The sequence below is a fragment of the Bubalus bubalis genome, chromosome 12 (genome assembly GCF_019923935.1).
Source record: "Bubalus bubalis isolate 160015118507 breed Murrah chromosome 12, NDDB_SH_1, whole genome shotgun sequence".
Lineage (NCBI taxonomy): Eukaryota > Metazoa > Chordata > Mammalia > Artiodactyla > Bovidae > Bubalus > Bubalus bubalis.
Genome location: NC_059168.1, coordinates 15,976,171 through 16,120,349, shown reverse-complemented (window position 1 = coordinate 16,120,349; position 144,179 = coordinate 15,976,171). Strand labels below are relative to the sequence as shown.

Here is a 144,179-nt window from a genome sequence, read left to right as displayed (position 1 = left end):
TTTTCTTCAGAGTTTAAAAAGCAACTGCCAATGTCAGCCACAGTTAATAGTCCAATCTTTTAGCTAAGAAATAAGCACTTGCATGAACCCCAAAGAAAAATGAGATACAAATTTCCCTCAAATCCTAACATTTACAAAGAACTATTGCTTCCATAGAAGGGTCAAATTTCAAATTAAATTAGCATTAAAAACCTATTGGAGGGTAGACAACTAAGATCCACAAAGGGAAAAAATGAGGGGAAACAGACAATTCAAATAATAAAAATTTTTAATATGAATTTATTTTTTTAATTGGAGGCTAATTCTTTACAATATTGTATTGGTTTTGCCATAGATCAACATGAATCCACCACGGGTGTATACGTGTTCCCCATCCTGAACACACCTTCCACTTCCCTCCCCATACCATCCCTCTGGGTAATCCCAGTGCACCAGCCCTGAGCGTTCTGTATCATGCATTGAACCTGGTCTGGGAATTCGTTTCACATATGATATTATACATGTTTCAATGCCATTCTCCCAAACCATCCCACCCTCACCCTCTCCCACAGAGTCCAAAAGACTGTTCTATACATCTGTGTCTCTTTTGCTGTCTCGCATATAGGGTTATCATTATCATCTTTCTAAATTCCATATATAGGCGTTAGTATACTGCATTGGTGTTTTTCTTTCTGGCTCACTTCACTCTGTATAATAGACTCCAGTTTCATTCACCTCATTAGAACTGATTCAACTGTATTTTCTTAATCAGGTCAGATCAGATCAGTCGCTCAGTCGTGTCCGACTCTTTGCGACCCATTGAATCGCAGCATGCCAGGCCTCCCTGTCCATCACCAACTCCCAGAGTTCACTCAGACTCACATCCATTGAGTCAGTGATGCCATCCAGCCATCTCATCCTCTGTCGTCCCCTTCTCCTCCTGCCCCCAATCCCTCCCAGCATCAGAGTCTTTTCCAATGAGTCAACTCTTTGCATGAGGTGGCCAAAGTACTGGAGTTTCAGCTTTAGCATCATTCCTTCCAAAGAAATCCCAGGGCTGATCTCCTTCAGAATGGACTGGTTGGATCTCCTTGCAGTCCAAGGGACTCTCAAGAGTCTTCTCCAACACCACAGTTCAAAAGCATCAATTCTTCGGCACTCAGCCTTCTTCACAGTCCAACTCTCACATCCATACATGACCACAGGAAAAACCATAGCCTTGACTAAATGGACCTTTGTTGGCAAAGTAATGTCTCTGCTTTTGAATATGCTTTCTAAGTTGGTCATAACTTTCCTTCCAAGGAATAAGCGTCTTTTAATTTCATGGCTGCAATCACCATCTGCAGTGAATTTGGAGCCCAAAAATATGAAGTCTGACACTGTTTCCACTGTTTCCCCATCTATTTCCCATGAAGTGATGGGACCAGATGCCATGATCTTAGTTTTATGAATGTTGAGCTTGAAGCCAACTTGTTCACTCTCCTCTTTCACTTTCATCAAGAGGCTTTTTAGTTCCTCTTCACTTTCTGCCATAAGGGTGGTGTCATCTGCATATCTGAGGTTATTTTTATTTCTCCCAGCAATCTAGATTGCAGCTTGTGCTTCTTCAGAGGTTTTCTGTATTTCCATACAAATTGTGAAATTATTTGTTGTAGCTCTCTGAAAGATACCATTGGTAGCTTGACAGGGAATCCATTGAATCTATAGATTGCTTTGGGTAGTATACTCATTTTCACTATATTGATTCTTCTGATCCATGAACACGGTATATTTCTCCATCTATTAGTGTCCTCTTTGATTTCTTTCACCAGTGTTTTATAGTTTTTGTATATATAGGTCTTTTGTTTCTTTAGCTAGATATATTCCTAAGTATTTTATTCTATTCGTTGCAATGGTGAATGGAATCGTTTCCTTAATTTCTCTATTTTCTCATTATTAGTGTATAGGAATGCAAGGGATTTCTGTGTGTTGATTTTATATCCTGCAACTTTACTATATTCATTGATTAGCTCTGGTAATTTTCTGTTGGAGTCTTCAGGGTTTTCTATGTAGAGGATCATGTCATCTTCAAACAGAGAGAGTTTTACTTCTTTTCCAGTTTGGATTCCTTTTATTTCTTTTTCTGCTCTGATTGCTGTGGCCAAAACTTCCAAAACTATGTTGAATAGTAGTGGTGAAAGTGGGCACCCTTGTCTTGTTCTTGACTTTAGGGGAAATGCTTTCAGTTTTTCACCATTGAGGATATTGTTTGCTGTGGATTTGTCATATATAGCTTTTATTATGTTGAGGTATGTTCCTTCTATTCCTGCTTTCTGGAGAGTTTTTATCATAAATGGATGTTGAACTATGTCAAAGGCTTTCTCTGCATCTATAGAGATAATCATATGGCTTTTATTTTTCAATTTGTTAATGTGGTGTATTACATTGATTGATTTGTGGATATTGAAGAATCCTTGCATCCCTGGGATAAAGCCCACTTGGTCATGATGTATGATTTTTTTAATGTGTTGTTGGATTCTGATTGCTAGAATTTTGTTAAGGATTTTTGCATCTATATTCATCAGTGATATTGGCCAGTAGTTTTCTTTTTTTGTGGCATCTTTGTCAGGTTTTGGTATTAGGGTGATGGTGGCCTCATAGAATGAGTTTGGAAGTTTACCTTCCTCTGCAATTTTCTGGAAGAGTTTGAGTAGGATAGCTGTTAGCTCTTCTCTAAATTTTTAGTAGAATTCAGCTGTAAAGCTGTCTGGACCTGGGCTTTTGTTTGCTGGAAGATTTCTGATTACAGTTTCAATTCCGTGCTTGTGATGGGTCTGTTAAGATTTTCTATTTCTTCCTGGTTCAGTTTTGTAAAGTTGTACTTTTCTAAGAATTTGTCCATTTCTTCCATGTTGTCCATTTTATTGGCATATAGTTGCTGATAGTAGTCTCTTATGATCCTTTGTATTTCTGTGTTGTCTGTTGTGATCTATCCATTTTCGTTTCTAATTTTATTGATTTGATTTTTCTCCCTTTGTTTCTTGATGAGTCTGGCTAATGGTCTGCCAATTTTACTTATCCTCTCAAAGAACCAGCTTTTGACTTTGTTGATTTTTGCTATGGTCTCTCTTGTTTCTTTTGCATTTATTTCTGCCCTAATTTTTAAGATTTCTTTCCTTCTAGTAACCATGGGGTTCTTCATTTCTTCCTTTTCTAGTTGCTTTAGGTGTAGAGTTAGGTTATTTGCCTTTTTTCTTGTTTCTTGAGGTATGCCTGTATTGCTATGAATCTTCCCCTTAGCACTGCTTTTACAGTGTCCCACAGGTTTTGGGTTGTTGTGTTTTCATTTTCATTCGTTTCTATGCATATTTTTATTTCTTTTTTGATTTCTTCTGTGATTTGTTAGTTATTCAGCAACGTGCTGTTCAGCCTCCATATGTTGGAATTTTTAATAGTTTTTCCTCCTGTAATTGAGATCTAATCTTACTGCATTGTGGTCAGAAAAGATTCTTGGAATTATTTCAATTTTTTTGAATTTGCCAAGGCTGGATTTATGGCCCAGGATGTGATCTATCCTGGAGAAGGTTCCATGTGCGCTTGAGAAAAAGGTGAAATTCATTGTTTTGGGGTGAAATGTCCTATAGATATCAGTTAGGTCTAGCGGGTCTATTGTATCATTTAAAGTTTGTGTTTCCTTGTTAATTTTCTGTTTAGTTGGCCTATCCATAGGTGTGACTGGGGTATTAAAATCTCCCACTATTAATGTGTTATTGTTAATTTCCCTTTTCATACTTGTTAGCATTTGTCTTACATATTGCAGTGCTCCTGTGTTAGGTGCATATATATTTATAATTGTTACATCGTCTTCTTGGATTGATCCTTTGATCATTATGTAGTGTCATTCTTTGTCTCTTTACACAGCCTTTGTTTTAAAGTTTACTTTATCTGATATGAGTATTGCTACTCCTCCTTTCTTTTGGTCTCTATTTGCATGGAATATCTTTTTCCAGCCCTTCACTTTCAGCCTGGATGTGTCCCTTGTTTTGAGGTGGGTCTCTTGTAGACAGCATATATAGGGGTCTTGTTTTTGTATCCATTTAGCCAGTCTTTGTCTTTTGGTTGGGACATTCAACCCATTTACATTTAAGGTAATTATTGATAAATATGATCCTGTTGCCATTTATTTACTTTATTGTTTTGGGTTCAAGTTTATATACCCTTTTTGTGTTTCCTGTCTAGAGAAGATCCTTTCGCATTTGTTGGAGAGCTGGTTTGGTGGTGCTGAATTCTCTCAGCTTTTGCTTGTCTGTAAAGCTTTTGGTTTCTCCTTCATATTTGAATGAGATCCTTGCTGGATACAGCAATCTGGGCTGTAGGTTATTTTCTTTCATCACTTTAAGTATGTCCTGCCATTCCCTCCTGGCCTGAAGAGTTTCTATTGAAAGATCAGCTGTTATCCTTATGGGAATCCCCTTGTGTGTTATTTGTTGTATTTCCCTTGCTGCTTTTAATATTTGTTCTTTGTGTTTGATCTTTGTTAATTTGATTAATATGTGTCTTGGGGTGTTTTGCCTTGGGTTTCTCCTGTTTGGGACTCTCTGGGTTTCTTGGACTTGGGTGATTATTTCCTTCCCCATTTTAGGAAAGTTTTCAACTATTATCTCCTCAAGTATTTGCTCATGGTCTTTCTTTTTATCTTCTTCTTCTGGGACTCCTATGATTCGAATGTTGGGGCATTTAACATTGTCCCAGAGGTCTCTGAAATTGTCCTCATTTCTTTTAATTCGTTTTTCTTCTCTGATTCATTTATTTCTACCATTCTATCTTCTACCTCCCTAATCCTATCTTCTGCCTCCGTTATTCTAATCTTTGTTCCCTCCAAAATGTTTTTGATCTCATTTATTGCATTATTCATTATATGTTGACTCTTTTTTTTATTTCTTCTAGGTCCTTGTTAAACCTTTCTTGCATCTTTTCAATCTTTGTCTCCAGGCTATTTATCTGTGATTCCATTTTGTTTTCAAGATTTTGGATCATTTTCACTATCATTATTTGGAATTCTTTAGGTAGCTTCCCTATTCTTCCTCTTTTGTTTGGTTTGGTGGGCATTTATCCTGTTCCTTTACCTGCTGGGTATTCCTCTGTCTCTTCATCTTGTTTATATTGCTGTGTTTGGGGTGGCCTTTCTGTATTCTGGCAATTTTTGGAGTTCTCTTTATTGTGGAGTTTCCTTGCTGTGGATGGGGTTATACAGGTGGCTTGTCAAGGTTTCCTGATTAGGGAAGCTTGTGTCAGTGTTCTGGTGGGTGGAGCTGGATTTCTTCTCTCTGGAGTGCAATGAAGTGTCCATTAATGAGTTATGAGATGTCAGTGGGTTTGGAATGACTTTGGGCAGCCTGTATATTGAAGCTCAGGCCTGTGTTCCTGAAGAATTTGCATGGTATGTCTTGCTCTGGAACTTGTTGGCCCTTGGGTGCTGCTTGGTTTCAGTGTAGGTATGGAGGCATTTGATGAGCTCCTGTCAATTAATGTTCCCTGGAGTCAGGAGTTCTCTGGTGTTCTCAGGATTTGGACTTAAGCCTCCTGCTTCTGGTTTTCAGTCTTATTTTTACAGTAGCCTCAAGACTTCCCCGGTGGCTCAGATAGTAAAGAGACTGCCTACAACACAGGAGACCTGGGTTTGATCCCTGGGTTGGGAAGATCTCCTGGAGAAGGAAATGGCAACCCACTCCAGTATTCTTGCCTGGAAAATCCCATGGATGGAGGAACCTGATAGGCTACAGTCCATGGGGTTGCAAAGAGTTGGACACAACTGGGCGACATTTACTTTACTTTACTTTACAAGCCTTCTCCATTTATACAGCACCATTGATAAAACATCTAGGTTAAAGATGAAAAGTTTCTCCACAGTGAGGGACACCCAGAGAGGTTCACAGAGTTACATGGAGAAGAGAAGAGGGAGGAGGGAGATAGAGGTGACCCGAATGAAGATGTGGTGGAATCAAAAGAGGAGAGAGCAAGCTAGCCAGTAATCACTTCCTTATGTGCACTCCACAGTCTGGACCACTCAGAGATGTTCACGGAGTTACACAGAGAAGAGAAGAGGGAGGAAGGAGACAGAGGTGGCCAGTAGGATAAAGAGGGGAATCAAAAGGAGAGAGACAGATCCAGCCAGTAATCAGTTCCGTAAGTGTTCTCCACTGTCTGGGACACATAGATTCACAGAGTTGGGTAGAGTAGAGAAGGGGGAGGGAGGAGATAGAGGTGATCTGGTGGAGAAAAAGGAGAGTCCAAAGGGGGAGAGAGCAGTCAAGCCAGTAATCTCACTCCCAAGTAAATATGGGTATTGAAGATTGGGTTCTTAAAGGTACAAAATTGATTTTTAAAAAAATACCAAAAACCAAAGATTAAAAATCTAGAGTAAAGGTTTGATTTTCAAAAATACAATACTAAATTTTGTTTAAAGTCACACAAAATATAATATGTATGTATGTGTGTATATATATATATGAAGTTTGCTTTTAAAAAGTAGGGTCTCTCTTTTTTTATTGCAAAGTAATAGTAGGTTATAAAAATTAAAATTAAAGGAGTAATAGAGGACTTAAAAATTAAAAAAAATTTTTAATAAAGAATGATAGTAAAAGTAGTAAAAATATATCTAGGACTTTCTCTGGTGGTGTTGCGGGCAGTGTGGGGTCAGTTCATTTTCGGATAGTTCCTTGATCTGGCTTATATTTCTCAAGATCTGTAAGCCCCTTCCTATGTAGTCAGTACTAACTACAGGGCTTTAATCTATTGCACCTGTCACTTGCAAGGCGGTTCTCTGTTTGTTTTAGCTTCTTCTGTTTGCTGGTCTCTTCAGTGTCTAATTTCCACCCTGACACAAGGGGGCGGTGGTGGACACTTTTTTAGGCTCACTTGTTCAAAATCAATGCAGATGGTGATTGCAACCATGAAATTTAAAGATACTTACTCCTTGGAAGGAAAGTTATGACCAACCTAGATAGCATATTCAAAAGCAGAGACATTACTTTGCCAACAAAGGTCCATCTAGTCAAGGCTATGGTTTTTCCAGCGGTGAGAGTTGGACTGTGAAGAAAGCTGAGCACTGAAGAATTGATGCTTTTGAACTGCGGTGTTGTAGAAGACTCTTGAGAGTCCCTTGGACTGCAAGGAGATCCAACCAGTCCATTCTAAAGGAAATCAGCCCTGGGTGTTCTTTGGAAGGACTGATGCTAAAGCTGAAACTCCAGTACTTTGGCCACCTCATGTGAAGGCTTGACTCATTGGAAAAGACTCTGATGCTGGGAGGGATTGGGGGCAGGAGGAGAAGGGGACGACAGAGGATGAGATGGCTGGATGGCATCACTGACTCAATGGACATGAGTTTGGGTGAACTCCAGGAGTTGGTGATGGACAGGGAGGCCTGGCGTGCTGCAGTTCATTGGGTTGCAAAGAGTTGGACACGACCGAGCAACCGAAGTGAACTGAACTGTTCATTCGTGCTGTGGGGAGGGAGGGACGCTGCAAATAGATAACACAGTGACTCGACAACACTGGGTTTGCCCCTGCTCATGGCATGTGTGCTTTCCCTGTCTACACTGCTTAGGCTCTAGGTTGCTCTGCTGGGAACTGTCTGAGGCGAGCCCTGGGTTGTGTGCACTTCCCAGGTCTAAGCAGCTCAGGTTCAGGTACTCAGGTAGTCCTCAGAGGTGCAGATTCCGTTGGCCCTGCATTTTGTGCCCTTGCCAGATCAGAGCAGCTCAGGTGACCAGGTGTTTGGTGAGCACAGTCACTGCAACTTATCGCCTCCCCCATCCCTACTGCTCGGTTTTCTGGGTATACAACTGGCGCACCTTCTCAGGCAGATGTTGACCGTCCAGAATCCCAAGAAGTCTTAGCAATAAAGCCTGCTTGCAGTTTGGTAGATAATGCCTCTCTGGGGCCGCGATTGCCCCCTTCTGGTTCTGGCTGCCTGTCACTGGAAGGGGATGGTCTACAGCTGGCTAACTCTCCTCAGTCCTTTGTTCTGTGAGCAGGCCTGGTGGTGTTTTAGGTTAAGGCTTTTCACGTGGTAGCTATCCCAGAGTCTGGTTTGCTAGCCCAAGTTAGTTCCCTCAGATTGCCTTCGGGGCATTCAGGCCTGGTCCTTACTCTAAGCAATGCAGCCCATGCCTCCCTGCCCAGCCCCCACTTGCTAGTGGCGGGTGCAGGCATCTGTGCTGCTTCTCCACTGGGGGAGTTACCACTGGGCATGTAATCTATAGGTTTTAATTATTTAGTTTTCCTCCCAGTTATGTTGCCCTCTGTGGTTCCAAGGCTCGCCACAGACTCAGCAGTGAGAGTGTTTCCTGGAAACTTCTCTCTTTTTTAAGACTCCCTTCCCTGGATGGAGCTCCGTCCCTACATTTTTTGTCCCTCTTTTTGTCTTTTATATTTTTTCCTACCTCCTATCGAAGACAAAGGGCTGCTTTTCTGGGTGCCTGATGTCCTCTGCCAGAATTCAGAAGTGGTTTTGTGGAATTTACTCAGCGTTCAAATGTTCTTTTGATGAATTTGTGGGGGAGAAAGTGGTCTCCCCATCCTATTCCTCCACCATCTTAGGACCGCCTCCTAAATAATAAAATTAAAGACACCAAAAACCAATAAATGAAATTTTTCTTTATTAGTAAGAAAAGAAATTTTAAAGTAAAATTACAGTGAAATATTATTTTTACTTATCAAACTGAAAAGGTTTTAAAACATAAAAACACAGTGCTGTTGATGATGCAGTGAAACTAGTGCTCTGTGATAGGTAGCCTCAAAGATGGTTGCCATGATTCCTGCTTTCTTCTACTAATGCCCTGAGCCCATGATGGCTCACATGGTAAAGAATTCCCCGAAGCGCAGGAGACCTGGGTTCTATCACCTGGAGAAGAAAATGCCAACCCACTCCAGTATTCTTGCCTAAAAAATTCCATGGATAGAGGAGCCTGGCAGCTACAGCCTATGGGATCACAAAGAGTTGGACATGACTGAGCAACTAATATTGTCATTAGGTACTGTGCACCCTTTACCTTATGTGTGGTCTTGACTTAGTAACTTGTTTTTAACAGGGTACAGCAAAAGTGTGAAATGTCATTTCCAAAGTTAACTTACAGAGAAACTGTGCCTTCCATATTGCTTGCTCTCTTTCATTCACTACTCTGCTCACTCACAGAATCCAGCTGCCAAGTTGTGAGCTGCCATATGAAGAAGACAATGCGACAAGGAACAAGATATCTCTGGCCAAAATTCAACAAGGACTTGAGGTCTGTCTAAGGCCGTATGAGTGAACTTGAAAGCAAACGCTTCCATATTTGAGCCTTGACTGTAGCACTAGCCAACATCTTGACTGCAGTTAACCAAGTAGAACAATGCTGGTGTATCTGACCCTTAGAAACCAGGAGATAATAAATATTATTGGTTTCAGTTGTAAACTTTGGGGTAATTTTTTATATTATAACAATAGACAACTAAAACATCCTCTCACATACTTTCAGATTCTGGAAAGTTAGTACAACAATATGTGTTAATAGCTTTGTATAAAGTTTATTCATTTTTATCCAACAATTTCACATCTAGTATTCTTTATAAAGAAATCAATTGAAGTGTGGCAAAAGACTATTTATAAGAAAGTCAAAACATTATTTGTGATAGTATTACTAAATAAAACCATCACCTTTAATGGTTAAAGTTTTTAAATAAACCAAATGTCCCTCAATATGGAAATACATAAAAATACCGACAAGATTTTGTAAAGGAGACAATTCTGGAAGAAGAAAGTAATGAAGGAGTACTAGTCCTACCCTATATTAAGACATATTTTAAAGTTACAATAACTAAATCAGCAAGGTTTGGCATGTGAATAAATGGATTAGAACAGACACTCCAGATATAAATACAAATAGATACAGAAATTTAATGTGCTTAAAATGATATGAACAACAGACTGGTTCAAAATTGGGAAAGGGGTACACTAAGGCTATATACTGTCACCCTGCTTATTTAACTTATATACAGAGTACACCATGCAAAATGCCAGGCTAGATGAATCACACACTGGAATCAAGATTGCTGGGAGAAATATCAATAACCTCAGATATGCAGATGATGCCACCCTAATAGCAGAAAGTGAAGAGGAACTAAAGAGCCTCTTGATTAAGGTGAAAGAGGAGAGTGAAAAAACTGGCTTAAAACTCAACATTCAAAAAAACTAAGATCATGGCATCTGGTCCCATCACGTCATGGCAAATAAATGGGAAAAAAATAGAAACAGTGACAGACTTTGTTTTCTTGGGCTCTAAAATCACTTGGGGATGGTGACTATAGCCACAAAATTAAAAGACACTAACTCCTTAGAAGAAAAGCCATGACAAACCTAGAGAGTGTTTTACAAAGCAGAGACATCACTTTTTGCCAACAAGATCCATGTAGTCAAAGCTATGGTTTCTCCAATAGTCGTGTATGGATGTGAGAGTTGGACCATAAAGAAGGTTGAGTGCCAAAGATACTTTTAAACTGTGGTGCTGGAGAAGACTCTTGAGAGTTTGTTGGACTGCAAGGAGATCAAGCCAATTAATCCTAAAGGAAATCAACCCTGATTATTCATTGGAAGGACTGATGCTGAAGCTGAAGCTCCAATTCTTTGCCCACCTGATGCAAAGAGCCGATACACTGGAAAAGACCCTGATGCCAGGGAAGATTAAGGGCAAGAGGGGAAGGGGATGACAAAGGATGAGATGGTTGGATGGCATCATAGACTCAATGGACATGAGTTTGAGCAAAAACTCTGGGAGACAGTGAAGGATAGGAAAGCCTGGCATGCTGTACTTCATGGGGTCAGAGAGTAGGACTTGACTTAGTAACTGAACATCAGTTCAGTTCAGTTCAGTTCAGTCACTCAGTCATGTCTGACTCTGCAACCCCATGAACCGCAGCATCCCAGGCCAACAATGATCATATCAAACTAGAAAAAAAATGCAAGAAAGCAATTAAGAGTCAAAGGGCTAACTTTACTATTCAAAGGGCTCCTAAAAATAAATTTTAAAAAGACAATAAAAAGTATAGAAAAATGGCTAAGTAATATAAGTGAATATAGATAGAAGGAAATTAAAATAGCTCTTGAACATGGTAAAAAAAAAAAAAAGCTCAAACTCTTGCATAATGAGATAATGAATGTCCCCATCTGAATGACAAGGTCCAAAGTTTTTAATAATATGAGTGTGTGGAACAGCGGGCACCATCAAACACAGCTGATGGAAGTGTTCACTGCTGCAACCTCTCTGGAGAGCAATTTGGCTGAAACTATCAAACTTCCCTTTTTAAAAAAATTAATTTATTTATTACAATTGGAGGCTAATTACTTTACAATATTGTGGTGGTTTTTTCCTACATTGACATGAATCAGCCACGGGTGAACATGTGTCCACCCCCTCCCCAATCCCTTCCCCCCACCTCCTTCCCCATTCCATCCCTCTGGGTTGTCCCAGTGCACCAGTTTTGAGTGCCCTGTTTCATGTATCGAACTTGGACTGATCAGTTCTTTCACGTATGGCAATATAAATGTTTCAATGCTATTTTCTCAAATCATCCCACCCTTGTCTTCTCCCAGAGTCCAAGTCTGTTCTTTATATCTGTGTCTCTTTTGCTGTCTCACATATAGGGTCGTCATTACTATCTTTCTAAATTCCATATATATGCATTAATATACTGTATTGGTGTTTTTCTTTCTGACTTACGTCATTCTGTATAATAAGCTCCAATTCCATCCACCTCATTTGAACTGACCCAAATGTGTTCTTTTTAATAGCTGAGTAATATTCCATTGTGTATATGTACCACAACCTTCTTACCCATTCATCTGCCGGTGGACATCTAGGTTGCTTCCATGTCCTGGCTATTATAAACAGTGCTGCGATGAACATTGGGGTACACATGTCTTTCAATTCTGGAAACCATCAAACTTCTGATCCTGCTAGAATTGTACCCTGCAGAATCAGTCACATTTGGATAAAATCATATAGGTTTGGAGATATTCAGTACCACATTTTTAATAACTAAACATGTGGGACAATTTAAACAGGCATCAACAGGAGGCTAGTTAAATAAATGAACAAACTTCATTAAATGGAATGATGTGCAGCCTCAAAAATGGATGAAGTAACTCTACATACACTGACATACAGCAACTGTAAGACACACTGGAAAATTTAAATAAATGTAGAATTGTATGAATATGCTCTCACTTGTATCTTTTAAAAAAGAGAATATACATTCTATGAACATAACCCACAATTTATCATTCATTGCAAAAATGTATATGTATTAATAATGATTTTCTCTGAAGGATGATGTTGCAAATGGTTTTTATTTTCTTAATAAATTTCTTTTCCCACATTTTCTAAAATAACTACATTCAATATTCAAAGAAAAAATACTTTGAAAATACACATGTACATATTAGAAAACAGCAAACATTACGCCCAACATTGATTTAAGGGATAGGAGGAAAGTCTGTTGTTGTTTTTTTAAGGATTCCCATAGCTGAGCATTTTCTTCATGCAGTCATGAAAAATGAACATTATATTGACTTTCACCTATGTCACATAAAATTGATAAGGACAGAGAAATGGAAGAAAGGGTATAATCAATCTTTAGGCGCAACGGTTTGCTTTTCTTTTAAGTGTCTTTTCCAAAAGCAATTACTAAGGAAGAAATGAAACCTGAATCAAAAGAAAAACAAACAGGTTAATACAAGCCTTTAAAACACTTTTGTAAGTTAAAGTAAGTTAGACTTGGCAAGTAACTGTCTCTTTCAGCAGAGACAGTACATTACAGAACCAGTATATTTGATGGTTTGGGGAAGGTCCACACTAACAGCAAAAAATCTTTATTCACTAATTTCAACATGCCAGTAATGTAAACCACCTATTGGCCAAACTATAAAATGGAGAGGAACGCTATTCTGCAGATTTACAAAGCCATTGAAATATATATAGTAGTATAGAAACATCTTCCAATTTGACATTATTCATTGGGAAGTACTATGATCTAAGTATTTTTGTTCCCCCAAAATGCTTATGTTGAAACTCTAACCTCCAAACATGATGGTATTAAAAGTCATGTGATTATTATTATTAAAATAATTTTATTATTAAAAGTCAAGTTGGGGAGGTGATTAGGTCATGTGGGTGGAGCCCTTATTAATAAGATTAATGTTTATAACAGGGACCTCACAGAGTGCCCTAGCACCTACCATCACATGAGATAATATGGAAGTCTGTGACACAGAAGAAAGGCCTTACCTGATGATGTTGGCACCTTGATCTTAGACTTCCAGCCTCCAGAATTATAACCAATAAATTCCTGCTGTTTATAAGTCACCTGAATGCATGCATGCTAAGTCACTTCAGTCGTGTCTGACTTTGTGAACCTGTGGACTGTAGCCTGCCAGGCTCCTCTGTCCAAGGGATTCTCCAGACAAGAATACTGGAGTGGGTTTCCATGCCCTCCTCCAGGGGATCTTCCTGATCCAGAGATTGAACCTGCATCTCTTAGGTCTCCTGCACTGGTAGGTGGGTTCTTTACCACTAGCACCACCTACAAGCCACCTAGTCCGTAATATTTTATTACAATAGCCCCAAGACAAAGAACAGAAAGTTAATTTTCCTCTTCAGGATCCCATCTGTCATCTGATGGCTTACTCATGAGGTTAAGTTCAGGAAGGAAAGTATGGCATGAAGGAACTTCTTTCCTTTAGTGACTGCTTTTCTAGATTTTACTGATGTGTAGGGAGAAGGGCACAGGCCATCAGGAGAAACAGGGTGTGCGATGCATAGGGTTTGGCACGGTGAGGGAGAGGTATTAGAGAAACTGATGGAACTGGAGGGCGATGGTGGAGCATGGCTGTCCAAAACCATGTCTGGGACTCTGAGAAAGAGTTACTTCACAAGATTAAACACAACCCGCATGCAAGCTCACCGATACCGGCAAGTGTGGGAGTGTTCAGCTTCCCTTAAGCAGGTAGAAGGCTGGAGTCCAGCTTTTGAAAGGATGAGAAGATCCCATGGTCATAAACCAGATCTACTAATCAGAATTTTCTAGGTGAGGTCTCGTACCCTGTGTTTTTTAAACTTCCTAGCTGACTCTGAGTCATAAGAACCATCATCCACTGTTTGAGCATGACTTTTCTGTTATATCTTACCCTAAATCACTCCTATATTGTACATCTCATTCTTTTCTAGTTATAATGCTGTTATCTTCCAGACCAATGTATTGCTGACAGGCTAAAGCATGGGAAATCATCTGAATTTTTATTGGCCAACATTGAATAAACAGTTGCAGTTGCTAAGCAATCAAACCATTATTATCAAAAGACAAATTTCAGTAACATATCACTTGATTAAACCTACACAAAAGGCAGGATGTGTGATCAATCAATATTTCGAATCCCCTTTTCTATCAACTACAAGTTTTGAGTACTACAAGAAAATCCGTATATAATTTTATTTTGAGTCACCAAGGAAATGGAATAACAGAACCTCATCAACAGAAAAGACCATAAGAATCATTTAGTACAACACCTCTTCTGATGCCTACATCTTTACTACAGCACTGCTGACAGGTGATTTTCTAGTCTGGCATAACCAGACAATAGGAATTTACTAGTTAATGCCAAAAGAGGAAAATGCAAATCTGCAGATGAAAAACAAAATTATAAACACTTACAAGAAAGCAGTCTCAGTTACCCAGAAAATTACAAGCCTGGAGTTTTGCCCATGTATTCCTATTGTTAATCTGACATATGAATTTAGAGTTAGCCTAAACAAAAGGGCAGCATCAACGCACTAGACTATCACAGGATGGGCTTCCTTGAAAATGCTGTCCTCATACTTATGCACTTCAAAATTCACAGACTGCAAACAGCTCTAAAGTTGCCACTGAGATAATAGGCCACATTCTTATTGCACTACAGATCTCTTTATAAAAGATAGAGAGATGAGTCAGAGGAGAGTCTAGACTCGCTGTGACAACAATTTAGCTGGTTAAACTAAGCCTGACTCTTGTTTTGTTCACAGCATTCACCTGGCCCTTATTATGAAGTACCTAGTACTGCTTAGGGTCTTCATGGGTGACTCTATCTTTCCAACAAGCTATTTACTACACAAGTTAAGGCACCTTCCATTGGGACTACCCAAGCAAAATACAGGGTGCCCAGCTAAATTTGAATTTCAGATAAACAACACTTTTTAGCATAAACATGTCCCATGCAATATTCCAAGTTGATTTAGGGTAGAGGATGTCACCTGCAATTGTGTCACTTAACATCCAGACAATTTCTATGAAATCTAGAAAAAAACTTTCCATGCAATATTTGAAACTTACGCTAAAAAAAAATTGTTTATCTGAAGTTCAAATTAACTAGGTGTCATGTATTTTTATTTACTAAAGCCAGCAACCTTATCTGGGATACCTATATATCTCTAAAAGGCCAGCTCAGGACTCCAGGATAGCAACTATTTGACAACCTATGCTGATTAGTTGAACTAATGTAATTTGATCCAGACAAACCTGAAGAAAACTGTTACAGAACACAACATCTCTAGCACTTGGCCCTTGGTTCCTCCCTGTTCCAAGAGACCAACTGTTTATCCAACCCAACATCTCCTCTGGGTTAGTGAGATAACCAAGAATCTGACCTGGGTTATTTCCAAGCAATTGTTATGGGGCATGGAAGTTGGAAGGACTAGTCCAAGTAGTCCTGAAATCCAAGGGAACAAGTCCCAAGCTCTAAGCCCCAGGCAAGGCAGGCTCCACAGTGGGCTACCCAAGGGTCAAATGTAGATCAGAAGATAAAGATCTGTGACAGGAGGGTGACTGAGAAAATCTCAAAGAGCAGTTGCAGCCAAATCAAAAACAGGGACCTGTGGCGGATTCATTTTGATATTTGGCAAATCTAATACAGTTATGTAAAGTTTAAAAATAAAATAAAATTAAAAAAAAAAAAAAAAAAAAAAAAAAAAAAAAACAGGGATCAGATGTCCAAGCATTGAAACCATTTGGGCAAAATCCTTCCCTCGAGTTCACAAAAGGCAATCTTGGATATGCTGACCATGATTTTTCTCTGTATGGTTCCTTATACTGTTTCGTTAACCTTCTCCCAAGAAAGTAATACAGCTGTGTTTTTCCAAATTCATGCCCCACCAGAGACAGTGATAGGAAAAGAGATCCATGATCCGTAAAAGAATAATGTCATATTCCCCAGGCAGCACTGCACTGAACAGGCCAAAAATTTCCTGCAGCAGACCCAGGGAGCCAAGCATAGTCAGAAAGTGTGTGTTAAGTTGTGGGGGGATGGTAAAGGGAAGACCACAAAGGGAGGAGAGGCACACAGGTGATTTGTAGGTATGCCTATAGTAGTTCCCTTCCCCTGTGAAATTTCTGAAATCCCTCCCAGAGCACCCTGTGGTTGCTTCATCCTCAGTGGTGTCCTGACTGCCTTCCTCACTGGATGCTCTCTGTTTTTACCAGGTACGCCAAAACCCTCAGCCCAGAGCCAACAGGCCACAAAGTTGTGTTGCTGCCTGCCTGTGGGACCCTAGGGGGACCCTGGAGGGATACTACCTAGTTGGTTGGTGCCCTAGATGCTGCCTGAACCATGAAGCCAGAAACGTCTGTATTCAAATCCCAGCCCAGCTATTTTTTTCACCCTTTGCCAATAATAAGGTTACTAATTTCTCTGTACCTCAGCTTAAATCCCCTACCTTCTACAACAATTTATGGAGATAGGAGGAGTCCAACTTTGACTCTATATATGGACAATTAATAAACAGAATTCTATCAAAAGAATTTCTTACTGAATAGTAGAAGTGAATGAAGAGTTAGAAAATCTAAGGAGCATGTATAAATTAGCAGATCTAGGTGACATTAAGGGAAAATATTAATAGAACTGACAAACACACCTACAGCCTCCTTTCTCATTTCACCTCAAAGGCTTCTGTGAAACTGAAATGACTAGTGGGGAACTGAGGAATTAGTGTTAAATCTTTATATCTTAATAAAGATCCAGGAAAGAGTGATCAGCAAGTTAGTGAGATTTTCCTGATATTATTCTAAGAGATGCTGCAAATATCAGTGAGCAAAGATAAAATGATACAAAAATAAATAAACTTGGAAACACAGGCGAGACGTAGCTGTGTAAAACTCAATGTGAAAAATGCTAACTCATTTAATTGAGAAGCTTGCTGTGCCCAAAGGACTTGAGGAAGCAGGGAACTAATAATGAAAAAAAGATACCAAGGGGCAAACAAGAATAGCAAATTAGAAAGAAGTTTATATTATGAGCTTTGCCAGGGAGAAGAAGGAACACCATTGTTTGAGTATATGTAAAAAATCCTATTATTCCACTGTGGGAAGAAAATATTTATGCAGCAAAACTCTACTGAGATTGCTCTGAGGATGACATACCAAGTTTGGCAATTCAGAAGGTCACAGTTATATCTAAGTGAGGGGAATGAAAGGAATAAAAGTATTACAACAAAGGAAATGATAGTTCTCAGAGTGGGAAACAAGGACAGCTGAGTTGTTCATAACAAATGGGCAGCACGTGAATTTAACCCATAAATATGGGGAAATACGTGTAATGGGGGATGGCGTTTTGTCTGAATAGAAATTAAGAAAGAGGGGGGATTTTAGAAGGAGAAATGGAGTGTAATAACCTGGTAAAACCATGAAGAATGAAGCCATGAATCTAATACTGCCCAGGGAGCAAAGGCAAGTCCATGTCTCCAGGCCTTTAAACAAGCTGAGATCAGATGCTAGAGGGTGTCTGTGCTCCTGCAACATGGCCTTGTTGATGCAATAGACCAAATGACCTTAGAGGGCCCTTCCTGGGAAAAGGTTTATGGTACGAAGAAACATATGTCCTTCTCTAAAAGGAACATCTCAAATAATAATGAAGCAGAAATTCTTGCTCCCTATAGTTATTACAAGTCCCAAGGCCTGGTTTCAGCAGTGACCCAAATCCCAAGGCAAATTCAACTTAATATGTGATACTTTCATTAGCAAAGAGGACATGTGGCTTCAACACATTTCTTCTACTTAGAAAATTTCTGACAAAGGTCAAATGATGTAGGAGAATTAGTGGTGTGTTCCAGTACTCCAGAATAATAAAGAGTTACAGTATTAAAAAAAAAATGAATTAAGTCCTAACTATTATAATGTCAAAAGTGACAGAATTATAAAAGTTATATCTAGGAGTCTTGAGATGTAGGGAGAAAAGGGCAGGGATTGCATTAAGTTTGAGAAATAAGAAGGAGACAGGGTCTTTCTGTAGTCTGGCAGGACAGACTGAGATAGAGAGAGCTCAATAAATATATAAAGGAAAGTAGAAAGGCAAAGGGAAAGGCAGGAAGGAGGAAGGAAAAAGACCCACACTAGAATTCTCTCTATGCCACTAACTGGGAGCTTCCATAGACTGCAGTGAGTGGGATTCAGGGCCCCCTAGAGTTCTGACCCGAAGTATCTAGTGATGCATAAATTGTCTACAGCAGAACAGCACACTGTATGGAGTCTATAAATGTGTATGTACTCAGTCTTTTAGTTGTGTCTGACTTTTTGTGGCCCCATGGACTGTAGCCCACTAGGCTCCTCTATCCATGGGATTCTCCAGGCAAGAATACTGGAGTGCGGTGCCATTCCCACTCCAGAAGATCTTCCCAACCCAGAGATTGAATCCACGTTGCTCACGTCTTCTTTACCACTAGCGCCACCTGGGAAGCCCATAACTATAACTATCCCCAACGGGGAAAGCAGCCTCAAAGATTTTGTAGCAAAATCAAGAACTTTCTATTAGATAACTATTCTCATTTTGAGAAACCACTCTTGGCCTTCTACTGGTAGAAACTGAATGTCTTTTAATGCAAAACCAGGAGACATGGAAGTAGGTGCTATTTGATTTTAACAACCTTCAAATATAAGTATGCCCTGTGTGTGTGTGTGTTAGTCATTCATTCATGTCCAACTCCTTGTGACCCCATGGACTGCAGCCTACCAGGCCCCTCTGTCCAAGGGATTCTCCAGGCAAGAAAACTGGAATGGGTTACCATTTACTCCTCCAAAGTATGCCTTGTGGCATCTGGTTACCAAAAGGACAAGGTATTTACGAGATCAGTTCAGCTCAGTCACTCAGTCTTGTCTGACTCTTTGCAGACATGAACTGCAGCATGCCAGGCCTCTGAGTCCACCACCAGCTCCCGGAGTCCACCCAAACCCATGTCCATTGAGTCGATGATGTCATCCAACCATCTCATCCTCTGTTGTCCCCTTCTCCTCCTGCCCTCAATCTTTCCCAGCATCAGGGTCTTTTCCAGTGAGTCAGTTCTTCGCATCAGGTGGCCAAAGTATTGCAGTTTCAGCTTCAACATAAATCCTTCCAATGAACACCCAGGACTGACTTCCTTTAGGATGAACTGGTTGGATCTCCTTGTAGTCCAAGGGACTCTCAAGAGTCTTTTCCAACACCATAGTTCAAAAGCATCAATTCTTTGGTGCTAAGCTTTTTTTATAGTCCAACTCTCACAGCCATACATGACCACTGGAAAAACCATAGTCTTGACTAGATGGACCTTTGTTGACAGAGTAATGTCTCTGCTTTTTTAATATGCTGTCTAGGTTGGTCATAACTTTCCTTCCAAGGAGTAAGCATCTTTTAATTTCATGGCTGCAATCACCATTTGCAGTGATTTTGGAGCCCCCAAAAATAAAGTCAGCCACTGTTTCCACTGTTCCCCCATCTATTTGCCACGAAGTGATGGAACCAGATGCCATGATCTTAGCTTTCTGAATTTTGAGCTTTAATCCATCTTTTTCACTCTCCTCTTTCACTTTCATCAAGAGGCTCTTTAGTTCTTCTTCTTTTATGAGATCAGGCTTGAGTAAATTTTGAAGGCATAAATAGGTGGCTCCCTTTCCTGGTGTGGCTGCTTCTAAAGTCCCATTTCCAAAACTATATAACCACCTTTCTGTCAACCTACTTTTAAAGTCTAGAGAGAAGTTCTCTAGGTCAGCCTGACTAACAGGACATTTTAAGACTGACTTACAGATGCTTTTATCCAATCTGTTGCTACAAGAAATGAACTGCTGCAGTGAGTGGGCCTTTCAGCAGTTCTTCCTAAGGGTGACTTCACCTAGAAGCAAAGAAGATCTAAGGTAAGAGTTTATATCAAGTCATGGACAGTGGTTAATGGTTTCTACAGATTGTCAGGAACTTGGAAGGATCATGTTCCTTAGGAGATTCAAGAAAAGAAGATTCAGGAAAGAGCTATGTGAATGGACCCACAGTGCAATAATATTTTGTCCCATAGGAATGATGACCAAAGGGCCTCTACCAGGGAGGAGGCTTTCTATAAACAGTTATTTGTTGAGTCTCTTTCCCATATCAACCCATGCTTCCTCATTGGGTTCATGAGTAAGGTAACCATGGAGATAAGAATGGAAGTTATATATGGGTTCAACAATGTGAAGTTTCTCTATTCAATAGGACAGGGGAAAAAAGCAGAATTAAACAGGGTGTGAAATGAGTTTGGGGAGTTAGTAGGGATAGATCATAGCAGACCTTAAAGCACAAAGATCTTGGTCTTTATTTAAGAGAATTAGGAGCCATGGTAGTATTTGGAGAGAGGGGAATATGTAACATGCTCTTGGTGCAAAATATTTTGGAGAGGAGGAAGTTCCAGTAGCCCAGGCAAGAGGTGATGCAGCCTAGACTCAGGTACTGCAGTACACAGATAAGTAAGATGATGGATTGGAGCGATATTTGGAAGTTAACATTTATCAGAATTTGTGATTGATCAAGGGTGCAAGGTGAAGAAGACAGGAAAGATGCAGGAGTCCCTCGCCAAGACAGGAAAACACTGGAAAGGGACCTAAAAGGAAGGAAACTCTCTTTTGTACAGAAACCTATATGCCCAACTAATATACCCAGCTTCCTCAACCAACCACCTCAAAAGATTAAATCAACTTTAAGTGCTCAAAAAGCAGAGTCAGGCTTTGCCCTCAAAAATATGTGCCCACTGCTCACTGATGCCTAATCTTTTTTAAAATAAAAATATCAAAGTCACCACACTTCACAGTTAGAAGTAAAAGGCATTATACTGGTTTCCTAGGGCCACCACAGAGAAGGAAATGACGACCCACTCCAGTATTCCTGCCTAGAGAATCCTGTGGACAGAGGAGCTTGGTGGGCTGCTGTCCATAGGGTCGCACAGAGTCAGACAAGACTGAAGTGACTTAGCATGCATGCATACATTGGAGAAGGAAATGGAAACCTACTCCAGTGTTCTTGCCTGGAGAATCCCAGGGATGGGGGAGCCTGGTGGGCTGCCGTCTATGGGGTCGCACAGAGTCGGACACGACTGAAGCGACTTAGCAGCAGCAGCAGAGCCACCACAACAAATTACCAGAAACTAAGAGGTTCAAAACAAGAGAAATGTCTTCTATCACAGTTTTGGAGGCTAGAAGTCCAAAATTATTATCAGCACAACCATGAGCCCCTTCAAAGGCTCTAAGGAAGAATCTTCCCTTGCCTCCTCCAGGTTCTATTGGTTTTGTGGCTATGAAAGCGTAACTTCAATCTCTGCTTCTTTCTTCAGACAGCCTTCTTCTCCCTGTGTATCTGTGTCATCTCCTTTTCTATCTCCAATAAGGACATTGTCCTTAGATGTAGGGCCTACCCCAAAACCAGAATAATCTCATTTTGAAATTCTTAATCACATTTGCAAGACTCTATTTCCAAATAATATCACACTCACAGGTACTAGGGGTTAGGACTTGTCCACATCTTTTGGAAATCCCTATTCAATCTATTACAGGTAAAAAAATATATAAAAAAAAAACTGCTTTGATACACTTTGCTTAGGCATACTTACATGAGTTTCAGCTAAACCAGCATTCTCCAGAGTGTGTCAGACAAACATAAATTCCTGGAGAGGCTCAAAATAAATATTTACAATGCTAAAATAAGTTTGGGGAACACTGAATACTATAAACCTCTCTTATGATTTATCCTTGCCACATACACATTTCAGTTTCTTAGAAGTCTTACAGTAATGAAACCCATTCAAGTTGTTCAATCTTGAATTTTCCAAACTTATTTGACTCTTGAACTTTTCCTTCTGGTTACAGGACACACTGACATCCAAAAAACTATGCTCCGTGGAACATACGGGCTTCCCTGACAGCTCAGTTGGCAAAGAATCCATCTGCAATGCAGGAGACCCCAGTTTGATTCCTGGGTCAGAAAGATCTGCTGGAGAAGGGATAGGCTACCTACTCCAGTATTCCTGGGCTTCCCTTGTGGCTCAGCTGGTAAAGAATCCACCTGCAATGCGGGAGACCTGGGTTTGATCCCTGGGTTGGGAAGATCCCCTGGAGAAGGGAAAGGCTACCCACTCCAGTATTCTGGCCTGGAGAATTCCATGGACTGTATAATATAGTCCATGGGGTCGCAAAGAGTCAGACATGACTGAGAAACTTTCACTTCACTTCACTTCATGGAACATACTCACAGATATGTTAACATATAATCAATCAATAATCAGTAACTATAAATGATCTGGGTTTCCAGATGCCTCTCAATTTTGATGGAGAAGAAGAAGACATGAAATAAGGTCTTAAACCTTGAGGAGAGAGGATGAAGTGACCACTGAATTCAGGAGTGGGGTATGCTGGAGTATGCAGTCAGTATGCTGGGGAAGGTACAGCAAGAAGAGACTGGAGGCTCAAAAGAACTTTTCTCAAAGAATCAGCACAAGCTGTGAAACAGGTTTTCGGTTGATTACTTAGATTTTTCATTTGTTGTGTTTTTTTTTTGTTTGGTTGTTTTGGTCAGTCAAGTAAAAGTATGTACAGCAACTTGGTGATTTATAGTCATTTTTGTTTTATATTTTCTCAAACATGATTTCCTTGTAAAAAGGCATGTTTTCCACAGGTTTTATTCATCAAAGTGCCAGTGTAACTGCATTTGTGTCATTCTGACTTCTCCCTATAGTTGCTGCTAAGAGAAGTAGTCTTTCTTCTTCGTTCCTCAACTACCAAACACGTATGACAGAGTGCTGTCTTGGTTAATGTGAATCCTGTTTGTTCATCTGGATGAAATATAAACCTATATGCCCAAGGTGAGGAAGTAAGCCCCATTCATCTGGAGATCTGGTCATTCCCAATAGCCAAACTTGGATCGGAAGGCAAGGTTCCAAAGAAAAGACAAGTCTCGCCTCCCCTGGGAGCTGCTCCCAGGTTCTTGCAGCAGCTGCAGTGCTGTCCGCCTGCCTCCTATGCCATTCTCCGCCTTTGGGAAAGGCGTACAGAAGCGCTCTCAGACTCTGCTTTCACTTCTTCAATGGCCATATCAAAGCTGAGGCTTAACTTCCTCTTTCTAGCAAGAAAGATGATGTGTAATCTGGGCTCCCTCATACTTCCCTCTCAATAAACCATCAGACTGGACAGCAGTCAGAGGGTTGAGGTTCTGGATCTCTCCACTATACTTTTCCCACCTCAGGATTTTTGCTACTCCCAAAGGTTTGTGTCACAGCAAGCTCAGAAACAATATCCAGAAGTTTCCCAACATGGAAGTCCTGTATCATTAGGGAAATGAAACATCATTTTATTTGATGTTTACATCAAATAAAGAATTACAAGAATAAAAATATTACAAGAATAAAAAAAAGATTACAAGAATAAACAGAGTTAACTGGTTATGAGTTTACCTTAGCATGCATTAACAGAAAAAGAAAAGCAGTACATAAAATCTGATTCCATGAGGGTGATTGCTCAGAGTTGGCCTAATGTTCTAAAATTCATTTGGCTTAATTTGAATTATAATCATACAGATGGAACATGGATGTTAGAGGTCTTATCTGAGATTTAGGAAGCACCACTATGTCAGATACTAGGCTTTGCCACAGAATCTTAGACTGACAGGGACATTTATGGCAGTCCCAAGAGCAAGAGTCCTTTCTCTAAACATGCCCAACAAATGGATTCTGCCCTAAGTTCAATCTCTCTCAATGTAGAAGAAATTCTAGGGAAGAGACTTTTCCATCACAGACAAATTCTTACTGAAGGAGAAATGGCAGTGCTTTTCTTTCTTAGAAAAAAAATTTAAGCCAAATTACCCTAAAACAGGAGCCAAGGTAGATAAATATCAGGTCTCCGGGGAAACGGCAAAAGATTTTATTTTGGAAGATGTAACTTTAGATAGTAACAATGACAATCCAATGATTCAAATTCAAAGGGTATTTGCTTCTGAATACTTTTGAGTAACTTAGAAAGCTTATCTGCAGTGTCCAATTGTCCATGAATAGAAAAGTCCTTGACTTTCCTATAAACATCTCTGTGTATTCTTTTCCCAAATCCAACATCCCATCCTTGCTTTGTATACGTGCTGCCAATGCACTTGTTCAGATGTTCCAAGAAGAGCCAGAGTCATTGACTCCTGCCTGGATTATCACAGCAGGCACCACTGGCACCAAGCTCTCCCCAGCTTTTGGTCTTCCCATCCAGATGTCAATGTAAGAGTCTTTCAAAAATCATCACTTATGTATATGCCCCACCAGGAAAATTCTAATAGATCTTTATTACCCAAAATGCAGTTATTCATCTATTCATTATTTTTTTTTTTTGAGTGCGTACCATATGTCAGACACTGCTAAGCAGCTTCCCTATTGCTTAAAGTACTTTCACAGAGTAAGAATTAATGTGGAGAATGACTTGGAGTTGGGTAGAATCTGGTGCCTAAGAAACTACCAGGCATGTGTTTGAGAATGTTCTTATTTACCTTCCTAGAAAACAACCATGCAATTTTGTAAAAGAATACTGTAATGCCCATGTCCTTTGACACCTTTTAGAACTCATCAAATCATGTGTTTTTAAGTCTACCTTCCCAAAAAAAGTCTACCTTCAAAGATAAGAACTTTGCATCTCTCATCTTTATATCTTCAGTCCCAGCATATAGTAAGCATAATTTTATATTTTGCTAAAAGAATATAATACAATCCAAAACTCAAAAAATAATTCATTAATTAGTTATTGTTTTGAGTTACTCCCTTCTGTTACATGAGAAGAATCACATCCACTCTTTTGAAATGATCATATTTTAGATGTGTACAGTTAAAATAGGAAAAAGGAGGATAGGAGTTGAGCTCAGGATGAAATCAAGAATGGGATCAAGAGAAAAGCCATGTGTTTGGAAAAAAGCAAACAAGCTTACTGAAAAGGAATTTATTAAACACTTTCATAAGGGATTATACAAAGAAAAACATCTTTCCTAAAGATGTGGCAGTTCATTCATTCAGATACTCATTCAAACATTAAATGATGCTGGGAGACATCTAGACAAGGAAAGACACAGAGACATAAAAACACAAAACTAGGAAGAATAAAGGGAGGATGTAAGAAAGTAAAGGAAGAAGAGGGAAAGGAAGGGAAATATAGCCAATGCCATAGCATTATGCAGAGATCTGAAATTGAAAAGGTGAGAGGAATCAATGATTGATAACTATTTTAAATGGATTGGCAAGGAGGATTTCTTGAAGATCTAAATGATAATTGGGGGCCAGCCAGGTATAATCATGGAATGAAAGCATTGTAGCCAGAGAGAATATTTAGTGCAATGATGCAAGTCCTATAAAATGAAAAAAAAAAACTGAAAAACAAGATACACATACAGAAATACATAAAAATTTCTTCAATTTCTGATTACTGTGAATTCAGACTTTAACTGGAAGTCCAGAGTAATACTCTCATTACTGAGTAACATGAAAATTTAACACGAAAAAAAACTCTGAGACAAGGGTTTTAAAGCAAACAAACAAAAAAGTGTAAAGAATCTTCTCGGTTGCATAGTCAAGTAATAATCTTGCCAAAATGTGTTAACTTTAAAAGGATACCATAAGTTAAATTTTTAAGTGGTCAATTTCCCACCATTTTGCCAGTCCAGTTTTTCTGGAAAATTTGCAACTTCTTTTTGGACTGAGTACCAGCAGGATACAGAAATCCTGGTTCATTACTAAAATGAAACAATAAGAAATTCTAGCCAAGTATGCAGAAATGCTGGGCTTTCTTCATGGATAAGGACAGCTGGTGAATTTATAGTATCTTATCAATCATCACAACCTCTTTTAGGTTACAAAAACCGTGGTATTTAAAGTTCCCAATTCCATAAACAGGGAATCAGAGGCACTGAATGGACACGTAAAATGGTTGACTTACAATTACTGATAAAAGCATCAATAAATTCCTCAAGAAAACCTAGGCACTGGGTCACAATTCTTTATGCCTCCTTATATACCTACATACTCTAAATACAAATGAGATTGAATTAAGGAAATGCCAATGTACTCCTCCTTTCCATCTAAATAAGGCTTTATTTTAATTGGATGGTGAGGATTATAAAGAATAAGGTCTGTGTGTTGCTTTTCAGATTCAAGGAATTCGGTATGAGAAAATCAGTTTAGACAAAATTCCACAAGGTCTCTGAATCTGTTACATCTGTCCTTCACAACTTCCTTCTAGAAGGCATTTTCCTGTAGCTATTTAAAAAAAAAAAAAAAAAAAAAGACTGGATGAACTTCAAGGGAACTTAAGTAAATGCAGGGTAGTAAATTCAGCAACAAGGTCCTCATCATTTCCTCCCTCAGGAATTTGGCATCCATCCTTAAACAAAAGTGTCTTTGTAGGAGCTGTGGGATCCAGCACTGTACTCCAAGGAAATTGGGAGGAGTCTCACCCACCTGTATATGGGATAGTACACATACCCAGACCTGGACTCCAGCTGAAGACCCTTCAGTGGCCTGAGAGCTGGCTCCAGACCCTCTAGACTGTGGTCTGGGAGCCCCAGGAAGACACTGTCTTAGATAATCACCCAAGGATGAGAGAACCTTTGTGGAAGTCTAGATTTCCAGTGGAGACATTCCAGCTTACTGCTGAAGCAAAAAAACATACAAGTTTGGAGAGGGTAAGAGGAATATTTTGATTACCCATGTCATACCTCCCCCAAGGGAGTATAACTCAGTACCAAGTGATCCCTTCTCAGACCAGGATTTTCCCCAAGGAAAGTAAGGACATGTGAGTGAGCACCCAGATTCCCTAGATGTCTGGGACACTGCCAGAAAGGTCCATTACTAGTTCCAGTCCATAGGAGGCTTTTGAATTCCCCTCTTCCCACTGAGACACTAAATGTACAGCTACACAAGGAGCAATCCCCCAGAAAGAAATCCAAAAACTAGCTGAGCAACTCCTATACATGGTACAAACAAGAAAATACCCACGTTGAAAATAGGAAGGAAAGACTGAGATAAACTCTTGTCATGAATCCAGGCACAAAACCATTCAATTGGGAGGGAACTCTCAACTCCCGGCTTTTCCCTGAGAAGCAAAGGGTTTGGACTCAATATCTAGAACTCCAACTTTTAAGACTCCCACCTAAGTGATGGGCCCCCAAAACGCCTAGCTCTGAAATCCAATGCAACTTACCTCCACAAGACCCACAAGACTATACAAAACAAAGGAACAGTTCTTAACTGGCTCCAAGGATTCACTGGACTCAGCATGGAGGGAGCAGATAAAATACCTCCACTCCCCAGTGTTTCCCTGAAGAGGGACTATTTGCATATATTAAAAGCAATTGCCTGAGGGCCAGGCTTCTAATTTCGCACACCATGAGGGACTGACTGCCATTTTCCCTGGGGACTGGAAAAGCATGTGGATACGTCCCTTGCCTTTCCCTATACCCTGACAAGGGAACAGGGCCCTATAATAGAGGATTCATCATATGTAAGGGCTTCTCAGGTGGCGCTAGTGGTATAGAACCCATCTGCCAAAGCAGGAGACATAAGAGAAATGGGTTCAGTCCCTGGGTCAGGTAGATCCCCTGGAGGAGGGCATGGAAACCCACTCCAGTACTCTTGCCTGGAGAATCCCATGGACAGAAGAGCCTGATGAGCTACAGTCCATAGGGTCGCAAAGAGTCAGACAGGACTAAAGCGACTTAGCATACACAATGGCGAAGAATGTGAAGACAGCACACTGGAATTAAGACTCCTTATTTGTCCCTCTGTCTCTCAAGTAGATGAAGGACTAAACAGAGTTGAACTCTCCACCTCAGTGGGAAATAAGATCAGTATTAATAAAATAGTGATTCGGAGGACTGACTTGAGGAAGAACATAGAATGCAAAGGATAAACACATAAAAGTGATTAGAGATAAAATAATAGACATGAAATAAAGATAACAGATATCTAGCATCCTAACTGTAGCAATGAAGAAAAAAACAGAGTAAGCAGAATGGAAAAATATTAAGTGTAATAGAAAACCATTTTCTAAAATAAAAGAAGATAGAATCTGCAGATTGAAAGGATTTACACACAAGCAAAAATTATTTGCAAGTCATTAAAACAGAAACAGAAAAGCTATTGTACTTCAAAGGAAAAAGTCTATATGTAATTAGGCAGAAACAGAATTTGCAGAGGAAAAAAAAAATCAAGCTAAACTCATACTTTCAGCAACACTAAATGCCAGAAGACAATAGAGTAATATGCACAGACTAAGGGGGAGAATATGTCATTATCTTTGTTTATTGTATCACTCAATGACCTGAATGAATTTTGAAAACATAATACTCAGCAAAAGAAGACAGACCTTCACTGTAATATCCACTATTAAAAGTTCAAGAATAGACCATTCCAATTTATGGTGATAGCAATTCAGGAGAAAAATTTCCTCTTGGAAAGTCATGGGGTACTATTCAGAGGCAAGAGGCACTAAAGAACTTTCCAAGGGATGAAAAGTTCTAGAACTTAGCCTGTGGAGTAGCTACATGGGTGTAAACAAAGGTAAAAGTTCATTAGATTTAAGATATGTGCATATCATGGCATAAATAATGTTGCAATTTAAGAAAATAATTTTAATAAAAAATAGTAATTAATAAATTAGAAAACAACAACACAGAATTGATCAAGAAAAGCTCATCTTATAGTGGAGTGGGTAAATACATAAACTAGATAAACCACTTCACTACCAAAGATTTTTGAAAAGGGATAAACAACAACAAAAACCCCACAAATTTAAGAATAAGAAAAGGAGAGTTATAATAAAAGATAAAATAATTATAAAACAACAGTTTGCACATTTTATTTTTTAAAATGCTGACAACCTCAAAAAAAAAAAAAATAGAAAATTTACAACAAAAACATGAAAGAAATTCCAAAGTTTTCAATGAGCTAATCTCCACAAAAACATTGCTTTCAGACAAGGTCACGAGTGAAATATTTCAAACTTTTAAGGTAGGATAATTATCATTTTATTTACACTGTTTTTTAGTAAAAATGGTAGATGAGAGCCAGATCACAGATGTTCCATCTCCCCATGCCCAAAATGAAGGGAAAAGGTAGAGAAAACTAATAAACATGTACATATAAACACACGCAAACAAGTCAAATACAGAGTCCAAAATCTTGCCACAAATGTCTAGAAAACAAGAGGCAAAGATTCTGGTATGGTATGGCATGACATGGGATGACTTTTGACCAATATCACAAGAGGTACAAGGGAAAGCTGAGGAAAAATACACTGAAAATTCTCACTAATACCCCAGTTAAAAGAGAAGCAAACTGACAAGCCAAGAATATGTCCCTGGAAAGACTTGGACAGACAAATTCTGAAGGGGGCAAAAGTCCTTGCCAACTTTTATAGGCTTCCGTGAGGGGAGAGGAATGACCATTACTCTCTCTACAGACAAGGAAGAAAGCAGAGAGAAGAGAAGGATCAAACAGTTTTCTTCAGATCTAATTATTCCCCCCAAACAAGCACTTTGCAGGACTGAAAATAAAGAAGAAAAATAATGGCTTGAGACCCTCTGAGAATAAGCCAGGAAACAAAGGAATAAGAGAGGCCTCAGTTAAGTTCTCATCACCCAACCTACGCCCTACCAAAGGGGAGAAAATCAACAGTAACTAAGGTTGCATTTAAGCAAACAAAATTACAGGACACCCAGTTATACTTGGACACAGTTATACTAAAAAAGTACTCACTGTTTACCAGAAATTCAAATTTAACTGGATGCATTATATCTGTCTGTGCTAATAGGACCAGAATCAAGGAGACCCCCTTATTATTTCCTTTTTGTCAGCAGGAAGAATGGGAACAGCTTTGGGGTGATGGGTGAATAAAGATGAAATGAATCCAAGAGCCCTGCCTCTCTAACAGAAACTCTACGGTATCATTGTTGTGTGTTTTGTGCTAGTCACTCAGTCGTGTCAACTCTTTGCAACCCCATGGACTGTAGCCCACCAGGCTCCTCTGTTTGTGAAATTCTCCAGGCAAGAATACTAGAGTGGGTTGTCATTCCCTTCTCCAGGGGATCTTCCCAACTCAGGGATTGAACCCAGGCCTCCTGCATTGAAGGCAGATTCTTTACCATACCACTAGAAAGTAATAATGAAATAAAATGAAATAAAAAATAGGTTGGTCTTAGAGTTTTCCATAGAACCATTTGTTGCGCGAATACATTAACAAGACATGAAAATTTCTGAGAAAATGTGAAAAATCAAGAACCTATTCAGCCAAGGGCTTGATTAATTATGTTTTCAACATAAAGGAATTCAGGAAGTAATAGCACCCACCAGACTTTCCTAAAACTACACTGACAAATGGAAACAAGGCAACTGACATGAATAAAAACAAAATTTGATAAAAACAGAATTTAATATGATCCTATGTTTGCAAAATTAACTTCATTTAACATTCTATTCATTCCATAAATAGGCATCATTATCTGAGAACCTACTATATTCCAGACACACTATTTTTTTGTATAAATACAAATACACACACACACAAACACATCAAAAAATATCTGGCATCTAATATTAATGATACCTATTTTTAAATGGTAGAATTTGGAGTGAGTCTTCATTTTGTTTCATTTTTCTTCTAAATACTTATAAGGAATCATTTTTATAAAAACAAGAAATTATCACAGAATATAAAGAAAGGGGAAAATGACATTTAATTTTAAAAAGCCAACATAACACATATCAAAATGTGACAAAAAATGCAAGAAAATGGAATAGCATGCAAACTTCACTTATGAATATTTAAGCAGAAATCCCAATTAAAATGTAAACATATAGAGTTAGATAGTTCAATGAAAGAATGACATAAGAATGACATACCATAAGAATGACAAAATAGTCAATAAATATTAAAATATTTATCATAGTAAGTTTAAAGGAGATAAATCATAAAATCTTGTTATATACTAAAAGACATTTTATAAAATGCATAATTTACTCCAAATATTAATGAATAATAAGCCAGTAAGAAATACACAGTTTTTCAAACTAATAAAACTGTAGAAAAATCAGGAAAGTAAGACGTTCCAAAATTCAAGTGAAGACATTATTCCAGGAAGGGAGTTATCTACTCTGTTAATGTTGCTGAGATTCATGTAAAATAAGAGATGAAAAAGGATCATTGGAGTTGGTGTGAAAATCACTGGTAATCCAGATAAAAGCTGTTTTCTTGTCATGGTGAGGATAAAATTTTTACTGAAGTGTTCAAGCAAGAATGAAAGAGGAAAATGTGGTAAGTATGAACAATCTTTGGAAGAGTTCTACTACAGAGAGAAAGAGAAAACGAGGGTCATCACTAAAAGAGGGTGTGGAGTCAAAGGGGTTTTTTGGTTGTTTGGGGTATATTCTAACACATATGTTGATTCCATGGAAAGGAAAGGGGGAAAAAAAACAAACTCCTATTAACAGAGAGAAAGGGAACAGTTTCAGGTGGAATATCTGTGAGTTTCAACAGGGTAGCTGGCCTTAAGAAAGAGCAAGAACAGCTCTTTTGTATTAAGGAATAAGGGCAGAGCATAATGGTATTGGAAGTTTGAAAAATTTGAAGATGCAAAGAGGAGAGAGCTCTGCAGTCATTTTCTCATTGAAGGAAGAATCAAAATCATTAGCGTAAGAAATGGTGAAAGATGTTGGAGAATTGAGGCAGGTAGTTAAGATGAAAAATAGTCTTTGGGGGATCATGGAAGAGTGACAGAGTGAAGAGGGAAATAATTAGGATCACTGGACTGGGTTCAGGACCAACTTGGGATTTATGGATCATAAATTAAAAGTAAGGCCAGTCAATGGTTAGATGGTTTGTCTCAAGTGTATCCAGCCCCGGGGGAGTGGGTGGGGGTCACAGTTGGGGAGGGGAGATGCAGAATAGGTGGAGTGGGTTCAAGCATTGCTGAGACTTTTCTAGGTGAGGACAATGAACAAAGAGGCCCAGAAGTCAAAGGTACATGCAAAAAGTGATTGAGGCAACATATATGAAGAGCTAATGGCACCCCACTCCAGTACTCCTGCCTGGACAATCCCATGGATGGAGGAGCCTGGTAGGCTGCAGTCCATGGGGTCGGTAGTAGTCAGACACAACTGAGCGACTTCACTTTTACTTTTCACTTTCATGCATTGGAGAAGGAAATGGCAACCCACTCTAGTATTCTTGCCTGCAGAATCCCAGGGATGGGGGAGCCTGGGACAGGGACGGGCTGCCATCTATGGGGTCGCACAGAGTCAGACATGACTGAAGCAACTTAGCAGCAGCAGCAGCAAGCTGACTAAGAGGGTAGAGAAGACAGGATGAAGCACTTGGATGTCACCTGAACCTCCCACCCCACTCACCTAGGAAATCTGCATATCCTCAGGAAAGACAGAAGTTGTAGTCATAACCTAAATAGGCATCTTATTAACTTTTCTCATACCTTAAGGGTCAACTAACCCAACTCAGATAGTAAAGAGTCTACCAGCAAGGTGGAAGACATGCGTTTGACCCCTGAGTTGGGAAGATCCCCTGGAAAAGGGAATGGCTACCCATTCCAGTACTCTTGCCTGGAGAATTCCAGGGACAGAGGAGCCTGGTGGGCTACTGTCTATGGGGTTGCAAAGAGTCAGACACAATTGAGTGACTAACAATTTTACTTTTCAACCTGTTGCAACTAACCCTAAGTGATCAGAGAGATAACATTCTCCTATGGTATAAGTGGTATAAGTAACAGCTAATGAGTTTTAAGCAATAGAAGGTAAGCTGATCCAACTAAACCCAGAAAGGACAGAAGGCAGAGTAGCACCAGCACCAATGTCAAAAATCTCATAGTCTCTTGAAGGCAATACCACTAGAAGAACGACTTCCCTTCAACAACATGCTCTCCATTCAAGGTGCAAATTTCCTGGAGACTAAGCTTATCTCCAGGAGACAAGCTGTAGGAGACATGTGTGCAAGGCACTGTGAAAAAGAATCCCACCGGGCCACATGGAAGAGGGACGGATGGATCCACAAAGGAATGAAGAGAACAAGAAACTGGATAAACAAACAGCAGTCTGTTTGTTTCTTTGGTCTGAGAAAACCGACAGGATGATAGAACAATATTAGGACAAAGACATTTTGTAGCTGGACTCTTAGAGGGAATCAGCACCAATAGAAGGGATTCTCAAGCAGCATGGTGGCTGCAGGAGACCAACAGTTTGGACAGACAGGGTCCCAGGGCAGGGCAGTAACACCTCCCATTGCAGGTATCGTGGCAGCAACAGCAATGGCACGGACTAGTCCAGTACCAGAAGGAAGCAAAAGGGTCAATTTATGAGAACACAGAAGACCTCCCCTGAGAACTCTAAGAAGAACACAAAAAATGGAAAGATTTGAAAGTGAGGTCTACCCGGAAGTTACGGAAAAGCCAAAAAGTTAGTGAAATTTAGAAACTGATATTGAGGTACATTTGACTAGGAAAATTTCAAATGACTCTTAGTCCTTTTCTGTTCTCTAACAGAAAGGAAAAGGAACTGGGTTCGAATGCCATGTTTATTCATTCAAACAAAGGGGACACTGATGCAAATAACAAGTAGGGAACAGTTCCTCCTTCCTGATAGATCCAGATATAGAAGAACAACTGGCTCCCTGAATAAGACTGCCACACATAGGGCTTTCCTTACTTAAGTGTGAAGGAAGAAAAATCAGGCAGTTCTCAAATTCGAAATCCTTCCTCACCCACACTTCCTATGGATATAATTTTGCAAAGACATACTATGTCCACAAGTCAACTCAGAACAAAGGGGTAGACCCTGCTACAAATTACACAGTAAAATCACATCGTTGCCTCCTTCCAGTTATGCCTCTAAACACACATACACGCACACTTTTTCATGCCTATAAAACTTAGTCAAAATGAACATCTAGAGTAGGATTAATAGAGAAAAAGATGTTTAATTTCAAAACCTGCAAATAAAGAACAAAGGAAAGCAAGAGGTAACACACACATACACACACACGTGCACTCACAGTTTGCATAAATCATGGGTGTGTTGATCACAGATTAGAGGATGATGCAATAAAACAACTTCAGGTCTTTTTAAAATATTAGATAATTTAATCTCCTTCTTGCTACCTGTGACCTTCTTGAATCAGTTCTGCAGAGGGCTACCAGTAACACAACACAAGGGCAAGCTCAGCTCATTGCAAACTCTGGGTCAGGACTGCAGAAGACAGCTTCCTTCTACTTCTTTATTCAAATCCTGTCTTATTTTAGAAGGTACAGTAAATAAAATTTTCATATTGCAGATGAGATGTTGTTCCAAAGGAATCACTGGCAAAAGAATGATCCATTGCTTCTTGTTTCCACCACAGAACATTTGGGGGTAGGCCTTTTAGGGAACCTACTTAACTTGGTTATTTATATAATACATCCTCTACCAAAGTCTTGTTAAATGTTGCTGCTGCTGCTGCTAAGTCGCTTCAGTCGTGTCCGACTCTGTGCAACCCCATAGACGGCAGCCCACCAGGCTCCCCCATCCCTGGGGTTCTCCAGGCAAGAACACTGGAGTGGGTTGCCATGTTAAATGTTAAGAGTATTTAAAACCTTATGAGCACTGTTTAATACTAGCTCCATGTTACTAAAAGGACCACACCGATTTCTAAAAATATGCTTCTGTTTGATCCTGGCATTACTTAATCAGGAAGTTTTTGCATGAGTTCAACTCTATACTTGCGTTTCACTGTGTTTCACTGTTTACACAAACAACTTCTATGTTTGTAGCAGCTCATATTTGCCATTAAGATTGTCTTTCCAGATCAGAATCTAATTTCTCCGGACTGAAGAACACTGTGGCTTCTGCAATGAATACTTTATAGAGGTTCAGTTCTCAAGCCTTCTAGATATCAACCTTCAGAACCCTTGAGAGACCAAGAAAAGACAAGTTCAAAGATGAAAATTAGAATGCAAATCACATGAAAGTCTAAGGGTTTCTTCAGTGAGAGAGAAAAAGAATGGTAAATCATCATGTTCATAAATTCTGGGGAAAAAAACAGCAAAAAATATTCTACATATGTTTTATATTCTTCTGCATCTTATTGCTATAGTTTTAAGTGTTAAGCAATTTAGGATAATATCTCCAATAAAAGTACATTTAGCCCATGGGAGCGCTAATAAAATATATATATATATATATATATATATATATATATCTCAAAGCAACATTTCATAAGAAACACACAGTTCCATTAGAACTGCACACTCTCTCAGTCCTTTATGCTTTCCAGTAGGATTTTGAAATGTCTTTTTATTGTGGGGCTGTTATTGCTTGTCACTTTCCCAAATAAGGCTTCACTATCTCATAATTATTACTCAGAGGTCTGACGGACCCACATGGAATTTGTTGTATTCTAACACAAAAATAAGAATCTCATTTTAAATCTCCAATAAATACAAATACAAAATTTTGCATTGTACAGTACAAAAATACCTTCTCACAAAAGAACACAAAAGAGACAAGGGTTGCTAGGCAACCACCCAGCACAAGCTTTAGCATTCAAGGTAACAGAAAAACTACTGTACTGCTACCACCTAAAGGTTCTTGCTTAAAGCAATGAAAGAAAACTGACAGTGAGGAGTTGAAACAGAGCTCAGAAATATCGCCATTCTCCAAAAATTGTATTTGATCATGTTTTATTGAGTTTAATATGTTGATTTACAAAATCAGTGAAGAAAGTACAATAACCTTGTTTGGATTGTGTTCAACTTTTAAAATTCAGCTGCCATTTGCTACACGACTCTGGGTGTTATTTTCTGCGCACGCTAAAGGTTATACTACACACAAGCTTTCCTTTAAACAAAATCAATGCGAAGAGCAGTTCCTGGGTGAGCAGAACAGAGCTCATCAGACCACCATCCATTATTCCATCAAAAATCCAGTGCTGGAGATACAAGGATTATAATCCTTGAGATCTAGAATACAGAGCAAGGTATTATGATGTGTGTAGTCTAGAGCAACCTGCCTGGTTGAGTCCTGGCTGTATACCACTTACTAGCCTTATGACCTCTGACAAGACACTTATCCCTAACCATTAGTTTCCTCATCTGCAAAAGGAAAGGAAAAACTTACCTACACTATGATATTCAAGTGGTAATTGAAATAACGTGTGTAAATCCCCTTGCATAGTGGCTGACATGTAATAGGTACACAATAAATGTTCATATTATTGATTTTATTATGAAAGTAAATAACAAATAATGTTCAATTGCATTTATTTAAATACTCTCAGGGTACTTATTAAACAAATACCTAACATGGTAATATTTTGTTCCAGCACACAATGTAATATGGGAATAAGTGACATGGGAAAGAGCACAGAAGTAGCAAGTAGACCATTAATTGGAGACCTATATCTTTCATCATCCTGTGCAACTTGGGACCCTATTATTAAGAAATGGTGAAAAGATAAATGAAAAACAGGATGGCCTACATTATCTTGGTCCTATCTGAGTTCCTTGTATTTATATAGGAAGCTATAAGGAATTTTGTGTGCTCAGGTCACCATGGAATTTCAGATCTTTGGGCTACTACCTAAAGCAAAATTTAATCTATGGAAAATCAAGAACCACACTGGAGCTGGACGGGTCTCTAAGGGCTCAGCCACAGGAGCTCAAATATCCTACCTCCAGCTGGTGACACCATTCTGTGTTTTCTGGCCTGCCTCAAGCTCTTCCTATTGTGCTCACAGCTTTTTATTTTTTTCTTTTGGTTTTTCTGGCAGTGGCATGTGGGATCTTAGTTCCCTGACCAGGAATCAAACCTGCAACCCCTGCATTGGAGGCACAGAGTCTTAACCACTGGACCTCCAGCGAAGTCCCTTAGAGCTTCAGTTTTATGATTAACTTCCATATGCCTCATGATGGCCTTGCTGACTGCTTCTTCACAATGACTTACATGCTCTTCCATGGACAATGATGATAGACACTATGTTACCTACTTTGAATCCCAAAACAGAGATTCTGATTGCCAGCAAAAAGGTGAAAAGCACTGTAGTGGACAAACACTAGGATGTGTCACCCAGATCACCTTCAAAAACAAGGGATTTCTCCCCTAGCTATTGCAAGTGCTGCTGTGAGAGAGCCCCCAGCCTTCAGGCCCCACAGAGACACACAGATTGTCTCAGCTAAAGAGAGTCACCTCATCAAAGGCATTGTCCCCTTCCTGGGCAGCTGGGACTTAGAGAGGATAAAGGCCTAGTCCTCTTATCTTGATTCAGGACATCTCCGAAGGATCACTCCAGGTCCAGAACTCCCTAGGATATCTGCTGAATCCTGAATTGAGACTGCATCACCATTCAACTCTTCACTCTACCCACTTCTGCTTCTGTTCTCCTTTCATTCCCCTCCCCTTACTCTCCCCTTCTCCTTTTTCCTCCTCTTCCCCAGATGTAGATCTCCAGAGCACTCCTGAAGGACCACCCTAAACACTAAGCATCTCTGAGTCTGCTGCATATGAAACCAAGAAGTGAAGTGAACATAATTCATAAATTGCACACATCAAATCTTCAAGTCAAACTATCTAGGTTGTCAATAGCCAGTTGAAATACTGCCTGCCCCAGCTAAAGTGCCCACTGTTGACACAATAAGCTATGACTCAGGGACCAGGAAGATAAGGTTGTGTGTCAGTCAGTCAGTTCAGTCGTTCAGTCATGTCTGACTCTTTGCGACCCCATGAACCACAGCACGCCAGGCCTCCCTGTCCATCACCAACTCCTGGAGTTTACCCAAACTCATGTGCACTGAGTCAGTGATGCCATCTAACCATCTCATCCTCTGTTGTCCCCTTTTCCTCCTGCCTTCAATCCTTCCCAGCATCAGGGTCTTTTCAAATGAGTCAGCTCTTCGCATCAGGTGGCCAAAACATTGGAGTTTCAGCTTCAACATCAGTCCTTCCAACAAACACCCAGGACTGATCTCCTTTAGGGTGGACTGGTTGGAACTCCTTGCAGTCCAAGGGACTTGCAAGAGTTTTCTCCAACACCACAGTTCAAAAGCGTCATTCTTCGGCACTCAGCTTACTTTATAGTCCAACTCTCACATCCATACATGAATACTGGAAAAACCATAGCCCTAAATAGATGGACCTTTGTTGACAAAGTAATGTCTCTGCTTTTTAACATGCTGTCTAGGTTGGTCATAACTTTCCTTCCAAGGAGTAAGCGTCTTTTAATTTCATGGCTGCAATCACCATTTGCAGTGATTTTGGAGCCCAGAAAAATAGTCAGCCACTGTTTCCCCATCTATTTGCCATGAAGTGATGGGACCGGATGCCATGATCTTAATTTTCTGAATGTTGAGCTTTAAGCCAACTTTTTCATTCTCCTCTTGCACTTTCATCAAGAGGCTTTTTAGTTCTTCTTCACTTTCTGCCATAAGGGTGGTGTCATCTGCATATCTGAGGTTATTGATATTTCTCCCGGCAACCTTGATTCCAACTTGTGCTTCATCCAGCCCAGTGTTTCTCATGATGTACTCTGCATATAAGTTAAATAAGCAGGGTGACAATATACAGCCTTGACGTACTCTATTCCTATCTGGAACCAGTCTGTTTTTCCATGTCCAGTTCTAATTGTTGCTTCCTGACCTGCATACAGATTGATCAGGAGGCAGGTCAGGTGGTCTGGTATTCCATCTCTTCCAGAATTTTCCACAGGTTATTGTGATCCACACAGTCAAAGGCTTTGGCATAGTCAATAAAGCAGAAATAGATGCTTTTCTGGAACTCTCTTGCTTTTTCGATGATCCAGCGGATGTTGGCAATTTGATCTCTGGTCCCTCTGCCTTTTCTAAAACCAGCTTGAACATCTGGAAGTTCATGGTTCACGTATTGCTGAAGCCTGGCTTGGAGAATTTTGAGCATTACTTTACTGGCCTGTGAGATGAGAGCAACTGTGCTGAGCGCTGAAGAATTGATGCTTTTGAACTGTGGTGTTGGAGAAAACTCTTGAGAGTCCCTTGGACTGCAAGGAGATCCAACCAGTCCATTCTGAAGGAGATCAGCCCTGGGATTTCTTTGGAAGGAATGATGCTAAAGCTGAAACTCCAGTACTTTGGCCACCTCATGGGAAGAGTTGACTCATTGGAAAAGACTCTGATGCTGGGAGGGACTGGGGGCAAGAGGAGAAGGGGACGACAGAGGATGAGATGGCTGGATGGCATCACTGACTCGATGGACGTGAGTCTCAGTGAACTCCGGGAGTTGTGATGGACAGGGAGGCCTGGCGTGCTACGATTCATGGGGTCGCAAGGAGTCGGACACGACTGAGTGACTGAACTGAACTGAACTGAACTTGAGCATTCTTTGGTATTGCCTTTCTTTGGAATTGGAATGAAAACTGACCTCTTCCAGTCCTGTGGCCACTGCTGAGTTTTCCAAATTTGTTGGCATATTGAGTGCAGCACTTTCACAGTATCATCTTTCAGGATTTGAAATAGCTCAACTGGAATTCCATCACCTCCACTAGCTCTGTTCATAGCAATGCTTCCTAAGGCCCACTTGACTTCACATTCCAGGATGTCTGGCTAGGTCAGTGATCACACCATCATGATTATCTGGGTTGTGAAGATCTTTTTTGTATAGTTCTTCTGTGTATTCTTGCCACCTCTTCTTAATATCATCTGCTTCTGTTAGTTCCATACCATTTCTGTCCTTTATTGTGCCCATCTTTACATGAAATGTTTCCTTGGTATCTCTAATTTTCTTGAAGAGATCTCTAGTCTTTCCTATTCTATTGTTTTCCTCTATTTCTTTGCATTGATCACTGAGGAAGGCTTTCTTATCTCTCCTTGCTATTCTTTGGAACTCTGCATTCAAATGGGTGTATCTTTCCTTTTCTCCTTTGCTTTTCACTTCTCTTCTTTTCACAGATATTTGTAAGGCCTCCTCAGACAGCCATTTTGCCTTTTTGCATTTCTTTTTCTTGGGGATGGTCTTGATCCTGCCTCCTGTACAAACAATGTCATGAACCTCCATCCATAGTTCATCAGGCACTCTGTCTATCAGATCTAGGCCCTTAAATCTATTTCTCATTTCCACTGTGTAATCATAAGGGATTTGATTTGATTTCACTCAAAATCAACCTGTCTAAATATTGTAATATTAAACCATCATTTCTTCAATATAGCATGCATTGCCATACTAAAAAAAAAATCTTGAAGGCATCATGCTATTTTTCTTGTATTTGATGCTGGTTTCCTACTGTGATTTAACACCTTAAGAATTCTCTCTTTATCCCTGAAATTCAACATAACCAGGCTATGTCTAGATGTCTGTTGTTTTTATTATTTTTTCCTAGAATACAGTAGCTTTCTCCAATTTGTTCACTCAGTTCATGAAACTTTTTTCTGTTTTCAATCTCTGAATACATTTTCAATTCCGTTTGTCAGAAAGTATATTTCAGGGTCTCAATCATCCTTGCATTGAATTGACTGTCTTTGCCTATCCTCTATGTCTATTACTTTTCATTTAATTCCTTAAATATCTTATCCTTTTTCATTTACATTCATTATGGTTATCTTAAGCTTTTTGTCTACATCATCATTTTTATTTTCACCTATGCTAGTCTATTCCTCGGAGAAGGCAATGGCACCCCACTCCAGTACTCTTGCCTGGAAAATCCCATGGATGGAGGAGCCTAGTAGGCTGCAGTCCATGGGGTCGCTAAGAGTCGGACACGACTGAGCGACTTCACTTTCACTTTCACATTCACTTTCATGCATTGGAGAAGGAAATGGCAACCCACTCCAGTGTTCTTGCCTGGAGAATCCCAGGGATGGTGGAGCCTGGTGGGCTGCCATCTCTGGGGTCGCACAGAGTCGGACACGACTGAAGCAACTTAGCAGCAGCAGCAGCAGTCTATTCCTTGATGTTTCTAATCACTTTATTGGCTCTGTATTGTATTGGTTTGATCTTCAATTTGCATTATTTGCTCCACTGTATCCTTATTATTACATCTATCATCCCTTCCCTGAGATAACATGACAGTCATTTCTGTTAAGTTGCTAAATAACACAGAGCACTGTAGGGGATTTTCTTTTGTTCTGGGTCATAGTATCTCCCAGACTAAATTTATTGTTCATTACTTTCTATTTTTGCTCATGCTTGCTTTTATTGTTGCTAAAATTTGTTCTCATAGTTGCATTGTCATTTCTTCTCATACTATTCATATTCAATCTGAGCTGATTTGTCCCAGTAATTTTTCTCTGATACAGTGTGGGTTACAGTTTGCTTTGTCCCCTCAGCTATAATTTGAGAGCTCATTTTGATCATAGACTGAGTCATAGCAGGCAGGCAGTGGGGTGAGTAAAAGACCAGAAAGAGCTCATCTGAAGCTACGAACAGTCTCTTGAAGAATACATGAGCTCTACTCTCTTTCCTGAAAGTCTTCACTCTAACTATTTGGAGAAGATTGAAGGACATGAGCTATCCCCACTCAGCGGTAGTGAGAAGTCCTCCCATCTTAGCTGTCACAAAGGTTGAGAGAAGTTGAAATTCTATCCACATCTGGCAGTAATGAGATGGTGTCCCCCATGAGCAGTGTTAGAGAAGTTAGCTACGATAAAAGATTTTTTTAAACAAAATAAAAATGGCTTAAATAGGATCTAGAGTCTTATACAATATTATCCAAAATATCTAGGTTTCAGTCAAATTTCATGCATCATACCAAGAACCAGAAAAACATCAAACAATTTAAAAGCACAATCATCAGATGCCAACCCCAAAGTGACAGAGAACTTTAAATTATCTGACAAAGATTTTAAAGCAGTTGTCTTTACAATATTGTAAAGTTTAAAAATAAAATTAAATTAAAAATAAAAAATAAAATGCCTCAACAAGCAGCTACAAAACATAGTTGAAAAGTGGGTACAAAAAAAAAAGTCTCAGCAAAGAACAGGAGATATAAAAAAGAAACAAATGAAAATTTTAAACTAAAAAAATCAATAACCAAAATAAAAAATTTAGTGAGTAGGCTCAACAGCAGACCAGAGAAGAGAAAGTAAGGAATCAGTGAACATAAAGCCAGACAACAGAAATTACCCAATCTGAAAAACAGAGAAAATATGGGCTGAAATAAAAAAAAAAAAAAAAAAAATGAGCAGAGGCTCAGGGATCTCTGGGACTAAAATAAAATCCAGTATTTTCATCAACAGAAGGAAAGGAGACAGAGGATTGAACTGAAAAGTATTTAAAGACAGTCTGGATGAAAAATTACAAAATTTAACACTAAGTATATAAACCTAAATATTCAAGAGCAGCTCAGTGACTCACAAATAGGATACATCCAAAGAAATCCACAATAAGACACATGGTAGTCAAGCTTTTGAAAAAAATTTTAAAAAAGAAAAAGTTTTGGAAACAGAGAGAAAAAAAATAACACCTTACCTATCAGGGAAAAACAATTCAGAGGACAGTGGATATCTTATCATGGAAACTAGAAGGAAAGACAGTTTTCAAGTGCTGGGAAAAAAAAAAAAAAGAATTGCCAGAATTTATAATCTGATATCCAGCAAAAATGCATTTTAGAAATGATGGGGAAATCAAGGTATTCTCAGATGAAGGAAAACTAAGAGAATCTGTTGGAAGCAGATCTACCATAAAAGAATTTAAAGTCTATTTAAAGTTTTCTAAATAGAAAGGAAACAACTGATCAAGGAAACGAAATGTCAGGAAAGAAGAGAGAACATGCTAAGCAAAAAAAAAAAAAAAAAAAAATGGTTAAAACAACTCCCTGACTCCTGAGTTTTCTAAATTATGTGCAGTGAGTGAGGCAAAAATGATAGCACTGGCATGGTTCTAAAAGTATGTAGAAGAAATATTCCAGACAATTAATATAATAAATGCAGGAGAGTATATGGACATAAAGAGAAGTAGGTTATTTATGCTTCACTCAAGCTGATAATATGTTGACACCAGTAACCTGGATAAATTACAAATACACATATATATAAAGTAACACTTACAGTAACTACTTAAAGAGCTATACAAATAGACACACTCAAAACACTGCAGATAAATCAAGATGTAATTCTAAAAATGTTCAAGTAACCCATAGGAATGAAGGAAAAAGAAAGCACAGAAACAAAAAACAGAACAAACAAAAAATTTAAAGTAACACAGATTTAACATATGAATAATTACATTTAAGTTACCTAAATACACCAACTAAAAAAGACTGGAAAAGTGGATTTAAAACTATGAACCACTTATATGCTGTCTAGAAGGAGTTCATATGAAATACAACGACCTAGGCAAATTGAAAATAAACGAATGGAAAAATAAAACATGCAAACATTAATCAAAAGGAAACAGAAGTAGCTGTATTAACATCAGATAATGCAGACTTCAGAACAAAGAAAATTACCAAAGACAGAGGGGTACATAATTATATGATAATAAATGGTTCAGTACTTTAAGAAAACAGCACAAAATATGTATGTACCAAACTACAGAGGTGAAAAATATTTGCAGCAAAACAGATAAAATGAACAGAGAAATCCACAATTACACATTTATAGTTGCAGTCTTCCATGCCTATCTCTCATAAATTGGTAGAATAACTATACAGAGATTCAGTAAAGATGATATAGAAGAACTCAAACACAGCATCAGCCAACAATATCTAATCAACATTGATAGACCACTCCACCTAACAAAAACAGAATACACATTCTTTTCAAGGAACATATACCAAGATAGATAATATTCTCATCCATAATCTCACCTCTTCCCCCAACATTCCCTCAACTCGCAGAAAGGCAACCTACCTTCTCAACCAAACTCTCTTCATTCAAACTTAGAGAGAGAGGCAGTATAATGCCACAGACTTAAGAGATGCAGGCTGGATTCCTGGTTTGGGAAGATCACCTGGAGGAGGGCATGGCAACTCACTCCAGTATTCTTGCTTGGACAATCCCATGGACAGAGAAGCCTGGCAGGCTACAGTCCGTAGGGTCACACTGACTCGGACATAACTGAAGCGACTTAGCATAGAAATATTCATGCATGCTAAGTCACTAACCCACGTCTCTTATGCCTCGTGCATTGGTAGGCGGGTTCTTTACCACTAGTGCCACCTGGGAAGCCCATAATTATAAGTGTGTGTGTGTATGTGTGTGTGTGTGTGTGCATATATCACACATATATGTGATATATCACACATATATCAGCTTTAAAGACCTTCTAGTCATCAGATCCCACAGAGAGGGAAAAAGAAAAAATAAAAGAAACTCAAATATCCCCAAAAGATACAACTCCATTAACTCTAGAATTTCATGGCTTGTTCACAAGTGAAAGTGAAAGTTGCTCAGTCATGTCCAGCTCTTTGCAACCCTATGGACTATATAGTCCATGGAATTCACCAGGCCTTGTTCACAAAAGTAGGCTTAAACGGAAAGTTGAATGCAAACTTCGCAAATGGCATAGACCACAGCCATCAGGATATTGCACACCCTGCAGAGGAAGGCTTACTTAGGGTATCTTCCAAGGCTGCTACTGATCAAGCATTAAAAAAAGATCAAGCGACTAGTGTTTTTATCAGTAATTAGATTTAGTCATTGAATGTCATTGTAAGGCCTGAACCTTCCATTAAGGAAAGGGTAAATGATTCTCTTTCAAATGTGCATTAATTTTAGGACACAATTTAGAAAATTACCTCATTCAATGTACTCAAATGGCACTCAAATTGCCCAAAACAGTTATTATATTTCCCCAAAGTGAGAGATTTATTATTTTCTAACCAGTTGTATCAAGTCCAATTAGAAGCGTAATATAACTTCTAGATAGTTACAGCAGGACAGACAAGTATTATAAAGGCCAGTTGGGTAATTTATATGAAATTTTTAATATATTGGTAATACTCCATCAAGACAAGTTAAACTGCCATTTTGAAGAGTAATTTTCATTACAGAAATACAAGATATACAAGCCATACTTTTTCTTCTTTGTCACTCCACAAAGGCTGTGTTTATGCATGTGTATGTGTGTGTGTATGCATGTAGTATGAGTGTGTATAATTGTTGGTGTCTGATGAACAGAAATTTATTAGTCAAATCCAAATTGTTCTGATGAATTATTCTTTTTTCTTATTTTTCCTCTTTCAATGCTTGTTTTCTCCATATCATCCATATGCTATGACATCAGATAGCAAATACATCAATAGACTCTTCCTCTTATATAAATTACTGCATAGTAAAAACATATACACAGCTGTCTTGCAAGACAACTCTAAATTGTAAAATCAAGTTTCCTCCATGATTTTACCTAAAGTATAATATGAATTTATGGGGGGGAAAAAAAAACATATCCCACTGGGAGTTGGACAACAAGAATGTAAATAGCTAAGTTTAACCACGAAGGTCCCCAGTATGTCACTATAGAATGTGAATGTTAAGAACTGCCTTCTTTCTGCCTCATGAGGGAACTGTGCAATTTAAATAGACTCATATGCATGAAGCACATTGGGTCCCTGGCGGTCAGGAGATGACATGGTTATATTATTTACAGTAACAATTACATTGTGTTTCACCCAAGAAGTTCTTTATAAACGTTAATTAGTTTTATTAAACCCTTGTGGATAAGTCTCTTTTGCTCACTTCACAAGTTAGAATTTAGACACTAGGAAGTTAAGTGATTTTCTCGAACCATAGAGCCCCCTGGAATTACAGCAAAGAGTACCTGGCATCCATTGCTGTGAGGAAGCAAACTGAAGTATCCATGGGTCATGTGAGTAGAATCACTACACAGGAACTTTAATGTATGGTTGACTCATATGCCTCTGTTGGAAAAACATTCTTTTAAAATTTTATTTTTGACAGGTTGAGGATTTTACATTTTGAAAAAAGAAAGAGAGAGAACACTGATCAGTGGGATCGAAATCATAATCCCGGTTTTTAGTGGGAATGTGAACTCAGGATTTTACCTTTGTTTGTCCCTGGTTCAAGTCATGACCCAAAGGAAAGCTGCCTCCCTTCTAACCAGCCAGCACAGTGTGCTCTGTTTTAAACAGCTGGGCTCAAACATTATCTCCCTAACAAAGCATTTTGTAAAAGAAACAGACATGAAGCATGCATGTTTCTTAACAGAATGGTTAAATATTGGCTAGCTGAAACTGTAAGAAGAAAAAAAAAAGTACAGTATTTGCCCTCTGATTTTTGGGATTGTTTACAGTCAGTCGAATTCCACAAGTTGCTACCAAGAAGTAAACTGGATGCTGTCTTTGGTTTGTTTGCTACTCTGCCTACACACTGCCTCTTGCTTGTACGAGCTGTAGGCCATTACAAGGGGGATAGGGTAGAAAGACAAAAACTGACAAAAGCAATAAAACAACAGTGGCCCTCAAACCACTTCTCTCTTGCTTTATGGTTGGTTCTTTTGTTGGTTGGTTTTCTAGCACTGATTCTCTTGATTTTATTTTCAGTTCCTTAGCAACACAAACTTTGTAGAACTTCAGAAGAAACTACAAAATATTATCTTAGATAACTTTTTTAAAAAAGCCAAGCACTGATAAGTAGAGGATTTGGAATTAAGACAAAGAACAGGGAAATGTAGAGAGGTTTCCCCTCACATTCCTTCTTTGAGCTGCAGTATGGAAATATGGTGCTAGTGGTAAAGAATCTGCCTGCCAGTGCAGTAGATGACAGAGACGTGGGTTCAGATCCTTGGTTCAGAAAGATCCCCTAGAGGAGGAAAGGGCAACCCGCTCTAGTATTCTTGCCTGGGAAATTCCATGAACAAAGGAGACTGGCGGGTTACAGTCCATGGGGTCACAAAGAGTCAGGCAAGACTGAGCATGACATACTCATTATGAACATGGGAATATGTAACATGTTGCATTCCAGGCAGTAATGGGTGTTGTTAGGGCAAAATTCTGTAAGGAGAGAACCATTTAACTGGTTATACCTACTCTGGGTCTCATCAGAAAGAGCCCAACAAGTTAATCCAGATTCAAGAAGTTGCATAAAAACGTGATACTTCATGAAGGTTGGATTTGTAAGAAGGACAAAAAGTAGTATGAAAAAGTTGTTACAAATTCAGACTCTGAATCATCTTAGATCTTTATCATCTTAGATCTTCACATATTAGATCTTTTATCTCTTTATTGCATGACATTGAGCAAATTACCCTATGAAACCACTATCTTCATAGAACCATTATTCATAACGGTGTTCATACATACAAATGTTCACAAACTGATGAACAGATAAGCAAAATGTGCTGTATCCATGCAATGGAATACTACTCATCCAATAAAAGGAAAGCAACAATAATACATGCTACAAAGTGGATGAGTCTTGAAGATACTATGCTAATGAAAGACGCCAGTCACTTCCATTTTTATACATGATTCCATTTACATGAAAAGTCCATAATAAGTAAATCCACAGAGATACAAAGCAGATTAATGGTTCCCAGGAACCAATGAAAGAGGAGAAATGAGAGTGACTGCTTTAGGGGTAATAAAAATATTCTGAAATTAGACTGTCCACAGTCTTGTGAATAAAGCAAAAATCACTGAATTATACACTTCACACAGGTGAATTTTATGGTATGTAGATTATACTACAGTTTGGGGGAACCCTCTGTTTCTCATCTGTAGATTGATAATAGTTTCTCTTTCATAAGACTGTTGTAACAATCAAATAAAATAATGCAAGTAATGTACATTAACACAGTGACCAAATTACTAAGTGCCAAATGGTGGCTCACTGGTAAAGAACCTGCCTGCCAATGCAGGAGACACACGAGACACAGGAGACAGAATCTGCCTGCAATGCGGGAGATGTGGGTTTGATCCCTGGGTTGGGAAGATGCCATGAAGGAGGAAATGGCAAACCAATCCAGTATTCTTGCCTGGAAAATTCCATCAACAGAGGAGACTGGCAGGCTGCAGTTCAAGGGGTTGCAAAAAGTTGGACATGACTGTTGAACTGTGGTGTTAGAGAAGACTCTTGAGAGTCCCTTGGACTGCAAGGAGATCCAATTAGTCCATCCTAAAGGAGATCAGTCCTGGGTGTTCATTGGAGGGACTGATGCTGAAGCTGAAACTCCAATACTTTGGCCACCTCACGCAAAGAGTTGACTCATTGGAAAAGACCCTGATGCTGGGAAGGATTGGGGGCAGGAGGAGAAGGGGACGACAGAGGATGAGATGGCTGGATGGCATTACCAACTCAATGGACATGAGTTTGAGTGAACTCCGGGGGTTGGTGATGGACAGGGAGGCCTGGCGTGCTGCGATTCATGGGGTCACAAAGAGTCGGACATGTCTGAGTGACTGAACGGAACTGAGCAAGTAAGTATGTATGCATGATCAAGTTAATGCTACTTATTAATGAGAATTTGCTTCAACTCACCATTCATAGTCAAAATATGATAAATTAGGTAAGAAATAGGCAGTGGGTTCTCATCTAACCTCAAGATTTTCCCCACAACGACCTGGTGACTGACCCAAAACAGTATGGCTAGAGAAACAGTTCTGAACCAGTCTGCATCCTCTTCTGAGAATCCCAAGATTATCTTGCCCCAAAGTAGAATGATCAGATTTAATATCTAAAAATATATGAAACCCAATTAAATTTTAATTTAGACAAACAACTAATGATAGTTTTTTAGTATAAGTATATCCCAAATGTTTTTTATAGGTCATACTTATACTTTAAAATTATGTAACATTTGGGACATACTTATACTAAAAACATTATTTGTTCTTTATCAAAAATTAAAATTTAACTGGGCATCTGGCAACCTATGAGGTCTAGAATAGGTTGGAAATTCTCTTTCTGGTGTCACAGAAAGCCCTTATTTATGACACCTTAGTAAATGCCCATGTTTAAAGCCACTCACAGGGTGTTGTTCAGTCACTAAGTCATGTCCAACTCTTTGCAAGTTCAGGGACTGCATCACGCCAGGCCTCCCTGTCCTTCACCATCTCCCGGAGTTTGCTCAAACTCTTATCCATTGAGTCAGTGATGCAATCTATCCATGTCATCCTTTGTTGTCGCTTTCACCTCCTGCCTTCAATCTTTCCCAGGATCAGGGTCTTTTCCAATGATTTGGCTCTCCTCATCAACCACAGGTACTTCATATTTACTAACAGATTTATACCATAACTCCAGTCCAATATGCCCTACAAAACAATGACCTCATGCCCTAAGTCCTGCAGCTCTTCCATCTCTGGGTTATCCATATCTGTGTGTTTGTTTTCTAAAGAGATGCAGCTTCCCAAGAAATCAGCATTGTGCATTGGCAACAGATGAGACAGATTAAATTCTTTTAGTTGGAAAAGTTATTTCTGTGGGAAGTAGAACAACCCCATTTGTATAGATCCTTTATGGGTAATATCTACCTCCCTTCCCCAGCAACAACTGAGGAGAATTTAATACTAATATCTGTGATTTTTACAAAAACTACAAACACATACAAAATTCATGTGTGAGTGCAAAAAATATATTTCAAGTGACCATTGTTTTCCCACCACCATTTATGAAGAGACTGTCCTTTCTCCATTGTATTAATATAGTCTTGGTTCCTCTGTCATAAATTAATTGACTATATATGCATGGGTTACTCTCTGGGCTCTCTGTTCTCTTCTGTTGATCTTTATGTCTGTTTTTAGTCCATTATCATACTGTTTTAATTACTATAGCTATGTAATATATTTTGAAATCAGGGAGCATGATGTCTCCAGCTTTGTTCTTTCTCAGGATTGGATTGGCTATTCAGAGTTCTTTGTGGTTTCATTATTAACATTTTTAATAAAAAGACTGCAATATAATACAAAGTTCCTTCCACAAGGGGGGAGAAAAATTCATAGAGTGTGGAAGCTGGCAAAACATTAATAGATCATCTAATCCAATGCTTCTCAATCCTGGGCACACACAGTAAAATCACTGAGAGAGGCTGTTACATACTGTTAATAAAAATGCCAGGTCCCACTCCAGTATGTCTAATTTACTTAATGTGTGACAGGACCTGGGAAATGGTCTGTCTAGTCAAGGCTATGTTTTTTCCAGTAGTCATGTGTGGATGTGAGAATTGGACTGTAAAGAAAGCTAAGCACCAAAGAATTGATGCTTTTGAACTGTGGTGTTGAAGAAGACTCTTGAGAGTCCCTTGGACTGCAAGGAGATCCAACCAGTCCATCCTAAAGGAGATCAGTCCTGAGTGTTCATTGGAAGGACTGATGCTGAAGCTGAAACTCCAATACTTTGGCCACCTGATGTGAAGAACTGACTCGTTTGAAAAGACCCTGATGCTGGGAAACATTGAGGGCAGGAGGAGAAAAGGACAACAGAGGATGAGATGGTTGGATGGCATCACCGACTCAATGAACATGAGTTTGAGTAAACTCCAGGAGTTGGTGATGGACAGGGAGGCTTGGTGTGCTGCGCCAGGGGGTCGCAAAGAGTCAGACACGACTGAGTGACAGAACTGAACTGAAGTGATAATAGTCTGAAGAGTTTGTTTCCAAAATTCATCTGAATAAAACTTTACTATTCTTTAAAAAAAATAATAAAAAAATTAAAACTTCCTAGAGAATTCTTCTAGGGAATCCTAGGGAAGAGGATTCTTCTAGAGATACCCTGGTGGCTCAAATGGTCAAGAATCTGCTTGCAATGCAGAAGACCCAGGTTTGATCCCTGGGTCAGGAAAATCCTCTAGACAACAGAACAGCAACTTACCCCAGTATTCTTGCCTGGAGACATCCATGGACAGAGGAGGCTGGGGGGCTACAGTCCACAGGTTTGCAAAAAGTTGGACATGACTGAGCGACTAACACTTTCACTTTCAGAGGATTCTTCAGCCATGATGAAGAAGCACTGATTTAAGCCAGCTCCTTATTACCTGTAAAAAGGCTTGCCTGAGACCATTTAAGATGGGCAGGACCACAAAATATCTTTCTAGTCTCCCTTGAATCTGCACTGAACCAGAACTATGGCTTCTTTTCAAAAATACTCAAAAAATTATCTTGGAAAAAATGCTATCTGTAAAGCTAAAAGAAAATAAAAAATCAAACATGAATACAAAAATGTACCCTAATAGGTAATACACTGTATCACAATAGCTATCTTTCAAATATACTCACAGTGAGGCCAAACAATACGGAAACACAAAACAGTGTGGAGCAGAGAAAGGTCTATTATACAACCATGCAAGAAGACTAGTGGCTCATGCCTTAAAAACTCCCAAACTCCCCCAAAGGCTTTCAGCAAGCCCTTTTAAGGGTGAGGTGGGGGAGAAGTGTGGTTAGGTGTTGCAAACTTCTTGATATAGGATCCTTTGTTCTTGCAGTCATCCACATAAGTCAGGTCACGGTTTAGTCATGATATTCCAGTCCACAGCATCTTCAACTGGCCTTTCATGCCGGCAGAGCGGCTGCCAAATTCACAATCAGACAGAGCGTTCCCATCTCCACCTGACTGCCAGTGTACCTGTCAGTGTGCCTGCCCCGCTGCGCGTCTCACCCAAAGCAAGAAGCTGCAGGGAGGAGAGGCTGCTCCTGGTACTGCTGCGGCCTTCCCCTTCAGTCCCCCTCCTCCCCACAGTGCTACACCAGGTTTAGCTCACCAGTTCAGGACTGCTTCAGTGAAGGCAGTGAGAGTGCAAACCTGGGGGTGGGGTGGGGTGGCGAAGGCGGCACCCTTCTCTGTGACCCAGAGAGAATGCCACTGCAGGGACCACTGCAATGCTAACGGTTGGCAGCGCTGTACCACTAAGGGAAGCACACAAACAGCCACACTTCTGTCCCACCTCTATGAACTACAGAGTCAGTATGTTAATTGTAATTGCTCATTAAAGGTGTTCTATTTTTCTTGCTTCCACTATAGAGTGTGAAAATTTTCAAAGAAACCAAATGAAAAGGTGATTGCCCTGATGCAGGCTAATGCGCAATGCCCTTCACCACACAGGGATACATGCCCTGTATGATGCACTAAAAACCATTCAGCTAATGAGCTGATCCTAATTGTACTCATTTCCCAGCAACCACAATGGGCTTGTATCCTGGGAGACAAAATGTGTTTCTGGTCACTTGTTCTAATCCCAGAAATCAAGGGAAATAAGAGATTGCCACAGAGGCAGATCAGCCAGGTAATACTGTGACCAAAGAAGCATTTTCTGTAAATGGCAGGGAGGAACAAAGAGAAATAAAAGAGCTTGATCATTCTTTGCCTGCAAATACCATATTTGTAAACCCCAAAACCTGAGACTGTAAGTGTATGTTTCAGGCTACTAAATTATTTTAACCCATGGGGTATAGAAGATAAAATGTCAATAGCTAGATCCTACATTAGCTAACATCTTTAGTCAGACATAGGAAGAGATCAGTTTTATGGAAATGATGTTTCAAACAAATCAACACTGTTAAAGACAGCAGGGGTTAAAGATAATGTTTAATTTTACTTTTGAGCACACAAAATTTTAAGCCTGTTAGCTCAACCATCTATGCAAATTACTCATTAAAAATGTTATCTATATGTTTTTAAAAGGCTTTCTCATTTCCTGCATAATGTTAAAATCCAATACATTTAGCAAACATGGATTTATTGAGAACATGATACAGCGGGGTGATGAGCTGGGAAATTAATGTATGCTTTGTTTCCTACTGCTGTAGAATCATCCAAAAGGCAAGAATCAAGCATCTGCATTCCTTCCCACTCTTAGGAAAGGACAACAGGTTCATCTGTGGTGGATCTGAGGCCTGATGCTGTGAGCTATTTCTTACTCCCTCAAGCTCTATTGTTGAAAGAGGAGGTGGAATGAACCTTTTCTGTGTTAGAAAGATTGAAAGTGGAGAGGAAGACATTCCTCCAATGGATAACACAGAACTGGGAATAAGAACAAGGCTTGCAGATTCTGTAGTAACTTCAGGGAAGGGCCTTGGATATGTCAGGTCCATAAATGATATAGGACCGGACACCGTGAGACCAACCTAGCACGTGGAACCTCTGGAGAACTGGGCAGAGACCTAGATCTGGAGACATAAAATGGCAATGCTGGGGCCACAAATGGAACCAGCAGCCCCTTAACCATAGAATAATGTGACCATAAGGAATAATCACCGCAGCACAACCCTGACCTAGGACCAGGATTTGCCCTAGGCAAGAATCGGGAGGCTGTAGGACTTCTTTTCAGAATGACAGAAGCCCAGAGTATGATAATATAACACAAGGTCAGAGACCTCTAAAAATGATTAACATTGGACTTTTCAGCAGTTTGGACATGTAGGGGCTAATACAAGTTCCAATAAAATCCCTCTCAAAAATAATAAAACTATTGAGTATTATGAAGAAAATTGGAATCTATTACATATGTGTAAGAAACTTTATTAACAAATAATGTGTCACTAAATTTACTTGTATGTAATACAGTTATATTTTTCAGCCATAACCTAATTCAGATTGTTCTGTGACAATGCAAGGAGAAAAATGGATATCTCGATATCATTAAAGACTCCCTTCCACATAAATCCTTACCTCTCATTGAATTAGAAAAGTATTTCCTGGGATCTTGCTAGAGATATAGAAAAGGTACTTAATTTTAATTTGAACATCCTCTCTCACTCAAAAAATTTTTTATTTATTTTTTGGATAAATGTACATGTTAAATTTCCATTGCATGCCAGACAAGTGTGTATTAAACTCTCACTGGATAGCTGGCTATACCAGATGCTGCGGATACACTGGAGAAAAAGAGAAATGTGCTTCTGTCCTTATAAAGCTTTTAGTTCAGTGAAAAACCAAGAAAACTCATCAAATACAAAAAACAAAATTCTGTAGGTAACATAATGAGAGAAGGGCATTCTCCACAGTAGCAAACAGCAGAACGTAATAAACTAGGCAGGGATGGAGATCTGGAGGAAGTGGAAAACTGAGAGCATAAAGGTAGGAAGAATCAGCCAGGTGACCAATGCATGTGTTACAACTCCTCACCATCTTTTCAGCCACCAAAATGAAAACACTGTTTCAACGTAATAAAATCCTTCAAGTCCAGATAAGCTCCTAAATCTACAGCATATTTGAACCTAGAGAATTACTCAATAGACTAAATGGGGGAGAAGAAGTCTGTGCCTCATGCAGAGCCCAAGCTCTTCATTATCTACATTGCTCTCCACTTCACTTTCCTCATGAAAAACTCTCCACTTGAGCTGTGAGTCCATCCTCTCTGGCCATCTCATGGCTTCACTTTTGGAAGTATCTTATCTCCCACTGCCTTAACAATATATCCTAGTCTCTATTGGGTCATTCCATTTGACAGAACCACATATCTTAATATCATACCCATCAGAGAAAAGAAGTGAGAAAACCACCCTCCTTGTCCATGTACACACAACCAGCTACCATCCTACTTTACTGCTGTCTTTCACAGCAAAGCTTCTCAGGAAAGTTCTGTATACTTGTAATCCCCACCCCTCACTCCCTATCTCTCCTCCATCCACTCCAACCAGGCTTTCCTCCCCACCACCCCCACAGAAATAGCTCTGACCAAGATCAGCAATTGCCTCCTTTTTTCCAAAGCCCACTGACAACTCTCACTTTCATCTTATTCATCCTCTCAGCCTTATTTGGTAGGGCTGTCCATATTCTCCTTGAATCTTGTTCTGCACTGGACTATACACACTTTCCTTTCCTTGGTTTTCCATCTGCAGTACCAGACACTCCTTCTCAGACTTGTGTTGGTTCTGCCTCCTCTACAAATCTCTGAATGTTGCCCTATCCTCAGGACTCCTCTCTCAATCTTAGCTTTCTTCCTAAAATATGACATGCATTTTTGTGATCGCAAATACCATCCACACACTGGTAATTCTCACATTTCTATGTCAGATTCAGTTCTCTGTCTGTAAGTTCCAGTTTTTTAAAGCGTCCTGCCTACTTGACAGCTCCTCTGTAATGTGTTTGGTCAAACAAAACTCTTGATCACCAATATCCTGTAAATTTACCCCCATTTCAACCAACAACCCTTTCTCATACCAATAATGACATCATCATTCATGCAACTGCCAAAGTCAAAAAAAAATATGTATGTGTCATCTTGACTCCTTCTCCTTCCCTCATGTTGCACAACCAATTCATTGGACACTTCTAACTTTGGCTAAGCATACCTCAAAAATATTTATTTTTTACTTAATAATCACTTAATAGCACTTATCCTGTGCAAGTTACTTTTAAGCACTTTACAAATACTAACTCATCCGATCTTCATGACTGTCCTATAAGGTTTGTGCTCTTTTTAACCCCCCTCCAAAGATGGATATGTGTGTATGCACACTCTGTAACTAAGTCATGTCTGACTCTTTGAAACCCCATAAACATAGCCTGCCAGGCTCCTCTGTCCATGGAATTCTCCAGGCAAGAATATTAGAGTGGGTAGCCATTCCCTTCTCCAGGGGATCTTCCCAACCCAGGTATCAAACCCAGGTCTCAGGCATTGCAGGAAGATTCTTCACTGTCTGAGCCACCAGTGAAGCTTTCCTGATGGGCTTCCCCTGTGGGCTTCCCCCGTGGGTTTCCCTGGTGGCTCAGACAGTAAAGAATCTGCCTGCAATGAAGAGACCTGGGTTAAAACCCTGGGTCATGAAGATCCCCTGGAAAAGAGAATGGCTACCCACTCCAGTATTCTTGTCTGGAGAATTCCATGAACAGAGGAGCCTGGCGGGCTACAGTCCGTGGGGTCGCAAAGAGTTGGACATGACTGAGTGATTAACACATCTCTGTATTTATGTGTTTGTTGTCTACATACCACAGTACTTGAATGGCATCTCTCTGAAGGCAAGGTCTATCTTATCACTTTATTTCAAGGACCTAAAAGCCTGCTCTTCCATATTATTTGTTGAGTGAATAAATCAACTAAGTCTGACTGATACTCCTAGGACCCAACCATATAAGTCTACATCAAAGAAGACAGCAGATCTCAATTTCACAACATAAATCACTTCCCAGGATCATTCCAATATTGTCCCTCATATACAAGCGGGTGGGTAGACTGGGGATCAGTCAGGGGAATGGTGGCTATTTTGTAGAAAACACAGAAATGCTATAATTTAACAAGCTAATAAGCTTATTGAGAAGTAAACACAACAATAAGTGGAACAGGAACACACGTATACCTGTGGCGGATTCATTTTGATATTTGGCAAAACTAATACAGTTATGTAAAGTTTAAAAATAAAATAAAATTTTAAAAAAAATGTAAAAAATAAATAAATAAATAAAATAAACAATATATAAATATATAATTAAGTGCTTGTGTGTGTGTGTGTGTGTGTGTATGTGTGTGTGAGAGAGAGCAGGAGTTCAAAGGAAAGATCAATGAGGAAAAAAGTAGCTCTTTGGCTTATGAGTTCAAATAGCAAGTTTATAAATCAGAGAAGTCTTTCAGTGAGATGAATGAGACATTAGCAGGCTTTAAAGGATGGGAATAACCTACATATTCAGGTGAATAAAGAAAAAAACACCAGGCTGATACAAAGGAGGAAATGAAATTAGGATCATTGTGAGTCCAGAAGAGCAGCTTGCTACTTGGGGGACAAAAGGAGTGGGAGCCTCCATGGGAACAGTGTGTTCTAGGCCTGAAGCAATAGGAAAAAGGGAAGAGATAATCATGATTAAATTGATGTTTAAAGAAAGATTAGAGTGGTAGAAACAACAGCGACAATGCAACACATAAGTATCTGTAAGGTAATATAACTCTTTACACAGAGGACTGGAGAGACAGATGATGGAGTGATAAGGATGCAATAGAGTTGGTCATGATATCTCAAAAGAGGGAACTTTTGAACCAAGCCTTAAAAGAAAAAAAATGAGAGTAGGGTGAGCCATTTCCAGTGAAAGGAATAAAATACATGTAACTTATTTCCTGGGAAATAACAGTCAGGTTAGGTCAGCATAGGAAAAGATAAGCCAAGGGATTCTCCTGGAATAGTCAGGCTCTGTTGGCAGAAAAAGAGAGAAAGCTGAAGGTTGAAAGAAAGTTTATGGTATCTCAAAGCATATCCAGGAAGAGGAGTACAAGGCAGAGAGGTCTTACAAGAGGTGAAGTGGTTGCCCATGAGTAGAAATTGGTAAACCAAAAAGTCACTCTGCTGGTGCGATGTAAGCTCTGATTGGATGAGTAACTACAGTCTCTAAGCTCAACACATGGTCAACATGTGGCATAGTAGAAGTTTAGGTAATTATTGAAAGTCAAGCAGAAAATTTTAAATTGTGTCCATGTCTTAATCCAGGGGAACCAGAGAGTAGAACGTATGAAACAGTAACTGGAAAAGTAAATAGCTTTGGGGCCTAGAGTCTGCACCAATGTGTAAGCTGAGTCCAATGCATAGGAAGCTAGGAAAGGACTAGCGATGAAGTTTAGACATGAGCAATTTGAATATGTGAAGTAAGCACACATTGGGATGCTGGTTACAGCTGGAAAAAATTTCATACTGCTCCATCTTATCTGACTTCAAAAAAGCCCTCTTTCAAATTCTGCTTCCCTGGTAGCTCACTGGTAAAGACTCTGTCTGCCAGTGCAGGAGACTCAGGGATGATCCTGGGTCAGGAAGATCCCCTGGAGAAGGAAATGGCAACCCACTCCAGTATTCTTGCCTGGAGAATCCCATGGACGGAGGAGCCTGGTGAGCTACACTCCATGGGGTCGCAAAAGAGTTGGACACGACTTAGCAACTAAACAACAACAACAAGCTTACAGTAAGCCTCCTACATACTCCTCATCTCCTTTACCGTGCTCTACCTTTTATTTTTCCATAACACTTATCACCTTCTAACACACTATATTATTTCATTTATTTAACTTATGATTTTTTGTGTATCTGAAATAAAATTAAGTTCTACAAGGGCAGGGATCTAAATGCCTAGAACAGTGTCTTGCATATAGTAGACTCTTAAATAAACATTAGTTGGATAAACTAATGAGAGATAAGTGGCTGGCCTAAAACAGGATGCACTACTTTAATTATAAGAGTATGTCCAGGAATTTCTCTCATGAAGATGTAGACCATCACAAATTCAGCATTATTAGGTCCTAGAGAAAGGTAGAACTAAAGAAAGGCCACCCCTATCTGCTGACCACACTGCTCTTATATGAATAAAAAATAAAGCTCTATTTGGATAAGCCTCTGACATTTTGGAGTTTGTTATAGAAACTAGCTAATACACATTTGAACATGAAATTTTGCAGCATGAAATGAATTCATGTGCTTTAAGGAAATTTGCATTATTCATTTGACAAACATGCTGAGCTCTTACTGTGGGCCAGGAACTCTGATGGGCATAAGCAGTTCAAAGATGAGTAATGGAAAATAATCTCCCTCCAGGAAACCAAAAATTTACAATATCATGTTGGAAGTTCTGTTTTAGATGAAAGGAAAAGGGGCTATTTGAGTCCAGAGGAGAAAGCCTAATTCTGCCATGCAGAGAGGAAAAAAGGAATTGGCACATGGGATGTGATATTTGGGCTCGGTTTTGAATTATGAGTCTGATGAAGAATGAAAAAATATATATTATTTTTGTAAAATATTACTTGACAAATTTGGCTCCAAATTATTTGGCCATACAATTTCTCCTAAAGTTTCATTAGATACAATTCATATTTACTCCAGAGGTGTGAATTCACTTCAGAGGGGCAGAAAGGGGGTAATTTTGGTTCTGGGTATTGTTTGCAGTAAAAATTGTCTCTGCCGAGTGTGCTTCAGTTGCATGACTTGCAGTTTTGTTCTGCTGTCCCTGAAAAGCAACTCAGTAACTTGTTGGAAACAGAATAGGGCCAGTTTGGGGCTGATTCTGTTGTTACCTGTGCATATATAACTTCAATAAAGATAAAGACTGAATATGTACCATAGCTTTCTTATCCATTCATCTGCTGATGGACATCTAGGTTGCTTCCACGTCCTGGCTATTATAAACAGTGCTGTGATGAACATTGGGGTACACGTGTCTCTTTCCCTCCTGGTTTCCTCAGTGTGTATGCCCAGCAGTGGGATTGCTGGATCATAAGGCAGCTCTATTTCCATGGTACATAAACACAATGGAGTATTACTGAGCCATTAAAAAGAATTCATTTGAATCAGTTCTAATGAGATGGATGAAACTGGAGCCTATTATACAGAGTGAAGTAAGCCAGAAAGAAAAACACCAATACAGTATACTAACACATATATATGGAATTTAGAAAGATGGTAACAATAACCCTGTATACGAGACAGCAAAAGAGACACTGATGTATACAACAGTCTTATGGACTCTGTGGGAGAGGGAGAGGGTGGGAAGATTTGGGAGAATGGCATTGAAACATGTATACTATCATGTATGAAACGAGTCGCCAGTCCAGGTTCAATGCACGATACTGGATGCTTGGGGCTGGTGCACTGGGACGACCCAGAGGGATGGTATGGGGAGGGAGGAGGGAGGAGGGTTCAGGATAGGGAACACATGTATACCTGTGGCGGATTCATTTCGATATTTGGCAAAACTAATACAATATTGTAAAGTTTAAAAATAAAATAAAATTTAAAAAAATAAATAAAAGATTCAAGCATTAAAAAAAAAAAAAAAGACTGAATAAAAACACTATTTTTAACTTAAAAACCCAGCAGGCTGAAGATGAGGGAATGATGGGTATGAGAAAGAGAGAGAGAGAAATCTGTATTTATTTAGACTTGGATTTTCACATTTAAGTGACTGGGAAGATGCAGGAGTCAAAAGGAACACTTGGATTCAAAAAGAATAGCACTTTTTTTTTTTTTTTTTAAAGCATATAGCGTATATGGCAACAAACTACCTAGTGACAAAAATATCATAAAAAGTCACTCTCTTTGGGATAGACCTTTAAGGCTACAATATCATCTTCCTTCTGTTTCTTGAATTCCTTTAGGAATCTCTTTTTGCAAAAGCTATCCATGGTCTCTCTGAACACCTATAAGACAGCATTCACCGCATTCTGGAGCACTCCACTTTTACCTTGCACTTCTCCAATTGTTGACAGGAAACTCCTTTAATAAGGTCAAATCTGCATATATACACATTGGCCCCACTTCTACCCTGTGATTTTTTACTCTTTTTCCTATTGTTTGAAGATACTGCAGATCTGCCCTAAGTATACTCAGCGCCTTTGATAATGACCCAAATGCTTTCCTGTCTCTTCTCTGGACTGTTAGTTGAATCAGAAGGCCAAACATTTTAGCAAAGAATCTAAATATTTAAATATAACGAAGAGTGAATTTTTATTATTGATGTCCATTTACTCCTGGCTAGTGACAAAGACTTAAATAAATGACTTCCAAAGATTCCTTCCACTCTTCTCCAACAAACACAATAAGTGCTTCCAAACACAATAAGTGCACCTTATAAGGAGTTACAGAGATGAAGCAGGCAGACAAAGTCAAAAGTGAAAAGAAGGCTCTTCCCTCTATCCCTTGCCCTCCACAAGCCCTTCTGAAGTCAGCAGTTGTCTCAGGCTAGATGTTAAACCTATTTCTAAGAGCTGAAGTTCAAATTAAAGCCAAGTACAGCAGTGTTGTTTCCATAATAATTTGAATCTTCAAGCTGGGCTAAGTGCCTTTTTGCCTCTAAACTTGAAAATTACTACATTTTTCAGTTTGTTTCTGTTTGAAAGAAAATGGCTTAGGTGATTATAGAGGAATAGCAGCTTGTCAATTCTGCACAAATTCCACATGTGATTTTTTATGCTAAAATTCCAAAAGTCTCTTTAATAGATAATTTATGTTCCCCTAAGATAGTTTCATTTTTGAATAATAAAAGCCCTCAAACATTTCAGAGGCCAAAGGAAAAAAAAAATGATACCCAATGTGAGATCTAAGAGCTAATCTCTTGCCAGAGGCCTATCCATCTTACATGATCAAGAGATATTCTCCAGTAGTTCTCTGTGGGTGACTGAAAACTGTAGAAAGGGTTTATGAGACACAAACACTTTTCCTGGACTTGAGTTCTGCCAATGTCAAAAGCAAAAGATAAGAATTCCTCAGGATCCCTCATTTGGAAAATTCCACCTCTCTTAATATCCATTCTCTTAAATTTAATTTTTATTTATTCATTTGGCAAAGATTGATTGAGCATCTACTGTTCTGGGTGCAGGGGATACAACAGTGAACAAGGCAAAAAAGTTTACTGGAGATCACATTCTAGGGGTGGGGAGACAGCGAGATTTGTATTCATCTTGTTCTGCTATAAAGAAAACAGGGTGATGTCCTAAGCAGTGACTGTTGGGCTTGGGGACGATTACAGAGGGTGATCAAAAGAGCCTTTTTGGTGGAGATATTACAAGTAAAAACCCAGTGACAAGAAAATCCAGCCACACAAAAGGCCTTGGGAGAGAATAATACATGCGGAGGAAGAGCAAGTGCAAAGGCCTAGGAGAGCTGTTTTGAGCCTGATTACTCTACAAGGATGTTCTCAGGAGAATTTTTACACCTTTAGCTATAGTGGATGCAGTGCTTCATTTGAGCACTTGTTCCCCCAGCAGCCAGACTGTTGCAACTGATGGCTCTTAGATGAATCTCAGGAATTGCCCACAGCATACAAGTCTCCCTCATCCCTGCGGACAGTCTATATCCAATGACTGGCCATAGAGGTATAAAGATCTAGCTCCCTCACCTTTAAGCACCAACCATCTCCTAAAGAGCATCCCATGCATTGGCTCTTTGTGATTTCATTACCTCTCAACTCTTCCCTCTGCCAGTCCTGCATTCTTTACTCCCCTACAGGCATTGATGCTGAGGGCACTTGCCAATGTACCTTCCATATGCAGATCTCCACCTCACTGCTCTTTCCCTGGGGAATCCAGCTAAAGATCTAAGTTGGTCATTTAAGGCAATTATAAATATTAAAACACTACAGCAGCCCCACAACCAAATTTAGGAATTAATTAAAATTGCCAGGGCTTCTGTTTATCCTTAAAGATTACACAATGTGAGATCCTAACTCCTAACTGGTCTCATGCTTCTGATATTGTTGCTCTGAAATCAGTCCCTACACTGCTGATTGATGCTTCCCAACCACAACTGTGATCATAGTGATCTGCTGAAGCCCTTCAGTGCCTCTCAGTGGTCTTCATATGTCTGAGCTCCATGATCCACAAGTCTTTTCATGACCTGCCACAAATCTCTCCTGCCATATTGTAAAAACCTTTCAACCCACCACCCTGGACCCATGGCACTTTCGCTATTCCATATCCTCTTGCTTGTCTTTGAACCTGAAATTTCCTCTGCTTAGCAAATCATTATTTATGCTTTAAAGGCACCTTCTTTTACCCAGAGTTCCTAAACCCCACCTTATAGCTCTATTCTATATTATGTGCTTTTTTATTATTGCATCTATCACTGTAACATCTGCCTATTTTTGCTATCCAAGTGTACTACCATTTCCTATAGAGGTACAACTAAAGACTATGTCCTATTCAGTGCTGATCCCTCCCTGAGCATCCAACACAGTGCCAGGCACTTTGTAGACACTCACAAAGGCTATCTCTTTCTAATTTAGTTTTTTTTTTTTAAGGCAAAAATCACAAAACATACCTGTTACATAAATAAATGCCTTGTTAGCATCAATTCTGCAGTAATAGAATCCATCTTAGTTGAAAGGTTACCTTTCGCTGAGCCCTGAGACAGAATAGGGCAGGACTAACAAGCTACAGCACTGAAGAATTGATGGTTTTGAACTATGGTGTTGGAGAAGACTCTTGAGAGTCCCTTGGACTGCAAGGAGATCCAACCAGTCCATTCTAAAGGAGATCTGTCCTGGGTGTTCTTTGGAAGGAATGATGCTAAAGCTGAAACTCCAATACTTTGGCCACCTCATGTGAAGAGCTGACTCATTGGAAAAGACTGATGCTGGGAGGGATTGGGGGCAGGAGGAGAAGGGGACAACAGAGGATGAGATGGCTGGATGGCATCACCGACTCAATGGACGTGAGTTTGAGTGAACTCCGGGAGTTGGTGATGGACAGGGACACCTGGCGTGCTGCGATTCATGGGGTCACAAAGAGTAGAACAAGACTGAGCAACTGAACTGAACTGAACAAGCTACAGACATGTTTGATGCTGTTTGTATCACAAATGTAACCACCAGGCCCCAATACCTGCAAGTCTCAGGCATTTAAAATCTTAAGGATCCCACAGAGCATGACATTTCCATACCTACTCAATTCAGTTATAAACTCAAGTGCTTCATTCCATGAAGGGAATTAAAACTAAAGTTTTCTCAGTCTGGCAATTGACAGAGAGAAGGCTATTCTTCCAAAAACGTTGCTGGGGCAATGCATTTAAACACTGACCATTGAAAATGGTAATGATGAGCCCAAAAGAGATACAATCTTCCCCTACTGACAACTCCTTTGTGTAGAAGAGAAGGAGATGAGACAGAAAAACCAGGAGGCTTCAAGATAGGACACTCGTGTTTGAATTCCAGACCTGCCTCTTAGCAGCATATGATCTTGAGCAAGATATTTAATTTCTTGTAACTTGACTTTCTTCTTCTACAAATAGAGATTACCCTCAACTCACACTATCCTTGTGCAAATTAAATACACAGGTCATAAGTGAGAAGATGGCTAGTCCAGGCTCTGACTTAGCCCTGAGCCTAGCTAGTCCAGGATGGCTAGCTAGGCTCTGACATCATTAAGGCCATAAGAACTCTTCAATGAAAACAATAACATGTTTTCACCAAAAGCATTTCTCTTATGTCCTAAAACCCAAGCAGAGAAGATGAGAAGAAATTGATTCTTATGGATTAATAGCATCACTCTACCCTACATGAGTTTGAGTTTCACTGATTTTTAATTTCTCATTTCAATCTTGTATCTATATGACAGAAAATCAGTTTAAGAAGCTATATCAAACTACCAACCATATATACTGGGCTCTAGTACATTTGATTTCTTTTCCTAAATAAGCTGTCTGAAGAATGACAGCTTGATCGTCAAAAAGCAAATCAAAACCCCTGGAAGGTTGGTAGCTTTATAGACTTTTATATTATAGAAAATACCTAGGCATATTAAAACCTTTCTGCAATTTCTTAAAAACACATTTTGATCTGACCCCCCAGCATGTTGAATTGTACAATAATGGAATTTAAAAGGGTTAGGATAGTAAACCTCTCCAATCAGCATTTTATAAAAACCAATACTACCAAAAACCTTACCTTTCCAGAACAGTATTAAAAGACAATAAATTCGATCTGATGTATGTAAAATGTCACACTCAATTAAAAAAAAATAATGTTATTCATTCATTGAAAGGTATAATGCTTGAACTGGGGAAAAAATAATTGACCACCTTTTGTGTCTTTTGATATGCAAAATGATAAACCCTGTCAAGTGGACTAGAGGCTAGAGTAAATTTTTATTAAAAAAAAAAAAAAAACACACTATTAATCACTTCTTGGTGTGGCTCTGCTTGATGCAAATTATACTACTTGTCAAGACTTTTGTTTAGTCACAAATAAAAGGCTTAGTGGATAAAGGTTTGGCCTTTCACTACAGGTTTTCTGCCAAACTGTGACCTGAAATGAATGAATTGATACCGAGTGGGGCCTCCTGACTCTGTAATTTAATGCTGACGGTAATTAGCTAAGAAGGAGGTGTTATAATGAAAGCCCAGGGCACGGTGTTTATGTGATTTTACACAGCTGCAATAGATGGCACCTCCTTTTCCAGTCTTTTTCATTTACTACCTCTGAAAAAGGAGAAGGTGCAAGTCATAAAAAGATACTGGCTGCTTGACTCTCTGATAAATCTCTGGACAGTGAAGACCTTGGGTTTAAATTAGCTGTCAGACTTCAGCCGTCTCACTCACCAGCTTACTCCTAAGTTAGCCACAGTGCAAAGACATTATAAATGGATTTATATGTCTTGATTAATGCCTTTTTTTGTAAACAGACTTTCTGCATAGAGCTGTGCCATAGCAGATGCCCTGTTTTAAAGGTTAATCTTTACATCAATAGCATATTCAAGACATTCTGCTTTTACACAGTTGTTCTTCTTTCGTTTTGAATTTCAAATTCTCTTAGAATAAATGAGAAATAGGAGCCCTAATAGCAAAATCAGAATCTATTGTTAGAAAGTCCCTGTGTAAATAAAGGATCATTCCTGCACATCCAATTATTTCAGAGAACAAAGGAAATCCTCTGCATGATTCCACACTGAAGCCTTTCCTTGTTGGCCCTTAAAAAAAAAAGAAGGAAAGAAAAAAAAAAAAAAAAAGAAATCTTGCTTTAAAAGGTAAGGCTCACACCTAAGTGACCTGTCTGTGTCTCCAGCTTTGGATAACTTGCCTGATAGACTGGTGAGTTTGTAAAAAGTAGTCTGATGTTAGATGCTGGCAAGTATCCCACTGTATAACCAAACACTAGAGGCCTATCCTTTCCCAACTGCTACCAATCTTTGTGGTGCCTGAATGTCAGTTTGCTACTACAGGAAAAAACTAGTGAGACAGGGAGGCAAGAAGATAGCGCGCTAATACATTTTCCTTAATCCAAAGCTTTTTCAGGAAGGAACTGTTGACACATTTGTCACCTCAATCATTCACAATGAATTGGAAGCAAACCTTCCTTTCAAGCGTTTATTGACATTGTCATGTACTCAGCTTCAAAAAGTGTTTTGTTGACATAAATTAGACCTTTGTTTACTCTATTTCAGATAGGGGCAAAAATAAAACCTATGATAAAAACAACTATTCAAACACTTTTCACTATCCTAGGAAATCAGCAATCAATTTTACCTAAGATTAGTCAGTTACATGAGTCCATTTCAGATGGGAACATAGTAAGAAAATGAGAATTAAGGGCAGGAAATAGGTTATTAATTCTAGTTTGTTTTTCAGGGTCTTTTTAAATCTATATACAGCCTATGTTTGCATAATTTGTATTTCTAGAACATCTGTTCTCTCCATGAGAATTCTATTCTCTCTTTCTCAAATGAAGACAATACAGTTCCCCAAAACTGAGAGATTGTTTAGCATTTACCACTCTTCATCTCCTGGGCTTCCCAAGTGGCTCAGTAGTAAAGAATCTACCTGCCAAGGCAGGAGATGTGGGAGACCCCAGTTCAATCCCTGGGTCAGGAAGCTCCCTTGGAGGAGGAAATGGCAACCCCTCCAGTATTCTTTCCTGGAAAATCTCAAGGACAGAGGAGACTGGAGGCTACACACAGTCCATAAGGTTGCAAAGAATCAGACATGACTGAGCATAGAGCACAGCACTCTTCAGTGACTCCAATTACTGCATATTCTTTTTCTTTTTTTGCCACTCCGCTCAGCCTATGGGATCTTAGTGCCTCAACCAGGGATTGAACCCAGGCCCTTGGCAGTGAAAAAGCAGAGTCCTACCCACTGAATCATCAGGGATTCCCATATTGCATATTCTTACTCTGTCATCTTTCTTCTTCTGTAACAGACTCCTGCTGTAATAAAGAATTTTCTCATGTAATCTGAGTGAAATCAATGGTCAGTTGATAGAAAGGTTCTCAGACATCCATCTACTAACTCTCCTGTCTTTATGACTGAGGCCTCAGAAAACAAACCCTCATCCTCAATAGAAGAACCATAAGAACTAAAGCTGGCAGGAAAGAAGTGCACTAGGAATGCTTCTTTAGGAAAACTGGAGCCAAGTGGTTAAGCAAGATCCAAGTATGTGGAACAGAGGGAATACGTTTTAGCTCCTGAGGAACAAAACGCCCAGCATAGGTCCCAGGCCTTTCACCAGGCTCCAACTACAATACAACTCCAGACCATGCCTGAGAAACAAAAAGAAATTCATGACACCACTAAATGAGATTTATGAACCAAGAATCAACCAGAAGAAAAAACAGAACATTTAGCAGAAAATAGATAGTACTTTTTTTGGAGAAAAATTAGGATATGACATTTGAAATAATTAATGGTTCTTTTTAATGCATCCACTTCCCCAGAGCCTTCTGTACCTGGAAAGTTGAAGTACTTGGCATCATATAAACAAGGATCACCACAGAAAGAACAATATATGCCAGAGTATCCTTTCTGTAAAATCCCAGATCCAGAGTTACAGTGATGGGATAAACCTTGTAACTTATATGCTGGACAGGAAACTATAAGCACAAAATAGGAATAAGGGTAAGCGTCTTTAAAAGGAAAAACACATATATTTTTTAAATGCTGTAGCAGGCTGAACAATGGCTCCCAAAGAAATCTAGATCCTAATCCCTGGAGACTGTGAATGCTTCTTTTTATGGCAGAAGAAACCTTAGAGGTATGATTAAGATTCTTGTGATGCAGAGATTATCCTGAATTTTCTAAGTGGGCCCTAAATATAATCACAAGTGTTCTTATGGGAGTGGAGCAGAGAGAGATTTGACAACAAAAGAGAAGGAACTGTGATGATGGAAACAAGATACTAGAGTTAAGTTATTCAAGGAAGGAATCAAGTAAAGGAATGCAGGCAGCCTCCAGAAGCTAAAACAGGCTGGGAAACTCGTTCTCCCACATAGCTTACTGAGGAAACCAGCCCCGCTGACACTGACTTTTGACTGATTTCAGACTTTATGCCTCTAGAATGGTAAGAGAACAAACTTGTGCTGTTTGAAACCACCAGGTTTGTGGCAATTGATACAGCAGAAAGGACACACTAAGACATATATGTTCTGGATTTAGCTTAATGTTAGGTAGCTAGAGACATAGGAAAATAATAATAGGCAAAAAAAGCAGTATACATTCCCTAGCATTTTAAAGAACAAAGGTAAACTGCTAAACTTAAAGTATCATTTGCCCAAAATTCATTTTAACAAATGCTTTGATTTCTGAAGGCATGTTATATGGCTATACCTCAGTAACATTCCAGCACTCTTTGGTACATATTCTGCTGGTGCTGCAGGGGTTAGAAGCTTGGGAACTACATTTCTCAGAACCTCTTGCCAGTAGGATTCCAATTGAGATGCCATGAAAAAGAACCACTTGTGTGTGACTTGGAAGGCAGAAAGGAGGCAGAATCTACTCTTCCTCACACAGAAGTTCAGACTTCTGCAGCAATGGCATCAAGAACAGTTTGCTTCTTGGGCTTATGGTCTACTGTCAGGCTTCAGATGGAATGTAGACAGCAGCTGCCTACAATTTTCCTATTTCTGGGAAGACCCCCACTTCCTCTTGCTCTTCTTCTGGCCTTTCGTAAAACTTTAAAAAAAAATTTATTGGACTATAGTTGATTTCTCTGATTAGTTGGATCATAGAAAAAGCACGAGAATTCCAGAAAAATATCTACTTCTGCTTCATTTGACTACTCTAAAGCCTTTGACTGTGTGGATTACAACAAACTGTGGAAAATTCTGAAAGATATAGGAATACGAGATCACCTGACCCGCCTCCTCCAAAACCTGTATGCCGGTCAAGAAACAACAGTTAAAACCAAACATGGAAAAATGGACTGGTTCCAAATTGGGAAACGAGTATATTAAGGCTGTATATTGTCACCCTGCTTATTTAACTTATATACAGAGTACATCGTGCAAAATGCCAGGCTGGATGAAGCACAAACTGGAATCAAGATTGCCAGATCAGATCAGTCACTCAGTCGTGTCCGACTCATTGCGACCCCATGAATCGCAGCATGCCAGGCCTTCCTGTCCATCACCAACTTCCCAGAGTTCACTCAGATTCATGTCCATCGAGTCAGTGATGCCATTCAGCCATCTCATCCTCTGTCGTCCCCTTCTCCTCCTGCCCCCAATCCCTCCCAGCATCAGAGTCTTTTCCAATGAGTCAACTCTTCGCATGAAGTAGCCAAAGTATTGGAGTTTCAGCTTTAGCATCATTCCTTCCAAAGAAATCCCAGGGCTGATCTCCTTCAGAATGGACTGGTTGGATCTCCTTGCAGTCCAAGGGACTCTCAAGAGTCTTCTCCAACACCACAGTTCAAAAGCCTCAATTCTTCAGTGCTCAGCTTTCTTCACAGTCCAACTCTCACATCCATTCATGACCACAGGAAAAACCATAGCCTTGACTAGATGAACCTTTGTTGGCAAAGTCATGTCTCTGCTTTTGAATATGCTATCTAGGTTGGTCATAACTTTCCTTCCAAGGAGTAAGCGTCTTTTAATTTCATGGCTGCAATCACCATCTGCAGTGATTTTGGAGCCCAGAAAAATAAAGTCTGACACTGTTTCCACTGTTTCCCCATCTATTTCCCATGAAGTGGTGGGACCGGATGCCATGACCTTCATTTTCTGGATGTTGAGCTTTAAGCCAACTTTTTCACTCTCCACTTTCACTTTCATTAAGAGGCTTTTCAGTTCCTCTTCACTTTCTGCCATAAGGGTGGTGTCATCTGCATATCTGAGGTTATTGATATTTCTCCCGGCAATCTTGATTCCAGCTTGTGTTTCTTCCAGTCCAGTGTTTCTCATGATGTACTCTGCATATAAGTTAAATAAACAGGGTGACAATATACAGCCTTGACGTACTCCTTCTCCTATTTGGAACCAGTCTGTTGTTCCATGTCCAGTTCTAACTGTGGCTTCCTGACCTGCATACAAATTTCTCAAGAGGCAGATCAGGTGGTCTGGTATTCCCATCTCTTTCAGAATTTTCCACAGTTTATTGTGATCCACACAGTCAAAGGCTTTGGCATAGTCAATAAAGCAGAAATAGATGTTTTTCTGGAACTCTCTTGCTTTTTCCATGATCCAGTGGATGTTGGCAATTTGATCTCTGTTTCCTCTGCCTTTTCTAAAACCAGCTTGAACATCTGGAAGTTCACAGTTCATGTATTGCTGAAGACTGGCTTGGAGAATTTTGAGCATTACTTTACTAGCATGTGAGATGAGTGCAATTGTGTGGTAGTTTGAGCATTCTTTGGCATTGCCTTTCTTTGGGATTGGAATGAAAACTGACCTTTTCCAGTCCTGTGGTCACTGCTGAGTTTTCCAAATTTGTTGGCATATTGAGTGCAGCACTTTCACAGCATCATCTTTCAGGATTTGAAATAGCTCAACTGGAATTCCATCACCTCCACTAGCTTTGTTCATAGTGATGCTTTCTAAGGCCCACTTGACTTCACATTCCAGGATGTCTGGCTCTAGGTCAGTGATCACACCATCGTGATTATCTGGGTCATGAAGATCTTTTTTGTACAGTTCTTCTGTGTATTCCTGCCATCTCTTCTTAATATTTTCTGCTTCTGTTAGATCCATATGATTTCTGTCCTTTATCGAGCCCATCTTTGCATGAAATGTTCTTTTGGTATCTCTGAGTTTCTTGAAGAGATCTCTAGTCTTTCCCATTCTGTTGTTTTCCTCTATTTCTTTGCATTGATTGCTGAAGAAGGCTTTCTTATCTCTTCTTGCCATTCTTTGGAACTCTGCATTCAGATGTTTATAACTTTCCTTTTCTCCTTTGCTTTTTGCTTCTCTTCTTTTCACAGCTATTTGTAAGACCTCTCCAGACAGCCATTTTGCCTTTTTGCATTTCTTTTCCATGGGGATGGTCTTGATCCCTGTCTCCTGTACAATGTCATGAACCTCATTCCATAGTTCATCAGGCACTCTATCTATCAGATCTAGGCCCTTAAATCTATTTCTCACTTCCACTGTATAATCATAAGGGATTTGATTTAGGTCATACCTGAATGGTCTCGTGGTTTTCCTTACTTTCTTCATTTCAGTCTGAATTTGGCAATAAGGAGTTCATGGTCTGAGCCACAGTCAGCTCCTGGTCTTGTTTTTGCTGACTGTATAGAGCTTCTCCATCTCTGGCTGCAAAGAATATAATCAATCTGATTTCGGTGTTACCATCTGGTGATGTCCATGTATAGAGTCTTCTCTTGTCTAACTCAATGAAACTAAGCCATGCCCGTGGGGCAACCCAAGATGGGCGGGTCATGGTGGAGAGATCTGACAGAATGTGGTCCACTGGAGAAGGGAATGGCAAACCACTTCAGTATTCTTGCCTTGAGAACCCCATGAACAGTATGAAAAGGCAAAATGATAGGATACTGAAGAGAAACTCCCCACGTCAGTAGGTGCCCAATACGCTACTGGAGATCAGTGGAGAAATAACTCCAGAAAGAATGAAGGGATGGAGCCAAAGCAAAAACAATACCCAGCTGTGGATGTGACTGGTGATAGAAGCAAGGTCCAATGCTGTAAACAATATTGCATAGGAACCTGGAATGTCAGGTCCATGAATCAAGGCAAATTGGAAGTGGTCAAACAAGAGATGGCAAGAGTGAATGTTGACATTCTAGGAATCAGCAAACTGAAATGGACTGGAATGGGTGAATTTAACTCAGATGACCATTATATCTACTACTGCGGGCAGGAATCCCTCAGAAGAAATGGAGTAGCCATCATGGTCAACAAAAGAGTCTGAAATGCAGTACTTGGATGCAATCTCAAAAACGACAGAATGATCTCTTCGTTTCTAAGGCAAACCATTCAATATCACAGTAATCCAAGTCTATGCCCCAACCAGTAACACTGAAGAAGCTGAACAGTTCTATGAAGACCTACAAGACCTTTTAGAACTAACACCCAAAAAAGATGTCCTTTTCATTATAGGGGACTGGAATGCAAAAGTAGGAAGTCAAGAAACACCTGGAGTAACAGGCAAATTTGGCCTTGGAATACGAAATGAAGCAGGGCAAAGACTAATAGAGTTTTGCTAAGAAAATACATTGGTCATAACAAGATTGCCAGGAGAAATATAAATAACCTCAGATATGCATATGAGACCACCCCATCCCAGAAAGTGAAAAGGAACTAAAGAGCCTCTTGATGAAAGTGAAAGAGGAGAGTGAAAATTTGGCTTAAAACTCAACACTCAAAAAACTAAGATCATGGCATCCAGTCCCATCACTTCATGGCAAATACATAGGGAAACAATGGAAAGAGTGAAAGACTTTAGTTTCTTGGGCTCCAAAATCACTGCAGATGGTAACTGCAGCCATGAAATTAAAAGACACTTGCTCCTTGGAAGAAAAGTTATGACCAACCTAGCCAGAATATTAAAAATCAGAGACATTACTTTGCCAACAAAGTCTGTCTAGTCAAAGCTATGGTTTTTCCAGCAGTCATGTATGAATGTGAGAGTTGGACTAAAGAAAACTGAGTGCCGAAGAATTGATGCTTTTGAACTGTGGTGTTGGAGAAGACCCTTGAGAGTTCCTTGGAGTGCAACGAGATCCAACCTGTCAATCCTAAAGGAAATCAGTGCTGAATATTCATTGGAAGGACTGATGCCCACTGAGACTCCAATACTTTGGCCAGCTGATGTGAAGAACCTGGGAAAGATTGAAGGCGGGAAGAGAAAGGGATTACAGAGGATGAGATGGTTGGATGGCATCACTAACTCAATGGACATGAGTTTGCGTAAACTCTGGGAGTCGGTGATGGACAGAGAGGCCTGGCGTGCTACAGTCCATGGGGTCTCAGAGTCGGACAAGACTAAGCAACTGAACTCAACTCAACTCATTCATTTATTCATTATTAAGATACAAAGTGTGCTTTAAATATTTCTTTGGGGGAGGAGACACCACACTTCTACCAAATTAAGGGAAATATATCCAGAGACCTTTTATTTTTTTAAGATCTATTATGCCATGAATGGGCTTCCCTGATAGCTCAATTGGTAAAGAATCTGCCTGCAATGCAGGAGACCCTGGTTCAATTCCTCGGTTGGGAAAATCTGCTGGAGAAGGGATAGGCTACTCACCCCAGTATTCTCGGGCTTCCCTTATGGCTCATCTGGTAAAGAATCTGCCTGCAATGTGGGAGACGTGGGTTCGATCCCTGGGTTGGGAAGATTTCCTGGAGAAGGGAAAGACTACCCACTCCGGTATTCTAGCCTGGAGAATTTCATGGACTGTATGGTCTATGGGGTCACAAAGAGATGGACATGACTGGGCGACTTTCACTTCACTTCATGCCATGAATTCATAGGAAATGTGTTTCAGCAGCGCAGGTCTGTTCCCTTAGCCTCTCCACTGGTTCTTACAAAGTGTGCTTCCTAGGGAATTCCCTGGTGGTCCAGCAGTTAGCACTCAGAACTTTCACTGCTGAGGGCCCAGGTTCAATCCCTGGTCAGAGAACTAAGATCTCACAAGCCGCATGATGTCTGCTTCTCCAGGTGGAGCAGGCTGGTGCTTCAGTTGAACCCAAGTAACTTTATCTTTCATTTCTTCTTCTGATCATTTTCCTTCACATATTTCAGGAATTCATCTCACCTCTTAAAAGTGCTTAATATGCACAATATGTACATTAATTCTCTTAACAAGAATCTTGCCCTTAATTTGTTTGTTTAGAACAATTCTGGGGACATTGTTGATTCTTCTGGTTTTGCCATGATAACATCTGTGGGGGCATTTCTTTTTAAAACAGTGCCCATCCCCTTGATAATATCACCTTTCTTATGGAGTAACATGTACATGGCCAAAGGATCAACACTACGCTTTCTGAAAAACCTAGAGTAGGTCCTCTCCTCTTTTCCTCTGTGTTGGTTATTTTGGCAAATTACTAGATGGCAGTTCTGACCAAAAGGCTAGGTGTCTTTTATTTCTTTTTCTTGCTTAATTACCCTGCCTAGAACTTCCAATCCAATGTCAAACTGAAGTGGAAGAGCAGACATTCTTGTCTTGCTTACCTTAATGAGACATTAGTCAGCATTTTGTCATTACATATGAAGTTAGCTGTGAGCTCTTCATAGTTGTCCTTTATCTGGCTAAGGAAAAACTCACCTTTAATCCTATTTTTCTAAGAGTTTTTATCATTAAAGAGTACTGGATTTTGTCAAATGGTTTTTCCCAATCTAGTGAGATGGTTAGTGGGTTTTGTCCTTTATCTATACTATAATTCATTGATTTCAGATACTAAACCAACTTTGCATTCCTGAGATAACCCCTCTTGGTCATGTTGTATAATTGGTTTTTAATATTGCTGAATTCAATTTGCTAGTATTTTGCTGAGTATTTGGGTATCTATATTCACACATGGTATCAGTCTTTGTTTTCTTTTTCTTTCCTGTGTCTTTGTCCAGTTTTAGCATCAGAATAATACCAGTTTCACAAAGTGAGTTGGTAAGTATACTGGTTTCCTATAGCTTCTATTAAAAATTACCAAACCACAGGTGGCTTAAAACAACAAAAATTTATTCTCTTAAACTTCTGGAGGCCCAAAGTCCAAACACAGCTTTACTGAGGTAGAATCAAGATGTTGGCAGGGCTATGCTCAGTCTGGAGACTCTCAGGGAGAATTCATTCCCCAATTCCTTCAGCTTCAAGTGGTTGCCAGCATTCTTTGACTTGCGGTTGCACCATTCCAACCTCTGCCTCTATTGTCACACTGACTCTTCTTCTTCTCTTTAAAATCTCCCTCCCTCTTCCTCTTTTTTAGGAAGACATTTATGACTATATCTAGGGATGACCTAAATAATCTAGAATAGTTCCTCCCTTGGTGTCAGGATTCCTAACTTAATCATATTTGTAAAGAATTTTCTATAAGGTAACATTTATAGGTTCCATGGATCAGGACATAATTATTTGGGGACAGGGGAAGGTGGGGACTTATTTAGTCTGCCTCAGAAAAGTGTTTCTCTACTTGTATACTTTAATTTGTAAGGGAGTGCTATTCATTCCTTCTAAATATTTGGTATAATTCACCAGAGAAACCATATGGGCCTGAACTTTTCTCTGTGAAAAGTTTTTAAATTAAATGTATAATCTATTTGTTACAACTGTTTTCCAACTTTATACTTCTTGAGTCAGTTATGTATTTTTTGTCCTTTTAGGAATCTGTCCATTTCATCTAAGTTATCTAATTTGTTGGGATATAGTCATTTATGCATTCCCTTATAATCATTTCATTTCCTTAAGGTCAGTAATGACTTCTCTTTTATTTCTGGCTTCAGTAATTTGAGTCTAATTTTTTTTTCTTGGTCAGTCTAGCTAAAGGTTGTCAATTTTCTTGATCTTTATTTTTTTAAAATTCAGTTTCATTGATTTCTCTATTATGCTTCTATTCTCTACCTCATTTATTTCTAAATCTCTCATCTTTATTTTAATTTCCCTTTCCAGTGCTCTTTACTTCTTCATATGGATTCCAGTTCGTTTCCAAGGTCCTTTATTTGACCTAAATGATCCCCTTAGTATTTTTGGTATGAGAGGCCTGCTAGCATAAAATTCTCTCAGTATTTATTTCACTACTTTGTATTTGTCATACCACTGCCTCCAGACCTCCCTGGTTTCTTCCAAGAAATAAGCTGTTATTCATGTTGAACATCTCTTGTATGTGATGAGTTGCTTCTCTACTACTTTCAGAAATCTCTCTGTGTTTGACTTTCTACACTTTGATTAGGATGTGTCTAGATGTGGATCTTGAATTTACTCCACCTAGACCTTGTTGAGCTTCTTGGATATGGAGATTAATGACTTTTATCAGTCTGGGAGGCTTTTGGACATTATTTCCTCAAACATTCTTTCAGTACCTTTTTACTTCTCCTTTCCTTCTGGTACTCCCATTATGCCTTTATTGATATACTTCAGGGCCTCCCCATATCTCTGAGGCTCTATTTTTCTTCTGTTTGTCAGGCTATAAAATCTCAGTTGACCTATTAATATTTCGAAATTCTCTGATTCTTTCTTTTGCCAAGTCTAATATTGAGTTCCTCAAGTGACCTTTTTATTCCAATTATTGTAGTTTTCAACTCCACATATTCTATTTAATGTTTATAATCTCTATTTCTGTATTGATATTCTCTATCTGACAAGGCATTACTCCCATACTTTTATTTAATTCTATAGACAAAGTTTCCTTTAGTGCTTTAAACATATGTATAACAACTGATTTAAGGTCTGTCTAGAAATTTATTCTAATAATATCTGAGTTTCCCCAGGGTCAGCTACTGTTGAAACCTTTGTTTTACCCCTGTGTGTGGACCATACTTTCCTTTTCTTTGCATGCTTTGAAATAATATATTATAGCAAAAGCTAAATATTTTAAATAATACGGCAAGACTAAAAATCAGATCTTCTCCCCAAGGTTTTTTGTTTTTGCTGTTTGTTTAATAGGTTTCCTGGACTAATTGTATGAAATCTGTCTTGTTTGTCATGTGTGGACACTGATTAGCTTTGGATCAACTATAACTGGACAGAGATTTTCTTAAATGTCTAGAACCAGTAAGTATCCCAACATTTGCTAAGGGGCCCTATGTCAGTTATGTCTTCAATGCCAGGCAGGTAGTTTACTATACACTACCTTAGTCTTCACTTCCTGCTAGTGCAGAACTTCAGGTCAACCAGAAGTGAGAGGTAAGAGCTTTCTGAGGTTATTTCTAGACATCATGCACACAGCTTTGCATGTGAATGGCCTTCTAGATTCCCAGGAATATATCAGAGCTTTTTAAAGATCCCTGGTGACACAGACGGTAAAGAATCTGCCTGCAATGCAGGAGACCTGGGATCAATCTCTAGAGCAAGAAGATCCCCTGGAGAAGGGAATGGCGACCCACTCCAGTATTCTTGCCTGGAGAATTCCATGGATAGAGGAGTCTGGTGGCCCATGGAGTCACAAAGAGTCAGACATGACTGAAAGACTTTCACTTTTCATCTTAATAAACATCTCATTACCCAGCTTTTCCTTTTAGGTCTTTGGCCAGCTTCCTGTGTGGCCCAGATATTATCACCATATCAGGCAACTGCAATTCTAAATAATTGTCATTGATTATTTTTGATAAATGCTTCAGGAGAAAAGGCTGTAAGCATTGAGACAATCAGATCAAATAAGACAAGCTCTGCCAAGGAAGTTTCCAGGGAATTGACAAACAAGCCAAATGATGGCAATTATCTGGGAATGGGGTTTTTAAGAATCTTCAAACCTGTTCTGTCCCTCCCAGTAACTAGTGGGCTGTTGATTTTCTTGGCTATAAAGATTTCAAGGTCAGTAAAAGGGGGATAGGATAGGGCAAACCAAATACCACAAAACTCACTGCTCTTACCAAGATTTAAACATTTTCCTTGAATAAAAGGTAGTCAAATAACAGAAAGCTTTTGATTAATTTCTGGAGTTCTGGAAATGTTGATTTTGATAATTGTTGTCAATGGTCTCACCTTTTTTTATAGAGAAGTGGATTTTAACGGGTTCCTACTCCACTAATGTGGAAGTGATCTCCTCAGATCAGATCAGATCAGTTGCTCAGTCATGTCCGACTCTTTGCAACCCCATGAATCGCAGCACGCCAGGCCTCCCTGTCCATCACCAACTCCCGGAGTTCACTGAGACTCATGTCCATTGAGTCAGTGATGCCATCTAGCCATCTCATCCTCTGTCGTCCCCTTCTCCTCTTGCCCCCAATCCCTCCCAGCATCAGAGTCTTTTCTAATAAGTCGACTCTTTGCATGAGGTGGCCAAAGTATTGGAGTTTCAGCTTTAGCATCATTCCTTCCAAAGAAATCCCAGGGCTGATCTCCTTCAGAATGGACTGGTTGGATCTCCTTGCAGTCCAAGAGATTCTCAAGAGTCTTCTCCAACACCACAGTTCAAAAGCATCAATTCTTCGGCGCTAAGCCTTCTTCACAGTCACCTAGATCATGTTATAATAAAAGACCATCTCTCATTCCTTCCTGACCTTAAGCTACTTCACTAGGCCCTCTCCTATTCTCTTTGGCTTAGGAGATACCAAGCCCTGTCATCCCTTTGTGATCTTTGGGTTTTGATTTTATTATAGCAGGTAGGGAAAAAGCAATTCAAACAACACTTCTCTCTCTCTCTCTCTCTCTCTCTCTCTCTCTCTCTCACTTCTCAGCAGTGAAAAAGTAAACACAGAGAGGAAGAGGAAAAGGAAAAGCTTAATTCAAATAGCCTTTCCTTAGCTATAGCTTTGGGACTTACTTTTAATGAAAACTTGCCCAAAAGAGTTTCATTTACATCGCTGATTTTCTCTCATCAGCCCCAAAGTATAATTGGATCAAACTTGGCCTCTATAATTCTATATAATATACCTAACATAAAAAGTAAGCATATGCAGGGTTAAACTGGAACATACCCAAGGACCTGTTGAAATTGAGGTGGGGAGTTAGAGTAGAATCCAATGACATGAAAATTGAGTACTTTATATTTTGCATTAGTTCAAAAAAAAAGCTACAATAGTAAACCTAACAGTTTGATGTTGCCTACCTTTTATCACATCCATGTCAGCACTGCTTAATTTACTGCATAATTGTGTAACATTATTTTTATGAGGCTGTATTTTACATAATATTCTCTTAAACTTGTAAAGTATAAAGCACTGTGTCTGTGTGTGTCAGCACCACCAAGAGCTAGAAAAGAGAGCCTGTTCTGACTTCATATTATTCACTAAGACTAATTTGCCATAAGATATAGACAAACAAAGGCAGGCTGAGTTCATTTCATATCACCTTTCAAGACAGAACAAAGAAACTGGTTTTTGTTATTCAGCTGAGGAAAAATAGTATGATCATCACTAGGGAATATGAATGAAGCAAAATGATGCTATCTTGGCATCATGAATTTTTACCTGATGATGAATGCATGAATATAGCTTCCAAAAGAAAACAGGTATACCACTCATAGTTAAACCTAAGTACATATTAAAAAATAAAGATATTTTGGCTACACAATGTAAAACATTTCTAATGACTGCTTATTATGATGATTCATGCAGCTTTAAAATGTCCATAGGCTTCTGTCTACTAAATGCATGACTTATTTGTCTTATTATGTCTTTTGCTTACTCACAATTCTATTGCAGCTGATTCTTTTTTCAAATTTCAAATCATGAACTTGTATTGAACACTGTGAAGTGCATAATACTGTGCTGGACACTCATGGAGGAAAATACAAGGTAGACCTTTTTCATCAAGGAAACTGAATTTCAGTGTGGAGATTAGATGGTAGTAGCAATGGGGCAAGATTATTTATCCTATGTATTAACACTTAACAATGAAATCTTAGCATGTGGACCCAAGACATTTTTAACCAAAAAAAAAAAAAAAAACTCAAACCACTATTGGCATTTTCCTGTCCTGTCTCTAAGAGTGACCTTCTGACTATAAATTATATTCATCAGAAGTTAACCCTTTCAGAGGCTATAGCTCAGGAAACCTTTATTAAAATACATAGCACCTCATTTCTGAACATAATTCTCACTCAAGCATTCTCAGTTAATACTGGAAAAGCCACTGAAGAAGAGACCCCAGACCCAAGGAGGGCGTTACCATATACATTCCTGCATATGCGCTCAGTCATGTCTGACTTTTGCAACCCCAGGGACTGGCCTCCATGAGATTTTCAGGTGGAGCAGATTGCCATTTCCTTCTCCAAGGGATCCTCCAGACCCAGGGAGTGAACCCAAGTCTCCTGCATTGAGTCACCTGGGAAGCCTGCCATGTATTAATACATTACCAAGTGTAAAATAGATACCTAATGGGAAGTTGCTGTATATCTCAGGGATCTCACCCTGTTACTGTGTGACAACCTAGAAAGATGGGATGGGGGTGGGAGGGGAGGTTCAAGAGGGAGAGGATACACATCCCCTTCTAGCTGATTCACACTGTTGTAAGGAAGAAACCAACACAACATTGTAAAGCTTTTATCTTCCAATTAAAAAAAATGTTTTTAAACCAAAGGTGAAAAAAGATCCTTTGTAAAATGTTACTTGAAGGATAAACTGTTACTTATAAAATGGACTTTTTTCTTAACATCTATGAAAGCAGAGGAAGAAAATTATATACAGAGAGGTAAGATCTTTAGGACAGGCCATTATTTGAATAAAGTGCATTCATATGTGAAATACAAAGCATTCTATTTGCTTATTGACATACTAGGTGAAACAATGTATGAAACAATGTATGAAACCTGGAAAAAATGAAGATGGAAAAGGAATGAAAAGCATCAACAAAGATTTACAGTTGAAAGGACTTTATATAGAAGTATTTAGGAGGGTATAAAAGCAGAAAGAGTGAAGGGCATTACAAAACACCCCATTTCATCCCATTTGCAGCCTCCTTTCTTCTTTGGCTTTGCTTAGGAGTAAATAGAAGCCATGGCACCCCACTCCAGTACTCTTGCCTGGAAAATCCCATGGGTGGAGGAGCCTGGTAGGCTGCAGTCCATGGGGTCGTGAAGAGTCAGACACGACTGAGCGACCTCACTTTCACTTTTTACTTTCATGCATTGGAGAAGGAAATGGCAACCCACTCCAGTGTTCTTGCCTGGAGAATCCCAGGGACGGGGGAGCCTGGTGGGCTGCCATCTATGGGGTCGCACAGAGTCGGACACGACTGAAGCGACTTAGCAGCAGCAGCAGCAAATAGAAGCCAGACTTTCTAATCTAATCACATGCTTGGTTAAAGTCCCAATTCTTTGGAGTCACCTACTCAAATTTTAATATACACACAAATCACCTGGATATTATGTGAAAATGCATATCTTGACTCAGTAGCACTGGGTTAGGGTCCCCAGGTTCTGTTGATATGCAGACGCTCACTTCAAGTTGGGAGGTGTAGGAGATTTCCTCAGTAAAGGAAGTTTTAATTATCAGCCTAGTTACTGTTGAGAATTTCCCTATTTCCCAATATCAAAATAAGAATAGCACTACATCACAACATCATGATTTTTACCTCAATCAAAAGATGATAAAAAACATGATTTTAAAAGATGATAAAATAAATCATGTGGTATTACAGATTCATTGATTTATTCATTCCACAAATAATTATTGAGCACCTACTTATTCTGTGCAAGTTCTACACTCTAAGGATAAATCTAAACCAAATCAAAGTCCTATCCTCAGAATGACACTTACACTTTAGTGGGAGGAACAGGTTAAAAGCAAATAAATATACAACACAAAGCTAGATAGTGAAAATAAAATCAAGGAAAAGGAGTGATGATAGAAGGGTAGGTGGCTTTACTTTGCCAAGAAAGACCTCTTCAGTTTTTCACCCTATGAGTCTAATCAAACTTTCCTTTCTCTTTTAGAAGTACCAGTCAAACTATATCACTCTTCCCAAATCACCGCTACTAACCTTACAATGGGCTTCCCTGGTGGCTCAGATGGCAAAGAATCTGCCTGCAATGTGGGAGACCTGGATTCGATCCCTGGATTGGGAAGATCTCCTGGAGGAAGGCACAGCAACCCACTCCAATATTCTTGCCTGGAGAATCCCCATGGACAGAGGAGCCTGGTAGGCTATAGTCCATGAAATCACAAAGAGTCAGACACAACTGGGCGACTAAGCACAGAACACAAACCTTCAGTTCAGTTCACAGGCTCAGTCATGTCCAACTATTTGCAACCCCATGGATCGCAGCACGCCAGGCTTCCCTGTCCATCACCATCTCCCGGAGTTTACTCAAACTCCTGTCCATTGAGTTGGTGATGCCATCTAACCATCTCATCCTCTGTCGTCCCCTTCTCCTCTCACCTTCAATCTTTCCCAGCATTAGGGTCTTATCCAATGACTTAGTTCTTCACATCAGGTGGCCAAAGTATTGGAGTTTCAGCTTCAGCATCAATCCTTCCAATGAATATTCAGCACTGATTTCCTTTAGGATGGACTGGTTGGATCTCCATGCAGTCCAAAGGACTCTCAAGAGTCTTCTCCAACTCCACAGTTCAAAAGCATCAATTTTTTTGTGCTCACCTTTCTTTATAATCCAACTCTCACATCCATACATGACTGCTAGAAAAACTAGCTTTGACTAGATGGACCTTTGTTGGCAAAGTGATGTCTCTGATTTTTAACATGCTATCTAGGTTGGTCATAGCTTCTCTTCCAAGGGGCAAGCTTCTTTTAATTTCATTGCTGCAGTCACCATCTAAAGTGATTTTGGAGCCCCCCAAAATAAAGTCAGCCACTGTTTCCCCATCTATTTGCCAAGAAGTGATGGGACCGAATGCCATGATCTTAAGTTTTCTGAATGTTGAGTTTTAAGCCAAATTTTTCACTCTCCTCTTTCACTTTCATCAAGAGGCTCTTTACTTCTTCATTTTCTGCCATAAGAGTTGTGTCATCTGCATATCCGAAGTTATTGATATTTCTCCCAACAATCTTGATTCCAGTTTGTGCTACATCCAGCCCAGCATTTCGCATGATGTACTCTGCATATAAGTTAAACAAGCAGGGTGACAATATAAAGCCTTGACATCCTCCTTTCCCAATTTAGAACCAGTCCATTGTTCCATGTCTGGTTCTAACTGTTGCTTCTTGACCTGCATACAGATTTCTCAAGAGGCAAGTCAGGTGGTCTGGTATTGCCATCACTTGAAGAATTTTCCACAGTTTGTTGTGATCCATACAGTCAAAGGCTTTAGTGTAGTCAATAAAGCAGATGTTTTTCTGGAACTCTCTTGTTTTTTCCATGATCCAACAGATGTTGGCAACTTGATCTCTGGTTCCTCTGCCTTTCCTAAATCCAGCTTGATTATATGGAAGTTCACAGTTCATGTACTGCTGTAGCCTGGCTTGGAGAATTAGCATTACTTTGCTAGCATGTGAGATGAGTGCAATTGTGTGGTAGTTTGAACATTCTTTAGCATTGCCTTTCTTTGGGATTGGAATGAAAATTGACCTTTTCCAGTCCTGTGGCCACTGCTGAGTTTTCCAAATTTGCTGACATATTGAGTGCAGCACTTTCACAGCATCATCTTTTAGGATTTGAAATAGCTCAACTGGAATTCCATCATCTCCACTAGCTTTGTTCATAGTGATGCTTCCTAAGGCCCACTTTACTTCATATTCCAGGATGTCTGGCTCTAGGTAAGTGATCACACCATCGTGATTGTCTGGGTCATGAAGATCTTTTTTGTATAGTTCTTCTGTGTATTATTGCCACCTCTTAATATCTTCTGCTTCTGTTACGTCCATACCATTTCTGTCTTTTATTGTGCCCATCTTTGCATGAAATGTTCCCTTGGTATCTCTAATTTTCTTGAAGAGAAAGACATCCCACAATATACTTTAATTCATGCTTTCTTGATATGAAAACAATATATAGAAAAATAATTCAATAACTTTCCCTGGGAGTGTTGCCCCGGGAAAAATACCAGAATCTGAGAGCTGCAAAGCTTATATCTCTATTTGTCAGAGCTAATCAAAAACTGCAAAAACATCCATACTCTTTCCTTGCTATCTCTTAACATAGATGAGAATCCAAAATGTGACATATATCTTCAACCAAAGAACAAATAATCCTAAGGGCAAGAAGCCTTTTGTTTTATTTGCATCTGTCTAATTTGACTTATGCAGAATTGTGCCCCCTCCCACAACATTTTAATAAGTATTTACACATTACCATTTCCCAAAGGCTTACCTGATAAAATTCTTCCTTGGAACTAATTATATACTTCAAGATAATCCTACTCTCCATGGATACACTGAGACAGAAACTGCAAATCTCGATGCTTAAATGAGCTCAGAGCTCCTCCTTGTGGATTCTATCTGTGAATCCTCCTCCTTCCTAAATATTGATCAATTTGTGTGCATGTGTGCTAAGTTGCTTCAGTCATGCCCAGCTCTTTGCGACCCAATGGACCATAGCCTGCCAGGCTCCTTTGTCCATGGGATTCTCCAGGCAAGAATACTGGAGTGGGTTGCCATGCCCTCCTCCAGGGGATTTTCCTGACCCAGGGAGGGAACCCACATCTTACATACAGGTGGATTCTTTACCACTGGTGTCACCTGGGAAGCCCACAGTATCCCCTCAATTAGCATATGTGAAAAGGTTATTAGTTAACATACATCAAGACAGTGAACCAACAACTAGATATAATCCATTTAGTGGTATCATTTATAATACTTTAAACAGACATTTCAATTTTACACATATATGTTCCCATGTTGGACACTCTGTTTACAAAGGTACCCCTTAGATTATTTTTCCTAGGGCTTCCTAGGTTGCTTTAGTGGTAAAGAACCTGCCTACCAATACAGGAAACGACATGTGGGTCCAATCCCTGGGTCAGGAAAATCCCCTGGAGGAAGGTATGGCAACTCACTCCAGTAGTCTTGCCTGGAGAACCCCATGGACAGAGGAACCTGGAGGGCTACAGTCCATGGGGTCACATAGAGTTGGACACGATGGAAGTGACTGAGCATACCAGACAATGAATACGCCACATACCCTTCCCCAAGGACGGATACAATGTTATGCTATCCTTTCAATTCTTAGAGGATTTACTAGCTTGATCTTAAATGTTACACTATGTACCAGTCAAGTCTCACCAATTGCATGCAAAGCTGCCTCTATGTGTGTGTGACCAGTACAGTAGCACAGAGACTCACACTCAGAAGGGTCCCCTGGTTGCAGCTAGGGCACTGCAATCTTTGCCTTAAAATTCTTAATAATTTCATCTTTGAATTTGTAAGTGAAGTCCAATAGGACAATGGAGCATGTGCCAGGAGGCGCTGGAGACTTGGCTCACGTGTAGTCCTGACTCCCGCTGCCTCCCTGGGATGTGTTCTCAGCTGCCCAACTCCTGACTTCAGCGGTGGTCTGCACCCCCCCACACAACCTTCCAGTGGGTTGGGGTATGGGTGTGGCAGGCTTTAGGGTGATGTGTAAAAGAAAGTACATACCCCTGTCTCAGGGAGGAATATGGTGTTGCATCCCCTTTTTGGACTGGTGGCACCACAGTAAGCTTATTAGCAGGAGACAAGGAGGGTAAGCTTCTCACTTACTCCTTATCCGGTGATCCAGTGCACCCTAGTGTGGCAGCTGCAATCACGTAGGGATCACCCATCCACTGCTGGTTAAGGTAGCAATCCCATGGGAATGGGAGACTGACTTTCCATGGAGGTCTCAGTTCAGTTCAGTTCAGTTCAGTCGCTCAGTCGTGTCTGACTCTGTGACCCCATGAACCGCAGCACACCAGGCCTCCCTGTCCATCACCAACTCCTGAAGTTTACCCAAACTCAGGTCCATTGAGTCGGTGATGCCATCTAACCACCTCATCATCTGTCGTCCCCTTCTTCTCCTGCCTTCAATCTTTCCCAACATCAGGGTCTTTTCAAATGAGTCAGCTCTTCACATCAGGTGGCCAGAATATTGTATTATATTTTATCACAAAAACTTTCAATTCTATTCCTAGTAGAAATTTTCTACCTGCTTCTTAAATGTTTCTTAATTTATTGAGGTTACCAGGATATGTGTGTTAACTGAAAAGTTAATAATTGGTCTAATCCCTCAAACCCTGAATTGCTGAGGGGAAGTGAGTACTAAGAAACCAGGTTCCTGCCTATTTAGTTCAATTCTCAATTCTGTTCGCGACACAGTTGAGAATCTACTGCTCTTCATTTTAAAAGTTTCATTTTCTGACAAATTTTTAAATCCTGAGTATTCTCTCACTTGAAACAGTTACCTTCTAAGTTCCTATAGATAAATGGAAAGGTAATCACTGATTCTAATTCTATCCAAGGTCATCCACCCTCTAGGTTATTCATTCTCTTAAACTGTACAGTCTAAAGGATGCTATGTTTTTAAGGAAGAAAAACAATGTGAAGCTTTTCCAGAATGTCCTATCTCAAAGCACAATTTGGAGTAGAATTTCTGAATATTTTTGTATTATAGACCCCTTTGGCAGCCTGGTGTAAAACTTACGAACCCTTTGTCAGATAATATTTCTAAATACATAAGGTAAAACATATACGATTATAAAGAAAATAATTATACTAAAATATGGTAATAAAAATATTTCCAAACTATTATAGTTTATTAATATCTTAAGATCCATCAATCTAATGATCACCATAACTTTAGTGATGAACAAGAAAAAAATTTCAAGATGCTAAAACTGTAATGTGATATGAAGATAACTGTTATTTCTTTTGATGTATAAAGCACAGTTTCTGACAATACTTTCATAATTTGTTATTTACATTTGTAATTAGAGAAAATGCTGACTTTTAGTTAACTGTAATTTTTCCACTCGAAATTCCTAGACCTCTATTTTCTATCCATGAATACTCAAGGGGTCCATGGAGCAGGTAAAGAACCTCCAAATTAGAAGAATTTAACAGCTTAAAGGAAAAAAAAAAAAAGGAATATTATGTTACTTGCTGTATTTTAAGTCACTGAAAGTACATATGGGCTTCCCTGCTGGCTCGGTGGTAAAGAATCTGCCTGCCAATGCAGGAGATGTGCATTTGATCCCTGGGCTGGGAAGATCCCCTGGAGAAGTAAATGGCAACCCACTCCAGTTTTCTTGCATGGGAAATCCCATGGACAGAGGAGCCTGGGGGTTTACAGTCCATTAGGTCACAGAGTCGAACATGAATTAAGTGACTGTACAACAACAACAAAAGTACATATCCCATATTTAAATAATTGTAATGACTTTATTCAGGTATGATCTGAATGACTATCCAGGTATGATTCAAATCAAATTCTTTACAATTATACAGTGGAAGTGACAAGTAGATTCAAGGGATTAGATCTGATAGACAGAGGGCCTGAAGAACTATGGATGAAGGTTCGTGACACTGTACAGGAGGCAGTGATCAAAACAATCCCCAAGAAAAAGAAATGCAAAAAGGCAAAATAGTTGTCTGAGGAAGCCTTACAAATAGCTATGAAAAGAAGAGAAGCAAAAGGCAAAGGAGAAAAGGAAAGATATACCCATTTGAATGCAGATTTCCAAAGAATAGCAAGGAGAGATAAAAAAAAAAAAGTCTTCCTCAGTGATCAATGCAAAGAAATAGAGGAAAACAATAGACTGGGAAAGACTAGAGATCTCTTCAAGAGAATTAGAGATACCAAGGGAACGTTTCATGCAAAGATGGGCACAATAAAGAACAGAAATGATATAAACCTAACAGAAGCAGAAGGTATTAAGAAGAGGTGACAACAATACACAGAACTGTACAAAAAAGATCTTCACAACCCAGATAATCACGATGGTGTGATCACTCACCTAGAGCCAGACATCCTGGAATGTGAGGTCAAGTAGGCCTTAGGAAGCACCACTATGAACAGTTAGTGGAGGTGATGGAATTCCAGTTGAGCTATTTCAAATCCTAAAAGATGATGCTGTGAAAGTGTTGCACTCAATATGTCAGCAAATTTGGAAAACTCAGCAGTGGCCACAGGACTGGAAAAGGTCAGTTTTCATTCCAATCCCAAAGAAAGGCAATGCTAAAGAATGTTCAAACTACCACACAATTGCAGTCATCTCACACGCTAGCAAAGTAATGCTCAAAATTCTCTAAGCCAGGCTTCAACAGTACATGAACTGTGAACTTCCAGATGCTCAAGCTGGATTTACGAAAGGCAGAGGGAACAGAGATCAAATTGCCAACAGCTGTTGGATCATCAAAAAAGCAAGAGAGTTCCAGAAAAACATCTACTTCTGCTTTATTGACTATGCCAAAGCCTTTGACTGTGTGGATCACAACAAACTGGAAAATTCTGAAAGAGATGGGAATACCAGACCACCTGACCTGCCTCCTGAGAAATCTGTATGCAGGTCAAGAAGCAACAGTTAGAATTGAAGATGGAACAAAAGACTGGTTCCAAATTGGGAGAGGAGTATATCAAGGCTGTATATTGTCACCTGCTTATTTAACTTACATGCAGAGTAGATCATGAGAAATGCTGGGCTGGAGGAAGCACAAGCTGGAATCAAGACTGCTGGGAGAAATATCAATAACTTCAGATATGAAGATGACACCACCTTTATTGTAGAAAGCGAAGAAGTAAAGAGACTCTTGATGAAAGTGAAGGAGGAGAGTGAAAAAGTTGGCTTAAAGCTCAACATTCAGAAAACTAAGATCATGACATCTGGTCCCATCACTTCATGGGAAATAGATGGGGAAACAGTGGAAACAGTATCAGACTTTAGTTTTTTAGGCTCCAAAATCACTTTAGATAGTGACTGCAGCCATGAAATTAAAAGACACTTGCCGCTTGGAAGAAAAGGTATGACCAACCTAGACAGCATATTAAAAAGCAGAGATATTACTTTGCCAACAAAGGTCCATCTAGTCAAAACAATGGTTTTTCCAGTAGTCATGTATGGATGTGAGAGTTGGGCTATAAAGTATGCTGAGCGCCAAAGAATTGAGGCTTTTGAACTGTGGAGTTGGAGAAGACTCTTGAGAGCCCCTTGGACTGCAAGGAGATCCAAACAGTCCATCCTAAAGAAAATCAATCTTGAATATTCATTGGAAGGACTGATGCTGAAGCTGAAACTCCAATACTTTGGCCACCTGCTGCGAAGAGTTGACTCATTGGAAAAGACCTTAATGCTGGGAAAGATTGAGGGCAGGAGGAGAAGGGGACGATAGAGGATGAGATGGTTGGATGGCATCACTAACTCAATGGACATGAGCTTGAGTAAACTCCGGGAGTTGGTGAAGGACAGGGAAGCTTGGCATGCTGTAGTCCATGGGGTTGCAGAGTCAGACACAACTGAGCGACTGAACTGAACTGAATGACTTTATTGCCAATATATTTAACTGCCAACTTTAATACAAATACAGAATTATCTTCTCCATTCAAAGCTTTGAATTCTCCACATGTAAGTCATACTTTCATGATTTGGATAGTCAGTGTGCTATAATGATACTATAAACTCTACATGAATCAGGTTCATCTTGGATTACTTCCAAGGATACTTAGGTATCAAAACGGCTTGCTTTCAAATGGCCCAACTCCAAGGTAGATTCCAGAGCATGAACTCCAGGAAATATTACAAGGAGGCTTCCAGGTAGCTACTCCATTGCACAGTGTGTAAGGTTTCTAATTGCATAATGTGTAAGGTTTAGCATTCCCCGATTAGTGGTGGATTTCCTGGCAAAACTTTGTAAACAACTAAGAGTCAATAAATTGTCATGTACAAATCAAGAAATTTTCAATATATACCAAATGCAATTTCCTTCTCATAAGAATCAAAATATTCTTCTGAAAGGAGTTCAGTTTTCAAATACGAAATATAGGATGTTGTGGTTCACAAATTTCCATGCATACACACTGCCAAAAGACTACTAAACTGATTACCTTACTCATTTATTTGCAAGGATTTACCATAAATCTTAATCGTGACAATTTACTTCCTCACTCTAGACCAAGATAGATACACTATTAATCAAGTTGGTACAGTTTGAGTTGAAAAAAAATATTTCAATGAAGAAAATTTCAATGTACTGTTCCAAGTATGATCACTTATGTAACACTACCATCTAGTGGGTTCTCTTCTACAACACAGGAAACTAACAAATTCTGTGCTTTGATTCAGGGAAAGTTTCTTTTTAAAAAGGTATTGTTGTATGTATATTTGGTAGACTTCTTACATCCTCAACAAAAGAATCTAAGCAGACATTAATAATAAAAGTTCTATTTATTAGACCTGGGACAGCTAGTCAATACTGCTCATTTACTCTTGCTGTTGTTCACTCTCTCAGTCAAGTCTGACTCTTTCCCCATCCTTCACTATCTCCCGGAGTTTCCCCAAGTTCATTGGTGATGCTATCCAAGCATCTCATCCTCTGCTGCCCTCTTCTCCTTTTGCCTTCAGTCTTTTCTAGAATCAGGGTGTTTTCCAGTGAGTCGGCTGTTCACATCAGATGGCCAAAGTATTGGACCTTCAGCTTCAGCATCAAATCTTCCAATGAGTACTCAGGGTTGATTTCCTTTAGCAATGACTAGCTTGACCTCCTTGCTATCTAAGGGACTCTCAAGAATCTTCTCCAGCACCACAGTTCAAAAGCATCAATTCTTCAGCACTCAGCCTTCTTTTTTTTTTTTTCATTTTTTTTTTTAAATTTTATTTTATTTTTAAACTTTACATAACTGTATTAGTTTTGCCAAATATCAAAATGAATCCGCCACAGGTATACATGTGTTCCCCATCCTGAACCCTCCTCCCTCCTCCCTCCCCATTCCATCCCTCTGGGTCATCCCAGTGCCTTCTTTTTGGTCCAACTCTCACATCTGTACATAACTACTGGAAAGACCACAGCTTTGACTATATGGACCTTTGTTGGCAAAGTGATATCTTTGTTTATAATATGCTGCCCAAGTTTGTCATAGCTTTCCTTCCAAGAAGCAAGTGTCTTCTAATTTCATGACTACAGTCACCATCTACAACGATTTTAAAGCCCAAGAAGACAAAATCTGTCACTGCTTCCACTTTTCCCCTTCTGTTTGCCATAAAGTGATGGGACTGGAAGCCATGATCTTAGTTTTCTGAATGTTGGTTTTAAGCCAGCTTTTTCACTCTCCTCTTTCATCTTCAAGAGGCTCTTTAGTTTGCTTTCTGCCATTAGAGCGGTATCATCCACATATCTGAGGTTGTTGCTATTTCTCCCAGGAATCTTGATTCCAGTTTGCGATATATCCAGCCCTACATTTCATTTACTCTAGGTTATAATTATTTGATATGACATCAGTTATAATAATTTTAAACATTTTAGCAAATAACTCACATCTCTTTCTTCAAAAATATTCACCACAGAATACAGAATAAAAATGACTCTAGTATAGGTACTACACTGAATCCATTCTGTCATTCATTTTCAAGCAAATCATTTACAAGTATATTAATAGAAAAGTAATTTCTTGTGAGACACTTCACAGCTAATTGTGATATCTCTGTCAACACTGCAGTGAAGAATCACTTGTATCGTTCCATGAAAGAGTGGGGCCAGAGAGGACGGTCATGTCCCAGATCTCAGGCAAGTTCTTGGGACAGCCTCTGAATATGGGTTCTTGGCTTCACGTAGGAAACAATTCAAGAGTGAGCCACAGTAAAGTGAAAGGAAGTTTATTTAGGGAGATTCACCCTCCACAAACAATGTGTGCCATCTTACAAGGCAGAGGTACAGAAATATCAGTTTTTATACAGGTGGGTAATTTTATAGGTTAATGAGTGGGAGGATTACTTCAACTATTTTGGGAAAGGAGTAGGGATTTCCAGGAACTGGGCCACCACTTTTTGGCCTCTTAGGGAACAGCCTCAAAACAGTCTTGGTGCCTGGGGGTGTGTCATTTAGCTTGCTGATATAATACAATGATGTAATACTGAGGCTCAGGGTCTAGTGGAAGTCAACTGTCTTCTATTTTGGAGTATGTTGGTTCTGATCAGTTTATGCAATGTCCTCACGGCTGTCTTTCTTTCAAAGGTTGTACCCTGCCCCCTTCCTGTCTCAGTGTGGCATACAGTAGATACTGTAGATACTGTATCTACTGTGGCATACAGTAGATACTCTATTTGATGAAAGTTATCATTTTACTTAATGTGAATCTTCAAGAATATGAGAGAGGGTGAGAGGGATGGAAGGAGTAAACAAATGACTCTGTAATCTAGTCAAATGGCTCAACATCTCCAGGGACTAGGAACCTGCTAATTTCTGAAGCAGGGCCCATTATAATTTTTTTTTATATTTTACTTACAATGTTGTTAGTTTCAGGTGTACAAAAGAGTGATTTGGATTGGGGTTTTTTTTTCATTGTAGGTTATTACAAGATATTAGATACAATTTCCTGTGTGTTTGTTTGTGTTGCTCAGTCATGTCTGACTCTTTGGACCCCATGGGACATAGCTCAGCAGGCTCCTCTGTCCACGGAATTCTCCAGGCAAGAATACCAGAGTGGGTTGTCATTTCCTTCTCCAGGGAATCTTCCTAACCCCGAGATCAAACCCAGGTCTCCCACACTGCAGGCAGATTCTTTACCATCTTAGTCACCAGGAACTTATAATTTCCTGTACTATACAGCAAATCCCTGTTACTTACCTATTTTATGTACAGTAGTTGGTATCTGTTAATCCCATACTCCTAATCTGTCCCTCTCTCCCTTTCTGTCTCTACTTTGGTAACCATAAATTTTTTTTCTATATCTGTGAGTCTATTTCTAAGAAACTTATTTCTTAAGTTGAACCAAATTTAATTTTTCCTTGAAGCTTCTTCCCACCCAATGGTGCATATTCTACTCTCTGCAGCTATACAGGACTGCTTCATTCCTGATTACATACCACAATCCTAAAAATATTTGAAGAGTTAGCACATTTTTCTCTTTAAACTAAAAACTGCCAGTTCTTTCAACTATATCTCCCACAGTATAATTTTTCAGTCTTCACACTATCTGGCTACTCTCCTATTGCATGTATTTCCTTTCTTTGATGCCTCTTCTATACCTAGCATTCCCACTGAGCATGTTGGACTCTGTAGCCTTGACTATGTCAACCTAAATAAAGAGATAAACTGAGGCAAAATCTAATTACCAGAACTTCAGTTTATTCCAGAATAGCAGAGGAAATGCAAATTGGGAAATGTATGCTATAGCAAGCTACAGGCAATCCCATTGAGGGTTTGGGATAGGTTGTATTTATGAGCATGGAGTGCAAAGAGGGAAAAGTCCAGAGGCCAAGGAGTAAATTCATTGATTTGTGGATGGAAAGAGATTCTTAGCAGATGTTGACTGGTCAAAAGGTAAGTCTTGGATCTTTGGGAAATCAGGTATTTATATGAAATCAGTCTCTCAGTTCTTAAAATTCCATCCTTCTGCAGGTACATGCATGAGATTATCCATTATATATCCTTCAATTCCATTTTAGGTCGGGATCCTTTCACAACTACTCAATGAAAGTGGCCTTGTTTTGCTATAGGCCAAACAATTCAAGTCACTCTGTCTAATGTTATTTTCTGCTCTTTGGTCGTCTATATTGCTGCTATCACCCTAAAGTACTGGTTTTCAATTTGTGTTCCTGGAAACCTAGGGTTAGCAGAAGTATCTCAGGGCAGTTCAGTTGGAGCCAACAGCCAAGAGTGAAAACTTCCCATATCCTCACTTTAGCTAGAGCAACTACACTTTACATTCAGCTTCTGCATGAAATTTCACTTGAAAATATGGTTTGGGGGGGATGACTTTTAAAGTTTGAATAGTATCACCCTAGAACAGAAGAATTATACAAGGATGTCCATAAAATAAAAGAAATTCTGGGGGCCAAAGACCTATTCAGACAAGAACACCTTGCCCTATGAGCTGAGCTTCTAAGCAATGTATCAACCTGAGATCAATTATAACAATTGCATTCAGAGGGTGTTTCTTCTGTTGTTTTGTTTTCCCCCAGTTTAATTGGTATATGCAAACTGCACTTCCTCAGATTCAGAATATGTGATGCTATATTTTCATTCCTGAAGGTCAAAGGCCAGTTTCCTCTGGTCAAGAACACTTATAACTAGTGTGTGGGTGTGTGTGAGCGTGTGGGTGTGCGGGTGTGTGTGGGTGTGGCTCTGTGTGTGTGTGTGTGTACTCAGTTGTGTCTGCATCTTTGCTACCCCATGGACTGTAACCCACCAGGCTCCTCTGTCCATGCAATTTTCCTGGCAAGAATACTGGAGTGGATTGCCATTTCCTACTCCAGAGGATCTTTTCTACCCAAGGATGGAACCCACGTCTCTTGCCTCTCCTGCACTGGCAGGCGTATTTTTTATGACTAGTGACACCTGGAAAGCCATCATCATTCTTCTGCCTCCCTTAATTGCTTTTCTCCCATGCATATCTTATTGAAACAACATGGTCCTCAGTTATCTAAGTTGTAAAGTGGGAGGAGTCATTTACAGCTGTTACTCTTTCCCACCAGCCCTCATATCAGTCAATGAATCAAACCAGGAAAAAAAAAAAAAAAAAGAAAGAAAGAAAAATTCTTGATTTACTCTTTAAATGGCATTTATTTTCTTGAACAATATGGGCAGAATGTCATTTCATATCCTTTAGGTTGGAATTCTGTTGGCTGAGATAGCATTACAGAATCCTGGTTTTAAGAGTTATTAACAAAACGTGCATTATATAACTATGCAATTGAATATGTAAATCAAATAAAAATACATATGTTTTATATCTTTTTTAGAATCACAGAACTATCAGATGCTTTTCTTAAGACAGCACATGATTCTCTCCATTTCTCCTGCATCTGATATAAAGATGAGCATTCTTTATAATCAGTACCACTGGCAGAAATCTAATAAGGAAGCAGAGGAGAAGGGTATTTAGAGTTTATTTATTAAAATATAATAAGAACAAGAGCTATACATAGACCAGCTGCATATAGCGGACTATGGATCACCAGCCAAACAAAATTAAAACAATATTACAAACCTCCCATCTCTCAAGAAACATGCATAACTCAAAGCAAAACTTTGTCAATTCCTTTTCTTCTTCTTGCAAATTCTTTCATCTTCCCACTCCAACCAACTACCTTGGTATGGCAGGCACACATACACCTTCATTCTCTTACTCTCATCCAGTTCCTCTGAGCCTCTCTTCCTAAGATTTTTTTTCCTTTTCCTCTATCTTTCTGGTCTTATCCTGCTCTACCAGTTTTCTCAATTCTAGATAATTTTAAAAGCCTGGATTCAGGCTGACAAAGATAGAAATCTCCTAGAGACTAAAGGGAGGGGAGAATCTGTGTGAGGGAAGACAAAATTATCTCTAGCTACTAAGAGTTGGAGAGGACAAAGAACACTCAATAAATCTTGTTCCCACACATTCACTTATAGTCTGCAGCTGAACTGTAACATCCATACCATCTGCCCAATGACGTCTAAGTCTGGAAAGAGGCATAGGAACTAAGGCTCAGAGATGTATGTCTCCTCCATAAAAATAAACTGCCTGTATCATATCTCTTCCACAACATGCGTAGAGCTGTAGATGCTCTAAAGAAGTCCCTCCAACATTTTCACCAACTGCCAAAATAAAGAGCAATTCCCAGACCTGGAAAATGAGGAGCTTAGTAGACCTGCTGCTGCTGCTGCTGCTGCTGCTGCTGCTGCTGCTAAGTCACTTCAGTTGTGTCCGACTCTGTGCGACCCCATAGACGGCAGCCCACCAGGCTCCCCCGTCTCTGGGATTCTCCAGGCAAGAACACTGGAGTGGGTTGCCATTTCCTTCTCCAATGCAGGAAAGTGAAAAGTGAAAGTGAAGTCGCTCAGTCGTGTCTGACTCTTAGCGATCCCACGGACTGCAGCCCACCAGGCTCCTCCGCCCATAGGATTTTCCAGGCAAGAGTACTGGAGTGGGGTGCCATTGCCTTCTCCTTAGTAGACCTACTCCCCAGCAAAACAAACATAAATGGTGAAAAGCATAAAAACACAACCATTTTAAAATCTGAAGTTGCTCTAGGGAAATACTACAAATGAAGAAACATTTATTCAAAAATCTACTATATCTTGATAAGAACAGTGAGAATCTTGAGCACTTGAGAATCATGGCACTTGAGCCATGACCTGCTCCCTCCTTCATCCCCAAAGAGCATGAGGCAAGTTCCACTCTGGATAGGTGTGCCAGGCACACACAGGCCCATGTGCCCCTGGTTTCTTCACGGTCAGAGGCCATGGTACCTCCTTAAGAGGAGGATGCTGCCAACACTCTTGGGCCCCTGCAGTAGAGGCTCTCTTCTAGGTGACTACACCTGAGAGCCGAGGGCTCTCTTCCTCCAACAAACAAGGTGAAGGGGCCACTCCAAGCACAGCAGACCAGGAATACTGAGCTTCTAAGACTCATCACCTACTCATAGAGCAGCAGTTCAATGCCAGTAGAAGCAAACCAAAAAGACCAAGCTATTGACTCACCTAGAGCACAGCTCATAAAGCAGGGGCTTCACTATGAACGATGTGGACAACTACCCTTACTCCTATCTTTGGAGCAGTGACTCGGTGATTTTGCCCAGAGGTAGAGACCACAGAGAGGTTAAAAGCTGAATGTCAGTGTCTAAAAGTCTTTTCTCAAGGGCTCATAATTTCTTCAGAGAGGAATCCTTCATGTCCTTTCTGGGGTATACCCCCCGGTTCTAGTATTTTGGGGTCATGGAGGGAGAAGGAGGGATGGGGGTCTCATGTTTCAGAATGCAGGTATCACATGCTCTCCATGCCATCTCAAAGAATGTCTCCAGAGACTAAACTATTCTGTGTGTGTAGGAAGTATTTGGAGCAATCTTGACAGTTTACTCACTATATGTATTCTCAACAGTGCTGACTGTCTTCAGCTTTCTCCCACATCCCCACCCCCCACCTTACAGAGCCTAAATTCTCTAAATTCTGAAACTTCAAACCTTCTGTATATAGGAATTCTCCATATTCAACAGTGATGATCCTCCCAGAGAGTACCTAGACTACTAAGTCAGTTGTCACGCATTTATTAACTTTCCTAATGGTTTTCTGTTCCATTTTCTGGTAGATGGAATAAACTGGCTACCCAAAAGACATTAGCATCCTGCTTCTCTACTGCTATGCTCTGTAATGTGCTTAGTTGCTCAGTCGTGTCCAACTCTTTGTGACCCATGGACTATAGCTCACCAGGCTCCTCTGTCTGTGGGGAGTCTCCAGGCAAGAATAGTGGAGTGGGTTGCCATGCCCTACTCCAGGGGATCTTCCCTGGAGTATCCCTATCTTCTAGGCATAGAATCCAGGTCTCCTGCATTGCAGGCAGATTCTTTACCATCTGAGCCACCAGAGAAGCCCAAGAATACTGTAGTGGGTAGCCTATCCCTTCTCAAGGGGAACTTCCCGACCCAGGATTCAAACTGGGGTCTCCTGCATTGCAGGCGGATTCTTTACCATCTGAGCTACCAGGGAAGCCCACTTCTCTACTGCATCCTCTACCAAAGAGGTAGGACAGCTAAAATAATTACTTTCTCATATCACTTTAAGCTCAGGCTGGCTGAGGGGATCCTGTTCTCACCCATGAGTCAGAAACAAAAGACACTAAATGGGGCTGCAGCAGAGTTTTCTAAGAGAAGCAGATGTAGTCCTCATCCCACTCTCCTTTCTTCCTGGGGCTGCAGGACACATCCAAAACTGCAGACAGATGCCTCATGTTAATGTATAATAGGACTTAAGAAATTATGGTGAAAACCAACAACAAAAAAAATGTAATTACTTAGAAGCCACTGGAATCAGTAAAGTTCCCAGAAATAGATACGAGTCATGAAACAGTACCAAAAATGTTCATTCACAGAAATTTTCAGGTTTCCTAGAGCAGCTCAATGAAATATGCAAGCATTTGCTTGGGGGATTTTTACTGCATTGCCCCTTCCCTCTTTGTCTTCATACTCCTCCCTTCTGGCTCTATTTTAGTGAATAATTTCCATTAAAGGCAGAAATATATATTCACAATCTCTTAGTATGTCTTTTCTTTTTCTCCAAATTTTCCTTTAGAAGCAGGAAAGGTATACCACTGTGACCCCTGAGACTGGCTCCCTGGTGGCAATCCCTCTTCCTGCTCCTACATCTACTTTTGCAAAAAGACTCACTGTTCCAAAAATAGATCAACCCCCTCTACCTAGCATACTGAGAAATGGATGTTTATTAAGTATTTCTTGGAGAAGGCTGGAAGGTTTGTTTTACACTGAACGCCGATGGGTTAAAAAAAAAAATTCACTAAAATAAAAATCATCTTTAATGATTTCTGTTTTAATCCCATCAGTCACCAACAACATGATATCCCCTCTACCCTTCCACACCATCCTCCAGTCTCCCTGCCTGCTCAGCCTTCCTATTTTATGCAGAGTAATTTATTTCCTGCCTGCTTCTCATTTTCGAATGCATCAGCTAACCTCCTAAAACAAAAATCCATTTTTAGGATACATCCTTCTTAGAAAAGACTCTGTGAAAGGGCTGTAAATAATAATTTTTCTCCTGCCATACTTAGGCCATAGATTTTTGTTACTGTTGTTGAATTTATTTTACTCATCCTCCCTCTGTGGTATGGTGACATTTCTCTTCTCTCTTACACTTCCTCAACTCTTCAAACCTTGTTTTCTTCACCATAGTTTTACTTCTTTTTCTTTTATTATTTCTATCTCTTTCACACTTTTATAACTTGCTTCTCCCCTTCTCTTGGCAGAGGAGGGTGGGGAGCTGGTAAGGGAAAATGGGGTGATGGTGAAGGGAGGGTTGCTGGATGAGGGGCACTCGGGTGGTGGGCAAGGGCACTGTCTTGGGCAGGCTCCTGAGGGGCAGAATCCAAGACTGGATTTGTAGTATACAAGACGTGTTGAAGGAATGTGCTCAGAAAAAACATACAAGTCTGGGAGTAAAGCTGGAAAGGAAACAGCAAGCAAGTATGGGGTCTCAGGCAAAGGCTGACTTTCCCTTGATCCATGGGGAGCGAGTTCTAGAGCAGAAATCACACCCAAGAACCTTTTGTGTGAGGATCAATCATTGGCTGTGTGCTCTGGGGGTGGATGAGCTATGCAGGGCTATAGTCTGCCCAGGAAATGCTTTGGAGAAAGGAGGCCACCAGTTCTAAGAAGCCAATCTTCACAGAGCAGGGGGATGGGTAGGCACAGTAAAGGGAGTCTAGATGGGCACTGCACAGTCTACAACAGGAATTAAAATCTATTTATCAAGGAAGAACTGCCTTTCAGTGATTATCTGCCAGATATTGTGCTCAAAAATATTCTTGCAAAAAAAAAAAAAAATTCTTGTAGTGTCTCATTTAACCTTCACAATAGTATGGAGAGATAGATAACCTTTTCCTCCTTTTACAGATGAAGAAAGTAAAACTAAGAAATATCAAATAATATATGATATAAATAAATTGAAGAAAATTGGGAAAATCACTAGACCATTTAGGTATGACCTAAATCAAATCCCTTATGCTTATACAATGGATTCAAGGGGTTAGATCTGATAGAGTGTCTGAAGAACTAAGGACAGAGATTCATGACATTGTACAGGAGGCAGTGATCAAGACCATCCCCAAGAAAAAGAAAGGCAAAAAGGCAAAATGGTTTTCTAAGGAGGCTTTACAAATAACTGAGAAAAGAAGAGAAGTAACAGGCAAAGAAGAAAAGGAAAGATATACTCATCTGAATGCAAACTTCCAAAGAATAGCAAGAAGAGATAAGAAAGCCTTCCTCAGTGATCAATGCAAAGAAATAGAAGAAAACAATAGAATGGGAAAGACTAGAGATCTCTTCAAGAAAACTAGAGACACCAAGGGAAAATTTCATGCAAAGAAGGGCACAATAAAGGACAGAAACAGTATTGACCTAACAGAAGCAGAAGATATTAAGAAGAGGTGGCAAGAATACACAGAACTATACAAAAAAGATCTTAATGACGCAGATAACTACAATGGTGTGATCACTCACCGAGAACCAGACATCCTGGAATGCGAAGTCAAGTGGGCTTTAGGAAGCATCACTACGAACAAAGCTAGTGGAGGTGATGGAATTCCAGTTGAGCTATTTCAAATCCTAAAAGATGATGCTGTGAAAGTGCTGCACTCAATAAGTCAGCAAATTTGGAAAACTCAGCAGTGGCCACAGGACTGGAAAAGGTCAGTTTTCATTCCAATCCCAAAGAAAGGCAATGCTAAAGAATGTTCAAACTACCACACAATTGCACTCATCTCACACGCTAGCAAAATAATGCTTAAAATTCTCTAAGCAAGGCTTCAGCAATATGTGAACCGTGAACTTCCAGATGTTCAAGCTGGATTTAGAAAAGACAGAAGAACCAGAGATCAAATTGCCAACATCTGTTGGATCACAGAAAAAGCAAGAGTTCCAGAAAAACATCTGCATTACTGACTATGCCAAAGCCTTTGACTGTGTGGATCACAATAAACTGTGGAAAATTCTGAAAGAGATGGGAATACCAGACCACCTGACCTGCCTCCTGAGAAATCCGTATGAAGGTCAGGAAGCAACAGTTAGAACTGGACATGGAACAATAGACCAGTTCCAAATTGGGAAAGGAGTAGGTTAAGGCTGTATATTGTCACCCTGCTTATTTATCTTATATGCAGAATACATCATGCGTAATGCCAGGCTGGATGAAGCACAAGCTAGAATAAAGATTGCTGGGAGAAATATCAATAACCTCAGATATGCAGATGACACCACCCTTATGGCAGAAAGCAAATAAGAAGTAAAGAGCCTCTTGATGAAGGTTAAAGAGGAGAGTGAAAAAGCTGGCCTAAAACTCAACATTCAAAAAACGAAGATCATGGCATCCAGTTCCATCACTTCACAGCAAATATATGGGGAAACAATGGAAACAGTAACAGATTTTATTTTCTTGGGCTCCAAAATCACTGCAGATACTGACTGCAGCCATGAAATTAAAAGACACTTGCTGCTTGGAAGAAAAGCTATGGCCAACCTAGACAGCATATTGAAAAACAGAGACATGGGGCTCCAATTAGGTATTCGGGAATGGACATTCCCCTGTATGGGCTGTGACTCAGTTCGGATGGCAGAAGCTCCTCCCAGGAGTGCTTTGCACCTGTCGTACCCATTGGGGTCTGGGAGGGGGCATCATCTCCAAGCTATCGAGATGCAAAATTTTCCCCAGATGTCCTTACCCCTTTATAGAATTTCTGCTACTCAGCGTCAAATTGGTTGACAGAAACGCACAGTCATCTCATTTTCTTCAGAATCTGCCCACATTGACTGGCTTAGAAAGTTTTCAAGAAAACGTTTTCTTCCCAAGGAGGCAGCAAGGTGTGAGCTCAGCTGGCAGTGACTGCTTTGAATATGGCTTCCTCAGATGGCACTTGGGCAAATAATTTTTCAGAATAGGAAGTAAGACATAAGGGATGTGGAAGTTGCCTCTGTCCAAAATTACTTTACCTGAAATTGCCGATTGAAAGTGAAGTAGTTTCCAAAAAAAAAAAAAAAATGAAGCAAAGAGACTGAGGGAGAAAAATCTAGAGAACAGTCAAGCCTACAGAGATCAACCCCTGAGCCTTTGGAGTGGGAGCACTGACTCCAATACCCTAGACTACCAGAGAACTAACCCTAGGGAGTATCAAATAGCGAGAACTCACACAAACGAAACCACTTAAATACAAGCATCAACCAACAACCCTGTGCAGGATGCCTCATCTAAACAACAAACAAAACAAAACTATAAAACCAATCATCAGCAGATAGGATTACCACCTCACTCAGCCTTGCCCATCAGAGGAAAAACAAACAAACAAAAACTCAGCACAAATCTCACCCTATAAGAAGCTCACACAAACCACTGGACCAACCTTAGGAGGGCAGAAACCAAAGGGAAGAAAGAATTCAACCTTCTTCAAGGAAAGAATTCAACTTTCCTTGGAGCCTGGGAAAAGGAGACCTCAAACACAATAACTTAAAATAATAATGAAAAGGCAGAGAAACACTGTGCAAATGAAGGAACGAACTAGAAACACAGAAGTCCAAATAGATGAAAAGGAAATAGGCAAACTACCTGAAAAGGAATTCAGAATAATTATAGTAAAGATGATCAAAAACCTTGAAAACAAAATGGAGAAAAAGCAAGAATCAATTAACAAAGACCTAGAAGAATTAAAGAATAAACATACAGAGACAAACAACACAATTACTGAAATTAAAAATACTCTAGAAGGAATCAGTAGCAGAATATCTGAAGTAGAACAAATCAGTTAGCTGGAAGATAAAATGGTAGAAATAACTTCTGAAGAGCAGAATAAAGTAAAAAGAATGAAAAGAACTGAGGATAGTCTCAGAGACCACTGGGACAATATCAAACACACCAACATTCAAATTATAGGGGTCCCAGAAGAAGAAGAGAAAAAGAAGGGGTATGAGAAAAATTTGGAAGAGATTGTAGTTGAAAATTTCCCCAACATGGAAAAGGAAATAGTCAATCAACTTCAAGAAGTACAAAAAGTCCCATACAGGATAAACCCGAGGAGAAACACACCAAGATACATACTAATCAAACTAAAAAAGACTAACCACAAAGAATATTAAAAGCAGCAAGGGAGAAGCAACAAGTAACATACAAGGGAAACCCCATACACTTAACAGCTGATCTTTCAGCAGAAACTCTGCAGGCCAAAAGGGAATGGCAGGATATATTTAAAGTACTGAAAGGGAAAAATCTACAACCAAGATTACTGTACCCAGCAAGGATCTTATTCAGAATTTATGGAGAAATAAAAAGCTTCTCAGACAAGAAAAAGTTAAGAGAATTCAGTACCACCAAATCAGCTTTACAACAAATGTTAAAGGGACTATTACGGTCAAGAAATACAATAGGAGAAAAAAAGATCTACAAAATCAACACCAAATAATTAAGAAAATGGCAATAAGAACATATATATCAATAATTACTTTAAATGGAAATGGATTAAATGCTGCAACCAAAAGACACAGACTGGCTGAATGGATACAAAAACAAGACCCATATATATGCTGTCTACAAGAAACCCACTTCAGACCTCAAGACACATGTAGACTGAATGTGAGAGGACGGAAAAATATATTCCATGCAAATAGGAAGCAAAAGAAAGCTGGAGTAGCAATCCTCATATCAGACAAAATAGACTTTAAAATAAAGAAGAGTACAAGAGATAAGGAAGGACACTACATAATGATCAAGGGATCAATCCAAGAGGAAGACATAACAATTGTAAATATCTATGCATCCAACATAGGAGCACCTCAATACATAAGACAAACCCTAACAGACATAAAAGGAGAAATTGACAGTAACACAATAATAGTAGGAGACTTTAACACCCCACTCACACCAATGGACAGATCATCAAAACAGAAAATTAATAAGGAAACACAAGTCTTAAATGATGCATTAGATGAGATGGATCTCATTGATATCTTCAGGACATTCCATCCAAATGCAGAGGAATACACCTTCTTCTCAAGTGCACATTGGAACATTCTCCAGGACAGACCACATCTTGGGTCACAAAACAAACCTCAGTAAATTTAAGAAAACTGAAATCATATCAAGCATCTTCTCCTACCAAAATGCTATGAGACTAGATATCCATTACAAGGAAAAAAGTGTAAGAAACACAAACACATGGAGTTTAAACAACACGTTTCTAAATAACCAACAGGTTACTGAAAAAATCAAAAGGGAAATAAAAAAATTTCTAGAAACAAATGACAATGAGAACATGACAACTCAAAACCTATGGGATGCAGCAAAAGCAGTTCTAAGAGGGAAGTTAATAGCAATACCATCCTACCTCAAGAAACAAGAAAAACATTGAATAGACAACCTAACTTTACACCTAAAACAACTGGAAAAAGAAGAACAAAAATAATTGCCAAAATTAGTAGAAGGAAAGAAATCATAAAGATCTGAGCAAAAATAAAGGAAAAAGAAATGAAAAAAACAATAGTAAAGATTAATAAAACTAAAAGCTGGCTCTTTGAGAAGATAAACAAAACTGATAAACCTTTAGCCAGACTCATCAAAAAGAGAGAGAGAGAGAAGATTCAAATCAACAAAATTTAAAATGAAAAAGGAGAGGTTACAACAGACAATGAAGAAATACAAAGGATTATAAAAGACTATTATGAACAACTATATGGCAATAAAATAGATAATCCGGAAGAAATGGACAGATTCTCAGAAAAGTTCAATCTTCCAAGACTGAACCAGGAAGAAATAGAAATTATGAACAACCCAATTACAAGCACTGACATTAAAGCTGTGATCAAAAATCTCCCCAAAAACAAAAGCCAGGGACCAGATGGCTTCACAGGAGAATTCTATCAAACATTTAGAGAAGAGCTAATGCCTATCCTTCTAAAACGCTTTCAAAAAATTACAGAGGAAGGAACACTTCCCAACTCATTCTACAAGGCCACCATCACCCTGATACCAAAACCAGACAAAGACAACACAAAAAAAGAAAACTATAGGCCAATATCACTGTTGAACATAGATGCAAAAATCCTCAACAAAACTTAAGCAAACAGAATTCAGTAACACATCAAAAAGCTCATACAGCATGATCAAGTTGGGTTTATTCCAGGGATGCATGGATTCTTCAATATATCCAAATCAATCAATATGATATACCATATTAACAAATTGAAAAATAAAAACCATATGATCATCTCAATAGATGCAGAAAAAGCCTTTGACAAAATTTAGCACCCATTTATGATTAAATGGACAAAAAAAAGGACATAGAAAGAACCTACCTCAACACAGTAAAAGCCATATATGATAAGCCTACAGCAAACATTATTCTCAATGGTGAAAAACTGAAAGCAGTCCCCCGAGATCAGGAACAAGACAAGGGTGTCCACTTTTGCCACTATTATTCAAAATAATTCTAGAAGTCCTAGCTACAGCAATCAGAGAAGAAAAAAAAAATAAAAGGAATCCAGATTGGAAAATAAGAAATAAAATTCTCACTGTTTCCAGATGAAATGATACTGTACATGCTGCTGCTGCTGCTAAGTCGCTTCAGTTGTGTCCGACTCTGTGCGACCACATAGATGGCAGCCCACCAGGCTCTGCCATCCCTGGGATTCTCCAGGCAAGAACACTGGAGTGGGTTGCCATTTCCTTCTCCAATGCATGAAAGTGAAAAGTGAAAGTGAAGTCGCTCAGTCATGTCTGACTCTAGCGACCCCATGGACTGCAGCCTACCAGGCTCCTCCATCCATGGGATTTTCTAGGCAAGAGTACTGGAGTGCGGTGCCATTGCCTTCTCTGGATACTATACATAGAAGACCCTAAAGACAGTATCAGAAAATTATTAGAGCTAATCAGTGAATTTAGCAAAGTTACAGGATGAAAAATCAATACACAGAAATCACTTGCATTCTATATACTAATGAATGGTTGTTGCTGAACCACGAAAGATGCTGGGATTCTTGTCCTCCGGAGAAGAATTCAATCCAGGGCCAGAGACGAGGCTTGATAATTCGGAGCTTTTGTGTAATAAAGTTTTATTAAAGTATAAAAGAGATAGAGAAAGTTTCTGACATAGACATCAGAAGGGGGCAGAAAGAGTACCCCCCTGCTAGTCTTTAGCTGGATGTTAAATAGCTACTAGCAGTCCGCTAATTAAAGAAAGGAAATGTCTCAAAACTCAGAGACTGGCACCAGGCTCTTCACCCACAAGATGCATTTTGAGATAATCTTGGCACCAGGTGAGTCATCCCAGGCCATAAAATGATTGACGTCAATCTTGAAGAACGGCAGATTTCCATATAAATATACAGTTTCATTAACACGGATTAAGAGAACAATGTATGAGTATAACATACTGGTTTGTCAAGTTGGTTCTGAGCCTTTACAGGGAACAATTTGAAGACAGAGTGTGGGGTAAATGCATAGTACATTAACATAGCCTAAGACAAAAATTTCCATAAGAAAAATTCATTGGTTAGCTCAAGGTTTGAGAAAAGTTAAGTTCAGGTGGAACCAGGTATCATGGCAACATAGAATTTTAAGAGCAACCTCTTTTTAAATTCTTATACAGAAGGGGAAAAAAATGTAACACTAGTTTGTTTCCTCCTGCTGCTTAAGAGAGAGATAAAAAATGTCTGACACTTGCAGCCTATTTCCTCTGTTTGGAGACCCCTGGCCTTCCTGCCTGTTACCCTTTCACTAACAATGAAAAATCAGAAAGAGAAATTAAGGAATCAATCCCATTCACCGCTGCAACAAAAAGAATTCAATATCTAGGAATAAACTTACCTAAGGAGACAAAATTGGAGAAGGAAATGGCAACCCACTCCAGTGTTCTTGCCTGGAGAATCCCAGGGAGGGGAAGCCTGGTTGGCTGCCATCTATGGGGTCACACAGAGTCGGACACGACTGAAGCAATGCAGCAGCAGCAGCAGTAAGGAGACAAAAGAACTGTACACAGAAAATTATAAGACATTAATGAAAGAAATCAAAAAACAACATAAACATATGGAGAGATATTCCATGTTTCTGGGTAGGAAGGATCAATATTGTGGAAATGACTATATTACCAAACACAATCTACAGATTTAATGTGATCCCTATCAAATTACCAATGGCATTCTTCACAGAACTTGATCAAAAAATTTTCACAATTCATATGGAAAAACAAAAGACCCCAAATAGCCAAAGCAGTCTTGAGAAAGAAGAATGGAGCTGGAGGAATCAACCTTCCTGACTTTAGATTATACTACAAAGCTACAGTCATCAAGAGAGTATGGCACTGGCACAAAAACAGAAGTATAGACCAATGGAACAAGAGAGAAAGCCCAGAAATACACCCACACACCTATGGGTACCTTATTTTTGACAAAGGAGGCAAGAATATACAATGGGACAAAAACAGCCTCTTCAGTAAATGGTGCTGGGAAAACTGGACAGCTACATGTAAAAGAATGAAATTAGAACATTTCCTAACACAAAGATAAACTCAAAATGGATTAAAGGCCTAAATGTAAGACCAGAAACTATAAAACTCTCAGAGGAAAACATAGGCAGAACACTTGATGACATAAATCAAAGCAAGATCCTTTATGACCCACCCCTTAGATTAACGGAAATAAAAACAAAAGTAAACAAGGGTGACCTGATTAAACTTAAAAGCTTTTGCACAGCAAAGGAAACCATAAGCAAGGTGAAAAGACAACCTTCAGAACAGGAGAAAATAATAGCAAATGAAACAACTGACAAAGGATTAATTTCCAAAATACACAAGCAGCTCATACAACTTAATGCCAGAAAAACAAACAGCCCAATCAAAAACTGGGGAAAGGACCTAAACAGACATTTCTCCAAAGAAGACCTACAGATGGCTAACAAACACATGAAAACATGCTCAACATCACTCATTATTAGAGAAATGCAAATTAAAACTACAATGAGATATCACCTCACACAGGTCAGAATGGCCCTCATCAAAAAGTCTACAAACAATAAATGCTGGAGAAGGTGTGGAGAAAAGGGAAATCTCTTGCATTGTTGGTGGGAATGTAAAGTGATACAGCCACTAAGGAATACAGTATGCAGATTCCTTAAAAAACTAGGAATAAGACCAACATATGACCAGGTAAACCCACTCCTAGGCATATACCTTAAGGAAACCAAAAGGAAAGAGACACATGTATCCCATTTTTCATCTCAGTCCTACTTACAGTAGCTAGAACATGGAAGCAACCTAGATGTCCATCGAAAGATGAATGGATAAAGAAGTAGTGGTACATATACACAATGGAATGTTACTCAGCCATAAAAAAGAATGCATTTGAGTCAGTTCTAATGAGGTGGATGAACCTAGAACCTATTACACAAAGTGAAGTAAGTCAGAAAGAGAAAGATAAATATCTTATTCTAATGCATACATATGGAATCTAGAAAAATGGCACTGAAGAATTTATTTACAGGGCAACAATGAAGAAACAGACATAGAGAATAGACTTATGGACTTGGGGAAGCAGAGGAGAGGATGAGTTGTATGGGAAGAGTAACATGGAAACTTACATTACCATATATAAAATAGATAGCCAACAGGAATTTGCTGTATGGCTCAGGAAACTCAAACAGGGGCTCTGTATCAACCTAGAGGAGTGGGATGGGGAGAGAGATAGGAGGGATTTTCCAAAGGGAGGGGATATATGTATACCTATGACTGATTCGTGTCTAGGTTTGACAGAAAACAGCAAAATTCTGTAAAGCAATTATCCTTCAATAAAAAATAAATTAATTTTTTTTAAAAAAAGCAGAGACATTACTTTATAGACAAAGGTTGTTTTTTTTCCAAAGCTATGATTTTTCCAGTAGTCGTGTATGAATGTAAGAGTTGGACCATAAAGAAAGCTGAATGCCAAAGAGCTGATGATTTTGAACTGTGGTGTTGGAGAAGACTCTTGAGAGTCCCTTGGACTTCAAAGAGATCCAACCAGTCCATCCTAAAGGAGATCAGTCCTGGGTGTTCATTGGAAGGACTGATGCTGAAGCTGAAACTCCAACACTGTGGCCAGCTGATGCAAAGAACTGACCCATTGGAAAAGACCTTGATCCCGGGAAAGATTGAAGCCACAAGGAGAGGGGCCAACAGAGGATGAGATGGTTGGATGGTATCACTGACTCAATGGACATGAGTTTGAGTAAAACTCCAGGAGTTGGTGATGGACAGGGAAGCCTGGTGTGCTGCAGTCCAGGGGGTCACAAAGAATTGGATATGACTGAGTTAATGAACCAAACTTAAACATGATAAAAAAGCAGAATGTTATGTCCCAGATGAAGGGACAAGATTAAACCCCAGAAAAACAACTAAATAAAGCAGAGATAGGCAACCTTCTAGAAAAAGAATTCAGAATAATGATAGAGAAGATGATTCAGGATCTCAGAAAAAGAATGGAGGCAAAGATTGAGAAGATCCAAGAAATATTTATCAAAGACCTAGAAGAACTAAAGAACAACAAACAAAGATGAATATAATACATTAGAAGGAATCAATAGCAGAGTAACTGAGGCAGAATAGATAAATGACCTGGAGAACTCCTGTGCCATGTGCTCTCTTAGTCACTCAGTCGTGTCCAACTCTTTGTGACCCCATGGTCTGTAGCCCATCAGGCTCCTCTGTCCATGGAGATTCTCCAGACAAGAATACTTGAGTGGGTTGCCATGCCCTCCTCCAGGGTTTATTTATAACCCAGGGATTGAACCCAGATATCCTGCATTACAGGCAGATTCTTTACAGTCTGAGCCACTGAGAAAGCCCAACCTGGAAGACAGAATGGTGGAAATCACTGCTGCAGAACAGAATGTAGAAAAAAGAGTGAAAAAAAATGAAGACAGGCTAAGAGACCTCTGGGACAAGATTAAACGCACAAACATTTGCATTATAGGGGTCCCAGAAGAAGAAGAGAGCAAGAGAGGACCTGAGAAAATATTGAAGAGATAATAGCTGAAAACTTCCCTAACATGGGACAGGAAATAGTCAACCAAGTCCAGGAAGCACAGAGAGCCTAGGATGGATAAACCCAGGAGGAATACACCGAAACACATAGTAATCAAACTGATAAAAATTAAAGACAGAGATAAAATATTGAAAACAACAAGGGGAAAATGACAAATAACATTTAAGGGAATGTTACCCATCAGGCTATCAGTTGATTTCTCAACAGAAACTCTACAAGCCAGAAGAGAATGGCATGATATATTTAAAGTGATGAAAGGGAAAAACCTACAACCAAGAATACTCTACCCACCATGACTCTCATTCAGACTTGATGGAGAAATCAAAAGCTTTCCAGATAAGCAAAAGTTAAAAGAATTCAGCACCACTAAACCAATTTTACAACAAATGCTAAAGGAACTTCTCTAGGCAGGAAACAGAAGAGACAGAAAAGATCTACAGAAAATAAACCCAGAACAATTAAGAAAATGGTAATAGGATCATACATATTGATAATTATCTTAAATGTAAATGGATTAAATGCACCAACCAAAAGACATAGACTGACTGGGTGGATGGAAACGTGTATGTGTGCATTTCCACTTATTACATCACTCTGCTTGAGCCCCCCGAAAATTGTATGTAAGTATTTTATACTGTTAAGTTAATCATGTATGGCTTGCAATTGTAATTATCTTTTATTTTTTGTCTGGCTATTGATTGCAAAAACTGATAAACATCTTTTATTATTGTGATTATATAACTATTACTCACTTAACACCACTGTATCATGATTGATCAACAGAAAAATAACAGAACTCCAAGACTAACTCCAAGAACTAACAAGAACTGCTTCTAATGAGCAGTCATGTTTAAAAACAACTGGACTATATGATGATCTTTTACTTTTACCTAGTTGGTTTCACTTTTTCAATTTCATATTCAGTGCTCCCATTTCATTTAGTTTATATTTTCCAATTTCTCTGTCTCTTCTTTTTTTTTTTTGATGTTCTTTGTCAAGCCTTTATCAAGTGCAGTAGAAAAGCTTGTGTATACATATATATAAACATATTATAAAAAATATGAATTTTTTGTGCAAAAACATTATGACATTTTGATTCCACTTGCTTGAAACTTAGTATGAATAGAATGCTAGATTTCTAACTAAAAAAATAGACATGCAACAAGCAACAAGGGCTTACTGTATGGCATAAGATACTATACTCAATACCTTATAATAACCTATGATAGAAAATAATTTAGAAAACAATATATGTGTATTTGTATAACTGAATCACCTTGCTGTGCACCTGAAACATTGTAAGTCAACTATACATCAATAACATATATATATATTTTTTTTTTTTTTAAGTGTTGGTTAGGATGTAGATAAAATTAGAATTCTCACACATAGCTAGAAGGATTGTAAAATAGTACAGCCACTTTGGAAAAGAGATCAGCAGTTCCTCAAAATATTAAACATAAAATTATATATGACCCAGCAATTTTATTCCTAGTCATATATCCAAGAGAAATGAAAACACATGTCCACACAAAAATCTGTTCACAAATGTGCTGAACAGCATTATCATAATAGCCAAGAGAGTTCCCTGGTGGCCTAGTGGTTAGAATGCTGGATTTTCACTGCCATGGCCCAGGTTCAATACCTGGTCAGGGAACTGAGATCCTGCAAGCTGTGAAGGACAAAACGGGGGGGAAAATAGCCAAAAAGTGGAAACAACTCAAATGTCCATCCTTGTAAATGACTTAAAAAATGTAGTAAATGAAGAACTAGTACACGCTACATCATGGATGATAGAAAAATGCACGAGGTTCTAAAAGAAGTATAGATGAGGGGTACGGTGGGTATAAGTAAGGATGATTTCAGCTGCAAATGAGAGAATATCCAATTCAAGCTGGATTCAAAAGCAAAGGGATTTATTGTCTTATACATCAAGGAGTCAGGAAGAAGGATAGTTCCAGGGTAGTTAAGTCAGAAACTCAGTGGCATCTTTAGGATTCCAATTATTTCCATCTTTCTGTCCCTCCATTCTCTTATTGGCCTTTGCCCTCAGGCCTGTCCCTTTATGATCACAAAGTGGCTTCCACAGCTCCACATGTTATTTCCTCACCAGCAACATTCACATACTAGAAGAGAGAATATCCCTTTTGGATTCCTTCTGAAGAGTTAGATACACTTTCCCAGAAGTTTCCATCAGACCTTCCCTCATGTGCTGGTAATCAGAATTATATCACTTGGTAATTCCCAAAACAACCACGGGTAAGAACAGATTTATTACTATTGGCTTAAAGCAGTCAAGATTCAACCCCTAGATCCAGGAAGATGTCTAGCCACCCGTGATGCTAAAAAATCAGAGTGTTGTCTGGCGGGAAGAAGATAAGGTATGTGGAAGCAACCAACATCTGCCATAGTGGGAAAAAAGGAAGTGATCCAGAAAAGGCAATCCCTGAGCTAAATTTTAACATGCTAGCAGAGATATGACAGATTGGGTGGACCCAGGAAGGAGTAACTTGAAGAGTAGGCAGGGAGAGAAGGCATTCTAGGAGAAGGTGACAGAATGAACAAAAGCATAAAGACTAGGAAGAGAGTGAAAAACTATGAGCTATTCATTGAAGTATAAAATAATAAAAGATGGGGTCACGAGTCAGCAAGGAAACTAGGTTTGTCTGTCTATGAGCAAAAGTTTATGAACCTAGAAGAAATAGGTCATACTTGCCTTGAATATCTCCATTCAGTAAATGACTAAAGCTTCCTTATGAAATCAAAATAAAGAATGAAAAAAGGAAAAACTTACAAATGTAAATAGTATCTTTAAACCAATATTCCTATTTTTCCAAACCATATCTCCCGCCCTGCCTCCCTCCTTCCCTCTTTCCCTTTCTTTCTCTCTCCCTCACATCAAACACTACCCCCTCTTTCTTCTAAGAAGCTGGGGCCAGACCTTTCAGTAGCCTGTGTTCACAGGACTGCCCACTTCATGGTGTGGTTTAGGATGAAGTAGTGGCTCCTGCTATAAGATATTGCATTGTATATAAGCCTCTTTCCCTCTAAAACATTTTTGCTGTATAGTTTCCTAGCATAGTTCTATATTCTACTTTGACTGAGTGTTTTTGACCTGGAAAATAGAGATGGCTTAGAAAAATTCAGAAGGGAGAAATGAGGCTGCTAAGCTAAGTTGCTTCAGTCATGTCCGACTCTGTGCAACCCCATAGACAGCAGCCCACCAGGCTCCCCCGTCCCTGGGATTCTCCAGGCAAGAACAATGGAGTGGGTTGCCAGTTCCTTCTCCAATGCATGAAAGTGAAAAGTGAAAGTGAAGTCGCTCAGTAGTGTCCGACTCTTAGCGACCCCCATGGACTGCAGCCCAACAGGCTCCTCCGTCCATGGGATTTTCCAGGCAAGAGTACTGGAGTGAGGTGCCATTGCCTTCTCCGAGAAATGAGGCTACCTGTCAGTAAAACTGAAGTCCATTCCTAATGGGTACATTTGGATTCTGGTGTTCCTATGAAAGGTAACCTGCCTGAAAATTCAATAAAATCCAACTCCCTTCCCCTCCACTCTTTTGTAATGTAATAATGTGAGCCGTGACTGGGATCCCACTCCTGAATCTGGGAAGGCATCTCTAACCACTGTTTCATATTCAGTCTAGGTGTGGCCTCACCATCTTCTAGGCTCAAGGCTCCATAAAGCCAAAAACTTTTTCAGACTTGGTATGAAAAGTAAAATCAATTTTCTGTTTTATATTACTCACAGTTGTGCTTAGTCACTCAGTCATGTCCAACTCTTTGTGATCCCATGGACTGTAGCCCACCAGGCTCCTCTGTCCATGGAGATTCTCCAGGCAAGAATACTGGAGTGAGTGACCATGCCCTCCTCCAGGGGGTCTTCCCAACCCAGGGATCTAACCCAGTTAGACAGTCCCATATGCAGGAATAGAAGGGATAAGGAGAGTGAAAATTAGTTATGTTGTTATATAGGCCTCCCAAGTAAAGGAATATTATTTACTAAGTTCAGACAAGAAGTGAAAGAGATTAGGACAAAGATGGCTCTTTTCTGGTTGCTATTATCAGGAATCACTGTTTTAACAATGGTGAAGATGGCTAATCTTTGTGTTCAAGCCAAAAAAGTTGTTTATACCAATAGCAGGGATAAACTGAAACTAATCAACACCAGTATCCCAGGTCATTCCAGGTAACATTGCAACTGCATCGGACAAATAGGAAAGATAGATACAAAAAAATTATTTGCAAATTCCCCACAAGAAAGGTAAAAACCTATAATCATTAAAAATTTCTCATTTAATAAGGAGAGAAAGCAGATAAAAACATGTTTATAGCCCATATCTGCCAAAGAGAATTAACAACTATGCACTTTAAAACTCTCCTTTCAGTGGGGAATTAGGTGCAATAAAAGCCCAGCACATCTTGTCTCAGCCATGAAATAAAATGATCATCTGCTTATCTATCATTTATTTCATACAGAGGGCTCACACCAATAAAGCTCTGATTTTATATACCTATGAAGGAAGATAAAACCCATAAAACATACTACACACTTTTATAGCTTAAAGATCTGTCTCTCAGAAAGGTGAACAAAATATTTACAAACAAGACTATCTCATTAACTTTTTTATACTGATTTTTTTTCACAATACAGCAATTCCCTGGGTTTCTATAGGTCAGAGTCCAGCAATGCTTTAAGGTATCTGAGCTAGATCACTGTAATCCAAATTTCCTTATTAGGAGGAAAATGTTCTTTACACTGTTGTCTAACACCTGCTAAGTGGAGGCAGCCCTGAGCTTACAGTACAAAAAACCTGTCAGCCCCTACCCCTACTCACTGAAGCAGGAGGAAAGAATGGGACCTGAGACCACAACTCAGAGTAGCAAACGTTTGGCAGATTCTTTTGCTGAATCTTTGAATTCTTTCAATTTGACAGAAATTTCCATAATAACGCTATAATCCAGGCACTGGAGAAATAATGAGGTCTCTCAATGAGCTTACTGTCTGGGAGGGGAAAAGATGATCCTAATACAATCTGTTACAAGTAAAACAGAAGTGGGCACAAGTTGTAGTAAAGGATGTGGGCAAGGTCAACCATGCTGCAGATAGGTGGGGCTGAGGAGATTCCATGGAAGGGGTCTCAGAAGATGCTTCAGCATCATTAAAGTGATGTATTATGTTGTATTATGTTATTAAATAACATTTCATATCTGTTAATGAGGTTGTAAAATTTTTTAAATAATTAACAATGATTATGTTTTCTCATAAAAGCGTATAGGAGAGTATTATCTATAAGAAACCACACACACCTTGACCCCACTGTCATCATAGACAGGTCTCTAATTCCTTCTCCTATCCCTTCACAAGATTCCTACCCTGGATGGGGATGGAGATCAGGAAATGTTATTAGAATGATGGGGGTGGGGAGGATGCAAAGGAATAAAAGTGCCAGATTTAAAGGAGGAAAGAAGTAACTATAGCCTCCCTTTCCTGACTTCAAATTTCCCATCTGCAGCAGCCTGAGTTGGAGAAAGAAACAAGACTTAACTGTAAATCAAGATTAAACGTTTAACTATGACATGGGACTAGAAAGCATCTTTGGTTATCTGAAAATGATGAGAAAAGTTATGGCAATAGCCTTAAATTTCATTCAAGGGCAAAGAAACCACTAGACCCACAGAATAATAAAAGGAGAGTAGTAGACAAAAATAAAATTGCTTCATGATTCAACTCCAAAGCAGCACTTGTTCAATAGAAGATATATAGCTGAAGTATAAGAAAGAGATGGAGGGAAGTAAGAAGGAAAAGAAAACTAGAAGGGGAGAAGAGTGGCTTAAACCACAGAACGGAAAACTTTCCAAAAACAGACTAAAAAGGGAAATCATTTATAACACGGAAGAACCTTGATGATATTATGCTAAGTAAAATAAAACAAAAAGATAAATATTGTATGATTCTACTTATACAGTATTAAATGTTAATTTTATATGTCAACTTTACTAGGCCACAGTACCTAGATATTTATTCAAAAAGTCTGGATGTTGCTGTGAAGGCATTTTTCGACAAAATTAAATGCATCATAATGTGAGTAGGCCTCAACTAATTCAATGAAGACTTTAAGAGGACAAGGACTGACTTCCTCCAAGGAAGAAGAAATTCTGCCTCCGGACAGCCTTCAGAATCAAACTGCAACATCAATTCTTCACTGAACCTCCCACCAGCTGACCCTACCAACCCATGTGAACCAATTACTTAAAATAATCTCTCTCAATCTCACTCTCTCTTACACACACACACACAGCCCTACCGGTTATGTTTCTCTGAAAAACACTAACACAATGAGATGCCTAGAACAGTCAAATTCATAGAGATGGAAAATATAATTGTAGGTGCCAGGGGCTGAAGGGAGAGATGGATGAGGAGGCACTGCTTAAAGAGTACAGTGCTTCCATTTGCAAAATGAAAACAGTTCTGTGGATACAAGGTGGTGATTATGTCACAACAATGTGATTGTACTGAACAGTACCAAACATTACATTGAAAAATGGTAAACAATTTAATATTTATTTATTTGGCTGCACCAGGTCTTAGTTGTAGCATACCAGATCATAGATCTTCATTGTATCATACAGGATCATTTAGTTGCAGCATGCAAAGCCTTAGTGGCAACATGTGGGATCTAGTTTCATGACGAGGGGTGGAACCCTGGGCCCCCTGCACTGGGAGCACAAAATCTTAGCCACTGGAGAACCAGAGAAGTCCCAAGATGATACATTTTATGCTATGTATATTTTACTAAGATCATGGCATCCAGTTCCATCAGTTCAGTTCAGTTGCTCAGTCATGTCCGACTCTTTGCAAATCCATGAACCACAGCACGCCAGGCCTCCCTGTCCATCACCAACGGCCAGAGTCTAACCAAACCCATGTCCATTGAGTCGGTGATGCCATCCAACCATCTCATCTTCTGTCGTCCCCTTTTCCTCTGGCCCTCAATCTTTCCCAGTATCAGGGTCTTTTCCAATGAGTCAGTTCGCATCACCTGGCCAAAGTACTGGAGTTCCAGCTTCAACATCAGCCCTTCCAATGAACACCCAGGACTGATCTGCTTTAGGATGGACTGGTTGGATCTCCTTGCAGTCCAAGGGACTCTCAAGAGTCTTCTCCAACACCCACGGTTCAAAAGCATCAATTCTTCGGCACTCAGCTTTCTTTATAGTCCAACTCTCACATCCATACATGACTACTGGAAAAACCATAGCCTTGACTAGACGGACCTTTGTGGACAAAGTAATGTTTCTGCTTTTTAATATGCTGTCTAGTTTGGTCATAACTTTCCTTCTAAGGAGTAAGAACTTTCCAGTTCCATCATTTCATGGCAAATAGATGGGAAAACAATGGAAAAAGTGACAGACTTTATTTTCTTTGGCTCCAAAATCACTGTGGACAGAGACTACAGCCTTGAAATTAAGACATTTGTTCCTTGGAAGAAAAGCTGTGGCAAACCTAGACAGTATATTAAAAAGCAGAGGCATTACTTTGCTTACAAAGGTCCATCTAGTCAAAGCTATGGTTTTTCACATGCTATACACTGATATGAGAGCTGGACCATAAAAAAGGCTTAGCACCAAAGAATTGATGCTTTTGAACTGTCGTGTTGGAGAAAACTCTTAAGAGTCCCTTGGACTGTAAAGAGATCAACCAATCAATCTTAAAAAAAAAATCAACCCTGAATATTCAATGGAAGGACTGATGCTGAAGTTGAAGCTTCAATACTTTGGCCACCTGATGCAAAGAGCCAATTCATTAGAAAAGACCCTGATGCTGGGAAAGATTGAAGGCAGGAGAAGAAGGGGACGACAAGGACAAGATGGTTGGATGGCATCACTGACTCAGTGGACATGAGTTTCAGCAAACTCCAAGAGATGGTGAAGGACAGAGAAGCCTAGTGTACTGCAGTCCATGGGGTCACAAAGAGTCGGACACAACTGAACAACAACAAAAACACAATTTAAGAAAAAACACAGATGAGAGGATGCTCACTCATGAAGAACATTAATCCAAAGACTGGAAAAGGCTACCAAGAGTCAGACTAGAGAATGAGAAAAGAGCCACAATAGAGTTATGTCACTATGAAATTCCTGAACATCAAGGTTTAAAAAAATTATAAAAGCTTTCAGGACAAAAATGTTATATAAAACGTCAGTTATAAAGGCTTGGAATATAGAATGATTAAATTAGACTTCTCAAAAACCATGATGGAATCTGGAAGCAATATTTTTCAATTCTGAGGAAAACTGCCTTCAACCTAGATTTTTATACTTAGCTGAAGTATTAATCAAGTACAAGAGTACATTTAAGATATTTAAGACAGGTTGAAGAATGTCCTTTACCAAAGTAAGTAAAATGAGAAAACAAACTCAGTATCCAATTAAACAGGAATCTAAAAGGGTGACAGAGAATATTATTAGAGGATGGTTGTACAACAGGCCTAGAGATAGGGACAGGAAATGAGTGGGCGCAAGGAAGGTCTCCAGAGAAAAAGAGGATCTGATGAATCATCTGATGAGCTTGTCCATATACAAAATTGTATTAAGAGAAGTTACACATATCTGTTGAAAAGATCTGTCTCTTACTCCTCCTTCTGAAACCAAGCAAGACCCTGCAGAGCCCACCAGGTACAAGAACCCCGCCATGTCCCCCATTTCTTTTTTGTAGAAAAAACCTTTAGTCTCATAGGCCTTCCCTGAGGTCCAACAAGCAGATTCAATCAGTTACTAATTAGGGAGGTGAGAGAATGTGAAATTAAAGAAAAAACAATCAAGAAATAATAGTTCAGAGTCCTAATTCCTCCTCAGGGGATATATGTAACAATGAATTGTTCTGCAGGCACTAAGACCCCACTCAGGTGGAAGCTGTTGACAACATACTGAGCACAAGCACAGAGACCCCAGACTGGTTGGAACCAACAGGCTGATAATTCAGATACTTGGATACACTACCCTGTTACCTCATCATTAACCAATCAGAAGAAAGTCAGGCACCCTGAAGCCCTCACCCCAAATTTTGCCTTTATTTTTTTTTAAATTTTTTTAATTTTATTTTATTTTTAAACTTTACAATATTGTATTGGTTTTGCCAAATATCGAAATGAATCCGCCACATTTGGTTAGAAATGCAAAATAAAATTTTTAAATTATATAAGGACCATACATCTATTAGAATGGCCAAAATCCATAATTTTCTTTCTCTGCCAAGAAGGACAGAAGTTAATCACCAGATAAAACAATAAACAGCACCAGAGAAATCTGTGTAACAAACCTTGCTAAAACTAGTCTGTGTCTTCCATTAATTTCCCCATATATTTGCCTTCCCACAATTTGCCACCCTAGAAGCACAAAGTCATTTTCCTTTGTCTTGTCACTTCTCTAAAAATTTACTGGTCTTTTGTTAAGAAGCTATATACGCCCAAATTCTAACCACCCCTTAGAGTTTCTCATTTCTGAGGGCTCCCATGTGCATGCACAATGCATATGCTAATAAACTTATTTTTCTTTTCCTAATTTATCTTCTGTCAGTTTAATTTACAGCCCCCAGCTAGAGAACCCAGGAGGGCAGAGGGGAAAAAGTTAAGTTTTTCCTCTCCTACAGCTACAAACTGTATGATTCAACCAAATAACATTCTGGAAATAAATGTTATTTCTCCACAAAACTGTGGAGACTGTAAAAAAGATCAGTGGTTGCCAGAGGTTAGTGGAGAGAAAAAGATGAACAGAAGGACCACAGAGGATTTTTAGGGCAGTAAAACTATTCCATATGATACTATAATGGTGGATTTGTGTCATTATACATTTGTCCAAACCCAGAGAATGTATAACATCAAGAGTGAAGCCTAATACAAACAATGGACTTTGGGTGATAATGATGTGTTAAGACAGGCTCATCTATTGTAACAAATGTACCACTCTGGTGGGGGATGATAATGAAAGAGGTTATGCATATGTGGGGGTAGGGGGTATATGGGAAATCTCTGTACCTTCTGTTCAATTTTGCTATGAACTTAAAACTGCTCTAAAAAATTGTGATTTTTTTAAAAAATGTGTATTGTAAAAAGCATGGCATGAAAATATTATATAGGATCTAACTCTAATAGTGTCTTTACATAGGAGCGCATAACCAGGTAAAGCCAATGGGGAGTCAGAACAGAGACTAGGGAGTTTGGTCCAGCCTTGAGTCAGCACTTCACCATCTGGGAACATCTTGGATACATCAATTCCCTCTAGTGGGTACATATTCTTCCACTGAGGCCCTAAGAAGTCATACTAGACCCACATGTGTTTGATTAATCAGGAGTCCCACAAAAGGATACATTGGAAAAAAATAATTTGTGATCAAATAACTTTGGGAAGCACAATATAACTAAACTGTCTCTTGGAAACACTGATACACACTAACATTTTAAAGGGGGTGTGAAATCTTATTATAAAGAAAACTTTCCATTTTTTTTAACCTTCTTCATAAATCTCTTGGATCATGTGTCTTCCTCACCATGTTTCCCCTTTGAACCTCTTGACAGGTCTCTAAACTATTGTTCTGTAAGAAACATAAGGAAACACCACCTCTTCTTGTCAATTCAAGCTGCTATGGCAAAATACCATAAATTGGGTAGCTATAGACAACAGATAGGAGAAGGCAATGGCACCCCACTCCAGTACTCTTGCCTGAAAAATCCCACGGACAGAGGAGCCTGGTGGGCTGCAGTCCATGGGGCCGCGAAGAGTCGGATACGACTGAGCGACTTCCCTTTCGCTTTTCACTTTCATGCATTGGAGAAGGAAATGGCAACCCACTCCAGTATTTTTGCCTGGAGAATCCCAGGGATGGGGGAGCCTGGTGGGCTGCTGTCTGTGGGGTCGCACAGAATCAGACATGACTGAAGCGACTTAGCAGCAGCAGCAGACAACAGATAATTATTTCTCACAGTGTGGAGGCTAGAGACCTGAAATTAGGGTGCTGGGTTGGTCAGGTTCTGGTGAGATCCCTCTTTCAAATTGCAGACTACTATTCTCTTATTATGGTCCTCTCATGGAAGAAAGAGGGCAAGAGAGCTCTCTGGAATTCCTTTCATGAGGGCACTAATCCCATTCATAAGAGCTCTACCCATCATGACCTAGTAACCTCTCAAAGGCTCCATGTAATAGTACCATCATGCTGCTGCTGCTGCTAAGTCACTTCAGTCATGTCTGATTCTGTGTGACCCCATAGATGGCAGCCTACCAGGCTCCCCCGTCCCTGGGATTCTCCAGGCAAGAACACTGGAGTGGGTTGCCATTTCCTTCTCCAATGCATGAAAGTAAAAAGTGAAGGTGAAGTTGTTCAGCCATGTCTGACTCTTAGCGACCCCATGGACTGCAGCCTATAGTGGGGGTTAAAATTTCAACATATGAATTTGAAGGGGACACATCCAGTCTAGTAACACTACCCTAATATAATTTCCAAGATGAATATTCTTACATTCCTTCGTTACATAAGATTCCACAGCAATACTCATACAATGGCTCTTGGATAGATTAAAGAAAAGGTACTAATACTTAAATTATTTCTTGCCCTGACTTATTTCTTCAGTGCTGTGCAATAACTTTAAAAGAAGTCATTTAATATAAGATTATGAGTGTCATTTCAGAAATAAAATTCCCATAAAATGAATGATCATTTCAAAGCACAGCTTGGATCTACAGAATCATATTATATAAAACTTTTATATGTAGCATAAGTTATATAACAGATGAAAGTCTTCTTCTCTGAAAAAATGAATAAAACACACACACAGAGGCACTGCCAAAGTGTCAGTGTTTTAACAAAGAAAGGAACCAATTCAGTCATTTCTAGGCAAATAACAAATCTTCCTCTTCTGATTAAAAACAAATCTTAATAAAGAAAATACAATGTATTATTCCATAGCTGTAAACTAATTGGCTTACGAATTTCTGAACAGAGTTGAAGGGAACTTTTATCTGTCAATGCCACACTGTAGAAAACACTGCTACCTAGATGCAGAGAGAGAGAGAGAACCTGATTAAAATGCAGTCAATAAGAAGTGTCCGTCATAGATCATAGAGTGCTGAGAGGTGCTCTTGCTTTAATGCCCTGCAAACTGTGGGAGCAGATGCTGTTATTGACTCAGGAGAGCCATCAAGGAAACATAAATATGAAATAGCAGTTATGCAAGAATGTTTAGGGGCCTTGTGGAAGCAAAGGGAGAAGGGGCTTCAAAGCATATCTACCAGGATAAGGCTCGAGAGAGAAGTCTGAATTTATAACAGTCATCAGCTATAGAAGATGCTGGAGACCTTGACATCATTAGCAACAACTCTGAGTAGATCTTTCCCCTGTGGGAAGTATTTATTGGTCAGTTTATAGTCATTATTCCCAATTCTTCCAATTAGGGTTACATGAAAAATCCAACCTGCCAGAATTAAGATTCCATAGAGCTCTGTCTCCCCCAAATCATCACCAGAATCAAGCAGGAAAAAAATATCCCTGTCCAGGTCAATTTAAAAATAAATTGCCATCTGCCACTGGCAGGAAAACTTCTTTGGCCACAGAACAAAGAGACTATTCCAAAGCCATTGCTAAGTACCTGCTACAGCAAAGAATAAAAACCAAGTGTTCACACAGGCTCTGAGGCTTACAGTTATTAGTACAAAATACGCATATTTTCCACTTCGTTAGCATTTGGTCAACTCATCTTTTGTTTTCTCTGGATCCACAAGCACACACTTAACTTGAAAATGATATTTTCTCTAAATTAGTTATCAGTAGAAACTAGAGTAAACCTATCTGGTAAGACATCAAGTTGATAAAAATTATCAAGCAGAAAAAAATATCATTAGATGTTGGTGACGACAAACTAAAATTCAACAAGTAGAAAAATTAAAAGCAAGAAATCACGTTTTTATCATGTGAGGCAACTGCATTTTACACTTTCAGTGCACCATGTGGGCCACCAGCCCCCTCTTCACTCCTATACCGTGAGGCACCATGGAACTGGCCAGTAAGAGAACTCAGCCACGGTCCACTGACAGAAGACTTTATTCCTGCTAATATGGCTGAGGTTTCATAGTAAAGGAAATCCTAAGATCACAAAGCTCCTTTGTCCAAGATCCATTGTGATTGCCTTATCAGCAAACAAACAAAGTGTTGTCTGTCTTATCAGCAAACAAAAGATGTGGCCAACAAACCACCAACCACTGTAGCCTCCGGCAAAGGAGCACCCTGAAGGAGAAATACTGCCCTCAACAGTTCAGATGCATTTCAAAGGAATAATTTCAAGCACGTCAGGCGTCTTCCCAAAGAAAAGCATTAAATTCATTGAGTTTGTTTTCTTTAATTAACAGTACTCTTTTTTTTTTTTTTTTACTCTTTAGCTAGCTTCTCTCAATGTTAAAATCTTTTTATTTTTTTATTGAAGGATACTTGCTTCGTTGTTTTCTGTTAAACCTCAACATGAATCAGCCATAGGTATACATATATCCCCTCCCTTTTGAACCTCCCTCCCATCTCCCTCCCCGTCCCCACCCTCTAGGAATTAACAGTACTCTTTTGATGTTCTAACTACCTGGTTTTTGTTGCAAAAATGCCTGTATATCCTGGCTCCCCACCTTACCTCTTCAGTGTAGTCCCTTAGAGTTATCCAACAGGCTGCCTTCTTAAGGGCTTAAGCCCTCAACAAGTCTGCTGAATAAAACATAATTCTCAACTTTTAGGCTGTACATTTTTTTTTTAATCAACATGATGACATGTATTTAGGATTAAAATTAATTATGGTTGACTTTCTAGAGAGATTAGGGGATTTGGGGGTATTTTTCTAATTGAACCTTCTTAAACTGAATTATATTTTTCTTGGAAGGAACAGGAAATTATCCTCTATATATTTTTTAAGTTATAGTTTTTAAGTTTCAGAGTTTATGATGTCCACATTATTTTATCCTTTTTGAAAGGGATCAGGACATGCCACACCAAAATATGCCACTGTGGCATAAAAATTATTTCAAACTGAAGGCATGTAAGTTCCTGAAACCCTTCATGTGCTAAAAGCAGAGACTTCAAAAGAACTCAAGTGTCAAAAGTCCCTTCCCTAGGGGCAACTCTAATCTTGAGACTTACAACTTAAGTAGGTTCTACACCCAACAAGATGTCACAAAACTGTCATACCTCCCATCTATTGTCCTAAGAGCCCCTTTATCATTCCCAAAAAGTCTTTTCTATTCAATAAATTTCCTTCCTCCTGCCTGCCTTCTAATAAGTCAGTTGTTTTCCCAATGCTTTTTTCCCCTTTCCCAAGTAACAGGATATATAAACCCTAAATGCTGACTACTCCTTTGAGTTATTCATTCTGAGCAATCCCATGAGTATGCATGTTTTTTCTTCTCTTACTAATTGTTGTTTGTCACTTTAATTTGCAGGCCTTCAGAACTAAAGAAGAGAGGGTAGAGGACAGACGTCCAATTTGTTTTGGGGTGAATTGAGGGAAAATTCTGCTCAACATAAACTGCTAACTGCTAAGTCACTTCAGTCATGTCCGACTCTGCGATCCCATAGACGGCAGCCCACCAGGCTCCCCCGTCCCTAGGATTCTCCAGGCAAGAACACTGGAGTGGGTTGCCATTTCCTTCTCCAATGCATGAAAGTGAAAAGTGAAAGTGAAGTCGCTCAGTCGTGTCCGACCCTCAGTGACCCCATGGACGAAAGTTCATACCTCCTTTTGCATGCCCTCAAATCCCCTATTATTGGCAGCACATGGCCAAGGTGTTTTGTGTCTCAAATGAGAAAAAAATTAAATTATGGAAGCTGCCTCTGGATCCACGGTTGAAGCATAACTTATCTAAGAGCAGACTCTTGTTAAGCAGGCTATCATTTGAATGGTAACTCTTTCTGTGATGCAAGTAAAAGGCAGGCAAGTAGCCAAGTCCTGGAGGAAACCTGTGAGGCTTGATAAAGGCCCTCCCACCTAAGACCCCACCTGTATGTAGCACTCAGGAGAAGTTGGCCATTTTATTTAAGGATCCTAAGACCCCTGGGAAGAAAGATGCTTAAGCCTCACATGACCCAAGCAGATCAGAGTGGCTTAGAGGGTAGTTCACTGGTGAGAAAAGATATTGAAACCATGTAACTCAGGCTGGGACTTGAACCCACAGTCTTTTAACTGAGATCATACACTTAGTTTAAGGACTTAATGAAGTTCAGTTTCTTGGTATTGCAGAAAGAATTGCAGAAAGAATTCAGTGAGAGACAAAGTGATAGGTAAGAAATGGATTTATTTAGAGAGAAACACACTCCACAAACTGACTGTAGGCTATCTCAGAAGGTGAGAGTGACCTTGAAATATGTTGTAGTTAGTTCTTATGGGTTGAGTGATTTCATAGACTAATGAGTGAGGGGATTATTCCAACTATATCAGAGAGGGGGCAGGGATTTCCAGGAATTAGGCCACCATCCACTTTTTGATCTTTGCTCATCAACTTGGGAACTGTCATGGCACCTGCAGGTGTGTCATTTAGCTTGCTGATGTGTTACACTGAGCATGTACTAAGGCTCAAGGTCGAGTGGAAGTCTACTTATCTGCCATCCTGGACCTATTTGGTTCTAATCAGTTTATGCCCTGTCCTCAGCTATGCCATTCTTTTAAAACTTGTGCCCTGCCCCCTTCTATCCTGTTTCAATATCAAGAGCCCCAAAGTGGGATCATTGTATGGAAAAGGAGTATGGGCAAATCTAGTGTGGACAAAGAATGTTGCCTGCCATTCTAGTAAACAATGAATGCTGCTTACCACCAAGCCATCAGCCACTGCAGCCACTCTGCTGGTACACCCTTAGGGAAATTTAAGATGGAGGAAAACAGGATACTGACCTTAGAAAGTTAAGATGCGTATCAGAGGAATAATTTCAACTACCCCAGACTCTCGTATCTTCCCATACATAGAAAAGCACAAAAACATTAACTTGAGATGCCTGGCTTTTGTGATTTGCAGTAATCTTTTTATGTTTGATTACATGGGCTTTTATTTTGTTTTCAGCAAAAACTCCTATATATCTTGGTTCTTCCCTTACCTCTTTGGAACAGTTCCTCAGAGTTATCTGGCAGGCTGTACCCTGGGTTATAGTCCTTAGTAAGGTCCCCCCAAGAAACACAACCCTCAAATTTTAAGTTGTGCGTTTTCATTTTTGTTTTCAGCCAACACAGGGAATTGATTCTAGCACAGAGAAGGGATGACTGTGCAGCCCATCCATATCCACTGAGCCACAGTGTTAGTCTGTGGAGAAAATAGCTGATCACGTCAACATAAGCCTGAAGCCGGAGCTAGGTTCCAAGCCTCAGCCTTTATAAGGATCTGGGCAAAAAAAAAGGTATCAGTGAAGAAATAGACAAAATCAGGCTATTCAAGATACTTAGCAGCAAAACTCAGTGACAACATCTCAACAGGCAGATAATGGACTGTCAGGACTTCCCACCATGCTTTTTGCCTGACGTTAAGGAAAGACTGAAACTTTGGTCAAAGGGTCCTTGAACAATTGGGAAGGGCAAAAAAAAAAAACAAAACACAGTGGGAAATACTTGATTTCTTGACAAATAAGGCATGTGAGGATTAACAGCATGAAGTGATGTTTTTCCTGAAGCAGGTGAAACAGGTCAGATTCATTTAAGACAGATCATGAATTAATAAATTATGCATATCTAATAACATAAATTAAATAAAACTGTTCATTTCTTAACTTTATTTTTATTTGGCTGTGCCGAGTCTTAGTTGTGGCACGCCAGATCTTCAGTCTGTAGTTGCACCAGGCAAACTCGCAGTTGCAGCATGTGGAATCTAGTTCCCTGACCAGCAATTGAACCGAGGCCCCCTGCACTGGGAGCACAGAGTCTTAGCCACTAAAGCACTCAGGTCTCTTGCATTGCAGGCGGATTCTTTACTATCTGAGCCACCAGGGATGCCCACTAGGGCACCAGGGAAGTTTTAAACTGTATTTTTAAACAATGAAAACTAGTAGTCATACCCATTCTCCACCACATGAGGGAGGAGAAAGGGATACCAATTTGAGAAAAACATCTAATTATCTTTCCTTTTTGGAAATATAAAGATGTCAATTTCAACATTCTAACCAGGGCAAAAAAAAAAAAAAAAAATTAAAACAATGAATAAGAAAACTATCTGAATTTCATGTTTCTCTTTGAAGGTTATTTTCACAGGACATGACACTGTTTTCTAAAGTCTTTGGAATCTTACAAGTTCCCTTTGTTTCAATTTTGCTTGCAAGGGCAGATTTATATTAGCAGGAAACAAGTTAGCAACAATTATTATTATTCACAGAAATCTACTGCACAGAAAAGCGAGATTATGAGTCTAATGAATGTTTCCAGTGCTTTATCAAATTCGGTTATTTGACCCCTTTCAATGACACAGGAAGCTCTCTCTCCCCCAGAAGCTGCAGGAAAGAAAGAACCTTTCATTCTCCTCTTTTGGGGCCTTCTTCATTAAACAGAAAGACTTGCACTCACTGGAACTGTAAGCAAAAAGCAGGCTGTAGATATTAATTTTATTCGTAGAAATGAGGAGAGAAACAAATAGTCTTAGATATAGATGAAAATGGATGGAATAAGTACGAATAGTGGATTAAAGAGAATAAGGCGGTAATCTTTCATTTTACTAGGCTAGGTATTTTAAGATTATTTCTCTCTCCTAACTTCAGGCACCCCGGCCATGCTACACCAAAGGAGCCCTCTGCACATCCTTTACACCGTCTCTATGGCCAAATGGCTCAGTCTTCATTCTTCAATTTTCCAATTGCAAATTCACAAAGGAGAAAAATGCTTGGCCCAACTCATCTTTTAACAGGAGGCTACAGATCTTGGGGACATTATTCTTAGGTCACGTATTCTCCCCTCACACAGTCAACTACCACTGTAACTGTAGGAAGACACAAAGTCCTATTGTTGGATTAGCAACAGCAGAGAAAATTTCAATAAAAAAGAAGGTGGAAGGACTTCCCATGTGGTCCAGTGGTTAAGACTCCATGCTTCCAATTCAGGGGCCATAGGTTCCATCCCTGGTTGAGGAACTAAGATCCTACATGTTTGGTGTCGGGGAAAAAAAAAATTCCAAAAAACAGGGAGGAAGTGAAAGGGGCAGGCAATGATCAATAACTCTTGGTTAACGATAAACTATTTTAAAACTTCGATTAAAATATCTTAGAACTGCACTTACATACATGTTTCTTGGGTTTCTTTATCACTTTTCAATATTAAATTCTGAAGTATCTTTTTTGGTAAGAGTGAAATAAAAAAATGAAGTTTCATAAAATTCAAATGCAGAAGGAAAAGTCAAATCAATTCAAACAAATTTTGAGAACTTTATTCACTTTAGAATATGACAGTCTAAGATCTGATAGATAATATGATGAAACAAACCACCAAGACATTTATTGGGACAGATTTTGCTCTCAGTCTCAAGTACCAAATATCACCCAGCAATCTGTGAATAACTAGTGGTCTTTTCTAGAAGAGAGATAGGGAGGGAGGGGGGCACCAGAATAGCTCAAGCTGTAGATCAGTATGTCACATACTGGATGACAAGTAAACATTTATCAAATGTATTAATGAACCAAAGCTTTGGTTTTATATTACTTTAGCAAAGTGGAAGCAATTAGGTAGTTTTAATTAAGATGCTAATGCAAAGTATTTTTCTAAAGATGGGTTATAATGCAAACAGAAGAGGTGGTTTTAACTAGGCAAAGACAGGCCAAAGTACATGTTGAGCAAAGATAGGAGGTGTGGCCTTACTTGGATTTTTCTTAGTGTGGATGAATTTACCAAAGAATATTACTTCCAAGTATTTAGAAAGCATAGGCCTCAGTTCCTTAGTAGTTTATGGGAACCCAGAGTCCACTCTCAGGACACCTCTGCATAACCAGCAAAGACAACCAGACCATCCGGGGAGCTATCTGCTCTCAAGGACAGGATCTAGGGGTCTAAGCAGGTATGGTATCTCCACACTCCTGTCTTTTTCTGTTCCTTTTGCTGTAGCTACTCCTTCTTCCCCTCTCTTTCTCCCAACTCTGTCCTCTACCACCTTTTAGCTAATGGAGAGCAAGGCAGTGAAGTGTATTTTTGGAGTCATTTGGCCACTGATCTTACTCTGACTTTCAATGCCTGTTGAGAGGTTACTCACCCTCACTATGTATTGATGTTCTCACTGGTAAAATAGGATAATTATTGTACCAATCTCAAGGCACGAGTGAGATGATACTTGTGAGGCTCTAAGAACAGTACCTGGAACATTGTGAGTCTTCAATACATTCAATAATAGTATTCTGACATTTGGAATAAAGGTCTAACATTGGTTACATGGAAAAGGTGTTTGAGCATCACATGTTCATCTTCTTCTTGTCCTCTCAAACTGGACCCAACTTAAAAAGGCTTCAGACGACAAAAGCCCAAACTCAATTTTACCATCTCTATTCACTTAAGTGGATATTGAAAGACTGGAAGGCAAGCTTGAATTCTGCCTTTGAGAACAGGAGGCTATATGTATATTCCACCCATAAAAACACGCTGCCACCTTGAAAGCCAAGTATGTATATTCTACTACCTCTTTCCGCACTGCTACTATTTTTTCCGACTTCTCTTCACATAGCATTTTTATAGATAAAATGTGATCCAACAAGACACCTTATCAGTGAACACTTTTACTGGTAAGTTTCTTTGCTAAGAAAGTTGGCCAGGTGAATTCTCTGTTATTCAAGAGAAACTCTTACTATAAGTGCTTAGTGATGGCACACTGTATAAATTTACAACAGTACCTCTTTAAGCTTCAGTTTCTTATTTAAAAAAAAAAAAGACCATTTTTCTTATTCAATTGCACTATTCAACAGTTTATATTAGAAAAGAGCTACAAGCTTTGTTTTACATTTCTTCAAAATAATAAAAACATTTACTGATGGCTTACTATATTCCAGGCTATGTGTTCTAAACACATTGCATAGAATGTGTCACTGAAGCCTCAAAACAGCACCATGAGATAGATTCTATTACAATACCCATTGTACAGAGGAGAAAGCTGAGGCCCAAACCTATCATGTAACTTTCCTAAAATCATACATTTAATAAAGGATAGAGTCAAGGAGTCTATTACTAAAACCTAGACTTTTAACTACTCTATCATAGATATAAAGAGGACAGTTAAGACTATCTTGCTTTCAGGAACTTCACATATAAGAAGGAAGAAAAGCCATATGTTGCACTGTGCTATTAATTGTGGCTTAAGAGACAGAAATATATTTAATAAAAGGCATAAAGTTGAACTTTGTGATATCTAATTCCTTTACGCATTAAAGAAATATTTATTTAATGTTCACATTGTGCCAGACCCGGTTTTAAATATCCACAATGGTAGACAGGTGCTTGATACCATTAGCCAAGAAGGAAATAAAAATTAAATCACAAGGAGATAAACCAAGGCCAGTTAGCAGAATGGCTAAAGTGAAAAAGACAAAGAATTACAAGGGTTGACAATAACAAGGAAGTGAAGAAACCAGAAGTCTCACTTATTCCTGATAAGAATGTAAAAAGCTACAATCTCTTTGGAAAACTTGGTAGTTAATAACATTAAAACAACTATTCTATGATCCTGTAATACTACTCCTAAGTATGTATCCTAAAGAAATAAACTCATAGCAATAGATCTACCCACAAAGATTTGTGTAACATTTATAGCATGCTAAGTCGCTTCAGTCATGTCCTACTCTGTGCAACCCCAGAGACGGCAGCCCGCCAGGCTCCGCCGTCCCTGCTATTCTCCAGGCAAGAACACTGGAGTGGGTTGCCATTTCCTTCTCCATTTCCTTCTCTATTTATAGCATAGCAAACACAAAATATGACTTTGTGTGGATCGCAACAAACTGTGAAAAATTCTTAAAGAGATGGGAATACCAGACCACCTGACCTGCCTCCTGAGAAATCTGTATGCAGGTCAAGAAGCAACAGTTAGAACTTGGACATGGAAAAACAGACTGGTTCCAGATAGGAAAAGGAGTACATCAAGGCTGTATATTGTCACCCTGCTTATTTAACTTATATGCAGAGAATATCATGCAAAATGCTGGGCTGGATGAAGCACAAGCTGGAATCAAGATTTCCAGGAGAAATATCAATAACCTCAGATATGCAGATGACACCACCCTTATGGCAGAAAGTGAATAAGAACTAAAAAGCCTCATGATGAAAGTGAAAAGAGGAGAGTGAAAATGTTGTCTTAAACTCAACACTCAGAAAACTATGATGGCATCTGGTCCCATCATTTCATGGGAAATAGATGGGGAAACAGTGACAGACTTTATTTTGGGGGGGCTCCAAAATCGCTTTAGATGGTGACTACAGTCATGAAATTAAAAGATGCTTGCTCCTTGGAAGAAAAGCTATGACCAACCTAGACAGCATATTAAAAAGCAGAGACATTACTTTGCCAACAAAGGTCCATCTAGCCAAAACTATGGTTTTTCAGTAGTCATGTATAGATGTGAGAGTTGGACTATAAAGAAAGCTGAGTGCTGAAGAATTGATGCTTTTGAACTGTGGTGTTGGAGAAGACTCTTGAGAGTCCCTTGTACTACAAGGAGATCCAACCAGTCAATCCTAAAGGAAATCAGTGCTGAATATTCATTGGGAGGACTGATGCTGAAGCTGAAACTCCAATACTATGGCCACCTGATGTGAAATAACTGACTCACTCTAAAAGACCTTGATTCTGGGAAAGATTGAAGGCAGGAGGAGAAGGGAATGACAGAGGATGAGATGGTTAGATGGCATCACAGACTCTATGGACATGAGTTTGAGTGAGCTCTAGGAGTTGGTGATGGACAGGGAAGCCTGGCGTGTTGCAGTCCATGGGGTCGTAAAGAGTCAGACACAATGGAGCAACTGAACTGAAACACAAATTAAGTTATGATGTACAGATTAATGAATCTTTACAAACATCTAAGAAGATCATGTTTTTTTCCCTTCTCAGTCTCTAACCCCTCAAAGTTTACTACTATCTTGACATCAAAGATGACAAATTAGTTTTGCCTGGTTTTGATCTTTCTATAAATAGACTCACACACTACTGTACTCTTTCTCTGTCTTACTTCTGTTTTTCAATGTTTGGGATTCATCAATACTGTGAGTAAAAAAAAAAAAAAAAATACTGTGAGTAATCATGGTTTGCACATTCTTGCTTCTGTATAATATTCCAAAGTATGTGCTGTGCTTAGTCTCTCGGTCATGTCTGACTCTTTGAGACTCCACGGACTGTAGCTCACCAGGCTCCTCTGTCCATGGGCATTGTCCAGGCAGGAATACTGGAGTGGGTTGCCATGCCCTCTTTCAGGAGATCTTCTCCACCCAGGGATTGAACCCAGGTCTCCCACATTGCAGGAGGACTTTTTTACTGTCTGAGCCACCAGGGAAGCATTCCAATGTATAGCATTTTAGAATAACTTTACTCAAAATAAAGGGAATACCCAGATTTGTAATACACAGAGCACTGGCTGACAACAAAATGAAGGAAACCAAAATGCTGTCATGCCCGTTGTCCTTTAGGGTGGTAGCACATGGAGTCATAGTTCAAATCTACCTCTCATTTGCCAAATAGACCTGCCTTCTATTCATTTCCCTGGCCTCTGAGTGTAAAACAGTGATGAACATAATCACCAGCTGAAAGAATCACAAGCCTCTCTGAACTGCAGAATAAGAGTCACTATGGTGGGAAAGATACAGAAGAAACCCCTGAAAGTGCCTCCATGACCTTTATTTCCACCCTCTGGGGAGACTCTTCCTATTCATCATCTTTAGCCACACCTGACATAGGATTGGATCGAAGTCCCTCCATGAGCACTGAGCAGCTTTCCTGGGTGGCTTCTTGCCCATGAAAGGTTCAGGACCCCAAATCGTAGTTAAGTCTAAATCAATCACAGCTTCTTTGACCAGGTTTGCCGTTCCTTTGCCAAATTAACTCCTTTAAACAGGTCTCCCATTTTGTGATTCCTGTCAGCTCTATAGCTCTGATTTTTCTTTTTCAGGCAGAGTTCTCAGAATAGCTACATTCCTTTGCTTTCTAGCCCTCAAGATTCTCTCATGTGAATTAACTGCATGTACCTTGGTTATAATGTTTCAGGGGGAACACCTTACATTTAATCTCTTTTCCTTGAATCACTGGAGGAATTTACTGGGCAAGCAAATTTAGGTGGATGCTTACTCTGAAATATCTTAGTTCATTCCATTGTTTTAATATGGAAAGTTTAACACTTGACACAAGATCAAATTTTAATCAGCTTTGAATGCACAGAAGCCTTTTCAGTACTGTTTTTTTCTTGTGAAGACTAAGAAGCAACTGTTTCTTCCAAGAGTAAGTCCTTGAATTTGAGGACTTTCTCTGCTCCTGATTGCCCACACAGAAATTCTTTCCTGAGTTCATCTCTTTCAAATAATACCTTACAAATGCAGCCAATAAAAACCTAAATAAGCTTCTAACATTCTGTTTTCCAATCTTATTCCATACATCTAAACTTTTTTATTTATACATCTCCAAAGTTATCGCAGGAAATAGTTTTATCAACTGATTCACTACTGCATAACATGGAATTATGTTATCATTATCATTCTCCCTGCTTGCAAAGCTCCTCCACACCTTAGTACTGCTAAAGAAAATACTCTTTGTGACACCTGTCACAATGGTAAGGTAGATTTTATCCAGGCGAACTAGTACAATCGGGGTGCTGGGGAAAAATTTACTACCCCAATATGTCTCTTTGGGCTGTGGATGATTTCCGGCTGAAAACAATCAAGGCCCAAACTACTCAGGAAGAAACTGAGACCTCCCCTCTGAAGGCCTAAGAGAATGTAAACAGCAGGCCTATTTCTGCAGCTAAGCTATCACCAGAGATCTCTGCATTCTGTCACATACTGTTACGCTTTCCAAAAAATCTATTATTATATTAATGGAGTGTCTTACAATAAATTATAGCTCACAATCAAAGAAGTATTTCTACCTACAGAAAACACCCTGGATTAAAAACACAAGGATTGTCAGGGAGGCTCCTGATCCCCACATGGGGCCTGCCGGTAACTCTCCTTCAAACTTCCCCATCCACGGCGCACTGAAGGCCTGGCGGGCAAGGGCAGGCCCTGTGCAGCGGCCAGGAGGGCCCAGGCCTGAGGCAGGTGATCCCATGCGAGGTGCACGTCAGGGGCTGCGGGACTCGGAGTTCAGGCTATCCTGGGGTGGTCCCCGGGCCCAGGCTCGTAGGAATAGAACTGGCCACGAGCAGGGGCTTATGCAGGACACACGGCGATGTCAAGGTCCACCCAGCTTCAAAACAAGAGTTACCTGTTTCCCTGCAGCCTGAAGCCACGTCTCACCGGATCGCCGGAAAGTCTGCCATGCCCCCCGCAAGGCCTGATAGTCCTCTGAGGAGAAACATTCGGGAACTTGACTCCCACAAACGTTCTGTGTGTCCTCCAACAGGTCGGGCTCCAACAACCTTCTCTACTCCGTATCATGAGTACCCTGCAGCTGATGCGCAGCTCAACAAAGGCTGCTGGCAGAGCTGAGGTAGCCTGGGTTCTCACAGACCTAGAGGTTCCGGATGCCCTGGGCAGGTGAGCGTTGACGGAACTGCGCAGGTGCGTGCCGCGCCCACACAGCTTCCAGGCTCCCTGGGTTCAGTACGGGTTCGAAAACGCCGAGGGGTAGACTTGGCCACAGTCAGGGACTTACGAGGGGAACAAGCTGCGTTGGTGCGGTCCATCCTGTTCAAAAGGTAAACAAATAACAACAAAAATGCATATGCAGAAAGTTGAGGATCAGAGGAAATGGGTTCAAGTATCAATTCCTCATTATTCATGGTCTGAAGCAGGTCAGTTCACACAAACTAAAAACCCTCTTTCCTAAATAAATATTCTGCCCAGGGCACATTAGCCTAGGGAACAAGCTCAGGTTCTGAATCTCCCTTTGAAAACTCCTCAATCTAAAAGCACTCCTTGTTACTGGAGTCAGGGGAGCAATCTGTTCCTCTCTCAGCATAACTCCTAAGTTCATTTCTGTTGGAGACATTATTTCCATACTACCAATACTATCATCCATGGTTTTCCCATGTCCAAGTTCACAGTAATAAAGTGAGCAAATAAAAGAACAAATGCCTTTCCTCTTCCCCAACCCTATCATGTCTTCAGATCATTTTAAAAAAAGCTTCCTTGTGGTCTAAATGTCTGTCATACCCCTATAATAGTTTTTTTTTTTAATTCCTTAGAGTTCTCCTTTATCTCTCTTTTCCTACTCTAAGCTTAGGCCCACTTTTCCTTTGAGCCAAATCAAAAGTCCACTTAAGTGTTATTGCCCTGTAACACGCTCAGAACCATTCTTCCCAGACAAACCCTGGTCAGTGTCTCAGATTAAATGTATACAGAGCCATGCCCTCTGTTTAGGCTGAGATCTTTATTAAGTTTGGCTGAATGCCTGGATGTTGGTTTTTCACTGCTAAAGGATGTTGAAGGCAAGACTTCAGCTTCAGGTATTTGCTCACTGGGTCACAAACATCTTCCCATTAGGCTCACCAGACATGTCTGAATCCTTAATGAGTAACTATCTGTTAGGCTCTTGTGTTTGGACTCTCTTGTTTGTTCTTTAGTCCCTAAGTCATGTCCAACTCTTTGTGACCCCATAAACTGTAGCACGCCAAGCTCCTCTGTCCTCCACTGTCTCTGGGAATTTGCTCAAACTCATGTCCATTAAGTCAGTGATGCCATCCAACCATCTCATCCTCTGTTGTCCTCTTCTCCTTTGGCTTTCAGTCTTTCCCAGTATCAGGGTCTTTTTCCAATGAGTCAGCTTTGTGCATCAGGTGGCCAAAGTACTGGAGCTTCAGCTCCAATGAATATTCAGGACTGATTTCCTTTAGGACTGACTAGTTTGATCTTCTTGCAGTCCAAAGGACTCTCAAGAGTCTTCTCCAGCACATTCTTTGGGGTTCGGCCTAACCCTCTCATCCATACATGACTACTGGAAAAACCATAGCTTCGACTATATGGATATTTGTCAGCAAACTAATGTCTCTGCTTTTTAATATTTAATATTGATATTTCTGATATCTGATAATTATTGATATTTCTCCCAGCAATCTTAATTCCAGCTCCTGATTCATCCAGTCTGACATTTCGCAAAATGTACCCTACAGAGAAGTTAAATAAGCAGGGCAAAAAGACAATATACAGCTTTTATGTATTCCTTTCTCAATTTTGAGCCAGTCCATTGTTCATGTCCCATTCTAACTGTTGGTTTTTGACCCTCATAGAGGTTTCTCAGGAGGCAGGTAAGGTGGCCTGGTACTCCCAACCCTGTAAGAATTTTCCAGTTTCTTGTGATCCACACAGTCAAAGACTTTAGGAAAATCAATGAAGCAGATGTTTTTCTGGAATTTCCTTGCTTTCTTCATGAGCCAACAAATGCTGGCAATTCAATCTCTGGCTCCTGCCTCTTCAAAACCAGCTTATACATATGGAAGTTCTCGGTTCACATACTGCTGAAGCCTAGCTTGAAGAGTGTTAAGCATAACCTTGCTAGCATATGATAAGATCACAGTCAATCCCTGGGTTGGGAGGATCCCCTGGAGGAGGGCATGGCAATCCACTCCAGTATTCTGGCCTGGAGAATCCCCATGGACAGAGGTACCTGGAGGGCTACAGTCCATGAGGTCGCAAAGAGCTGGACATGACTGAGCAACTATGCACAGCACAGCACAGTAAGGTAGTTTGAACATTCTTTGATATTGTCCTTCTTTGGGATTGGAATAAAAACTGACCTTTTCCCATTTTGTGGCCACTGTTGAGTTTTCCAAATTTCTTGGCAATATTGAGTGCAAACTTTAACAGCATCATCTATTAGGATTTGAAATAGCTTAACTGGAATTCCATCACCTCCACTAGCTTTGTTGGTAGCAATGCTTCCTAAGGCTCATGTGACTTGACACACCAGGATGTCTGGCTCTAGGTGACTGACCACATCATTGTGATTATCCAGGTCATTAAGATCTTTTTTGTATAGTTCTTTTGTGTAATCTTGTCACCTCTTCTTAATCTCTTCTGTTTCGATTAGGTATTTACTGCTTCTGTCCTTTATCGGAGAAGGCAGTGGCACCCCACTCCAGTACTCTTGCCTGGAAAATCCTATGGACAGAGGAGCCTGGTAGGCTGCAGTCCATGGGGTCACGAAGAGTTGGACACGACTGAGTGACTTCACTTTCACTTTTCACTTTCATCCATTGGAGAAGGAAATGGCAACCCACTCCAGTGTTCTTGCCTGGAGAATCCCAGGGACGGGGGAGCCTGGTGAGCTGCAGTCTATGGGGTCTCACAGAGTCGGACACAACTGAAGCGACTTAGCAGCAGTCCTTTATCATGCCCATCCTTGCATGAAATATTCCCTTGATAACTGCAATTTTCTTGACGAGATATCTAGTCTTTCCCATTCTATTGTTTTCCTCTATTTCTTTGCATTGTTCACTTAAGAAGGCCTTTTTTTTTATCTCTCCTTGCTATTTTCTGGAACTCTGCATTTAGTTGAGTATTTCTTTCCCTTTATCCCTTGCCTTTTGTTTCTCTTCTTTCCTCAGCACTTTGTAAAAGTTCCTTAGACAACCACTTTGCCTTCCTGCATTTTTGTCTTTGGAATGGTTTTGGCCACTGCCTCCTATACGGTGTTATGAACTTCCATCCATAATTCTTCAGGCTCTCTGTCTACCAGATCTAATCCACTGAATATCTTTGTCACCTCCACTGTATAGGCATAAGGGATTTGATGTAGGTCATACTTGAATGGCCTAGAGGTTTTCCCTACTCTCTTCAATTTAAGCCTGAATTTTGCAACAGGGATTCATGATCTGAGTCACAGTCAGCTCTGGGTCTTCTTTTGCTGACAGAAAATTATAGAGCTTTTCCATCTTTGGCTGCAAAGAACATAATCAGTCTGATTTCAGTATTGACCGTCTGGTGATGTCCATGTGTAGAGTCATCTCTTATGTTATTGGAAAGGGTGTTTGCTATGACCAGTATGTTCTCTTGACAAAACTCTGTTAGCCTTTGCCCTGCTTCATTTTCTACTCCAAGGCCAAACTTGCCTGTTATTCCAGGTATCTCTTGACTTCCTACTTCATGGATCAACCTTGTTGTGGCAGAGGGGATTGTGTAACTCAATGAAGCTATGAGCCATGTCATGCAGAGCCACTCAAGACAGATAGGTCATGGTGAAGAGTTCTGACAAATCATGGTCCACTGGAGGAGGAAATGACAACCCAGTCCTGTATTCTTGCCTCAAGAACCCCATGAGCTGTATGAAAAGGCAAAAAGATATGACACTGGCAGATGAACCCCCCTCCAGGTTGGTAAGTATCCAATATGCTACTGGGGAAGAATGGAGGGCAATTACTAATAGCTCCAGAAAAAATGAAATGGCTGGGCCAAAGTGGAAATGACACTCAGTTGTGGATATGTCTGGTGGTGAAAGTCCAGTGCTATAAAGAACAATGTTTCATAGGAACCTGGAATGTTAGTTAGGTCCATGAATCAAGGTAAATTGAACATGGTCAAACAGAAGATGGCAAGAGTGAACATAGGCATAAGAATCAGTGAATTAAAGTAGACAGGACTAGGTGAATTTAATTCAGATGACCATTATATCTACTACTGTGTGAAAGAATCCCTTAGAAGAAATGGAGTAGCCCTCGTAGTCAACAAAAGAGTCCAACATGCAGTACTTGGTTCAACCTCAAAAATGACAGAAAGATCTGGGTTCATTTCCAAGACAAACCATTCAATATCACAGTAATCCAATCTATGCCCCAACCACTAAAGCTGAAGAAGCTGAAGTTGACTGAAGTTCTCTGAAGACTTATGAGACCTTTCTGAACAAATACCAAAAAAATTTTCATCATAGGGGATTTGTAATGCACTCAGAGGTTCTTGTACTTAGGCATAAAATGAGGATGATCAAGCCATAAAGTGAAATATTAAAACTGGAAAAGACAGATTTCCTCATCCATTTTTTTTCAGGCTGCTTATCAGTGACCTGAAAGATCAATTTAGTGGCTCCCAACCAGCATTTTCAAGTAAATGAAATAACCTTTAAAAAAAAAAAAAATATGGAAAGAAAAGAAAAAACAAACAGGGCTAGCAAAGGGTATGATTTGTTTCACTAAACTGTTTCAGCTGTATATGTGCAGCTTTCTTACTGAGAGACATCAGTCTTTTTAAACAATGTAAAAGTTGTTCTAGATTTATAATTCTTAAATTGTGGTCTCTATACCAGCAGTGTCAGCCATTACCTGGAGATTCATTAGAAATGCAAATTTTTGCACCTCATCCAAGACCTACTTTATTAGAACCTTTAGTGGTGAGGCATAACAATCTGTGTTTTAAAAGACCTCCAGGTAGTTCTGATAGACACAAAAAATTGAAAACCACGTGGATCTAGATAATTTAGCCTTTCTTAATCAAAGGACTTTATTTGGGGGGGCTCCAAAATCACTGCAGATGGTGACTGCAGCCATTAAATTAAAAGACGCTTACTCCTTGGAAGAAAAGTTATGACCAACCTAGATAGCATATTCAAAAGGAGAGACATTACTTTGCCAACAAAGGTCCGTCTAGTCAAGGCTATGGTTTTTCCTGTGGTCATGTATGGATGTGAGAGTTGGACTGTGAAGAAAGCTGAGCGCCAAAGAATTGATGCTTTTGAACTGTGGTGTTAGAGAAGACTCTCGAGAGTCCCTTGGACTGCAAGGAGATTCAACCAGTCCATTCTGAAGGAGATCAGCCCTGGGATTTCTTTGGAAGGAATGATGCTAAAGCTGAAACTCCAGTACTTTGGCCACCTCATGCAAAGAGTTGACTCATTGGAAAAGACTCTGATGGTGGGAGGGATTGGGGGCAGGAGGAGAAGGGGACGACAGAGGATGAGATGGCTGGATGGCATCACTGACTCAATGGACGTGAGTCTGGGTGAACTCCGGGAGTTGGTGATGGACAGGAAGGCCTGGCGTGCTGCGATTCATGGGGTCACAAAGAGTCGGACATGACTGAGCGACTGAACTGAACTGACTGAATCAAAGGAGAGATATGAGCCTTAGAGAAAATGTGACTCTTTTCTCCCAGTATGGTTATATAGACAGCTGGCATTGTAGACACAGAGGAGAGAAGCAAATTATCACAAACAATGGATGCCTTAAGGCTTTAGTGCTTAATTCTGTCTTGCAGGTGGTTGAGAAGGACTGGTCTAATATCCCAAATTTCTCTTGAGTCAAATTTATGTGACTTTATACCTAAATTCTCCAAAACATAAAGTAACCCAACACAAAGATTTGAATATAACTGTTCCTGCTGAAAATAGAGTTTCTTCTTATCTCTATTGTTTTCTAAACAGTGATCCTATTGTGATAATAAAGAAATTAAGTATGTAACTGTTATCGAGAACTGGAAAACAAGATTTGCTGCTGACACATAATGGCATATTGACAAGTTCTCCCTAGGACAGTGATTTATAGCCTTAATCCTCCTTTCACCCTGTTTTGTTCACAGCACACTCCCAATTAGTATCATTTCTTATCACTATGTTGCTATTCTCATGGGGACTCTTTTGCAGGGAGGGGAGAGCTTGAAAAGTCTCCTTGAGGATTTTAGCCTCCCTACACAATAATGGATCATAAGACTAGGACGAGAGACAAAGTTGCTAATAAGAATCTAAGTCAGTAGAGAACATATCATCCTACCAGAATAGCCTAGTTTTAAATAGGCATTGACTGAGTTCCAGGATGATCCAAGAGCTCAGGGCATAATTCATTGTTGTATATTATTTATTCCCTGCAAAGAATCACTTTATTCTTTCAGAAGAAAGCAAAATCCAGTCATGAGAAAGGGAAAATTTTCTTGTCAATCAACTAATCAACATTTTTCATGCCTATTGTGTATGCATCAGTGTACTAAGAACTATGTAGGACGTGCACGTGCAGGATGTGAAGTTTATAGCAACTGCATAGAAATGATCAGAACATATGAAATAAGCAATATAAAAATATAACATTAACATTAACTTGTGAAAGATGAAGTATGAAACCATTTGATATGGCTTTTAAGAAAAATGGATTCTTATACCCAATCCTAGAAATGTTGATATAAAACTTATCAGAGGCAGGGCCCAGGATGAGACTCAGAGCCCATTTAAGTCTTCCTGATGTTTACGATAGTTAAGCTAGGTACTTGCACCTTCCAAATCCAGAAGAGGAAAATTAATCTCAACTACTACAATCAGGGAACACCTCTGTGGCACAGTGAAGCTGAGCTCAGTTTTGAAGACAGGGTAGAATGTAGAGAAAGCAAGAGAGAGACCAGAGAACATCTTGGCACCTGCCTGAAGCAGGAATGTTAGCTGGAACAAAGTGAGGGAAGCTTTGAAAAGGAGAGAATGAGAGCCTAAGGCAGTCAGAGAAGGCTTTGCCCAAACTGAGCCTAAAAGATGCAGGAAGAATCTGTCAAACAGAGGAGAAGGGTATTACAGGCAGAGGAATCAACTTATACAAAGTATAGAGATGTAGAAAGGCAAGGTGTGTTAAGTGAATAACAGAAGTTTCATATGACTAACAAAGGGGATCAGAATTTTGCTACTAGCTTGGCAAGTAGACAAAGGATGCCATCTGCCATAGTATCAGCAAACGAAGGATGTTGTGGTCATCAATCACTGCGGCTGCCCCCCAGTGGTATGCCCTGAGGGGATTTGGGATGAAAAAGAACAGGATACTGGCCCTAGATAGTTAAGGAGTGTATCAGAGGAATAATTTCATCAGGTCCAGACTCTTGCATCTTCCCACACATAGAAAAACACTAAATTCATTAACTGGAGATGTTTGCTTTTTCTTTAATTAACAGTGATATTTTGATGTTCTGACTACGTACCTGCTTTTTGTTGCAAAAACTCCTATGTGTCCTGGCTTCTCCCTTTCTTCTTCAGAGCAGTCCCTCAGAGCTATCTGAAAGGCTGTCTCCAGAGCAGAAGTCCTCAGCAAGTTTGCTGAATAAAACATAATTCTCAACTTCTAGGTTGTGCAATTTTTTTTTCAGTTGACAGGCATTATTTGGAGCTGAAGTCAATTGAGAATCAACAGATGCAGAAAGAAATCTTCTTGGAGTTTGCATTAAATGACTATAAGCAGAAACTTCTAAGAAACTAGGAGTGTCATAAATCTCCACTCTGAGGGAGTTTTATGGCCATGAAGAAGAAAGTTGGCACTGAAATGAATCTACACACAAAAACACCTTACTAAAATAATGCTGATCTTTCGTTAGTTTCCCCATACATTTACCTTCCCACAATTTACCACCCCTAGAAACTCAGCAAGGAGTTGCAAAGAGTCAGACACAATTTAGCAATTAAACAACAACAAGAAACTCAACTTCCCTTCCCTTTGTTTAGTTACTTCTTCACAGTGTATCAGTTTGGTTCAGTTGCTCAGTCCTGTCTTGACTCTGTGACCCCATACACTGAAGCAAGCCAGGCTTCCCTGTCCATCACCAACGCCCAGAGCTTACTCATATTCATGTCCATCGAGTCGGTGATGCCATCCAACCATGTCATACTCCGTCTCCCCCTTCTCCTCTTGCCTTCAATCTTTCCAAACATCAGGGTCTTTTCAAATGAGTCAGTTCTTCGCATCAGGTGGCCAGAGTATTGGAGCTTCAGCTTTAGCATCAGTGCTTCCAATGAATATTCAGGACTGATTTCCTTTAGGATTGACTGGTTGGATCTCTTTATAGTCCAAGGAACTCTCATCTGACAAAACATGGTCCACTGGAAAAGGGAATGGCAAACCACTTCAGTATTCTTGCCTTGAGAACCCCATGAACAGTATGAAAAGGCAGAAATATAGGAAACTGAAAGATGAACTCCCCAGGTTGGTAGGTGCCCAATATGCTACTGGAGAACAGTGGAGAAATAACTCCAGAAAAAATGAAGAGACAGAGCCAAAGCAAAAACAACACCCAGTTGTGGATGTGACTGGTGATGGAAGTAAAGTCCAATGCTGTAAAGAACAATATTGCATAGGAACCTGGAATGCTAGGTCCATGAATCAAGGTAAATTGCAAGCAGTCGATCAGGAGATGGCAAGAGTGAACATCGACATTTTAGGAATCAGTGAACTAAAATGGACTGGAGTGGGTGAATTTAACTCAAATGACCATTATATCTACTACTGTGGGCAAGAATCCATTAGAAGAAATGGAGTAGCCCTCATAGCAGAGAAGGCAATGGCACCCCACTCCAGTACTCCTGCCTGGAAAATCCCATGGACGGAAGAGCCTGGAAGGCTGCAGTCCATGGGGTCGCTGAGGGTCGGACACGACTGAGCGACTTCACTTTCACTTTTCACTTTCATGCATTGGAGAAGGAAATGGCAACCCACTCCAGTGTTCTTGCCTGGAGAATCCCAGGGACGGGGGAGCCTAGTGGGCTGCTGTCTATGGGGTCGCACAGAGTCGGACACGACTGAATCGACTTAGAAGCAGCAGCAGCCGCCCTCACAGTCAACAAAACAGTCCAAAATGCAGTACTTTGATGCAATCTCAAAAAGGACAGAATGAACTCTGTTCATTTCCAAGGCAAACCATTCAATATCACAGTAGTCACAATGTATCACTCTTCGGTAAAGTGGTATACAAACTCTGTGGGGCTTCCCTGGTGGTTCAGTGGAAAGAATCTGCCTGCCAATGCAGGAGACTTGGGTTTGATCTCTGGTCCAGGAAGATCCCACATGCCATGGTGCAACTAAGTCCATGAACCACAAATACTTAGCCAATGCACTAGAGCCCTCAAACTGCAACTCCTGAGCCCGTGTGCCACAACTACTGAAGCCTGTGTGCCCTAGAGCCCAAGCTCTGCAACAAGAAAAACCACCATAATGTAAAACTCTCGCATCACAACTACAGAGTAACCACTGCTTGCTGAAACCAGAGAAAAGCCTGCAAAGCAATGAAGACCCAGCACAGCCAAAAATAAATAAATAAAAATTCAAAAATATTTGCCTTAGATATTAAGAAAAAAATGTGATATATACCTGGAAGAAATGGACAGATTCTCAGAAAAGTTCAATCTTCTAAGACTGAACCAGGAAGAAATAGAAATTATGTACAACCCAATTATAAGCACTGAAATTGAAACTGTGATCAAAAATCTCCCAAAATACAAAAGCCAAGGACCAGATGGCTTCACAGGAGAATTCTATCAAACATTTAGAGAAGAGCTAATGCCTATCCTTCTAAAACTCTTTCAAAAAATTGCAGAGGAAGGAACACTTCCAAACTTCCAAACTCATTCTACAAGGCCACCATCACCCTGATACCAAAACCAGACAAAGACAACACCAAAAAAAATAAAACTACAGGCCAATATCACTGATGAACATAGATGCAAAAATCCTCAACAAAACTTTAGCAAACAGAATTCAGCAACACATCAAAAAGCTCATACGGCATGATCAAGTTGGGTTTATTCCAGGGATGCAAGGATTCTTCAACATATGCAAATAAATCAATGTGATACACCATATTAACAAACCGAAAGGAAAAAACCATATGATCATCTCAATAGATGCAGAAAAGGCCTTTGACAAAATTTAGCACCCATTTATGATTAAAACTCTTCAAAAAATGGACATAGAAGGAACCTACCTCAACATACTAAAGGCCATATATGATAAGCCTACAACAAACATTATTCTCAATGGTGAAAACCTGAAAGCATTCCCCCTAAGATCAGGAACAAGACAAGGGTGTCCACTTTCACCACTATTATTCAACACAGTTCTGGAAGTCCTAGCTACAGCAATCAGAGAAGAAAAAGAAATCAAAGGACTCCAGATCGGAAGAGAAGAAGTAAAGCTCTCGCTGTTGGCAGATGACATGATACTGTACATAATTACTAGAGCTAATCAGTGAATTTAGCAAAGTTGCAGTATACAGAATCAATACACATAAGTCACTTGCATTTCATCAATCCCATTCACCACTGCAACAAAAAGAATTCAATATCTAG

General features: G+C 39.6%; 1 long non-coding RNA gene across 1 annotated transcript; it reads right to left on the bottom strand.

The window, feature by feature from the left end:
- Window positions 1-36,029: 36,029 nt before the first annotated feature.
- Window positions 36,030-134,135, bottom strand: LOC123328423. Its single transcript, XR_006543239.2, has 3 exons — window positions 133,437-134,135; window positions 46,062-46,161; window positions 36,030-36,301 (listed from the first exon to the last, which is right to left on the bottom strand). It is a non-coding gene; the product is annotated as an uncharacterized LOC123328423 (long non-coding RNA).
- Window positions 134,136-144,179: the final 10,044 nt, after the last annotated feature.